The 144,179-nt window shown below is 43.4% G+C and overlaps 6 protein-coding genes across 9 annotated transcripts in view; 1 reads left to right on the forward strand and 5 right to left on the reverse strand.

Annotated features, from left to right (window-relative positions):
* Window positions 1–20,439: 20,439 nt before the first annotated feature.
* LOC105007752 (GTPase IMAP family member 4-like) lies at window positions 20,440–21,519 on the reverse strand. Its single transcript, XM_034293013.1, has one exon. The coding sequence runs from the start codon at window positions 21,517–21,519 to the stop codon at window positions 20,623–20,625; it is 897 nt and encodes a 298-aa protein (XP_034148904.1). The 3' UTR covers window positions 20,440–20,622.
* A 14,099-nt stretch (window positions 21,520–35,618) lies between these two features.
* LOC105008235 (GTPase IMAP family member 4) lies at window positions 35,619–47,671 on the reverse strand. Of its 3 annotated transcripts, none has more exons than XM_034293435.1 (3): window positions 47,663–47,671; window positions 42,325–42,390; window positions 35,619–37,085 (listed from the first exon to the last, which is right to left on the reverse strand). In XM_034293435.1, exons 2-3 carry the CDS (start codon window positions 42,386–42,388, stop codon window positions 36,139–36,141), a joined length of 1,011 nt encoding a protein of 336 aa, XP_034149326.1. In that variant the 5' UTR covers window positions 42,389–42,390; window positions 47,663–47,671; the 3' UTR covers window positions 35,619–36,138. The 3 variants fall into 3 exon arrangements, with proteins under 3 accessions (XP_034149326.1, XP_028977006.2, XP_028977005.2); XM_029121173.2 differs by lacking the exon at window positions 47,663–47,671 and adding an exon at window positions 47,065–47,287; XM_029121172.2 differs by lacking the exon at window positions 47,663–47,671 and adding an exon at window positions 47,065–47,287 and having other exon boundaries at window positions 42,325–42,393.
* A 4,904-nt stretch (window positions 47,672–52,575) lies between these two features.
* Window positions 52,576–58,044, reverse strand: LOC105008236 (GTPase IMAP family member 8). The gene is made up of 3 exons (XM_020048278.2): window positions 57,793–58,044; window positions 56,697–57,285; window positions 52,576–54,513 (listed from the first exon to the last, which is right to left on the reverse strand). The coding sequence occupies exons 2-3, from the start codon at window positions 57,262–57,264 to the stop codon at window positions 53,150–53,152; spliced, it is 1,932 nt and encodes a 643-aa protein (XP_019903837.2). The 5' UTR covers window positions 57,265–57,285; window positions 57,793–58,044; the 3' UTR covers window positions 52,576–53,149.
* Window positions 58,045–69,626: 11,582 nt separating this feature from the next.
* On the reverse strand, window positions 69,627–87,092 carry kl (klotho). 2 transcript variants are annotated; one of them, XM_010867497.3, is made up of 15 exons: window positions 86,169–87,092; window positions 85,466–85,708; window positions 84,737–84,924; window positions 84,260–84,339; window positions 81,839–82,001; window positions 81,533–81,638; window positions 80,524–80,673; window positions 80,216–80,322; window positions 78,793–78,921; window positions 77,997–78,192; window positions 77,588–77,775; window positions 77,075–77,185; window positions 75,886–76,000; window positions 75,341–75,467; window positions 69,627–69,867 (listed from the first exon to the last, which is right to left on the reverse strand). In XM_010867497.3, the coding sequence occupies exons 1-15, from the start codon at window positions 86,895–86,897 to the stop codon at window positions 69,845–69,847; spliced, it is 2,655 nt and encodes an 884-aa protein (XP_010865799.2). In that variant the 5' UTR covers window positions 86,898–87,092; the 3' UTR covers window positions 69,627–69,844. The 2 variants fall into 2 exon arrangements, with proteins under 2 accessions (XP_010865799.2, XP_010865798.2); XM_010867496.4 differs by lacking the exon at window positions 69,627–69,867 and adding an exon at window positions 70,733–72,440.
* A 7,260-nt stretch (window positions 87,093–94,352) lies between these two features.
* Window positions 94,353–132,562, reverse strand: LOC105008238 (sister chromatid cohesion protein PDS5 homolog B). The gene is made up of 35 exons (XM_029121286.2): window positions 132,477–132,562; window positions 123,465–123,590; window positions 121,510–121,713; window positions 120,781–120,867; window positions 120,362–120,459; window positions 118,440–118,566; window positions 116,913–116,993; window positions 115,863–116,003; window positions 115,612–115,727; window positions 115,428–115,522; window positions 114,059–114,204; window positions 113,768–113,919; window positions 112,333–112,446; window positions 111,799–111,880; window positions 110,283–110,331; window positions 109,974–110,113; window positions 108,485–108,600; window positions 108,187–108,292; window positions 107,827–107,987; window positions 106,216–106,339; window positions 105,808–105,966; window positions 105,409–105,477; window positions 105,183–105,319; window positions 104,930–105,053; window positions 104,566–104,770; window positions 104,160–104,274; window positions 101,068–101,200; window positions 99,879–99,998; window positions 99,689–99,751; window positions 98,811–98,956; window positions 98,475–98,544; window positions 97,511–97,923; window positions 97,266–97,349; window positions 96,212–96,335; window positions 94,353–95,382 (listed from the first exon to the last, which is right to left on the reverse strand). The coding sequence occupies exons 2-35, from the start codon at window positions 123,570–123,572 to the stop codon at window positions 95,350–95,352; spliced, it is 4,242 nt and encodes a 1,413-aa protein (XP_028977119.1). The 5' UTR covers window positions 123,573–123,590; window positions 132,477–132,562; the 3' UTR covers window positions 94,353–95,349.
* A 3,836-nt stretch (window positions 132,563–136,398) lies between these two features.
* Window positions 136,399–144,179, forward strand: part of fryb (furry homolog b (Drosophila)) — an 85,173-nt gene continuing 77,392 nt past the window's right edge. The window contains exon 1 of the mRNA XM_034293261.1: window positions 136,399–136,596. The gene's annotated coding sequence lies outside the window, so the exon portion shown is untranslated. The remainder of the gene's footprint in view (window positions 136,597–144,179) is intronic.

Consider the following 144,179-nt stretch of genomic DNA (forward strand, 5'->3'; position numbering starts at 1 on the left):
TGACAGGATAGCATCTTGCAGTTGATGGAGATTTGTGGGAAGCACATCCAGGGCACGAAGCTCTCGTTCCACCACATCCCAAAGATGCTCTATTGGGTTGAGATCTGGTGACTGTGGGGGCCATTCCAGTACAGTGAACTCATTGTCATGTTCAAGAAACCAATTTGATATGATTCAAGCTTTGTGACATGGTGCCTTATCCTGCTGGAAGTAGCCATCAGAGGATGGGTACATGGTGGTCATAAAGGGATGGACATGGTCAGAAACAATGCTCAGGTAGGCTGCAGCATTTTAAAGATGCCCAATTGGCACTAAGGGGCCTAAAGTGTGCCAAGAAAACATCACCCACACCATTACACCAGCAGCCTGCACAGTGGTAACAAGGCATGATGGTTCCATGTTCTCATTCTGTTTGCGCCAAATTCTGACTCTACCATCTGAATGTCTCAACAGAAATCGAGACTCATCAGACCAGGCAACATTCTTCCAGTCTTCAACTGTCCAATTCTGGTGAGCTTGTGCAAATTGTATCCTCTTTTTCCTATTTGTAGTGGAGATGAGTGGTACCCGGTGGGGTCTTCTGCTGTTGTAGCCCATCCGCCTCAAGGTTGTACGTGTTGTGGCTTCACAAATGCTTTGCTGCATACCTCGGTTGTAACGAGTGGTTATTTCAGTCAAAGTTGCTCTTCTATCAGCTTGAATCAGTCGGCCCATTCTCCTCTGACCTCTAGCATCAACAACTCATTTTCGCCCACAGGACTGCCGCATACTGGATGTTTTTCCCTTTTCACACCATTCTTTGTAAACCCTAGAAATGGTTGTGTGTGAAAATCCCAGTAACTGAGCAGATTGTGAAATACTCAGACCAGCCCGTCTGGCACCAACAACCATGCCACGCTCAAAATTGCTTAAATCGCCCATTCTGACATTCAGTTTGGAGTTCAGGAGATTGTCTTGACCAGGACCACACCCCTAAATGCATTGAAGCAACTGCCATGGGTTGATTAGATAATTGCATTAATGAGAAATTGAACAGGTGTTCCTAATAATCCTTTAGGTGAGTGTATATGAACAGTTTATTGTTGTTACGGTATTTATTTAGTGTGCTGAAGTAAAATATTATTTATATAGCACCTTTTTAAACACATGTAACAAAGTGCATAACAAGAACATAAACACAAAAAAGAAATGGAGAATAAAAAAGCCATATAAAAACATTAGACATTATAATTTATGACACATAAACACAACAAATACAGAAAGATAATATCAGCAGGTCACCACCCAGATATCCCCAATTAGATTATTGAATATTATAGCATTGTGTTTGTTGAAGTGCACTTACCGATTGCAAGGTGCAGCCTGTGTCCAAAAAGCAAGTTTTATAACGGACATTCAAAATCGCCTGTCAAAACCAACTAATTTAGGACAACGAAAAGTATGGGTTTTTGATCAGGTGAACTACAATCCACACTTTTCAATGTATTAATCAATAATATTTATATTTTTTTGATTTTCCAAAATGTATTATTTTATAAATTCAGAAGTGTCTACAAAAAGTGTGCCATGAGAACAAAAGTGCTATATTCAGACTCGGGGGAGAATGGGCTACAATCTACAGCTTTTATTTTGTTTAAATATTTTAGCAAAAATAAAAGCTGTAGATTGTAGCCTTCCCCCGAGTCACAATATACCACTTTTGTTGTCATGGCACACATTTGGAAACGCTTTCGAAATTTAAAATCATTATAAAAAATGATATTTTGGAAAAACTAAAAAATATAAAAATTCTTGATTGATACATTGAAAAGTGTGGATTGTAGCTTACCTTCACCTGATCAAGAACCCATACTTCTCATTGTCCTAAGTTAGTTGGTTTTGACGGGCGAATATAAATGTCCATTGAATGACCTGCGTGAAGTTGCCCCCCCACCCCCAACGCAAAACGTTGTCAACGTGCTCAATCGTTTGTGCTGTAAAAAGTTTCATTTGTGCTGCTTCGGTTTTTAGATATTAACATAATATTTTTAGGTCAATCTGAGGTCACTCAGCCCCCCCCACATGCTCCAAATTCACCCAAAATAGTATCCTTCGTTTGTGCTTCGTTTGTGCTGGTTTGTGCCGGTAAAAGTTTCGTTTGTGCTGCGTTGGGTTTTAAAATATTAGACATTGAATTATAGACGATGACGTCACTACCCCCCCCCCCCCCCCCCACATGCTCCAAATTCACCCAAAATAGTCTCGTTCGTTTGTGCTCCGTTTGTGCTGGTTTGTGCCGGTAAAAGTTTCGTTTGTGCTGCGTTGGGTTTTAAAATATCAGAAATTAAATCAAATTAATGTTAATATTTATTAGACCTATAGGCTACAAATAAGGCTGACTGAATAAAATAGATAAATCAATGGTCACAAGATCAAAAATAGTTATGGACAGCTTTGTATTTTTGTGTGAAGTTAGTCAGTAGCCTATAGCCTATGAGCATTTTATTTCGGTTTTGTCTATTCAATCTCTAAAATGTTAGATGCTAATAAAGATGATTTAATAGAACAACATGCAACTTCTTATCAGTGTTTTTTTAGTCCTGTAGTGTTTAATAAAAACGTCATGTTGTTCCGATTAGGCCTATGTCACTTTTTTTTTCTGCCACTCTCTCTCTCTCTGAGCAAAATGGATTTGTGCGCATGTGCCATCAATTTGTAGTTTAAATGTAACATCAGCATTTTGGGCAAGAAAACAGCTAAACTATCCTCGAGGCAAGTACACTTTTAAAGTAGAATTGACGAAGATGTTCTGTCATCACATAATTTGTTGACTAAACAATTATCTTCACTTCAGTGTCTCCTGATTGTATTTTATTTTTATTTTTTTAATTATTTTTGTTGAACATTTTTTATGTCATAAACTCTTGTTTTCCTACTCCTGTTAGGAGAAGTAGTGTGCTATTTTATGGAAGTTTGCACTCAAGTCTATTATTTTGTGTGGTATCTTTTGAAGACAGATTGTAACTTGTCAGTATTAAGTGTTTTTAAGTTTTTAAAGGTATTTTTTTGTGGTTAATGGAATGTTCGATAGTACATAATTAAATTTGAAACGTTAAATCATTTTGACTTAATTGAGTTATGAGTTTCCACATACATAATAATAATAATAATAGTAGTAATTAAATTATATTATCTACACACAGAAACATAAATACACACACAGTAGCCTACCAGTGAAAAGTTTTAAAAAGTGTTTCTCAAAGTTTTATGTTCTCTTATGCTCACTAAGGCTATATTTATTTTATCAAAAATACAGTAATATTGTGAAATATTATTCCAATAATACTGCAGTTTTATATGTGAATATATAGTAAAGTGTAATTTATTCCTGTAATCAAAGCTGATTTTTAACATAATTAGTTCAGTGTCACATGATCCTTCAGAAAACATTCTAAAATAGCTAGCCTACTGATGTTAGTAATTTGATGCTCAAGAAACATTATCAATTTTGAAAAGAGTTGTTATTATCTTCTTCTGAAAACCAATATATACAACAATTCAAAGATTTTGGTTACGTAATGTTGCCTATATATAAAAAATATATATATACATTATTTAGCAAGGACGTAGTAAATTAATAAAAGGTTGATCAACATTGATCAAAATTAAAAACCTTTCTTAACTGAGCACCAATAATAATTGAGCATACAATCAACATTTTACTATGATTTCTAATGAATCATGTGAAATTGAAAACTGGAATAGGTCTAATGATACAGAAAATTCTGCTTTTACATCACAGGAATACATGACATTGTAATTATACGTATAATATATAACCAAAAATAGCTACAAAATAGCAAATAGCTTGTAACAATATCAGTATGTTCAATAAAAAATTAAAAGCCATAGTGAGCTTAAGAGACATATAGGCCTATGGCCTTTACAATACACACGTGTATAAACACAGCAAACCGATTATGGTGCGTGTATTTGTGACAATTTTTATATTATTAACAAAACACAGCATACAGTAAAAACACTTACCTTGAAGTTTATGTTGCATCCACACATCCTGTGATCCGCATCAGTTCGTTAAAAGTTGAAAACACATAGGATAACAGTAACCTAAAAGTGAATATAGTGATTTGGTTTGCCAATTCTTTAGGTCTTACCTTGTAACTTCAGCTAGCCTGCTGTTAAAGAAAAGTGGGCTGGTGCACCGTTTATAATTCTCTCTCATTCAGTGTCTTTCCCATTCAGTTAGTTGTGCACAAACGGAGCACAAACGAACGAGAATTTGGAGCGTGTGGGGGCTGGTGACATCATTGTCTATAATTTAATGTCTAATATTTGAAAACCCAAAGCAGCACAAACGAAAATTTTACCGGCACAAACCAGCACAAACGAAGCACAAACAAACAAGATTATTTTGGGTGAATTTGGAGCATGTGGGGGGGCTGAGTGACCTCAGATTGACCTATACATATTATTTTAATATCTAAAAAACAGAAGCAGCACAAACAAAACTTTTTACAGCACAAACCAGCACAAACAGAGCACAAACGAACAAGACTATTTCGGGTGAATTTGGAGCTTGTGGGGGGGCTGGTGACGTCATCGTCTATAATTCAATGTCTAATATTTGAAAACTCAACGCAGCACAAACGAAACTTTTACCGGCACAAACCAGCACAAACGAACAAGACTATTTTGGGTGAATTTGGAGAATGTGGGGGGGCTGGTTGACCTCAGATTGACCTAAAAATATTATGTTAATATTTAAAAAACCGAAGTAGCACAAACAAAACTTTTTACAGCACAAACCAGCACAAACAGAGCACAAACGAACGAGCATAGTTTGAGGACATTTTGCGTTGGTGGGGGGGCAACTTCACGCAGGTAGCTGAATGTCCATTGTAAAACTAACTTTACCTAGCTTGTCCAAAACACTGCAGCCGTATCCATCCATTAAGCCGTACAGCTTTGACAACATTAGCGCCGTTGTCTCTCGTTATGGCCACAAGGTTCTCCTCCGTGAGTTCCCACGCAGAAAGCATATCTTTTAGGGCCTGTGCAATCATATCTGACTTGTGATCCACTGGAAAACATGCAGTGTCAAGGCATCTGTTGCGCAACTTCCATTCATCGTCAATGTTGAGCAAAGTAAGGCTTAAGTATGGGTCCATCGTCCTACTTGACCAGAGATCAGATGTGGCTGCAAAGTGCTGAACAGACTTCAGATTTGCCTCAGATTTGGAGGTACTGATTCTCATCCCCACTGCTTCACACTAGGCTGCAAACCGTCCCAGTGCATGCTGAAGGACCTGGTTTGAAGGGGCCAACACGACAACATCATCCACAAAGAGCAGAGACGAAATCGTGTGGTCCCCAAACCTGACACCCTCCGGGTGGAGTCACGTGACTACACACGGGGTAGTATGTTTTTAAGAAAAAAGTATTTACAAGAAAAAACTAAATAACATGGGAAAACTACGTTGGTTAGAGAATGTCATTAGCCTTTGGTTTATGTTCTGCTTGTTCAGTAGTTGTTGGATCAATTGCTATTAAACACATTCCGAGAGGATTTTAAATGCAATTTATTTCAATTCTTATCATTTTGGCGCTGGTGATTTTCATTTGGCACACGCTAAAACCTCTTTGGGGGCACCTACAATTCCTCTATGCAGAAAAAACCCTGATTAGTCATGCTTGCAAAATGTTGCTTTATAAGTAACTGCTGGATGTAATTTAATTCAGGTCCTTAAAATTCGAATGCTTGCTGATTATTTGTAATATACCACTTCCTGCTTAGTGAAAGCAAGTCTGAAATGTAGTTTTCAGTAAATTGGTTCAATTCTTCAACAAGCTGCATTTTTGTGTCATTGGCTGAAATAAAACAAACAAAAACACATTTACAATTTTTTTGTAGTTTTCAAACTTACTTGACACCAAAAGGAACATAAAAAAATTTAATGATAGGTCAGTCATAATTTCTCATCTCTCATCTCATCTTCATCCGCTTATCCGGTATCGGGTCACGGGGGCAGCTCCAGCAGGGGACCCCAAACTTCCCTTTCCCAAGCCACATTTGCCAGCTCTGACTGGAGGATCCCGAGGCGTTCCCAGGGCAGTGTCGAAATATAATCTCTCCACCTATTCCTGGGCCTACCCCGAGGTCTCCTCCCAGCATGATGTGCCTGGAACACCTCCCTAGACATCCTGGGGGCATCCTTACCAGATGCCTGAACCACCTCAACTGGCTCCTTTCGACGCAAAGGAGCAGCGGCTCTACTCCGAGTTCCTCACGGATGGCTGAGCTTCTCACCCTATCCCTGACCCTCACCCTTCTGAGAAACCCATTTCAGCCGCTTGTACTCGCGATGTTGTTCTTTCGGTCATGACCCAGCCTTCATGACCATAGGTGAGGGTAGGAACGAAAATTGACCGGTATATCGAGAGCTTTGCCTTCCGGCTCAGCTCTCTTTTCATCACAACGGTGCGGTAAAACTAATGCAATACCGCCCCCGCTGCTTCGATTCTCTGGCCAATCTCCCGCTCCATTGTCCCCTCACTCGCGAACAAGACCTCAAGATACTTGAACTCCTTTACTTGGGGTAACGTCTAATTCCCTACCCGGAGGAGGCACTCCATCGGTTTCCTGCTGAAAACCATGGCCTCAGATTTAGAGGTGCTAATCCTCATCCCAACCGCTTCGCTGCGAACCAGTCCAGTGAGTGCTGAAGGTCACAGACCGATGATGCCATCAGGACCACATCATCCGCAAAAAGCAGCAATGAGATCCCCTGCCCACCGATCTGCAACCCCTCCCCACCCCGACTACGCCTCAACATCCTGTCCATAAAAGTTACAAACAGGATTGGTGACGCAGCCCTGGCGGAGTCCAACCCCCACCTGGAACGAGTCCGAGAACCCGAACACAGCTCTCACTTTGGATTGGATAGCCCTCAAAAGGGACCTCCTCACCCCATACTCCCGCAGAACCTCCCACAGCATCTCCCGGGGGACCCGGTCATACGCCTTCTCCAAATCCACAAAACACATGTAGTCTGGATGGGCATATTCCCAGGCCCCCTCCAGGATCTTTGCAAGAGTAAAGAGCTGGTCGGTTGTTCAGCGAACAGGACGGAATCCGCATTGTTCCTCTTCAATCTGAGGTTCGACTATCTGCCGAACCCTCCTTTCCAGTAACTTTGAGTAGACTTTCCCAGGGAGGCTGAGAAGTGTGATACCCCTGTAATTGGCACACACCCTCTGGTCCCCCTTTTTGAACAGGGGGTCCACCACTCCTTAGGCACTTTACCCGACTTCTACGCAATGTTGAAGAGGCGTGTCATCCAGGACATCCCCTCCACACCCAAAGCTTTCAACATTTCTGGATGGATCTCGTCAATCCCCGGAGCTTTGCCACTGTGGAGTTGTTTGACTACCTCAGTGACTTCTGCCATTGAGATTGATGATGCTTCCCCATCAGCCTCCAGCTCTGCCTCCACTACAGAGGGCGTGCTAGTGGGATTTAGGAGTTCCTCAAAGTGTTCCTTCCATCGCCCAATTACCTCCTCAGTTGAGGTCAACAGTGTCCCATCCTTACTGTATACAGCTTGGATAGTTCCCAGTTTTCCCCTCCTGAGGTGGCGGACGGTTTTCCAGAAACACCTTGGTGCCAACCGAAAGTCCTTCTCCATGGCTTCCCCAAACTCCTCCCACACCCACTGTTTTGCCTATTTCACAGCAGAGGTTGCAGCCCTTCGGGTCTGTCGGTACACTGCAACCGTCTCCGGAGTCCTCCGGGATAACATATCCCGGAAGGCCTCCTTCTTCTGTTGGACGGCTTCCCTGACCACCGATGTTCACCAAGGTGTTCAAGGGTTACCGCCCCTTGATGCACCTAAGACCTTTAGACCACAGCTCCCCGCCGCAGCTTCGGCAACGGAGGCTTTGAACATCGACCACTCAGGTTCAATGCCCCCAACCTCCACAGGGATGCCAGAAAAGCTCCACCAGAGGTAATTTCTATTACATAAAAATGTGTGGTTTTTGCCACATTGCCTTTGTCCCTTGGCCAGATTTTGCACATTCAACCCTGCTTAATTTTGAATTTAATATTGATCTAATATCAACTTAAAATACAAATGGCACATAAATGTAAATTTTAATTGAATGTGTGGTTTGTTGTAAGGTATATTATTATTGTATGTATTTTTTTATAAAAAGAACACCTGTCCCTTGGGGTCATTATTGTCATTTCCATCACGTGGTATAAAATGTAGATTCAGGGTGTTCTTTTAGGATTTGTATACTTGGTGACCACAGCAAAAGTCATGTGACTGGAAAGCACATGGCTGGAGGACAGAGTTAGCTCCCTGGAGGGAACTGAAATAAGAATAAATCAAGGTATGTTTTTGTTAAATCAAGAATATGTTTATTGGCTGTCATTCCCAAACAGCTCATATTTTCTTTAAATGTACAAATAATATGAAAATAATATATAGTTTTTAAAAAAATTCCACAACAGTCATTTCCATCCCTTTGTTTATTGTGATGGAAAAGACATATTGTAATGGAAATGACAATGCTAGTGTTGTGAATGCATTTAATTTGGCTTATATCACTGAAAATATTGTTTATTAAGTTAAACAATTAAACAAAACACTATCAGCTAATTCATATTGAATGGTTGTGAAGTTAAAAATAATGCTAATACTGAGAGAAATTAGATATTGGGACACCTCTTGTTCTTTAAGATGGCACCAAAGACCGCAGCAGAGAGATCAAAAGCATACAGAGAAAGGATTAAATCAGATCCACTTAAATACCATGACTTCCTCAGAAATGACAGAGAAAGATACAAGGTGTTAAATCGTTGTCAGAATTGTCAAAGAGAGAGCAAAGAAAAGTCAGAAGACAATGGTGAACTACACAACAAAGCAGACACAGAAAGTTGAAAAGAGTAGCTGCAGCAGATAATTTTATGGCTGGACAACACAACCACTGTCACCAGATACTCTAGTTGACCCAGAATATGTCTCTTTTGACAACTTCCAGCTCTACTGAGCCATGTGAAACACCTCACATACCTGCAACTACACAGAGAAGAAGGGGGAGGAAAAAGGTTGCAAAGACAAGAGCAAAGGTCTACAAAGATCTTAATGCAGCTAATGCAAAGATTGAAGATGCCCTGAAGAAGGTGGAGAAACACAAGAAAAGATGTGACCAACTTAAAATTTAAATGGAGATGATTGATTCACCAAAGCTAAAAAGCAAACAACAGATGGAAGGAACAAAGGATTTAAGAAGAACCTTGCAGTTTCACAACACAATTTTTTCACAGATAAGAAAGAAATATCAAATAATGCAAACTGCTAAAGATCAGCCAGTGATCGCCAGAGTTGTGGCTGGTAAGCTTTTAAAGAAATACAGCCTGGTCAGCTTGGGTTTGGGTTCTCACCTAAGCTGAGTGCAAGTGTGACTAGGGGCACCAAACTTAACACACCCGAAAAATGCTATCTAACAAAATCAGCAAGGAAGTGGAGGAAAAAATAACATTCCAGGAGCTTGATGACAACATTAGGATAACAACAGGAAAGAAGGAGATAATTACAAAGAACAAGATAAAAATGCAAAGGCGCTTCCTGGTTTAGTCAACGAATACACTTCGAAGTTTAGAATGGAGCACCCTGAAGTTTTATACAGCGAGTTTTGCAAAAAGCAACCTTTCTGGATCCTGAAACCAACCATCAAGGACAGAAACAGATGCCTCTGTAAAATACATGCAAATCTCCAGTTTATGGCAGACAGACTGTTTTATCACAAAATGATAAAAAGTACCAAACTCAATGACCTAACTGAATCTGTGGCATGCACAAATGCAACAAAGGATTGAATGTACAGGGAGTGCTCTGACTGTAAGGAGAAAGAACTACCAACATCTACCTTTGCAGGAGAGCAAACCTGGTGGTTTGAATGGAAAAGCAAGGTGGAGGAGGGGGAGAAGAAGATAAAGGATGGAACACAAGAAAAGTATAAAGTTAATCTCACAGTAAAGGAAAAAGTCCAAGGGACTCTAAAGACACTGCTCAATGATTTTTCAGAGCAACTTAAGAAAGATGGGAAAACACATCTATAATATCAGTATTCTGCTCTTAAAACTCTAAAGGAAAATTTAGGAGTGGTATTGTCTTGCAAATAGATTCTGCAGAAAACTATATGTGTAAGTATGGGAATGAGATCCAAGCAGTCCATTTCGGTGATTCTCACCAACAGGTCTCTCTCCATACAGGTATGGCTCACATCAAAACTGGGGTTGTGTCTGTCTGTTCTATTAGCTCATCAATGTGCCATGACCCATCAGCAATCTTGGCTCATCTCAACAGTCCTCTCATACCTCAATGAACTGAACCCAACAGCGACCACACTGCATGTAATTAGTGATGGGCCAACCACACAATACAGGTCTAAGTAAAACATTTTTCCTGTGCAAAACCCCCTTTCAGCTGGGGTTTCAGAGGATAATGTGGAACTTTCTAGAGGCAGGACATGGAAAAGGCCCAGCTGATGGAATTTGTGCAACCAAGTTTTCTGGCCAATGAGAGATGATGTGGTCTGGTATCGGCAAGATGTTCTTAGACTGGACCCAGAGCCTCTACCAGTTACAAAGAGGGATGTGATGTTGGATACTGCAGTTAGGGTAGAAATATATAATTTCTATCACAACACATATTTTTAGGAAAAAATCATAAAAAATAACACAATGCCACTTATAATATTTTATAGTTTTTAAAAACGGTGCAGTTGTTGTTACAATTAAATTACAGAAATGGAAAACTCATGATTATGCCATGTAGGAAATTGAATGGAAGACTAGTGAAACAAGTGAAAGGGAATTATACATTGGGGCAAATCTATGTCTGAAATTTCATTACATATTTTGAAAACACAAGATATGTTAATCATTTTGTTTAAAAAAACACAATTTTGTAGTGTAAATGATGTTTTTCTCTGAATGTTAGAATAAAATGACAAACAATATATATTATTTAAATAATTCCATCGCAGCCACTATCAGGAAGTGATTCATCACAAGATGGTGAAATGAAATGTATCAATAAATTTTTCTAAACGTGTTAGATTTTTTAAAAGTTTCCAGATCAAAATGGACCATAGTTGAAGAAAGACCCAAATACTGAAGCTATTCTGAAGTTTTCTCAAATGCCATATTGTCTTGATACCACGTCTTGTTAATCTACCAATTTAATGATGCATCTTAAATATACAATGCACAGACTGGATTGTTAACATTACTGCCTTATACATTTCAATGCTGGCATTTATTGTAAAAAGAACATAATATATTGCTGATAGAAGAATGGTAATGAAGCCTCGTTTGGCCATCACTACATTTTGGATATCTTTTGTGATCCAAAACGTGTAAGTTGAATGGAGAGGTGATATCGGGTGGGCAGAAGAGGAGGGCAAATTCCTTCAAGAAAAACAAAAAATCTACCACACCAAACATTAAAGAATGTTATTATTCATACATTATTCTTCATATTATTATATACACACCAGTAGCAGCAAACAACCATGCAGGGTGCTGGTCTGACCATTGGGAGCAATTTGGGGTTCATTGTCTTGCCCAAGGACATTTCGACATTTGGACACGACATGTTGTCCCCAATTCTGTTATCAGTGGACGACATGCTGTACCTCCTGAGACACAGCTGCAAAAAATACAGGACTTGGGCCTCCCGAGTGGCTCAGTGGTCTAAAACACTTGCCGTAATAGTTTGTCCCTATAAAATTATAGACCTGCACAAGGCTGGGATGGGCTACAGGACAATAGGCAAGCAACTTGGTGAGAAGGCAACAACCATTGGCGCAATTATTAGAAAATGGAAGAAGTTTAAGATGACGGCCAATCTCCCTCGGTCTGGGGCTCCATGCAAGATCTCACCTCGTGGTGCATCAATGATCATGAGGAAGGTGAGGGATCATCCCAGAACTACACGGCAGGACCTGGTCAATAAGCTGAAGAGAGCTGGGACCACAGTCTCAAAGAAAACCATTAGTATGGATTAACCTCTGCTCAAGCCAGCGCAAGTCCAGGCCCGACTGAAGTTTGCCAATGACCATCTGGATGAATGGGAGAAGGTCATGTGGTCTGATGAGACAAAAATAGAGCTTTTTGGTCTAAACTCCACTCACCATGTTTGGAGGAAGAAGAAGGATGAGTACAACCCCAAGAACACCATCCCAACCGTGAAGCATGGAGGTGGAAACATCATTCTTTGGGGATGCTTTTCTGTAAAGGGGACAGGACGACTGCACCGTATTGAGGGTAGGGTGGATGGGGCCATGTATCATGAGATCTTGGCCAACAACTTCCTTCCCTCAGTAACAGCATTGAAGATGGGTCGTGGCTGGGTCTTCCAGCATGACAACGACCCGAAGCACACAGCCAGGGCAACTAAGGGGTGGCTCCGTAAGAAGCATCTCAAGGTCCTGGAGTGGTCTAGCCAGTCTCTAGACCTGAACCCAATAGAAAATCTTTTAAATCTGTATTCCCAGCAACAACCCCGAAACCTGAAGGATCTGGAGAAGGTCTGTATGAAGGAGTGGGATCTTTGCTGCAGTGTATGCAAACCTGGTCAAGTACTACAGGAAACGTATGATCTCTGTAATTGCAAACAAAGGTTTCTGTACCAAATATTAAGTTCTGCTTTTCTGATGTATCAAATACTTTTGTCATGCAATAAAATGCAAATTAATTACTTAAAAATCATACAAGGTGATTTTCTGGATTTTCTTTTTTATTCTGTCACTCACAGTTGAAGAGTACCTATGATAAAAATTACAGACTTCTACATGCTTTGTCAGTAGGAAAACCTGCAAAATCGGCAGTGTATCAAATACTTGTTAACCCCACTGTCTTTGTGAGGAATCTATTTGGTTGATAGGATAAAGGATACAGCATGTTAAGGTGATTTATTTAGCAGTCATCGATACCCTTTATTTTTGTTCCTAAATGTCCCAGCCTATAATTGGTTCCCTGTACAGCTGGGCCAGGCAGTTTTGTTTCCAATAGTCCTTGATAGTTGGGTGTTTTGAGTGAAAGGTAGGCTTGTGGTCTGAGAGTTAGTTACAATAAGACGATTGGTCAAAACATAAAGATGTTTCCTCAATCGTTGATTTTAACAATGGCATAAGCCACTGAGTAATTTTAGAATGCATACTTTTCCTTCATGGTGGAAAATGCCAGCATTGATTGGCATTTATGTTGTTTTAATGGCATTGACAACATTTGATCATATATCTGTTTCAGAATCGATCTGGTTTGGGGCATTACAGTCCCAGTGTAGTATGAATAAATTTGAGGCAAATCCTTTTAGTTAAATGGAAATAGGGTTTCCCTAAAGTTAAAAAAATTAAATACAATAAAATGAAAAGAGGGAGAAAGATATGAAGATGCTAGATTGGGAAAAGGCAAAACACAATAATGGGATTTAATTTAGGTTAGTTACAAGCTCTCTGGTTAAGATTTTAACTTCTTGTTGTGCGAGATGCCATTTTTGTTACACACAAAGTAGGAGTTCTGAGTCCTGCACCACTGATACACCTTGTCCAACGATGGGGCACACCTGTAGCCCTGATGATTCCAAGTCCACACCAAGCACAGACCTATGAGTGACTGCCTTGGGCTGAGAGAAAGAGTATTGGACACAGATGGTTCCAGCTACACCACAGCCGAGAAGCGGTGGGTAACAGACAATTCCATATGCAACATGACGAAGTGCTCAAGGCTGGCAAAGACCAGCCATTGCAGAAGGAGGAGCTGAGCTCAATGGAGGAGAGTAAACCATCTGGAATGATTCCTAGGAAGAGGGACAGTTGACTTTTGGGGTCTTAGGAATGCAGATGGTAGTAGGAACACATCCGACGTGGGGCACCAGAATGGCTAACAACATCACAGAGGACAAAACAGCATCAGTAAGGCTTAAAAAGCACTGCCAACAACTGTGAAGGTGAGCAGGACAAATGGAGAAATGAAGATTCCATTGCATGAAATGCAGGACGAATGGAGAAATGAAGATTCCATTGCATGAAATGCAGGACGAATGGAGAAATGAAGATTCCATTGGATGAAATGCAGGACAAATGGAGAAATGAAGATTCTGTTGCATGAAATGCAGGACGAATGGAGAAATGAAGATTCCGTTGCATGAAATGCACGCAACACAACTCATACCATCCACAGCTGCACTAGCAGGACCCCCTATGCTGACATATTCGGATTATGTGAAATAACGCTATGTAAAATGCTACTCCTATTGTTCTAAAAGGCTAGTCTGCTTACCTTGATATTTGGAACCTATTGACCAGCACTCAATTTTGCAGCACACCAAACCAATGAACATGGCTGTTATTAGGTAGACAAAGTGACAAGCTCACAACATTTACTATTCTCATTTGAAATAGAACTGCATCATTCTTTTATATTTTTGTAACTTTGACACAAATGAAACATTTCTTTGCAACATTTGATTAATGGTCCCACCCTCCTTTTAAAAGTATTAGTATCATTATTAGAATTACTGTCAGCCACACGTTAGGGCCCAGGAGAATAGGTAAACTGGTGCAGTGCTTTTTTCTTCTTCTCCTTTCTCTTAAAAAGACTGTACTTGTGTGGAGGACCTCTAACTCAAGGCACAGAGACAAATTGGGGACAATTTTGTGAAGTGAAACCTCCTTAGCACCTTCTGGTTTCCAGAACCAGATTTGGAGACAAAAGTGAAAGGCCTGACTTCCTAGTTATGCCTGGAACATGCCTCAAATGGCAGAGGCCTTCGAGTGAAAACGCCTATGGAAAAAGACAACAAAAAGACAATGTGCTAAAAAGGGAGAGGATTGGGGAGTAACTTCACAATTACTTTTAAAATTTGACATGCATTGGAATAGAGCTTGCGTTATATTACTTCAAAATAGAGCGAGAAATCAAAACTTCTAACTATTAACTTGTAGCTACATTTATTTAAGATTCATGCTAAAATGGGAGGTGGATGGATACACTGAATCACTGAGAACTCATTATGAAAAAGTCTACTGGAGGAAATGGAATGATTCATTTGAATCCCCAAGGAAGTCCTGCTGACTACGAATACAACAATTAAGAGATATGATCTGGTTTCCTGTGAAAGAAGCAACAACATGCCCCGGCAGTTTGCCCCAACGAACAACACGTTGGTGGGTGTCCCTTTGGTTGATGCCTGGCAATGTGGGTGGATTGATTTCCTGCCTGTTGGGCCCTGTCCGGGGCCTCCCCCGGGTAGGGCCACAGTGTCACCGGACCCCCCCCGTCTCAGTTCCAAGGTGTTACGCTGCTATATTATTGTGCTGGGGGATATGAGGAATGCACTACTAACTTTTCTCAGTCTCCTCCAGTTTAAAATTTTAGGAGGAGATGAGGTCCTGGTCCACACCTGCGGATTACCTGGTTTGGGGGGCCCGTTGCTGTCCCTGTCCTTGTCCACCTGGTCATCCTTCTGACCTAGTCTCAAATCAAATAGACTCTGGATTTAGCCCAGATAATTGTATTTATTATTCCAATTGGACTCTTAATATCTCACCCGGCACAGCCAGAAGAGGACTGGTCACCCCTCTGAGCCTGGGTCCTCTCTAGGTTTCTTCCTAAAATTCAACCTTCTTAGGGAGCCACTGAAATTCAACAATACTGTTGTTTGCTCCTTGGGGTTTAAGGCCGGGTGTCTCTGTAAAGCACTTTGTGACAACTGCTGTTGTAAAAAAGGCTTTATAAATAAATTTGATTGATTGATTGAACAATGTAGATCAGTGATTCTCAAATGGGGGTAAGCCTACCCCTAGGGATACGTTGCGGTACTGTAGGTGGTACGTGAGATTTATATATAAAAAAAAGATTAATTCATTTAAATTGTTAATTAATTTAATTTAAAAGATATACAAAATCATCCATGATTACTAAAAAGATCATACGAAAATAGGTTTAATAAAATGTTTATGTAAACCTCATTTTTATATAAAATGTTTGATTGTAAACTACCTAAATCAGAGAAGAAGAATTTGAATCACGCTTAGCGGGAAGCCAGTTACTCTACTGGAAACAAACAGACATTTAAATGAAATCCTGGTTAAAACGTAGTAATACTACAGCGGAGAACAGGGAGGATGAAGAAAAAAAGAAAGCCAAAGTTGAGCCAACAAAACACCATCAATATCAGGAGGGGTATGTTTTGATGGGATTCATGGCAACAAACGGCAACCCTCCCCAGGCATTGTGTTTTTTCTGTGGGGAGAAACTAGCTAACAGCTCGATGAAACCGGCGCACCTCCAGAGACATCTCAGCACCAAACATCAGTGTCATGTTGGAAAACCACCAGACTTTTAGATCATCGCAGGAAACAAAGCGAAAAGTCTCCACAACATCAGCCAAAGCGCTACAGGCATCATACGTGGTGTCACTGCTCGTGGCTAAAGCAAAAAAGCCGTTCAAGATCGCTGAGGACCTGTTACTCCCAGCCGCTGTTGTATTAGCTGAGACAATGCTGGACAAAAATGCAGCGGATAAATTAAAAACGGTGCCTTTGTCTAATGACACCGTTTCCCGCAGAATAGAAAGAATGGGAGCGGATATTGTTGAACAAGTTGTGGGAATACTTGGCGAAGCATTTTCACTCCAGCTTGATGAGTCGACCGATGTCAGTGGCAAGGCACAGCTCATTGCTTTTGTGAGGTATGTGGATATCAACAACATTCATGAAAATGTACTTTTCTGCAAGAGCTTAGAGGGGAAAACAACAGGAGAGGACCTTTTTAATGTTGTGGAAAACGAGCTGGACTGGAGAAACTGCAAGAGGGTCTGCACTGACGGAACATCATTCTTTGGGGATACTTTTCTGTAAAGGGGACAGGACGACTGCACCGTATTGAGGGGAGGATGGATGGGGCCATGTATCGCGAGATCTTGGCCAACAACCTCCTTCCCTCAGTAAGAGCATTGAAGATGGGTCGTGGCTGGGTCTTCTAGCATGACAACGACCCGAAACACACAGCCGGGGCAACTAAGGAGTGGCTCCATAAGAAGCATCTCAAGGTCCTGGAGTGGACTAGCCAGTCTCCAGACCTGAACCCAATAGAAAATCTTTGGAGGGAGCTGAAAGTCAGTATTGCCCAGCAACAGCCCTGAAACCTGAAGGATCTGGAGAAGGTCTGTATGGAGGAGTGGGCCAAAATCCCTGCTGCAGTGTGTGCAAACCTGGTCAAGAACTACAGGAAACATATGATCTCTGTAATTGCAAACAGTGTTTCTGTACCAAATATTAAGTTCTGCTTTTCTGATGTATCAAATACTTATGTCATGCAATATAATGCAAATCAATTACTTAAAAATCATACTATGTGATTTACTAGATTTTTTTTTAGATTCCGTCACTAACAGTTGAATAGTACCTATGATCAAAATTACAGACTTCTACATGCTTTGTAATTGGGAAAACCTGCAAAATCGGCAGTGTACACTGGTGAAAGTTTGGCAATGTTGCCATCATTTTTGTTTCACCAATCAAAACCACTTCAAGTCCATGGTTTGGCTGATTTTTTATATTGATGCCAGATTAAATGTTTAATGGTTGTTTTGATACATTTTGTGTCAAGTAAAGTCTATCCATGGAACAGAGATTTTAGTGTTTGCTGGTCAGACAATTCAAATGTAATAGGGTTATTGTGTTTCGGCTTTCCACATCTCTTCATGCACTGTTCCCCAAAATGAAGGTGTTGACAGTTGGTTGGCTGCTCCACAAGGCAACAAGTAAAACCTTTCTTTTCATGTGATTTAAGTTTAGTGTCCATGACTGATCCTTTCCTATATCAGTTTTCTTAGTTTATTATGGAACATTATGTAACATTTCAATCAAGTCACCATCTATCTGTAGATATTCATCAGAGGCAAGTGGGCAAAGACAGATCATTCCGATCCCTCCAGAGTCAGACACTAGAAAGGGTTGATGATCGCCAATTCAAATTCTATGTAGACTTCCATGTCCTACTTTAATGTTAATTTTATATTTTGACAGTTTAACACGGTCTGTTGTGAAAATGTTTGACCCACAGAAGACCCAGGTTTATGTCCACAACACTTTTAAAACATTTAATGAAACTATTGGTGAACACCGTTGGTTTCACTGTTTCTGAGTGAAAGAATAAACACAGACTGACTGAAAACTCAAGCATCATTTTATTTGAAACGTAAGTGATGTTACACGCATGTCATCACAGTGCTCTCCAATCATGTGCATAATAAAGGTTAAGATAAAGTTTAATGCAATACCAGTCCCCTACTTTACCTCTGGTGCTTTGTTCCAGAGAACAGGAAGTTCACATCTAGCCCCTCATGTCTAATCCATCCTGACCTTCCACTCAGACCAAAGTCCCACACACACAAGAGAAGTAACTATTATGCTCAGTAAACTTCCCATACACAATACATGATTACCATAGCTGACTACACTGATGTCGCTTACAGGATTCTAACTACTTTTACAATACATGACTATTAACAGTAATTCTCACCCATAGCCACTGTAACACAGCTGTTGTTTTTTACACTTCTTATTTGTGTAATTTGTTTACTTTGCACAAAATACATTTTTGGTGAGACCTTGTGAAAGTTTTAACTGAGAAGTTCTCACAAACAAAACACTTTCTGTTATACCTTTTTATGAATGTTAAACATTAAAAGTCAGATAAAGCTATCTAAATCCTTTTGAAACTTATAATAATAACTTTCATACAGGGCCAGTGGGTGTTGGATACCTTTTTTCCCTCAGAAAATAAAATAACTATTTTCAAACATGTTTTTGTGATTTTCACATTTATTTGCTAATCCTACTGCGTTTTTGTAAAAGATTAATTATTTGTTTTAGAATTTTGACATGTTTGTGAATCTGTATGCGCATATTTGTTGATTGTGATTTGTATCTGACAGACTCCAAGTATATATTTGTGACTTGCTACTTCCAAGTTACAACATTTTGATAGAAATCTACCTCCATACTACTAGGCCTTCAGGTCTTACTAGTTCTTCAGATAGAAGATACAGAATAATTTAGTATTTCGATATTACAACAATACTTCAAGTAACTGCTACCGTATAGAAAAATTTAATTCAAAACGTAAGTCTTCAAATAATATAAACCAAATTAAACCATAATTATTTTTGTCATAAGGTCAACTTCTGGTTATTTACTTGGGCAGCGATGTCTGTATTGTGACTTTCCAAAGCATTAGATATACCATGGAACACAGTAAAGACAGTCATCAAGTGGAGAAAATATGGCACAACAGAGACATTACCAACAACTGGATGTCCCTCCAAAATTGATGAAAAGACGAGAAGAAAACTGGTCAGTGAGGCTTCCAAGAGGCCTACAGCAACATTAAAGGAACTGCAGGAATTTCTGGCAAGTACTGGCTGTGTGCTACATGTGACAACAATCTCCCGTATTCTTCATATGAATGGGCTATGGGGTAGGGTGGCAAGACAGAAGCCTTTTCTTACATAGATAAACATCCAAGCCCGGCTGAAGTTTGCAAAAACAAACATCAAGACTCCCAAAAGCACGTGGGAAAATGTGTTATGGTCTAATGAAACCAAGGTTGAACTTTTTGGCCATAATTCCAAAAGGTATGTTTGGCTTAAAAACAACACTGCACATCACCCAAAGAACACCACACCCACAGTGAAGCATGGTGGTGGCAGCATCATGCTTTGGTGCTGTTTTTCTTCAGCTGGAACCGGGGCCTTAGTCTGTGGGGAGGGAATTATGAACAATTCCAATATCAGGCAATATCAGGCAATTTTGGCACAAAACCATCAGGCATCCATTAGAAAGCTGAAGATGAGGAAGTTCAACGACCTAAAGCAGATGAGGAAGTTCAAGCTCGACAACGACCTAAAGCACACATCCAAATCCACAAAAGCATGGCTTCACCAGAAGAAGATTAACGTTATGGAATGGCCCAGCCAGAGCCCAGACCTGAATCCAATTGAACATCTGTGTGATGATCTGAAGAAGGCTGTGCACAGGAGATGTCCTCGCAATCTGACAGATTTGGAGCGCTTTTGCAAAGAAGAGTGGGCAAATATTGCCACGTCAAGATGTGCCATGCTAATAGAAATTTTTCACCCTCAAATATTTCAGTTTGCTTTTCAATTGAATTGTTCACGTTATAGGTCACATTAAAGGTGGAAAAATTCTGACATGATTTATCATTGTCTCATTCTTTCACATCACAAGAACCTGGCATTTTAATACTTTTTATATCCACTGTATTTCTTTCTCCAAATACACTTGAGGTAATTAGCCATCAAGCTAGTTATATTTTCCACTGACGTTACTGAGGCAATATCTTAGTGAAAGTTGTTTTTGCCGTTGGTTTTAGTAGGTATACTATTGTTCTTACCAATTTTACAATACATTTATTTACATAGGGCACATTCCTATGTACAACACCTTTAAAACAGAAGATTTTGAGCCTTAATCTTTAACACAACCTCTCAAATGCCCCCTCTATGCTTTTCATTCTGGACTTCATTCTGTAAGCTGGAGGCCTTGTAGCCTTCTACAAACCGCTGATGACATATCTGTGTAATTTTGTATTTGTTCTGCTTCCTGTCTTGCAGCCCTCAACTTCATCTTATAATAAAGTTTTTGTTCCAGTTTCTCATCTTTTTCTTGCAGTGACTCTCTCAATGCTTCAATTTCTTTCTGTATCTCCTTACTTTTCTCTTGGTATTCAAGAGGCGGTTTCTTCTCTTCGTCAACTAACCTCTGTAGCTCTACTTCATACTTGTTTATCAACTCTTCCTCTTTCTTACAAATCCTTCTCTCCACCTCCTTGTACATTTCATTGGTGTAGAAGCCTCGGTCATTCTTTTCAACCATATCATCCATTTTCTCCATGAATTTCAGAACTTGGTCTCTGTCATCCATCTTGTTGTTGTCAAAAACATGGTACCTTCCACCAAACTGCTCCATGAATTTCTTGAACTCATCCGAACTTTCACTGATGTACTGCTCAATTCCACCCGGATCCAACTCATCCCCATGGGTGAAGAGAATCATGGTATACTTCTCCGCTTCATCTCCAAATAGCGCCCTGATTTTCTTTACAGTGTTCTCTTCTTCTGGTGTGAAAGGTCCCACATCCATGACCAATACAATCGCATGTGGACCAGGTGAAGTCAAGTTGATACATTGACCGATTTCAGTCTCCAACTCTCTGTCGGGACGTTTTCTGTCAAATAATCCAGGTGTGTCCACTATGACCACCTGTATACCTGCCACCACAGCAGTTTCTTTGCAGCACTCTTGTGTCACAGACTTGCTAGACTTTGCCTCTCTAAAGGTTTTCCTTCCCAGGATGGTGTTTCCTGAAGAGCTTTTCCCAGCCCCGGTCTTCCCCACCAACACAATCCTCCTGGTCATGAAGTCTACAGGAGAAAACAGGTGGGAAAAGATTAATAATCATTAATGTTCACTACTGTCTGCCAACTTCTGCCAACAAATATTTGCTGAAATTTGTACTTTTTTCAACTTATTCAATTCAAAATGCATATTATGTACAAGCTTTAACCACAGTTGATTTGGTTGTCTTGTCAAACTAAATAATTCTATCATTAATATACTATGATGTCAAACAATGCAATAATTAATTTACTATATTTAAAACAATTCATGACATAATTTAGTCAATCACATATAGCACATTTTAGATGAGCATACAACATGACTATAAATCCCGTCTGATTCACTGGTAAGAGCATGGCATTGAACTTGCTGAGTTCTGAATTCAATTCCCACGGGGTGAGTAACAAGAAATATGATAATGTAAGGACCTCATACTTAAGTTGCCACGGATAAGAGCATCTGCTAAATACCTGTAATGTAAAACGTATACGTAACACGTATATTGTAAATGATTTAACAGTGTGCCACCAAGATACATGTACGAGCCCATTTTCTAAGAAGTTGGGGGGGCTCCGTAAAATGCAAATAAAAACAGAATGCAATGATGTGCAAATCATTTATCACTATATTTAATTGAAAATCGTACAAAGACAACTTATCAAAGGTTGAAAACGAGAAATAGTATTATTTTTGGAAAAATACATGCCTGTTTTGAATTTGATTGCCAGCAACACGTTTCAAGAAAGTTGGGAAAGGGGCGTGTTTACCACTGATGTTTTGAAAGAGAAATGTATTCCCCATTCTTGCTGGATATAGGATTTCAGCTGCTCAAAAGTTCAAGGTCTCATTTGTCATATTTTTTGTTTCATAATGCGCCATGTTTTCAATGGGTTTCAGGTCTAGACTGCAGGCAGACCAGTTTAGTACCCAGACTCCTACTGCGGAGCCATGCTGTTGTGATACATGCAGAATGTGGTTTGGCATTGTCTTGCCAAGCAAAGCCTTCCCTGAAAAAGATGCTGTGTGGATGGCAGCATATTTTGCTCCAAAAACTGTATATGTAGTTCAGCATTAATGGTGCCTTCACAGATACCATCATGGATGCTGGCTTTTGGAATGTGTGCTCATAAGAAGCCAGATGGTCCCACACCTCTTTAGCTCGGAGGACAGGCATCCATGATTCCCAAAAATAATTACAAATTTTGATTGGTCAGACCATAGCAGTTTCCCACTTCTGTCTTCTCTGGGCCAGAGAATCCCACCGTATGCTCTTTCAGCAAAACAATATTTCACCACATTCTCGTCGATTAAAATATCCTGAAGAAATATATATTTAAAAAAATGTGTATACAGAGCAGAAACTCTGTCCCACAACTTACAGTTTAAAGGTAGATCATTGGAATTTCGTCTGCGAACAGGCTGCTTGTCTGTGTCTTCATCCATCTCTGCTGCAAGAAATACATCATACAAAATACACTGAGCTGCATTCCCAGACACAGATGAACCAAAAGGTCTCTAAATGTAAAACTGGATAATGCTATTAATAAAATAATGATTTAAGTTGCTGCTACAATGCTAGTACTTCACTATGAATTTTAAAGTGTCCAAAAAGAGGAATAGTTTTTTTTCTATAAAAAGATCAATCACAATCAATTACATCTGCATACTTCTCTGGTCTACAGGTTCAGGAATGTTTCACCACAATGAAAAGGTGTTTCATCAATCTTGTACTGTGCTATTAAGTTAGTAATATTCCTAAACCAACTGAATATTTTATGTAAAACTAGTAATTTTCCCATTCTAAGTAAAAAGTATTCTAACACTTTTTAGAGCAACAAAAAATAGCCACCCCAGCTGAGGGGAATCACTACTCTCACTGTCATAGACCTAAGGTCGAAGAATTTACCCTGGAGGCCTTTTTCAGATTCAGCATCACTGTGATTTAAAATTACTTGACTGTATTTTTTTATTTTTATAACCTCTTTTAAAATCCTATGAAAAATATAAGCATATACAGTGAGAACAAGTATTTGATAACCAAAATTGGCAGTGTTTCCTACTTCCAAAGCATGCAGAGGTCTGTAATTTTTATCATAGGTACACTTCAACTGTGAGAGACGGAATCTAAAACAAAAATCCAGAAAATCAAATGATTAATTAGCATTTTATTGCATGACATAAGTATTTGATCACCTACCAACCAGTAAGAATACTGGCTCTCACAGACCTGTTAGTTTTTCTTTAAGAAGCCCTCCTGTTCTTCACTCATTACCTGTATTAACTGCACCTGTTTGAACTTGTTACCTGTATAAAAGACACCTGTCCACACACTCAATCAAACAGACTCCAACCTCTCCACAATGGCCAAGACCAGAGAGCTGTGTAAGGACATCAGGGATAAAATTGTAGACCTGCACAAGGCTGGGATGGGCTACAGGACAATAGGCAAGCAGCTTGGTGAGAAGGCAACAACTGTTGGCACAATTATAAGAAAATGGAAGAAGTTCAAGATGACGGTCAATCTCCCTCTGTCTGGGGCTCCATGCAAGATCTCACCTCGTGGGACATCAATGATCATGATGTCCCACGAAGGTGAGGGATCAGCCCAGAACTACACGGCAGGACCTGGTCAATGACCTAAAGAGAGATGGGACCACAGTCTCAAAGAAAACCATTAGTAACACACTACACCGTCATTAGGCTTGGGTATCGAGTATATAGTATTGATTGGAACCGGGACTAGCTTTGCGATGTTTCAGCTTTCGCTGAACACCAACGAAGAAGCGTCCACCAAAAGTGTTGGCATAACCGAGTGAGTCGAACATGGATAGCGGTCCAAAGTGTGGCTTCACTTTTCTAAACAGAACTTCGTAACCTCTGACTGTTTCATCCTAACGTCGTTGGTGCCAATGTGAATAACTATCTCCTCACTCTCTATACATGCCAGTTTTAGACTTCGCTAGCACCAGCCCCAGATTTGCGGCTACGTCGGTTGCTCAGCCCCCCGGTAAACAGTGTACGATCGCCGGCTGATTCTTTAGTCTAATACTGCGGGTAATGGAATCGCCGATTACTAACGTTTTTCAAGGCCACCAGTAGAACATGCCTGCGGATCATTCCCCTCCGAACGATTGTTCTCCTCCGTGTTGTAGCTACAATAATTACAATAAGGCATTTTAATGATACTTAGCGTCGGGTGTTCAGGGGTGAGCAGTTCTGTTAATTATGTCCATAAAGAGTCCCGGTGTAGTAAAGTTGGGTAAGAGGTCAACAGAGGAAAAATGTGGCGTTGGTAAACTCTTAAAGTAGAATTCAAATCTCGCATTTTCCTATTTATGCGTTCAAGCTTCTTCTACAACCAGCGAACGTGTTTTCTACACAGCAGGAGATACTATCTGTCCAGAACGCTCACGCTTCCTGCCTGAGAAGGCAGATATGATCCATCCATCCATCTTCTTCCGCTTATCCGGGGCCGGGTCGCGGGGGCAGCAGTCTAAGCAGGGATGCCCAGACTTCCCTCTCCCCAGACACTTCCTCTAGCTCTTCCGGGGGGACACTGAGGCGTTCCCAGGCCAGCCGGGAGACATAGTCCCTCCAGCGTGTCCTAGGTCTTCCCCGGGGTCTCCTCCCGGTGGGACGGGACCGGAACACCTTCCCAGGAAGGCATTCCGGAGGCATCCGAAACAGATGCCCAAGCCACCTCAGCTGACCCCTCTCGATGTGGAGGAGCAGCGGCTCTACTCTGAGCTCCTCCCGGGTGACCGAGCTTCTCACCCTATTTCTAAGGGATCGCCCAGCCACCCTGCGGAGAAAGCTCATTTCGGCCGCCTGTATCCGGGATCTTGTCCTTTCGGTCATGACCCAAAGCTCATGACCATAGGTGAGAGGAGGAACGTAGATTGACTGGTAAATCGAGAGCTTCGCCTTGCAGCTCAGCTCTTTCTTCACCACGACAGAACGATACATCGACTGCATTACTGCAGAAGCTGCACCGATCCGTCTGTCAATCTCCCGTTCCATCCTTCCCTCACTCGTGAACAAGACCCCTAGATACTTAAACTCCTCCACTTGAGGCAGGCACTCTCCACCAACCTGAAGTGGGCAAGCCACCCTTTTCCGACTGAGGACCATGGCCTCGGATTTGGAGGTGCTGATTCTCATCCCCACCGCTTCACACTCGGCTGCAAACCGTCCCAGTGCATGCTGAAGGTCCTGGTTAGAAGGGGCCAACACAACAACAACATCTGCAAAGAGCAGAGATGAAATTGTGTTGTCCCCAAACCTGACACCCTCTGGCCCCTGGCTGCGCCTAGAAACTCTGTCCATAAAAATTACGAACAGAACCGGCGACAAAGGGCAGCCCTGCCGGAGTCCAACATGCACTGGGAACAAGTCTGACTTACTGCCGGCAATGCGGACCAAGCTCCTGCTTCGGTTGTACAGGGACCTGACAGCCCTTAGCAAAGGACCCAGGACCCCATATTCCCCAATCACCCTCCACAATATGCCGCGAGGGACACAGTCGAATGCCTTCTCCAAATCCACAAAACACATGTGGATTGGTTGGGCAACTCCATGAACCCTCCAACCCCGTAGAGGGTATAGAGCTGGTCCAGTGTTCCACGGCCCGGATGAAAACCACACTGTTCCTCCTGAATCCGAGGTTCTACTATCGGCCGTATTCTCCTCTCCAGAACCCTGGCATAGACTTTCCCGGGGAGGCTGAGAAGTGTGATCCCCCTATAGTTGGAACACACCCTCCGGTCCCCCTTCTTAAAAAGAGGGACCACCACCCCGGTCTGCCATCCCAGAGGCACTGTCCCCGACCGCCACGCGATGTTGCACAGGCATGTCAACCAAGACAGCCCCACAACATCCAGAGACTTGAGGTACTCAGGGCGGATCTCATCCACCCCCGGTGCCTTGCCACCGAGGAGTTTCTTGACCACCTCTGTGACTTCAGCCCGGGTGATGGACGAGTCCACCTCTGAGCCCTCATCCTCTGCTTCCTCAATGGAAGACGTGACAGCAGGATTGAGGAGATCCTCGAAGTACTCCTTCCACCGCCCGACGACATCCTCAGTTGAGGTCAACAGCTGCCCACCTCTACTGTAAACAGCGTTGGTAGGGCACTGTTTCCCTCACCTGAGGCGCCGGATGGTTTGCCAGAATCTCTTCGAGGCCAGCCAATAGTCCTTCTCCATGGACTCACCGAACTCCTCCCAGGCCCGAGTTTTTGCCGCCACAACCACCCGGGCTGCAGCCCGCTTGGCCTGTCGGTACCCGTCAGCTGCCCCACAAGCCAACCAGGCCTGATAGGACTCCTTCTTCAGCTTGACGGCATCCCTTACTTCCGGTGTCCACCACCGGGTTCGGGGATTGTCGCCTCGACAGGCACCGGAGACCTTACGGCCACAGCTCCGAGCGGCCGCTTCGACAATGGCGGTGGAGAACATGGTCCACTTGGACTCAATATCTCCAGCCTCCCTCGGGATCCAGTCGAAGCTCTGCCGGAGGTGGGAGTTAAAGATCTCTCTGACAGGAGACTCAGCCAGACGTTCCCAGCAGACCCTTACAGTACGCTTGGGCCTGCCGAGTCTGTCCAGCTTCCTCCCCCGCCATCGGATCCAACTCACCACCAGGTGGTGATCAGTTGACAGCTCCGCCCCTCTCTTCACCCGAGTGTCCAAGACATACGGCCGCAGGTCAGATGAGACGACAACAAAGTCGATCATCGACCTGCGGCCTAAGGTGTCCTGGTGCCACGTGCACTGATGGACACCCTTATGCATGAACATGGTGTTCGTTATGGACAAACTGTGACTAGCACAGAAGTCCAATAACTGAACACCACTCGGGTTCAGATCAGGGGGGCCGTTCCTCCCAATCACGCCCCTCCAGGTGTCACTGTCGTTGCCCACGTGGGCGTTGAAGTCCCCCAGTAGAATGATAGAGTCCCCAGTCGGAGCACTTTCCAGCACCCCTCCCAGAGACTCCAAGAAGGTCGGGTACTCTGCACTGCCGTTCGGCCCGTAGGCACAAACAACAGTGAGAGACCTATCCCCGACCCGTAGGCGCAGGGAAACGACCCTCTCGTTCACCGGGGTAAACTCCAACACATGGCGGCAGAGGTGGGGAGCTATAAGCAAACCCACACCAGCCCGCCGCCTCTCACAATGGGCAACTCCAGAGTGGTGAAGAGTCCATCCTCTCTCAAGGAGTGTGGTTCCAGAGCCGAAGCCGTGCGTAGAGATGATCCCGACTACCTCTAATCGGAACCTCTCAACCTCACGCACGATCTCAGGCTCCTTCCCCGCCAGCGAGGTGACATTCCACGTCCCTAGAGCTAGTTTCCGTGTCCAGAGATCGGGTTGTCTAGGCCCTGCCTTCGACTGCCGCCCGATCCTCTTCGCACCGGCCCCTTATGGTCCCTCCCGTGAGTGGTGAGCCCACGGGAAGGCGGCCCCACGTCGCCTGGTTTGGCCACCAGGCGCTCGCTTACGAGCCCCAACCCTGGGCCTGGCTCCAGGGTGGGGCCCCGGCTGCACCATACCGGGCGACGTCACGGAACTCAAAGTCTTTACCATCATTAAGGGGGTTTTGAACCGCTCTTAGTTTGACCCATCGCCTAAGACCTGTTTGCCTTGGGAGACCCTACCAGGGGCATTTAGCCCCAGACAACATAGCTCCTAGGGTCACTCGGGTACTCAAACCCCTCCACTGCGTTAAGGTGGCAGTTCATGGAGGGGGGCAGATATGATATTTTTCCTAAACAAAAACTGTTTCAGATTTTATACTGTACCTGCTGCTAATCTGGACTGGGTTTTACAAGTTGTTTCTCATTGTTTATTTGCTATTCTGCACCAGGTTAGCCCTGGTGTAGAATCAGTGGGGTTAGGGTAATCAGTGGGAGCACGGTAACATGTTTAAGTACCTGCAGCATCATACACTCATGGGTAAATGTGTTTTCATGAGGTTTTCAAAAATAAAGTTATCTTGAGGAAAGTGTACCCCTGTGAAAATATATTCATAATTTATAATATTTATATTCAAGTTCATAGTTTTTATATTGTAGTTGAAAAAGCCCATGTGAGAAATTCATAGTAAAGTTCATAAAAAGTAAAAAGTTCATAGAATTCAAACTGATGGAGAAGGTCAGACTATTCCCTTCAGAAAGACCTGTTGGTTAGCTACCTCATTTAAAATATCCTAAACTTTTTTGACCCTGCCTCTTAAAAGAATCGAGAATCATTAGGAACCGGAATCGAAACAAGGAATCGGAATCGTTCAAATTCAAACGATACCCAACCCTAACCGTCATGGATTAAAATCCTGTAGCGCACACAAGGTACCCCTCCTCAAGCCAGCGCATGTCCAGGCCTGTTGGAAGTTTGCCAATGACCATCTGGATGATCCAGAGGAGGATTGAGAGAAGTTCATGTGGTCTGATAAGACAAAAATAGAGCTTTTTGGTCTAAACTCCACTCACCATGTTTGGAGGAAGAAGAAGGATGAGTACAACCCAAAGAACACCATCCCAACCATGAAGCATGGAGGTGGAAACATCATTCTTTGGGGATGCTTTTCTGCAAAGGGGACAGTAAGAGCATTGAAGATGGGTCATGGCTGGGTCTTCCAGCATGACAACGACCCAAAACACACAGCCAGGGCAACTAAGGAGTGGCTCCGTAAGAAGCACCTCAAGGTCCTGGAGTGGACTAGCCAGTCTCCAGACCTGAACCCAATAGAAAATCTTTGGAGGGAGCTGAAAGTCTGTATTGCCCAGCGACAGCCCCGAAACCTGAAGGATCTGGAGAAGGTCTGTATGGAGGAGTGGGCCAAAATCCCTGCTGCAGTGTGTGCAAACCTGGTCAAGAACTACAGGAAACGTACGATCTCTGTAATTGCAAACAAAGGTTTCTGTACCAAATATTAAGTTCTGCTTTTCTGATGTATCAAATACTTATGTCATGCAATAAAAATGCAAATTAATTACTTTAAAATCATACAATGTGATTTTCTGTTTTTTTGTTTTAGATTCTTTCACTCACAGTTGGAAAGTACCTGTGATAAAAATTACAGACTTCTACATGCTTTGTAAGTGGGAAAACCTGCAAAATCGGCAGGGTATCAAATACTTGCTCTCCCCACTGTATTTTAAGTATTAATCTACCCACTGCAGGTGGGTAGATTAGGTGGGCAGGTGGGCACTCTTCATTAAGCAAAACTCAGACGCAGAGATCCCAACAGATGCTTTGAGTTTATTTTTCTACATCTCAATTTCGATCGAAATCTCAAGCACTGTGAAAACCCGTTTCGTCTCACCAACTCTGACTACATCACCTATAAACCTCAAAACAGTGTTAAACTGTTGAGGAAGAAATATTATTTAGGATATGATCGGGGGAGGACTGAAGCATAAACGGATTATATTCGACAAGAGGAGAGCGGATACTTGACCAAGGGAGGGGTGAAGTTTGACCGGGGGAGGGGTGATGACTGAGAAGGAGGAAGAACGGAGTTTCTGGGGAGGAATGATAATGTTCTTAATATGGATTCTGTACAATGGAGAACGTCACAGAGAGAATATACAGTAAATTAACACTAACAGACTTTTTGGTCAAGTGAAAAAAGAATCCTGGGAAACCCCCCATTTTATTGCGAAGGGGGTGGTGGTTTACTACACAAAAAGCATGCATAATATATAGTATGGAAGTATGCGATTTGAGATTCAGACCGTGCCCAGTTAGTTTAGACACAATTCTATTTTTCCACCAACCTCTCATCTAGTCCTCATGGTCTGCTTAACAAAAAAGCCCGGTTACACGGCTCATGGTTTTTAGTTTGTGAAAGTGAATACATTAATTAAAACTCATCTGCGAACATTTACATATATAGTAAACAGCCCTATTGAAAAGTTAGATAATTTATTATGTTTGCCTCATTGTTAAAGAAATACAAAAACTTACCAGGAATTGTGCTTGACGAAGCCATTTTCAGTGTTTCTGTTAACTTTTCTGCCTGGTCTCAGAGGACTACGCAGACTATATTACGTAAATCTTTAATTTAGGTAAAGTAAAGTTAGAGTAATAATCCAGAAAAAAAGGTACGACGTGTTTTGAAGCGATAACCGTCTAGTGCTCTGCACCCTGCCCCCTGCCCCAGGGCTTCATGTTAGTTTACTGAAATTCCATTCGTGACTACTTACATGTATCCAAGAAATTGAATTCCTTGATAAAGGGTTATTTTCAACAGGCTAAAAATGGAAATTAACAGTTCACAGCCATTCAGGGTAACATCAGCCTATCGAAGGAATAGGAACCTCAAAGACATATTGGTACATTCGGCTTTCAAACAGCTCTCTAAACCATTTACACCTGATTTCAGGTATATATTGAGAACATCAGTTGTGCTCATAGGTTTGCATACCCGGTCAGAAATTGTGAAATGTTGGCATTAATGTTGAAAATATCACTGATCACGCATATTTTTTGATCTTTTATTGAAGGATAGTGATCATATGAAGCCTTTTATTATCACCTAGTTTTTTGGCTCATTTTTAAATCATAATGATAACAAAAATCATCCAAATAGCCCTGATCAAAAAAGTTTACATGCCCTTGAATGTTTTGGCCTGACAGACACACAAGGTGAAACACACAGGTGAAAATGGCAATTAAAGGTGAATGTTCCACACTTGTTGCTTTTTAAATTGCAATTAGTGTCTGTATATAAATAGTCAATGAGATTGTTAGCTCTCATGTGGATGCACTGAGCAGGCTAGATACTGAGCCATGGGGAGCAGAAAAGAACTGTCAAAAAAACCTGTGTAACAAGGTAATGGTTAAACCCTGGTTAGAATTTACCCAACAACACCTTGACATGCCTCACAGCTTCTGGCACACTGTAATTTGGAGTGACGAGACCAAAATAGAGCTTTATGGTCACAACCATTAGTGCTGTGTTTGAAGAAGAGTCAACTAGGTCTATAGTCAACAGCATACCATCCCTAATGTGAAGCATGGTGGTGGCTCAATTATGGTTTCAGGGTGTGTGAGCTCTAAAGGCACAGGGAACCTTGTGAAAATTGATGGCAAAATGAATGCAGCATGTTTTCAGAAAATACTGGCAGTCAATTTGCATTCTTTTGCATGAAAGCTGAGCATGGGATGCTCTAAGACTTTCCGGCATGACAATGACCCACAAACTCTGGTCTTTGTTTGTGACACACGTCTGCATAATATCAGAGCATTATTAGGTACTCTGACCATCTGTTCATCTGCCTAAACAAATAAGAGTATTCGTCCTTTGTTCCTTAGGAATGTGGCCCTTGGGGGAAGTTAGGGCAATTGGCCTCTTTAGGTAAACACAACAGTAAAAAGTATGTCAGGAAGCATAAGGTGGGGGGACAGCCCACCCTTTGGGTAAAACCTGTGTGACACGTTTTTGTATCGTTCGTAAGATATTTTAGCAACCTTGGTAAGGCCACTACTCGTACCTTGCCACCAATATGCCCTGTGTGAAGCAGTGGGTTGGGCGCCTGCCTTCAGACCTGAATGTTGCCGGTTCAATGCTTGGCTTGTTTTGTGCAAATCCAGTAGTGAATGATACGTTTTTGTATCGTTCGTAAGATATGATACGTTTGTCTGGTGTTTATTTATTATACGTTTTAATAGCATTCGTAAGAATCGTAATGTATTATAGGTTTTGGTAGTGCATTGTAATGTAATGAAATCTGGAAATGTACGTAAAATAGTCAACGTAGTCTCCAGAGACCACATTGCAGTCAGCTAGCCCAACGCAGCATTCTCTCTGCCCAGTCTACGTCATGGGTCGTGGGTGAAGGACCGGCTCCTTTTGAACGTCTCTTTTTGGTGAATGGTGGGAAACAGATCGCATTACTGAAACGGTTCATTTCGCTTGATAATTTAAGCATAACAATAAGTTACAGATAACTTACAAAATTATTCAAAAAAGTTTTGCATACACGAACGGCAACACTGAATAGTGGAAAGAGCACATATCTGAAATAAAGCGATTTATTTTTTCCAGGATCCGTCCGATAAAAACACATTTCAGGCGATCAGGACAAGTGAGACGTGCATTTCATGCTCTAAAATCATTCTAGTCTTTCTTGCCATTACGTGTGGGCATAGGCCTATGTTTTTTTCCTTGTAGGCTTGATTTTAGTGTTTTTATGTAATAAACAGAACATTCTAATCAGTATAGACTACATACAGTGGGGAGAACAATTATTTGAAACACTGCCGATTTTGCAGGTTTTCCTACTTACAAAGCATGTAAAGGTCTGTAATTTTTATCATAGGTACACTTCAACTGTGAGAGAGGGAATCTAAAACAAAAATCCAGAAAATCAAATGATTAATTAGCATTTTATTGCATGACATAAGTATTTGATCACCTACCAACCAGTAAGAATACTGGCTCTCACAGACCTGTTAGTTTTTCTTTAAGAAGCCCTCCTGTTCTTCACTCATTACCTGTATTAACTGCACCTGTTTGAACTCGTTACCTGTATAAAAGACACCTGTCCACACACTCAATCAAACAGACTCCAACCTCTCCACCCTCTAATATCTGTACCAAATTTTAAGTTCTGCTTTTCTGATGTATCAAATACTTATGTCATGCAATAAAATGCAAATTAAACACTTCTGTTTTAGATTCTGTCACTCACAGTTGAAAAGTACCAATGATAAAAATGTCAGACTTCTACATGCTTTATAAGTGGGAAACACTGACGATTTTGCAGGTTATCAAATACTTGTTCTCCCCACTGTATAATAGAATGTATATTTTTTCATTTTTTATCTTTTACAGGGGTCATAGAAAAATGTCAAATGTATTTAACCTTTTATATATTAATAATTAAAGATTTATTCAACTATCTCATCTGAAATTTGAAAAAATGTAATTGCTCTTATTTCAGACTTGCAGATTATGTCTCCCGGCTGGCCTGGGAACGCCTCAGTGTCCCCCCGGAAGTGCTGGAGGAAGTGTATGGGGAGAGGGAAGTCTGGGCATCCCTGCTTAGACTGCTGCCCCCGCGACCCGGCCCCGGATAAGCGGAAGATGATGGATGGATGGACCCGTGAAAGTCGGATGGAGAGGTAGAGGATGATGAGGATGACTATTATGTCTTCGACATCCAGCTACCACAGAAAGTGGCTGAAAGTGAAGAAATGCCTCAAGTCAAAAGGCATGCAGTAGAAACAACAGAGCTCAAAAGGGATGATGATTGCCTCTGTCAGGATACACCAGTCAGTGAATTACCTGGGGTACCGGAGGATTTAGTTGAAACTGAAACAATTGAGGAAATACCACTTTCCTCTGGAAGCAGTGATGGAGGTGAAACAGACCAAGTGCCCAAGTGACCACAGAGGGAACGTAGACCACCAAAGACCTTTAGATATGATAATTGGGTCACCCTCTTGTTATGGCCTTACTGCACTACAGTTCCATACCATGCCTCAAGCGTGGACATACCAATTGCAACCTTACCATCATGTGCCAGTATGCTCTTATAGCTCAAATACTCTCTTGATAGTTGAATAGGCCCTCAATGACGTGAGACAAAACGAAGTGTCTTCACAAGTAGATTAACTACATTTCAGGACTTGAAATAATACTGAATTGAGTAAGTGAACAGGACTCTTTCTCAAGGACTCAAAATAAGTGTGAGTACATGAACATTTGACACGCACCTGACATCCAATGTTCTGTCCAGTCTGAGACTAAATGAATTAATCCATTACTGGTTGAGCCAGACAAACTGAAACTTATGTACTGATGTTGGGACGAGGAAACAAATGTAACGAAAGAGTTCCAGTCTGTAACCAATAGGCATAATGTTGAATTACAAAACTGAATGTAACAAAAGAGCTCCAGTCTGTAACCAGTATGCATTTGTTGAATTGCACTGACATGATGTTGGATTGAGGAGACAGAGTTGAATGTATCAAAAGAGTTCCAGTCTGTAACCGGTATGCATTTGTTGAATTGCACTGACATAGTGATGTTGGATTGAGGAGACAGAGTTGAAAGTATCAAAAGAGTTCCATATGCAACAGTTATTTTATTGTAGGAAATGTTCAGGAGACTCTATAGAGTAAATATATGCAAAGAAATCAAGGGACACAGTGTATTTTCAATTGTTTCTGGCATTTTACTCCACCCATACCATTGGCCACATTCCAAATTTCTGAATAGCCTTCAATTTAGATGCATTATTCCTTTTGTTAATGGAGGTGATAATCACCACTTGGTGATTATTTAACCAATGATCTAATGTAGTGTTCAATGACATTAACTGGTCATTAGCCTGTTGTACCACATTTAGAGATTTAGGCAAGTCTAAAAGGTTTACAGTTTTATACCTTTTAGATTGGCAAAATAATTCTCACAACCAAATTACATCATAACCAATTTCCAACTATTACATACTAGAATAAGTTCAACTTCAACTTTATTAGAAGGATATATTTTATTACAACTACATTCCAGCCATAGCTAATTATTTTCTTTGCATATAATTACTCTATCCACTCTCATGAACATTTCCTACAATACATTTTTACAATATACACTAAGCAAAGTGTCAACATCGATACATTTAATATGATTAAAATCACAATTTACCGCATTGTTGTATTTTTGAAGGCAAAATCCGAAAACCGGAAGTCTTATTGTTGCTACGGAATCTCTAATGCTGCCAGCATGACGCTACTGGTATTCCTAGCTTGCAAAAATGGGGATTGTCTTGCCTTACGTGCAATTCACATTCGCTACAGCGCCATCTACGGACACGGCAGTGTTTAAACACTAAAGAACTGTCTTCCATGAATCGATTAAAGTATTTTAACTGGTACCATGTAGAAAATGGCCATTAGTTTAGGGAAAAAGTGATGGTAAGCAATGGCGAGAGACGGCTGTTTCTATGCGTTTACTGTACAAGTCTACACAAAGGTCCTTTACACAAGCAATAGTGCAAAAGTCAAAGTCTATTTTATTTATAAACTACCAATGTTGACCAAAATACAGTACACTAAGATTTAACAATATTAAAATAAAGTGAATACAAATAATCTGTACAAAAATATAAGGTGTACAATAGCATCTCTGAAGGAAGAAAATGGCAACACAAGCAGATACACCAGATCACAGAGCACACCCTCTCTTCGGCGGGTAGCCGCCAGTGCAAAGCAGTTGGGCCACTGGTGGAAAGCCGCCTGAGATGCAAATTGAGATCAGGAGAAAAGCGGCAAAAGCTGGTGGCCCGCTGGCTGTAGGACATTATAGCCTCCTGCGGCCCCCCAGCGCCGGCGGGCCGCCATAGATTCCTCACTGGGGTACTTCCAAACAAGGCATACATATTACAATAGTTATTTGTCTTCCTTGCAATATGTTTTCAAGGGAAATGACAAGGAAAGACAAATTGAACAACTGAAATAATGACACCAGACCCTAGCTTTTGGGGTTCTGGCCATGATTACGGATACAAGTATGATGGAATTGGCACACCCCTATGTACAATGCCTTTAAAACAGGAGTTTGAGCCTTAACGTTGTTTTATTAACAATCTCTCAAATGTCCCCAATATACTTTTCACTCTACACTTTATTCTGTAAGATGGAGGCCCTGTACCTTGCTACACACCTCTGATGACATATCTGTGTTATGTTGTATATTTTCTGCTTCCTGTCTAACAGCCCTCAGCTTCATTTCATAATAAAGTTGGTGTTCCACAATCCACGGGATCTTGTTCTGCTCCAGATATTTCAACTCTTTAAGTCTCTCTTCTTTTTCTTGCAGTGACTCTCTTAGTGCCTCAATTTCTTTCCGTATCTTCTTACTCTTCTCCTGGTATTCAGGAGGCAGGTTCTTCTCTTCGTCAACTAACCTCTGTAGCTCTACTTTATACTTGTTCATTAACTCTTCCTCATTCTTACAAATCCTTTTCTCCACCTCCTTGTACATTTCATTGGTGTAGAAGCCTCGGTCATTCTTTTCAACCATATCATCCATTTTCTCCATGAATTTCAGAACTTGGTCTCTGTCATCCATCTTGTTGTTGTCAAAAACATGGTACCTTCCACCAAACTGCTCCATGAATTTCTTGAACTCATCCGAACTTTCACTGATGTACTGCTCAATGCCACCCGGATCCAACTCATCCCCATGGGTGAAGAGAATCATGGTATACTTCTCCGCTTCATCTCCAAATAGCGCCCTGATTTTCTTTACAGTGTTCTCTTCTTCTGGTGTGAATGGGCCCACATCCATGACCAGTACAATCGCATGTGGACCAGGTGAAGTCAAGTTGATACATTGACCGATTTCAGTCTCCAACTCTCTGTCGGGACGTTTTCTGTCAAATAATCCAGGTGTGTCCACTATGACCACCTGTATACCTGCCACCTCAGCAGTTTCTTTGCAGCACTCTTGTGTCACAGACTTGCTAGACTTTGCCTCTATAAAGATTTTCCTTCCCAGGATGGTGTTTCCTGAAGAGCTTTTCCCAGCCCCGGTCTTCCCCACCAACACAATCCTTCTGGTCATGGTTACTACAGGAGAAAAAACAGGTGGAAAAAGATTAATAATCATTCATGTTCACTACTGTCTGCCAACTTCAACAAATATTTGCTTAAATTAGTACTTTTTTTACTTATTAAATTTAAAATACATATTATATACATACAGTGGATATAAAAAGTCTACACACCCCTGTTAAATGCCAGGTTTTGATAAATCATGTTTATTCAGCATAACTAGTGGGAGGACAACAGGTCTAGCGGGCTCCGCTCCACTCATATAACTGGAGTTACATTCTTGGTAACTAACGTTATAGACTCAGCACCTTGACTAGGTGCGAGAAGTGCGTCAGCACCAATAAGACCGTGTCCAGTTCCAGCAGGTTGATGTGGTGAGGGCAGGCCACACGCCTCCAACAACAACACACCGCACCATACGTGAAGAGAGGCGTCTTTGAAAACCTGAACGCACTCTGACACCCTGCCCAGAGAAGTGCCCTGAGAGAGTGCCAAGGGGTCTCTCCAATAGTCCAGGTCCCTTTGTAGGTGAGCTGGCAGAGACAAAGTCCATTAGGCCTGTAGGGTGTGCATGTGCAGTAGGCCCAATGGGACTACTGTGTGCGCTGCAGCCATCATACACAAAAAGGGACATGATGGCCCGAACCGGGTGCATGCAGGCCCTGAAAGGCAAACCAGAAAAACTTCCTGGGGACATGGAAGTAAGCATCCTTGAGATCTATGCTCAAACAGAAATCTCCCGGCAGGAAGGCTTCTAGCAGGTGACTGGTGGTGAGCATATGGAACAGTCGTTTGCTTCGTGCGCATTCAGATTGCGCAATCCAAGATCGGCCTCACACCTCCCGTTCTCTTGGGAACCAGGAAGTAACAGGAGTAAAAACGTCCTGTCCGAGATCCTCCGGGACCTTGGAAATCGCTCCTTTGCTCAACAATTCCGTCACCTCTGAGAGTAGAACAGACGCTCTGTCAGGTGATGACATCACCGTCTCCACTATCCCGGAGAAGGGGGTGAGAGCTGAGCGAAACTGAACCAGATAACCCAGTCTGATCGTTTGATCGAGCCAGACTGACATGGTACCGTGATGACACCACTCCCAATAACGCTCAGAGAGGAAGAGCATGAAGTTGGGGGGCGTTGGCCAGGAAATGTTTGAATTCCCTCTGTGCCCTTATCGCAGCCGAGCTCGACCAGAGAGGAAGAGACTCGGCCCAAGGAGGGCAGGGAAAGAAAGGGCCAAGCGCACTAACCACTGAGCCATCCCAATGTACAATATCGTGCTCTCACTCATAGGAACCTGAGTGAGAGAGGAGCCCGTATTTGCATACGCGAATGTTTCACTGAAGGCGAGTGAATGTAAACACGGTCATGCCGGGCAGAACTCTGACAGGGAACCCGCTCAGAACTGGCAGGCAGCGGAATGAGAGACGCCTCTGAACCCGCTAGCCGGCGCTTATGTCTGTTAAAGGTGGCAGGTAGAGAGGAGAGAGTAGTTATACCTATAACTCCCTGAGAACGCTCACTACCCTGATCATAGCTAACATAACTCCTACCTTTACACTGCATTGGGAAAAGAATAGAGTGTGCATAAGCATAAACTTTAGGAGACCTGCAGGCTGCAGGGCGAGAATGAGGAAAAAGCCGCTCATTCGAGCCACTGCACAGACATAGAGACAGAGGGAGCTCTCGCTGAGTCTCTAATAGCCACTGATGGAGGCATACTAGGGCATGAAAAAGGTACAAGTGACTTAACACGTTCAGACACCGCCTGAGTCTGCACAAAACCACAACTTAAACCCAAATAACATTTAGCTTGTTTACTGAAAGGAAAAGATAGACTCTGAGACGCCGTCCGACTCGGCCTTTACTTTGGAGATGGAGGAAGAGGCGGGGGCCGTGAGGGCAACGTTGCCACTCGCAGCCCGCTCCACAACTTAGTCAGGACAGTCTGGGTTTCTTAGACGGCCATGGAACATCCAGTCTGGGAGCGGGCTGTCTGCGTCGCACGGGAGGAGGAGCAGGAGGAGGTGGTGCAGAGGAAGCAGAAGAGGTGGCAATAGAGATTTGGCGACGCTGGTGTCGTTTACCAGAGGAGCCCGGGCGATGAGCAGAGGAGGAATGGATGAGGATGAGGCGGAATGAGTAGAGCGGCTAGCCGGGGGATGTGACAAGAACTACTTCCGTCCCTCTTCTGTCTTATTTAAAGAAGCTATGGCAGTGTGAACGGCATCACCTACTCACGTGACGACGGAGTAGGTGAACTGTCTAAAATATGGGAGGCCAACGACGCGAGGAGAGCAACATTGTTCGCCGCGGCCAGGGCCTGTGATCCCAGGTCGTAATCTTTATCCCTTAGCTGCCCCGTGTAGCGGTCCTTGGTGGATGGCAAGGCAGGCTTCTTCCCCGACCAGCCCCAGGAAGGCAGGAAATGTGCGGCCAACTCGGGCTCTAAAGGAGGAATGGCCGAGCTGATGGGAGTCTGCCTACCGTTGACCCTGGTGAAGGTGGCGTAGGATTTCACGGGAGCTCTGGAGGAGGTCCCGCTCCCTTCCCACGTGGGTTGTAGTGGCGGATCTTGCGCTTCTCCCTCTCTCCGACCAGAACTACATGACGACCTCTCTCCTGCTGCTTCCCTCCGCCCGGCCCCTCTCTGCATGGAGTTTGAGGGCATGATTGTGGGAGTGCACTACATATTCCTCTGCAGACGCCGAAGGAACCTTCCGGCATGTCCTTCGGCTCCTGGGCAGAATGTTTCAAACCGGTGCACTCCCCTGCGTCTGAGGTCCGTGGTTTTAAAGCCTTTGCCGAGGGTCAGAGGAGTCGGGTCCTGCGCAGGAGTCTGCACAAAACCACAACTTAAACCCAAATAACGTTTAGCTTGTTTACTGAAAGGAAAAGATAGACTCTGAGACGCCGTCCGACTCGGCCTTTACTTTGGAGATGGAGGAAGAGGCGGGGGCCGTGAGGGCAACGTTGCCACTCGCAGCCCGCTCCACAACTTAGTCAGGACGGTCTGGGTTTCTTAGACGGCCATGGAACATCCAGTCTAGGAGCATCTTCCTCAGACATCTCTTCATCGTCGCTCCTGGAATTCAACACAGCGGAGACGTCCACTTCCTTTTCGAAAAAGTTTGCCCTCTAAGCAGCACAGGAGAAGCAAGCCGGGGGGGTCGGTGAGACACTACGAGCGTGGGCCAGTCCCAGGCAGGAAACACACGAACAGTAAGGGTCCTGATCCGGTGACAGGTCAGCGCAATGGCATTCGGCAGCAAAAAAAGTCTTCAAAAGAACGCAGACGACAAAAATTTTCAGGCTGAAAAAAAATAAATATACAATCAATCAAAAGAACTCAGCAAGCATTTGCTGAATAAAAAGGGAGGGCGTTCTCTGGGCTCACGGGTCCTGATTGGCTGTCCCATCTTGCATAATGAGTTTTCAGTACTTTAACCACAGTTGATTTGGCTGTGTCATTTCAAACAAAAGAATTCTATCATTAATTTACTATGATGTCAAACAATACAATAATTAATTCACTACACTTAAAACAATTCATGACATAATTTAGTCAATCACATATAGCACATTTTAGATGAGCATACAACATGACTATAAATCCCGTCTGATTCACTGGTAAGAGCATGGCATTGAACTTGCTCAGTTCTGAATTCAATTCCCACGGGGTGAGTAACAAGAAATTTGATAATGTAAGGACCTCATACTTAAGTTGCCATGGATAAGAGCATCTGCTAAATACCTTTAATGTAAAATTTATATTGTAAATGATTTAACAGTGTGCCACCAAGATACATGTACGAGCCTGTAAAATGCAAATAAAAACAGAATGCAATGATGTGCAAATCATTTATCACTATATTTAATTGAAAATCGTACAAAGACAACTTATCAAATGTTGAAAACGAGAAATTGTATTATTTTTGGAAAAATACATGCCTGTTTTGAATTTGATTGCCAGCAACACGTTTCAAGAAAGTTGGGAAAGGGGCGTGTTTACCACTGATGTTTTGAAAGAGAAATGTATTCCCCATTCTTGCTGGATATAGGATTTCAGCTGCTCAAAAGTTCAAGGTCTCATTTGTCATATTTTTTGTTTCATAATGTGCCATATGTTTTCAATGGGTTTCAGGTCTAGACTGCAGGCAGACCAGTTTAGTACCCAGACTCCTACTGCGGAGCCATGCTGTTGTGATACGTGCAGAATGTGGTTTGGCATTGTCTTGCCAAGCAAAGCCTTCCCTGAAAAAGATGCTGTCTGGATGGCAGCATATTTTGCTCCAAAAACTGTATATGTAGTTCAGCATTAATGGTGCCTTCACAGATACCATCATGGATGCTGGCTTTTGGAATGTGTGCTCATAAGAAGCCAGATGGTCCCACACCTCTTTAGCTCGGAGGACAGGCATCCATGATTCCCAAAAATAATTACAAATTTTGATTGGTCTGACCATAGCAGTTTCCCACTTCTGTCTTCTCTGGGCCAGAAAAGGCAGCTGTGGTTCTGGATCTTGCTTATGTATGTTTTCTTCTTTGCATGGTAGGGTTTTAACTTGCATTTGTGGATGCAGCAACATACTGTGCTCACAGACAAGTGTTCCTGAGCCCATGCAGTGATGTCCACTTCCGAATGGTCTCTGTTTTTATTGCGGTGCTGTCTGAGGGCCCGAAGATCATGGCCATCCAATATAGATTTTTGGCCTTGTCCCTTGCATACAGAGATTTCTCCGGATCCTCTGAATCTTTTAAAGATATTATGTAACAGAGGATTAGATCACCAAACTCTACAATTTTATGTTGAGAAACGTTATTTCTTAAAATTGTTGTACTATTTGCCCACGCAGTCTTTCACAGAGTGGTGAACCCCTCCTCACTTCTGAAAGACTCATCCTCTCTGGAATGATCTTTAAATACCCAATCTTTAAATACCTGTTGCCAATTGACCTAATTAGTTGTGTGATATTCCACCAGGTTTACTTTTTTAGCATTACACAACATTTCCAGTATTTTGTTGCCTCTGTCCCAACTTTTCTAGAAATGGGGTTGCGGTTTACAGGTGTCCCAGAGTGGTCCAGCAGTCCAGGCCTCCAGGCACATGTGCTGCTGCAACATGGGTTTGAATCCCACCGAATGCTCTTTCAGCAAAACAATATTTCACCACATTCACGTCGATTAAAATATCCTGAAGAAATATATATTTTAAAAATGTGTTTACAGAGCAGAAACTCTGTAAACACAACTTACAGTTTGAAGGTAGATCCCTGGAATTTCGTCTGCGAACAGGCTGCTTGTCTGTGTCTTCATCCATCTCTGCTGCAAGAAATACATCATACAAAATACACTGAGCTGCATTCCCAGACACAGATGAACCAAAAGGTCTCTAAATGTAAAATTGGATCATGCTATTAATAAAATAATGATTTAAGTTGCATGTGCTACCATGCTAGTACTTCACTATGAATTTTAAAGTGTCCAAAAAGAGGAATCGTTTTTTTCTGTAAAAAAATCAATCACATCTGCATACTTCTCTGGTCTACAGGTTCAGGAATGTTTCACCACAATGAAAAGGTGTTTCATCAATCTTGTACTGAGCTATTAAGTTAGTAATATTCCTAAACCAACTGAATATTTTATGTAAAACTAGTAATTTTCCCATTCTAAGTAAAAGGTATTCTAACACTTTTTGGAGCAACAAAAAATAGCCACCCCAGCTGAGGGATGTCTAGGGGAATCACTACTTTCACTGTCACAGACCTAAGGTCGAAGAATTTACCCTGGAGGCCTTTTTCAGATTCAGCATCAATGTGATTTAGAATTACTTGACTGGATTTTTTTTATTTTTATAACCTCTTTTAAAATCCTATGAAAAATATAAGCATATACAGTGAGAACAAGTATTTCATAACCAAAACGGGCAGTGTTTCCTACTTACAAAGCATGCAGAGGTCTGTAATTTTTAACTGTGAGAGACGGAATCTAAAACAAAAATCCAGAAAATCACATTTTTAAATAATTAATTAGCATTTTATTGCATGACATAAGTATTTGATCACCTACCAACCAGTAAGAATTCCGTCTCTCACAGACCTGTTAGTTTTTCTTTAAAAAGCCCCCCTGTTCTCCACTCATTACCTGTATTAACTGCACCTGTTTGAACTTGTTACCTGTATAAAGGACACCTGTCCACACACTCAATCAAACAGACTCCAACATCTCCACAATGGCCAAGAGCTGTGTAAGGACATCAGAGATAAAATTGTAGACCTGCACAAGGCTGGGATGGGCTACAGGACAATAGGCAAGCAACTTGGTGAGAAGGCAACAACTGTTGGCGCAATTATAAGAAAATGGAAGAAGTTCAAGATGACGGTCAATCTCCCTCTGTCTGGGGCTCCATGCAAGATCTCACCTCGTGGGACATCAATGATCATGAGGAAGGTGAGGGATCAACCCAGAACTACACAGCAGGACCTGGTCAATGACCTAAAGAGAGATGGGACCACAGCCTTAAAGAAAACCATTAGTAACACACTACACCGTCATTAGGCTTGGGTATCGAGTATAGATTGGAACCGGGACTAGCTTTGCGATTTTCCCGGAATCATTCAAAAGTTTACATTTCGATTCCTAGTTTCGATTCACAGTCCACCGACCGGAAGAAGAAACCGCTGAACACCAACGGAGTCGAACATGGATAGCGGTCCAAAGTGTGGCTTCACTTTTCTGAACAGAACTTCGTAACCTCTGACTGTTTCATCCTAACGTCGTTGGTGCCAACGTGATTAACTATCTCCTCACTCTCTATACGTGCCAGTTTTAGACTTCGCTAGCACCAGCCCCAGATTTGCGGCTACGTCGGTTGCTCAGCCCCCCCTCGTAAACAGTGTACGATCGCCGGCTGATTCTTTAATCTAATACTGCGGGTAATGGAATCCCCGATGACTAAAGTTTTTAGTTTTTCAAGGCCACCAGTAGAACATGCCTGCCGATCATTCCCCTCTGAGCGATTTTTCTCCGTGTTGTAGCTACAATAATTACAATGATAAGACATTTGATACTTAGCGTTGGGTGTTCAGGGGTGAGCAGCTCTGTTAATTATGTCCATAGATAGTCCCGGTGTAGTAAAGTTGGGTAAGAGGTCAACAGAGGAAAAATATGGCGTTGGTAAACTCTTGAAGTAGAATTCAAATCTCGCTTTCTCCTATTTATGCGTTCAAGCTTCTTCTACAACCAGCGAACGTGTTTTCTCCACAGCAGGAGATACTATCTGTCCAGAACACTCACGCATCCTGCCTGAGAAGGCAGATATTATCTTTATCCTAAACAAGAACTGTTTCTGATTTTATACTGTACCTGCTGCTAATCTGGACTGGGTTTTACAAGTTGTTTCTTATTGTTTATTTGTTATTCTGCACCAGGTTAGCCCATCAGTGGGAGCACGGTAACATGTTTAAGTACCTGCAGCATCCTACACTCGTGTAAATGTGTTTTCATGAGGTTTAAAAAAAATAAAGTTCTCTTGAGGAAAGTGTACCCCTGTGAAAATATATTCATAATTTATAATATTTATATTCAAGTTCATAGATTTTATATTGTAGTTGAATAAGCCCTCTGAGAAATTCATAGTAAAGTTAATAAAAAGTTCATAGAATTAAAACTGATGGAGAAGGTCAGACTATTTCCTTCAGAAAGAACGTTGGTTAGCTAGCTCATTTAAAATATCCTAAACTTTTTTTGACCCTGCCTCTCAAAAGAATCGGAATCAAGAATCATTAGGCACCGGAATCGAAACAAGGAATCGGAATTGTTAAAATTCAAACAATACCCAACCCTAACCGTCATGGATTAAAATCCTGCAGCGCACGCAAGGTCCCCCTCCTCAAGCCAGCACATGTCCAGGCCCGTTGGAAGTTTGCCAATGACCATCTGGATGATCCAGAGGAGGAATGGGAGAAGATCATGTGGTCTGATGAGACAAAAAACGAGCTTTTTGGTCTAAACTCCACTCGCCATGTTTGGAGGAAGAAGGATGAGTACAACCCCAAGAACACCATCCCAACCGTGAAGCATGGAGGTGGAAACCTCATTCTTTGGGGATGCTTTTCAGCAAAGGGGACAGGACGACTGCACCGTATTGAGGGGAGGATGGATGGGGCCATGTATCGCGAGATCTTGGCCAACAACCTCCTTCCCTCAGTAAGAGCATTGAAGATGGGTCGTGGCTGGGTCTTCCAGCATGACAACGACCCAAAACACACAGCTAGGGCATCTAAGGAGTGGCTCCGTAAGAAGCATCTCAAGGTCCTGGAGTGGCCTAGCCAGTCTCCAGACCTGAACCCAATAGAAAATCTTTGGAGGGAGCTGAAAGTCCGTATTGCCCAGCGACAGCCCCAAAACCTGAAGGATCTGGAGAAGGTCTGTATGGAGGAGTGGGCCAAAATCCCTGCTGCAGTGTGTGCAAACCTGGTCAAGAACTACAGGAAACGTATGATCTCTGTAATTGCAAACAAAGGATTCTGTACCAAATATTAAGTTCTGCTTTTCTGATGTATCAAATACTTGTCATGCAATAAAATGCTAATGAATTACTTAGAAATCATACAATGTGATTTTCTGTTTTAGATTCTTTCACTCACAGTTTAAAAGTACCTATGATAAAATACATGCTTTGTAGGTGGGAAAACCTGCAAAATCGGCAGTGTATCAAATACTTGTTCTCCCCACTGTATTTTAAGTATTAATCTACCCACTGCAGGTGGGTAGATTAGGTGGGCAAGTGGGCACTCTTCATTAAGCAAAACTCAGAGGCAGAGATCCCAACAGATGCTTTGAGTTTATTTTTCTACATCTCAATCGAAATCTCAAGCACTGTGAAAACCCGTTTCGTTTACCAACGGCGTTACATTTTAAACATTCCAATATCTATTGTATACGATCCTTTCGGTTCTCTACCATGGTAAAGATAGTTTGACACTCGATATTTGACAGATATTCAGACATTCAAAGCCCAATAGTTCACAAACAATTTAAGCTACAAACCCTGGGTTAGTCCCGTTCTGAAAGGAAAAAGTTGGACAACAGTGCACAGGTCTCGTTTTCTCCATTCAGACTGTTAATTTCAAATCGCAGGAGACAACATTGCAGTCAGTCTGCACATAACCAAAGCATGTCACAAGGGAGCGTCAACAAAGTGCATATTCAACATTTTCAAATCTCAACAACTCTGATTACATCACCTATAAACCTCAAAACAGTGTTAAACTGTTGAGGAAGAAATATTATTTAGGATATGATCGGGGGAGGACTGACGATTGACTAGGGGAGGACTAAAGCATAAACGGGTGATGTTCGACAAGGGGAGAGCGGATACTTGACCAAGGGAGGGGTGAAGTTTGACCGGGGGAGGGGTGATGACTGAGAAGGAGGAATGATAATGTTCCTAAAATAGATGCTGTACAATGGAGAACGTCACCGAGAGAATATACAGTCAATTAACGCTAACAGACTTTTTGGTCAAGTGAAAAAAGAATCGTGGGAAACCCCCCATTTTACTGCGAAGGGGGTGGTGGTCTTTATTACCCAAAAAGCATGCATAATATATAGTATGGAAGTATGCGATTTGAGATTCAGACCGTGCCCAGTTAGTTTCGACACACAATTCTATTTTTCCACCAACCTCTCATCTAGTCCGTACACTTACAAACAATATCAAACATTATTGATCAATCACAAACTTTGCGTTTAGGCATGGTTAACTACACGCAGAGATTTATGCTCAAGAAGGATTGATAAATTAGCAGAATATTTTGCTCAACAAAAAAACTCGGTTACACGGCTCATGGTTTTTAGTTTGTGAAAGTGAATACATTAATTAAAACACAGCCGCGAACATTTAAATGTGTAGTAAACAACAGCCCTATTGAAAATTATAAGTTAGATAATTTATTATGTTTGCCTCATTGTTAAAGAAATACAAAAACTTACCAGGAATTGTGCTTGACGAAGCCATTTTCAGTGTTTCTGTTAACCTTTCAGCCTGGTCTCAGAGGACTACGCAGACTATATTACATAAATCTTTGACAGTCGAATTCGTAAAATATTTTACTTTAATATATCTAGGTAAAGTAATGTTAGAGTAATAATCCAGAAAAAAAAGGTACGACGTGTTTTGAACCGATAACCATCTAGTGCTCTGCACTCTGCCCCAAGAGCTTCCTGTTAGTTTGCTGAAATTCCATTCGTGACTACTTACATGTATCCAAGAAATTGATTTCCTTGATAAAGGGTTATTATCGAAGGAATAGGAACCTCAAAGACATATTGGTACATTCGGCTTTCAAACAGCTCTCTAAACCATTTATACCTGATTTCAGGTATATATTGAGAACATCAGTTGTGCTCATAGGTTTGCATACCCGGTCAGAAATTTTGAAATGTTGGCATTGATTTTGAAAATATCACTGATCACGCATATTTTTGATATTTTATTGAAGGATAGTGATCATATGAAGCCTTTTATTATCACCTAGTTGTTTGGCTCATTTTAAAATCATAATAGCCCTGATCAAATAAGTTTACATACCCTTGAATGTTTTGGCCTGACAGACACACAAGGTGAAACACACAGGTGAAAATGGCAATTAAATGTGAATGTCCCACACCTGTGGCTTTTTAAATTGCAATTAGTGTCTGTGTATAAATAGTCAATGAGTTTCTTAGCTCTCATGTGGATGCACTGAGCAGGCTAGATACTGAGACATGGGGAGCAGAAAAGAACTGTCAAAAAAACCTGTGTAACAAGGTAATGGTAAAACCCTGGTTAGAATTTACCCAACAACACCTTGACATGCCTCACAGCTTCTGGCACACTGTAATTTGGAGTGACGAGACCAAAATAGAGCTTTATGGTCACAACCATAAGTGCTATGTTTGAAGAGGGGTCAACTAGCCCTATAGTGAACAGCATACTATCCCTAATGTTAAGCATTGTGGTGGCTCAATTATGTTTTCAGGGTGTGTGAGCTCTAAAGGCACAGGGAACCTTGTGAAAATTTATGGCAAGATGAATGCAGCATGTTATCAGAAAATACTGGCAGACAATTTGCATTATTTTGCATGAAAGCTGAGCATGGGATGCTCTTAGACTTTCCAGCATGACAGTGACCCACAAACTCTGGTCTTTATTTGTGACATACGTCTGCATAATATCAGAGCATTATTAGGTACTCTGACCATCTGCCTAAACCAGTAAGGGTATTAGTCCTTTGTTCCTTAGGAATGTGGCCCTTGGGGGAAGTTAGGGCAATTGGCCTTTTAGGTAAACACAACAGTAAAAATTATGGCAGGAAGCATAAGGTGGGGGGACAGCCCACCCTTTGGGTAAAACCTGTGTGACATAAGACAGCTAGACAGCATCTTACCACACCCCTTTTATCTGTAATAAATATGGACTGTTCATGTATCTACCATAGAGATTCCTCAGAGGATTATTCTGTAAGCTTTTGATGTCTCTCTATTTGCAAAAAAACGTAGTTGTCCTTAGAGGATTTTGTCTCTGTACTTAGGCTACTCCTAAAAGAGTTCGTATCGATGGAATTACCATCACAAGTGGCCATCAGTCTCCTGACATCATCGAGCCACTCAATTTGTTCCTTCATATATCCATAGCTAAAAAAGGTAAATAATTAATGTTTAAACTTACCATACTTACCTGAATATACTTACCTGAATATACTTAACCAGAGGAAGAATACTGCATGGGCCCGAGCATCCTCACAGTGTACACACTTGAAAGGTTTATCTCATTTTTTAAACCAAATAAATTGTGAGGGAACTATTCCCAACCCTAACCTGAACCATAGTGCTGTGATACCTAACGTTAACCTAAATGTAATGTTCAAATGCATTTATTACATATTTTAGCAACCTTGGTAAGGCCACTACTTGTACCTTGCCACCAATATGCCCTGTGTGAAGCAGTGGGTTGGGCGCCTGCCTTCAGACCTGAATGTTGCCGGTTCAATGCTTGGCTTGTTTTGTGCAAATCCAGTAGTGAATGATACGTTTTTGTATCATTCGTAAGATATGATACGTTTGTCTGGTGTTTATATATTATACGTTTTAATAGGGTTCGTAACTTATTATACGTTGTAATAGCATTCGTGAGAATCGTAATGTATTATAGGCTTTGGTAGCGCATTGTAATGTAATGAAATCTGGAAATGTACGTAAAATAGTCAACGTAGTCTCCAGAGACCACATTGCAGTCAGCTAGCCCAACGCAGCATTCTCTCTGCCCAGTCTATGTCATGGGTCGTGGGTGAAGGACCCGCTCCTTTTGAACGTCTCTTTTTGGTGAATGGGGGGAAACAGATCGCATTACTGAAACGGTTCATTTCGCTTGATAATTTAAGCATAACAATTAGTTACAGATAACTTACAAAATTATTCAAAAAGTTTTGCATATACGAAAGAGCACATATCTGAAATAAAGCGATACTTTTTTCCAGGATCCATCCAATAAAAACACATTTCAGGCGATCGGGACAAATGAGACGTGCATTTCATGCTCTAAAATCATTCTAGTCTTTCTTGCCATTACGTGTGGGCGTAGGCCTAGGGTTTTTTCCTTCTAGGCTTGATTTGAGTGTTTTTATGTAATAAACAGAACATTCTAATCAGTATAGACATTACATACAGTGGGGAGAACAATTATTTGATAACCTGCAAAATCGGCAGTGTTTCCTACTAACAAAGCATGTAAAGGTCTGTAATTTCCATCATAGGTACACTTCAACTGTGAGAGACGGAATCTAAAACAAAAATCCAGAAAATCACATTTTTAAATAATTAATAATCATTTTATTGCATGACATAAGTATTTGATCACCTACCAACCAGTAAGAAGTCTCTCACAGACCTGTTAGTTTTTCTTTAAGAAGCCCTCCTGTTCTCCACTCATTACCTGTATTAACTGCACCTGTTTGAACTCATTACCTGTACAAAAGACACCTGTCCACACACTCAATCAAACAGACTCCAACCTCTCCACCCTCTAATATCTGTACCAAATATTAAGTTCTGCTTTTCTGATGTATCAAATACTTATGTCATGCAATAAAATGCAAATTAAACACTTCTGTTTTAGATTCTGTCACTCACAGGGGGATACCTAGTATGCCTATGGTGTCACAAGTGTTTTCAAGTACCCCCTGTGGAGAGGCCAAGTACCCCCAAGGGTCCTAGTACCCCTGGTTGGGAACCACTGCTCTAGAGCTCTGGTTTAAAGACCACAACCCCAAAGTTTCTGGTTTAATGACCACAACCTCTTGGTCTCTGGTCATTATTAATAGTAGCCACCTAAATGTCAGTAATACAGTCCACTCAGTAAAAATGGCCACAGTGTCCATCGTTCCCATCGTTAACATGAGGGGGTACTTCAGGGGTAGTCCAAGCAGTGCAAAATCTTGTGGGGGGTACAGTAACTGAAAAAGGTTGGGGGCCACTGCCCTAGAGGTTGTGGTCATTAAACTAGGGACCTTGGGGTTGTGGTCATTAAACCAGAGACATGGGCGTTGTGGTCATTAACTCCCTGAATGTACATACACCATACCCTGGGGTACCTCTGTTACTCAATTAAATTCAGTCTTAAACGGGAACGGTAGGCCCTATCTGGGTATCCAGTGTGTCTGCTGAAAGCTGAGTCTTTTCTTTCCAGCGTTGCCTTCCAATCTTTGGTGTGACTCACCAGCATTAGTTATTACACCTAACCTATTACATACTGAATTGGCATTACTGTGTGTACAGTATACCTCTGATTCATTAAAATAGCAGAGCAGGGTTTTGTTTCACCAAATATGTACCCCATATTTTACAATGGGTACACATTGCATGCAATGATTGAACAGACAGTCAGTACAGTTCAGTTGTCTTGGGAGGAATGGCTGAAATCGTTTTAGTCCATTTACATTGAAGGGGTATAAACATGTTGGTTGCAGTTGTCAAAGCAGCGACCTAGGGGTTGTGGTTTTACACCAGGGTTATGGAGAGAAGTAGTGCGCTATATATGGTAGGAATGTGAAATTGGCAACCTAAGGTTCTGTGTAGAGAAATTAAACTTTATGTTAAAAAGATCATGGTAAACTTACTTAGTAAAATACAGACTACAATTTATAAATGTGATTGTGCATAAACAGTTAAGTAACTAATTTAGCCGATTAACCATTTATCTAAAAATCACGGTACCCCCATTGATTTCGTTTGTCATAGTCGCTCTGATATCATACAATTAAAAACTACAAAGATTTCTACCCCATAGCAAAACAGGTAGAATTCCAAAAATTGTCTAACTGCAACATCTTCTCTGTGCCGCATGGCATCATGTCCTCAAGAAGGGGGGGTGAAGAGTTGTGGCTACATAGTCCAAAAGCCAGAATCCTCTCATAATAATTGGGATGTTTTTGTGTCCCCCGTCTGCATCAAACCTGTCCATCCCAGATGCAGGAAACACAGTCCTCGGCCTCCATCTACTTGTGTCTCTTAACAGTGTAGTATACAATGATCCCCAGGGTGGCCGTTGTGCCGGATGATGTTCCGGTACTGGGACAGAGAAGACTTGGCGATGGCGTCGTCCTGGACGAGACCGTACAGTCCGAACCCTGGGTCTCTCTGGTCGTTCAGGGAGTAGGCGAAGTAGCCCTTCAGATTCACCCCGTCTAGGGTGTAGGCTGGAAGGGGGGCGGGGATGGAGGGGGGAGGAGGAGGTTAATTATATTCATATTATGGCATATTAAGTTAATGTGTGTGATTAATTAAAAAAAGCCTTAAAAAAATATATCCTTTTTGAGCCTCAGAATCACCCATGTGCTAGTTGGTGCTCAACTTGACCTGGAGCTGTCTGGATCGCGGAACCCATACTTTCTGTTTTTGGAACAGTGTACAGGTAAAGTTTTTGGGGCTTACTTGTGTTGGAACTGTCTGGAGTGCTTAAAAGGGTACTTTTTTCAACACAGCATTGGAGAGTAGGCATTCATGTCAGGAATCATGTTTACTCTGGATTTACTCTTCTGTGAATCAGGCCTAACAGCGCATTACTCCTCAGCTACGGGACAAGACCTCGAAATACATAGGATTGATTCAGGGATGGATGAAATGCCTGCACACCCAGCAGCTCTCCATACAAGAGGGCTGATATGTGTTTTGTACTGTAGCCTACCATAGCTACAGTAACACTTGGCCTACATTTTAGTTTTAATATCTTTATTTAAATATGTAAACATGACACATTCTTCTACAGTATTGTTATGATGAAGTCACTGACAGAGACCCCTATAAAACATGTGTCCCCAAACCAGCCACCCTACAGCCATGACCCGCCTTGCATATCCCTCCTACGTGAAGTGCGCCCCCTAGTGTCAAAACAATAAAACAAAAGTACAATACATAAATACTGATAATAATAATTAAATAGTGAAATGGCTTTTACACCATTGATAGTTTGATTATCAGCATACCTTTATGTCAACCACCTTTCCAGGCACACAGACACATCAATAACATTGTTGTTATATAGATAATCTGTCGAGGTACAACATTTTTCTTAATGTTATTGGACTCCTGGTGCTATTGTCTGCAGAAGAAACACAGCACTACTGACAGTCCTCGCAGACAGATCCAGACAATTAATCAAGCACATTCTATGCAGACTAGTGATGTGAGAAACAAATCACTTCAGTCTTCAGAAGTGAAGAGAGAATGCGAAGAGCAGAGTATAAAATGTGCAAAAACAGTCCAGTGTTTCCTCTGGGATTTCTTGTTGCTGGGGGGGGGGGGGGTGGCTTAATGTGACGGGGTTGGAAATATCTAATACTTTTTCAATGTATTCCAGGCACTACGTCTTTGGTCTTTGAATGAGTAATTTGCTCAAGTCATTTCTTTAAATTTGCTGTGTTTCTGAGGATCACTTACTCAACAGCACAGCTTTAAGTCTCCTGCTCAAAGGAACACTGACGGTGGTTGGCGGCACCTGGAGAACTGATGTTCAGTGGTCAGCCCTTATCTACACTCAAGGCTAATGATACCACTGCAACAAATGTTTCTCAATCTTCATGTCCATCTCCAACCTCTCCATCTCCCTCTGGTACCGCTGCTTCCTTTCCTTCAGCATCATCTCCGTCTCCTTCTTGAGCCACTTCTCCATCTCTTTCGGAATCCTCTTCATCTTCTTTTGCACACTCTGCATCCTTTCATGCAACATGCGCCTCCTCTCCTTGTACACACTCTCCATGCGCCTCCTCTCCATGTGTCTCCTCTCCTTGTACAACTTCTCCTTGTGCCTCTTCTCCATGTCAATCATCCTCTCCGTGTCCTTCCAAACACTCTCCATCTCCTCCTGCAAATTCACCATCTCAACCATTTCCAAGTGGATGCTCTCTCTCTCCCCCTGGATGTCCTGTTGAGCGTGCAGTGTCGTCAGGTCAACCACCCGGGACCTTTCCCCTGTTACCCTCTCCAACTTACTCACCAACCGCTCTAACTCGCTTTGGAGTATTGTCTTCATCTCCTGGTATCTTTTCAACATCTCTCTCTGGAGACTGATCTTCTCCTCGATCCACCGTCTCATCGAGTCTCTCTGCAAACTGTCAGTCTCACACACGCTGTCCATCTTGCCTATCAACATTCCTATCTGGTCTCTCCCCTTCCAGAAACTTTGCATGTCCCTCTGAAGCCTCTCTCTTATCATCTGAGGGTCCTCGCTCTCCATCCCCCAGATCCTCACTCTCCTCATCTGGAACTGGATCTCCTCCATCTCCCTCTCCTCCTCCTCCTCTTTCTGGGCTAGATGCCAGTTTACCTCATTGTTGTAGCACGTTCCTCCATTCTCCTCCACCATTTTGTCAATCTTCTCCATCAGCTCTCTCACCTGTGTTATGTTCCCTACAGCTTTATTGTCAAAGACGTGATATCTTCCTCTGCACAGCGCTACCAGTCTGCTGAGGTCAATGTGACCATGAATCAGTCTGTCTATGCTGTGACCCTCTAGCTGGTCTCCATGAGTAAACAGAATGATGGCATGATTTGTCAATTCTGAACCAAACATGGTCTCTAAAAGTTCCATCATTATTTTGTCCTGGTGTGTGAACCTGCCTTGCACAGACACCACTATGAGGAAGGCGTGGGGCCCTGGACTTGACATAGTGACACTCTTTCTAATCTCCCAAGCTATTTCCTCTGCACTACGCTGTGTGTCAAACAGGCCTGGAGTGTCCACCACGCTGATTTGCCTTCCATCTACCGGAGCCTGCTGAACTTCACTTGTTTGGGTTACAGAGGAACAGCTCAGTTCAGAATGGAAATGATTTCCTCCCAGGATTGTGTTTCCTGTTGCACTCCTTCCGCCACCGGTTTTGCCCAGCAGCACAATCCTCCTTGGATCTGATTACAGGAAAAAACACACCATATTTCAGAATTGATCAGCTACAGTGCCATGAATAACAAACTTGCTTAAACAGTAGGCAATGTAATCAGAGTTCATACAATCACTTTTTCCTGGGTAATGTAGAATAGTGATTATTGGTGTTCAGTGCTAATGATAGATGTGGTGCTCTCTTGATCTACCTTCACATTGGGCTGCAATAACTTATTGCCAATGTCAATAATACATTTATATCAGTTCATTCAGCTATGTGAGACAGCAAAAAAAATACATAAGATTGAAAAGAATCACAGAGGCTCTGGCTACACTAGCGTAAAGACGTGTGCAACTGAATTCTTCTGCACTTCACACAGAAGACAAGTTTACAGGATGTTTTATGACCAATTGTGCTAATCAGAAACGCTTACACCTAAATGAACACATCGGAGCCACGACGGCAGATGCTGGAGAGCGCAGCGCAATATCTTAATCAAAAATAAGCATGTTATTGTCTGCTTTTCAGAGTTTGTTTTAGTTTGGCATAAGTTGTGCATTGAAGTGGGACATTGTTTAATCTTGAATGCATGGTTAAGCTGCATAATAAAGTAAGGTTACCGCCCCCAAACCAGTGGTTTACTTGTGCACATGGCATTTTATAATCCAGCTGCATCCACACCTAAAAGCAGTGCACTAACAAAGACCATGCAATGAGTTTCATAATTCTACATTTCTTTTTACAATAAAATAGGAAAATGCATCCCCAGTCAATCCATTAATTTTATTAGTCATGTTGTCTGGGTACTTCAGTTAAAGCTGTCTGCTATAAGACTCCCAGTGAAGTTTCAACGTTCCCTGTTTCTCCTGGTTAGCCTCTATATTTTCAAGGTTCACTAGACACGCCATAGAATTATGGATAGATTCTAAAACAACAACATACACTCACTGGCCCCTTCATTAGGTACACCTTTTCAACTGCTCATTAACACAAATATCTAATCAGCCAATCATGTGGCAGCAACTCAATGCACTCAGGCATGTAGACATATTCTACATATTCAAGAACAATGTGCAGAAGTTCACACCAAGCATCAGAATGGGGAAAAAAGACGATTTAAGTGACTTTAAACGTGGCATGTTTGTTGGTGCCTGATAGGCTGGTTTGAGTATTTCACAAAGTGCTGATCTACTGGGATTCCCCCGCACAAACATCTCTAGGGTTTAAAGAAAGAAAATATCCAGTGAGCGGCAGTTCTCTGGGCAAAAATGCTTTGTTGATGGTAGAGGTCAGGGGAGAATGGCTCGAGCAGAATGTCAACAGTACCTTAAATAACCACTTACAACCAAGTTATGCAGAAGAGCATTTCTGAATGCACAACACGTCAAACCTTGAAGCAGATGGGCTACAGCAGCAGAAGACCACACAGGGTGACACACAGATAAGACCCGGAAACTGAGGCTACACCCAGCAGAATTGGACAATAGAAGACAGGGAAAATGTTGCCTGGGGTAATGAGTCTCAATCTCTGCTGCAACATTCAGATGGTAGGGTCAAAATTTGACATAAACAACATGAAACATGGATCAACCCTGCCTTGTATCAACGGTTCAGGCTGGTGGGGGTGTAATAGTGTGGGGGATATTTCTTGGCACACTTTGGGCCCCTTAGTACCAATTGAGCATTGTTTAAAGGCTACAGCTTGAGTATTGTTGCTGGCCATGTCCATCCATTTATGACCACAGCGCATCTTCCAATGGCAACTTCCAGTAGGATAATACACCACATCACAAAGCTGACATGTCAAACTGGTTTCTTGAACATGACAATGAGTTCACTGTACACAAATGGCCTCCACAATCGCAGGTACCTAATGAAGCGGCCAGTGAGTGTATAACTGCTATTTCAAGTTGTTTTGAATACAGCATTACGCATGACGAGGAAAAACCCTTAAAACGTTTATGGTTTACATAAAACACTTGCATTAAATGCTGGAATGTGTTGTTTATATCCGATTAATCAGAGTAATAAACAACAGATTTATAATTGATCAAAATAGTCGCTAGCTCCAGGCCTACTTTAAACCACTTGATTCATTCCTGGTCATTCAAGATTTATCTGAGAATTATCTGAGATAGAAAAAAAATAAAGTGTATTTGTCTCGGAAATTGTGCTTTAAAATATATATATACAATTTGCTATACATACTTAGGGAAATCAATGTCTTTTTCAGTAGTGATTTGACCTGGTCTGGATCACCACTCTTGTTGTCGAACACATGGTATCTTCCTTTGCATTTCTTCACCAGTTCTGTCAGGTCTTCTGACTCAGCAATAAATTCTTCTATAGTTTGGTGTACTAGCTCATCTCCTCTGGTGAACAGGATCCAGGTTTGGTTTGAGAAACTCTCTCCTAGAAGCTCTTCTACTTTACTGATGACACTATTTTCTTCTTCTGTCAACCTGCCAATCTTCATGACCAACAGAAACACACGGGTGCCAGATGAGGTTAAATTGAGGACTTCCTGACTTTTCTGCTGAACAAGTACTTCTGGTAGACCCTGGTTGCAGAATCCAGGTGTGTCATAAACCAAAAAGTCTATTCCATCAATTGTGACACTTTGTATTTCAATATCAGTGGTCACTGATCTGGAACTCTTCTTTGACTTAAAAGCTGTTCGTCCCAGGAAGGTGTTACCCGTCGCACTAATCCCGGCTCCTGTTTTACCAAGTAACACAACTTGTAATGGTTTAGGAGGGCCCATAGCTTGACCCATCTTCTCAAAATCATTGTGTCCCTGTAAAAGGGGGGTGAAGCAGGAATACAAGATTTTTAAATAGTCAAACAGAACACAGAAAAGTAATCCCATGACAATTTTGTGACTGCAACATTGTCACAGCACAGGAGACATTTCTTATTTACTGGGATGTAGAATAAAGTGTGCAAAGAATGAGACAAAGATGTACGTATATCATACAAATGTCTGGGATCTTTCATTTCAGATCATGAAACCAACATTTTACAGTTCCATATTAGTTCAGTGTGTTTATACAGAATCACCAAACAAGGACCTGCAAACTGTTCAGACTTGAAAAGGTCCCACTTCCTTTCATTATGTATTATCAAAATGTAGGTTAGAGGGTAAACAAACAAATAACGTAATGATTATCAAAAAACAAAAAGGTGGCATTTGATTAAACGGCTAGTTAGAGATGTTTCGAGTAAAATACCCACTGCAGCGAATTTGAAGAGTAACTACGTGGACACGTAAACAAGCTAGCCTATCCACACAACATTCACCTACCTGCGATTGTGAATTGTATTGTTAGGATTTCCTAGCTAACGTCCCCGTACAGCTAGCACCAAATCTCCCAGGCTGTGGTTCTGATCATGTAGGTTGTTACTTTTTTTTTTGGTTTTGAGAGTTGAATCAAGCGTATGGCTTCGTGGTATCCATCGCGTAAACTCGGCTTCCTTTCTAGTATCATTCCCTTCGGTGGATGTTTTCGAAAACGATAAAACTGTAAAAACGAAACAAACATGTAAGCAACATTAAAGAAACACTTCCGGGTCACGAAAATCTGGAATTTTCCAAAATAAGAGAGACCAACGAATTACTTAAAAACTAAGATAAATCGGGTTTATTAATTGTTTGAGATCATGTACCTCTCAAAACATTGACAATTCAAATATGATTAGATTTAAGAGTAATTTCGATAAAAAGTGGGTGTTAAAACACGTTCCAAGGGTAAAATTCTGACAATGCCAATGTCAGAATATGGAAAACATATTCCCTCATAGCTCATAAACTATTGAATATTCCACAGAGAAAGCAATGTAGGAAATGTTCAGGAGAATGTGTAGAGTAAGACAAACCTGTCTAATCATGGGGAACGGTGTGCTACATCTAGCAACACAATATTTCCACACCCTCTTTTTCCACAATGTAACTCAATGGATATGAAATATATATTGCCCTATACAGAAAAAAACTGTTCTATACGCCACAGTGAATGTATTGTAGGAAATGTTTAGGAGACTATATAGAGTGTTTATGTGCAAAATAATCAAGGGGCACTGTGTATTTGCAATTGTTGCTGGTGTTTTACTCCGCCCACCCCATTGCCCACAATGTAACTCAATGCATATGAAATATATATTGCCCTATACAAAAAAAACTGTTCTATACGCCACAGTGAATGTATTGTAGGAAATGTTCAGGAGACACTATAGAGTGATTATATGCAAATAAATCAAGGGGCACTGTGTATTTGCAAATGTTGCTGGTTTTTTACTCCACCCATACCATTGGCCACATTCCAAATTGCTGAATAGCCTTCAATTTAGATCCATTATTCATTTTGTTAATGGAGGTGATAATCCCCACTTGGTGATAACTTAACAATTCAGCCAATGATCTAATGTAGTTGTCAATTACTTATATTAACTGGCTATTAGCCTTCTGTATTAGAGATGTAGATGTAGTATTTTATCTGTAAAAATATAAAATGTATTTTTAATGTGTGAATGTGATACTGAAAAGAAAGGTACAAAATCAGCAGGGGATCAAATATTCTTTCCCTCACTGTACAATACAAGCCTTCATATGTCTCAATTAAAACATGTATCTTTCAATATAAGGACAAATACACATTTTCTTCTCAAATTAAGCAATGGCTGGAATGTAGTTGTAATAAAATAAATCCTTCTTATAGAGTTGATGAATTTGAACTTATTCTAGTATGTAATAGTTGGAAATTGGTTATGATGTGATTTAGTTGTAAAAATTTGTTTGCTAATCTAAAAGGTATAAAACTGTAAATGGTCTTTTGGACTCACCTACATCTCTAAAGGTGGTACAACTGGCTAATTACCAGTTAATATAAAATGACAGCAACATTTGCAAATTCTCAGTGCCCCTTGAATTTTTTGCATATAATCACTGTATAGAGTCTCCTTGCTTTTATGCATATAATTATTCTATATACTTTCCTGAACATTTCCTACAATGCTTAGTGTATATTATAAAAATTTAAAGTGTCAAAATTGCTACATTTAATATTATAAAAATTGCGTTTTACCGTGGACTTCTGAAAACCGGAAGTCTTATTGTTGCTACGGAATCTCTAATGTTGCTACTCGCAAAATCACGTCTTTCGATTTGGGTGGCAGATCGCATCCAACTGAAGGTGCATATACTGCCACCCAGTGGTGTCGTTAGCCCTGGGCGTCGGGGGCTATAGCCCCGGTTCTTTTATGAATTGCCCCGGATCTCAAATGGAACAAAAATAATAATAATAAAAAAATAGCCCCTGATCTATTCATCAATAATTCCGATTGCGCATTATGACAATGTGGACGTGTAGCCCGCTAGTGTGTACATAAAAAATTCTGCATGTTCATTCAAAACCCTGTACTTTCTGTCCTGGGTGGGGCGAGAGGGTGGGCTAAGCCCTGAATGTATTGTGATCCTAGCAATGCCTCTGCTGCCACCTACTGCACAGGAGTGTGAGAAAGGTCAAGGCCTCCCTCACTAAAAGACCTGTAGCCAAATGAAAAGAGAACACCCCTATAACAACCTCCTTACCTGCCCCACCCCTGAGAACACCACCCAGGTCCCATCCCCACTTAGCCTCCAATACCTTGACATACAAACTTTCCCTATCATAATTCATCATTCCTTTCACAGTAAAACAGTACATGCTCCACAGTTTCCATCCCCAAACACTCATCACACAATCCCATGTCATGTTAAAATCAAAAGGTGCTTCAACAAAGTATTAATTTAAGGGTGTGCACACTTACGCAACCAGGTTATTGTGAATTTTTCTTTTTTTCCCCTCAAAGATTTCAGTTTGCTTTTCAATTGAATTGTTCACGTTAGAGGGCTGCATTGGGATTGGGTCACGCGGGACCCAACGCAAATCTCACGGGAGCGGGCAGTAATGGGCGGCAAAAAAAAACCACTGCGCGATCGGAAGTTGTGATCAGTTGCATAATGACATGATGGAGATCAAACAAAGTATTTACAGCACAGAAAAGAACCTCAAACAAGGTATTTACAGCACAGAAAAGAACCACAAACAAGGTATTTACAGCACAAAACCTAAGCAAGGCAAGTCTGACATTTGGAGAAGTTTCTCAATTGTTTGTGATAAAGATGGAAAGGAGCTGAACTTCGTTCATTGTGACAAATGTGCAAAAATACTAATTTACAGTGAGCACAAATCCGGCACGTCTGGGTTGAAGCGACACACCTGCTCTGTTCTACCCGGTCAAAGTAAGCTGGTTTTCAAGGATAAACAACATCTCCCTACACACATTAAACAAGAAACTACAGAGAAATGTGTGGAATTGTGCTGTCTAGACATAAGGCCATATGACTTCCAAAATTCGTTTCCTTCGTTTTTTCCTGCGGGACGGGAGAAGACAAACTCAATGCATCTCTATTTTTGTGCGGGAATAAATTCTCAAGTTTTACGGGTGCGGGCGGGATTGGACATACATATTGCGCGAGCGGGCGGGAGTGTAACACATACGTTGCGGGTGGTAATGGTCAGAAATTCGGCGGGAGCGGGCGGGAGTGGGATGAAGAAAACAGTCCTGCGCAGGGCTCTAATTCACGTTATAGGTCACATTAAAGTTGGAAAAAGTTCTGACATGATTCATCTTTGTCTCATTCTTTTACATCAAAAGAACCTGAGGGTATAGAGATTCTATATCCACTGTATGTCATGTGATCAGGGAGCTATTTAAAAAAATATATATACTTTTTTAATGTTTTTGTTATTTATTTATTTTAAAATCTGGATTAATTTTTTTGGGAAATCTGAAGGGTGTACAAAATGCTGCTCTATGTAGGGAATAACCTACCATCAAAATGATGTCACATGCTGAAAAAGGAATTTAAATCTTAAAGTTTTAAATACATCATCATTTTCTTCCGCTTCATCCGGGGCCGGGTCGCGGGGGCAGCAGTCTAAGCAGAGATACCCAGACTTCCCTCTCCCCAGACACTTCCTCCAGCTCTTCTGGGGGGACACAGAGGCGTTCCCAGGCCAGCCGGGAGACATAGTCCCTCCAGCGTGTCCTAGGTCTTCCCCGGGGTCTCCTCCCGTTGGGACGGGCCCGGAACACCTTCCCAGGAAGGCGTTCCGGAAGCATCTGAAACAGTTGCCCAAGGCACCTCAGCTGACCCCTCGCGATGTGGAGGAGCAGGGGCTCTACTCTGAGCTTAATTGAAGGGCTTGAACCAAAATAACATGAAACATTTAGGAATTGCAGCCATTTTCATGCACAGTCACAAATGATCACAATCATAAATAAAATGTAAATCTTTAATACTTTGTCGAGAATCCTTTACAGGCAATGACTGCATGAAGTGTGGAATACATGGACATCACCAAACATTGGGTTTTCCTCCTTTGTGATGCTTTGCCAGGCCTTTACTGCAGCTGTCTTCAGTTGTTGTTTGTTCGTGGGTCTTTCTGCCTTAAGCTTTGTCTTCACCAAGTGAAATGCATGCTTGATCAGGTTGAGATCAGGTGATTGCCCTGGCCATTGGTTTACAGATCAATCAATCAATCAAATGTATTTATAAAGCCCTTTTTACAACAGCAGTTGTCACAAAGTGCTTTTACAGAAACACCCGGCCTTAAACCCCAAGGAGCAAACAACAGTAGTGTTGAATTTCAGTGGCTAGGAAAAACTATTTTTAGGAAGGCCGATTTTTTGGAAGAAACCTAGAGAGGACCCAGGCTCAGAGGGGTGACCAGTCCTCTTCTGGCTGTGCCGGGTGAGATATTAAGAGTCCAATTGGAATAATTAATAAATGCTTGTGGGCTAAGTCCAGAGTCTATTTAAATTTAGACTAGGTCAGAAGTATGACCAGATGGACAAGGACAGGGACAGCAACGGGCCCCCCAAACCAGGTACTCCACTGGTGTGGACAGGGGCAGGGGTCGGCAACCCAAAATGTTGAAAGAGCCATATTGGACCAAAAAAAATAAAACATTTGTCTGGAGCCGCAAAAAATATAACGCCTTATATAAGCCTTATAATGAAGGTAATGTAAGTGTCTATATTACCCCCTTAGTATCAAAATGATAAGTAGGCTACAAATACATAGTGAGCACTCATGATTAAATGTTTATTTTCCCTGCAGGGCATCCTGGACAGAATGAGGCACCACGTGACTACTCTGCTGTACCATGGGGCTTTAAGTTTAACTTGCGTCATAAGTTTAATGTATTATGTTTCGTTGCATTGATGAAATTAAAGAAATACAATAAAGACATCAGATTTCTGATGTAATTTTTACTTTAGGATTTGAAAATACAACAAAACGTGCAACGTGCATAGACCTCCTGTAATTTCAGACCTCCCCATGGGTATAAAATGCAGTCCTCTTCAATCCTCAATAATACACTTTATTATCTCCCGGGTTGCAACAAAACTAGCAGCAGTAGTGGAGTTTGGAGATGCAATCTACTTCTTAAATTTATCTTTGCGCTCCTCTAATTTTTCCAGAAGTAATGCAATCGCACTTTTTCTCTCACTCCCAACTGGGTACTTGGCTGCAAATGTAGCATGCTTTCCCTGGAAATGTCTTTCCACATTACTCTTTTTGTTATTTGACAACTTCTCATTACAAAGCAAACATGCAGGCAATCCTTCCGCATTGGCAATGAACGAAAACGATTCGGTCCAAGAACTGTTGAATCCACTGTTCTCGTCAGCTATCTGTGTTGAATCCTCTGTTCTCCTCAGCTATCTGTGTTGAATCCTCTGTTCTCCTCAGCTATCTTTCTCTTTTTCCCCTTGGGATCCATGGCCCATGACACACCCGCCGGTTTGTTTGTTTTTCAGCATCACGACAATCTGACAGAAACGTGTGTTGCAGTCTATAACGTAAATCTTCGTTGACAGAAATGTTGAAATTAAATATTTATTATACAAATGTTTACAACGTTGAAAAACTTTAAGAATGTTTATTAATTTATATCATACAGAAATTATATTAAAACAAATTATTATAATTTTTTCATAATTTTGAAAAAGCTCCAGGGAGCCACTAGGGCGGCGCTTAAGAGCCGCATACGGCTCTAGAGCCGCGGGTTGCCGACCCCCGGCCTAGGGTGTCCTGGTGCCACGTGCACTGATGGACACCCTTATGCTTGAACATGGTGTTCGTTATGGACAAACTGTGACTAGCACAGAAGTCCAATAACTGAACACCGCTCGGGTTCAGATCAGGGGGGCCGTTCCTCCCAATCACACCCCTCCAGGTGTCGCTGTCGTTGCCCACGTAGGCGTTGAAGTCCCCCAGTAGAACGATGGAGTCCCCAGTTGGAGCACTTTCCAGCACCCCTCCCAGAGACTCCAAGAAGGTCGGGTACTCTGCACTGCCGTTCGGCCCGTAGGCACAAACAACAGTGAGAGACCTATCCCCGACCCGTAGGCGCAGGGAAACGACCCTCTCGTTCACCGGGGTAAACTCCAACACATGGCAGCAGAGCTGTGGAGCTATAAGCAAACCCACACCAGCCCGCCGCCTCTCACCATGGGCAACTCCAGAGTGGTGAAGAGTCCATCCTCTCTCAAGGAGTGTGGTTCCAGAGCCCAAGCCGTGCGTAGAGGTGATCCCGACTACCTCTAGTCGAAACCTCTCAACCTCATGCATGATCTCAGGCTCGCCAGCGAGGTGACGTTCCACGTCCCTAGAGCTAGTTTCCGTGTCCAGGGATCGGGTTGTCTAGGCCCCCGCCTTCCGATCCTCTCTGCACCGGTCCCTTATGGTCCCTCCTGCAGGTGGTGAGCCCACGGGAAGGCAGCCCCACGTTGCTCCTTTGGGCTGAGCCCGGCCGGGCCCCATGGGGAAAGGCCCGGCCAACAGGCGCTCGCGTACGAGCCCCAACCCCGGGCCTGGCTCCAGGGTGGGGCCCCGGCTGCGCCACACCGGGCGACGTCACGGACCTCAAAAATCATTAAAGGGTTTTGAACCGCTCTTAGTATGACCCGTCGCCTAGGACCTGTTTGCCTTGGGAGACCCTACCAGGGGCATATAGCCCCAGACAACATAGCTCCTAGGGTCACTCGGGTACTCAAACCCCTCCACCACGTTAAGGTGGCAGTTCATGTACAGTTCAAATACTTCTCTTAAATTGTGTTGGTGCTTAACCTTTTCACGCGTGAGTTGGAAATATTCCTTACCGACCCCCCAGCGTGAGTTTTTTGCACGTGACTTCAGTACTCTGCAGCATTTGAACTAACGCCAGCATTTGAACAGTCACCTTGCCAGGTAAGGAACACTACATGCATTGCATTGCAAGCTTCTCTAGTTGACTCGAATTCTAAGAGCCGCAAAAGTTGGTTGATTTATAACTGTAGCTAGCTACAAAACGTCAACTAACCGCTAGCAAACGTCAGCTGCCCACTAGCTAACAAATCGTGACCAGTAATTCAGTGCAGTGAAAATGAATAAACTATATAAAATGCATACAAAGGGTAACGTAACTTCTAGAAAGTTTTTGATCGGTAGTAGTCACTAATATAATTTGTTTTTGTGTATTAGTGTTGGCTGTCTGTTGGTACGTAAGTAACACTTCTTGTCCCGATTTGAATGCTTTCTACCTGGTTAATATCATAGTATGGTCTTGAAACAGTTACAATCAGGAAATAAAGTTATAAACACTGTTTGAGCTAAATGTGAGTAAATAACAGCGCGGTCTGACCAGCCATTGTTACGTTACTTGTAGCTAGGCATGCTAATGGTGCGTTCTAAACATGACGTTCTAATCACACCAGTGTGATCGTAAGCTTCAGGGACCACTCTAGATTGATCACACCGGTGTGACCGTACGCACCAAAGGGTTAACTGGGAAACCAAAAGCTGTGCAATGTGTGACCCTTCCTCTTGAGGTATACTTCATTGATTTGAAGCATCATATAGGTCATATAATCAGACAGCTATTGAAATTCTAAACTGTACATAGTTTTAATGTGTTCATAAAAATATATTCATATCTTTATTATCCATAAAAAAGTTTATCAATCAATGAAAGGCAGCCGATTTACCTTTCTTCCTCAACATTTTAACTTTGGTTTGAGGTTTATAGGTGATGTCAGATTTGCTGAGATTTGAAAATGTTGATGATGCACTTCGTTGACGCTCCCTTGCGACGTGCTTTGTTATTTGCGGATTGACTGCGGTGTCGCCATAAATGTCTCCTGCAATTTGAAAATAACGGTCGGAATCGAGATAAGGAGACCTGTACAATGTTGTCCACATTTTTTCTTTCATAACGAGACTAACCCGGTGTTTGTAGATTAAAATGTTTGCGAGCTATTGGGCTTTGAATGTCTGAATATCGTTCAAACTATCTTTACCTAGCCGCATATACTTAGATGTTTGCAATAGTGATGGCCAAACGAGGCTTCATTAGCGTTATTTTAGCAGCGGAATATTATGCTGGCAGCACACAGAATTTCTTTATCACAATAAAAGCCATCACTGAAATTTATTAGGCAATACAGTTATACAGTTTGTTCAAATTAAAATATTTTTCTTCAAGTGAAAAGACAATCCTGGGAAGCCACATATTTATTGCGCAATGGGTGGTGGTCTATTTTACCCAAATAGCATGCATAATATGCAAGTATGCGACATTCAGACCCGGAGGCTTATCTCCAGGTTTTCGCCTGGCTGGCCAGTTACTTTAGACACACAATTCAAATTTTCCACCAAACCATCATCTAGTCCGCACACTTAAAAACACTATCAAACATATATATTTGGTAAATCACCAACTTTGTGTTTAGGCATGGTCCAGGCACAGATTTGTGCTAAAGAAGGATTGATAAATTATCAGAATTTTGCTCAAAATATCTTTATTTCTAGATTTTTGTTCCAACAAAAAAAAAGCCCATTTACAAGGCTCATGGCTTTTATAGTTAGTGAAAGTGAATACAATAATTAAAACTCACGCGCGAACATATAATTGTGTATAAAAGTATAGTAAACAGCCCTATTGAACATTATAAATAGATAATGTATTATGTTCGATTCATTGTTAAAGAAATACAAACTTACCAGGAAATTGTCCTTGACAAAGCCATTTTTAGTATTTCCGTTAACTGTTCAGCCTGGTCTCAGGAGACTACGCAGACTATTTTACGTCAATATTTGAAAGCCGAATTAGTAAGAAATTTTACTTCGGTAAAGTAACGTTAGAGTAATAGTCCAGAAAAATAAGGTAGGGCGTGATTTGAACCGAGAACCTTCTACTGCTCTACACCCTGCCCCAAACGAGCTTCCTGTTAGTTTACTGAAATTCCAGACTAATGCACGTATCCAATAAATTGAATTCCTTGATAAAGGATCATTTTCAACAGGCTAAAACTGATAACAGTTTACAGCCATTCAAGGTAACATCAGCCTATTGAAGGAATAGGAACCTCAAAGGCATCTTGGTACATTCGAATTTCAAACAGGTCTCGGAACCATTAACACCTTATTTCGGGAATTTGGAATATATTGAGAACATACAGTTGTGTTTATAAGTTAGCATACCCTGACAGAAATTTTGGCATTGATTTTGATCATGCATATTTTTTTAATCTTCTATTGAAGGATAGTGATAAAAAGAAGCCATTCTAAAACCATAATGATTACAGATATCACCCAAATGGCCCTGATCCAAAAAGTTTACATACCCTTGAATGTTTGGCCTAGTTACAGACACACACGGTGAAACACACAGGTGAAAATGGCAATTAAAGGTGAATGTCCCACACCTGTGGCTTTTTAAATTGCAATTAGTGCTGTGTATAAATAGTCAATGAGTTTGTTAGCTCTCATGTGGATGCACTGAGCAGGCTAGATACTGTGCCATACGGGGCAGAAAAGAACTATCAAAAGACCTTTGTAACAAGGTAATGGGAAAAAGCCCAGTTACATGGTGCCCGACAACACCTTGACACACCTAACAGCTTTTGGGAACATTCATTTGGAATGATGAGACTGAAATAGACCTTTATGGTCACAACCATAAGCATTGTGTTTGAAGGGGGGTCAACAAGGCCTATAATGAACAGAATACCATCCCCACTGGCAAGCATGGTGGTGGCTCACTGATGTTTTGGGAGTGTGTGAGCTCTAAAGGCACAGGGAATATTGTGAAAATTCATGGCAAGATGAATGCAGCATGTTATCAGAGAATACTGGCAGACAATTTGCACGAAAAGCTGAAAGCTGCTAATGGGAAGCTCTTGGACTTTCCAGCACGACAATGACCCTAAGCAGAAGGCCAGGTAGACCCTCCAGTGGTTACAGCAGAAAAAGGTGAAGGTTCTGGAGTAGCCATCACAGTCTCCTGACATCATCGAGCCACTCTGGGGAGATCTCAAACGTGTGTTTCATGCTAGACGACCAAAGACTTTGCATGACCTGGAGACACCTGCAGGAATTCTAGGCTTCATAGACAACTATTACAAAAGACTGCACGCTGTCATTGGTGTTAAAGGGGGCAATACACAGTATTAAGATCTAAGGGTATACAGACTTTTGAACAGTTGTCAGTTAATTTTCTTTCTTTGTTGCCATGTTTTGTTTTATGCTTGTGCCATTCTGTTATGACCAACAGTTTAATATGAATCCCATATGACGTGTTTTCTTTACAAATGGTACATATTACCAGTTCTCCAAGGGTATGCAAACTTTCGAGCACAGGTGTACATCCCAGTTTGGGGGCTTGTATCGTATAGCAGCTGCATCTTGACACATCCAACATGGTCTATGTGGTAGAGGGTCTAGAGGGTAGGGGCCTCTATGTGGGAGAGACAGAGGACACAATTAAGGCAAGACTTAAACAGCATCTATATATAAAAAAAGAAGCAAGCTTCTACGATGTTGTATAATCATTTTGGTGGACATGCTACTGACAACTTATAGATTGCAGGGTTGGAGTCCAATGGGAGATGGACCACAGGTCAGAGACAGAGCGGAGAGGAATTGTATATTGACCCTAAATACTACAGTACCAAAAGGTTTTAATGAGAGAACCTAAAGGTCTAGTGGACTTAGCTGACCTCTTTGACCACATGGTTGAGTACTTTGTAACAGGCTAACTGTAAACCCAGATTAGAACTTAGGGTTCCATGTAAAATAAGATAACCAAAGTAGAATTTGTTCCTTCATATATCCATAGCTAAAAAAGGTAAATAATTCATGTTTAAACCTACCATACTTACCTGAATATACTTAACCAGAGGAAGAATACTGCATGGACCCGAGCATCCTCACAGTGTACACACTTGAAAGGTTTATCTCATTGTTTAAACCAAATAAATTGTAAGGGAACTATTCCCAACCCTAACCTGAACCATAGTGCTGTGATACCTAACCAAACTTTAACCTAACCTTTTGAGTTTTCTAACCTTACCCCAAACCTTAACCCCAGTGCTGTGATATCTAACCTTAACCCTAACCTTAACCCCAGTGCTGTGACATCTAACCTTAACCCCAGTGCTGTGACATCTAACCTTAACCCAAACCTTAACCCCAGTGCTGTGATATCTAACCTTAATCCTAACCTTAACCCCAGTGCTGTGATATCTAACCTTAACCCCAGTGCTGTGATATCTAACCTTAACCCTAACCTTAACCCCAGTGCTGTGATATCTAACCTTAACCCTAACCCCCACCCCAGTGCTGTGATATTTAACCTTAACCCTAACCCCCACCCCAGTGCTGTGATATCTAACCTTAACCCTAACCTTAACCTCAATGCTGTGACACCTAACATTAACCTAAATGTTATGTTCAAATGCATTTATTACATATTGAAGCGACCATGGTAACGCATTACTCGTTCCTTGAAATCCATATACCCTGTGTAATGGATAGGGTGCCTGCCTTCAGATCTGAATGTTGCCATTTCAAAACACGGCTTGTTTGTTATGTGCAAACTCAGTAACGAATGCTACATTTTCGTATAGTTCAAAAGATATGTTTGTCTGGCATTCGTATCATATTATACATTTTAACAGCATTCTTAACATATTATACATTGTAATGGCATTCGTAAGATTTGTAATTTATTATAGGTTTTGGTAGCACATTGTAATGTAACATTACATATGTGTTACGTCCCCAGTGCTTTCTTTTGCTCTGTGTTCATATGTGTTTTTGAGCCTTGTTGTTCTATGTGGTGGTTGCAGGCTAATTGGCTTCCTGATCGCTGGTTGCAGCTGATTGTTCGGGTTTCAGGCTGATTGGAGAGCCCCTAGGCCCACTCGTCAGTGGTTGCAGCTGGGTTAGCCTGCATATAAGCCACAGTTCTGGTATCTCATGAGATTCACACCTGCTGTTGCTTTCGGTCTGTGAGGTAGAAAGAACATTTGTGATTAATGATTAAGTACATTGTGTGATGTGGCAAATATTTTTCATTTGTTTCCAGGGGGAAGGGGAAAGCCATTGTGCAAGAGGCCCTGGGGCATACACCTCCCGTAGCTTTACTCTGTCTAAAACCACTAGGTAAAACCTGGGCAGACCACCCCCTGTAGTTTGGTTAGAGCACCGGCGCAAGAGGTGCTAGTTAGGTAAGATCTCTGTTTGGCAGGTAAGGCAGGGTTAGAGGGTTTGGGTTTACTTTTATGTTCTTTGCTTTGGTTCCGTCCAGCCCCTTTTTCCTGAATTACCGTTACGTTAATTAAATAGTCCTGTGAACGGTAGTCCTGTCTCTGTCGTCCATACTGCCACCCACGACCCCATACCCATTCTGTCAAGTCCTAGGGTGCTTTAAGTGGTGCGGGGTGTTGCGCTCCCTCCTCCGGGAGGGCCAGCCAGCGCAGCCACAGCATTCTGTCTCCCCAGCCCACATCATGGATTGTGGGTGAAGGACCGGCTCCTTTTGATTGTCTCTTTCTGGTGAATGGTGGGGACCAGATCACATTACTGAAACGGTTCATTTTGCTTCACAATTTGTTTTTGCCCAACAATTATTTTCAGATAAATTACAAAATTATTCAAAAGGTTTTGCATATCCATTACATTGCATATCCATTGTGATCAAGCAAATGTATTAGATTTTTTTCAGTATACGTCCAATAGAAACACATTTCAGGTAATCAGGACAGGTAAGACATGCATTTCACCCTCTAACATCATTCTAGTCTTTCTTGCCATTACGTGTGGGTCTATGTTTTATTTTCCTTGTATGTTTGATTTCATTGTGTTTTTATGTAATAAACAGAACATTCTAATCAGTATAGACATTATTACATATAATAGCATGTATATTTTTTTATTATCTTTTACAGGGGCCATAGAAAAAACAAAATGTATTTAATCTTCATGAATAAAGATTTATTCAATTCTCATCTGAAATTTGAGAAATTGGAATTGCTTTTTTCAGACTTGACAGATTCTAATAAGGTTTCAACAGCTCAATGAAGAATAAAAATAATGTGTCTATTTCTACTGAGTGGACTGTATTACTGACATCCAGGTGGCTACTATTAATAATAACCAGAGTCCTTGGGGTTGTGGTCATTAAACCAGAGACCTTGGGGTTGAGGTCTTTTAACCAGAGACCAATGGGTTGTGGTTGTCACTTTAAACCAGAGTCCTAGAGGTTGTGGTCATTAAACCAGAGACCAAGGGGTTGTGGTCATTAAACCAGAGACCAAGGGGTTGTGGTCTTTTAACCAGAGACCAAGGGGTTGTGGTAATTAAACCAGAGACCTTAGGGTTGTGGTCTTTAAACCAGAGACCTTGGGGTTGTGGTCTTTAAACCAGAGACCTTGGTTTTGTGGTCTTTAAACCAGAGACCTTGGGGTTGTGGTCTTTAAACCAGAGACCTTGGGGTTGTGGTCTTTAAACCAGAGACCTTGGGGTTGTGGTCTTTAAAACAGAGACCTTGGTGTTGTGGTCTTTAGACCAGAGACCTTGGTGTTGTGGTCTTTAAACCAGAGACCTTGGGGTTGTGGTCTTTAAACCAGAGACCTTGGTGTTGTGGTCTTAAGACCAGAGACCTTGGTGTTGTGGTCTTTAAACCAGAGACCTTGGGGTTGTGGTCATTAAACCAGGGTTATGGTAAGACGTAATCCAATATATATGGTAGGAATGTGAAATAGGCACCCTTAGGTTCTGTGTAGAGAAATTAAACTTTATATTAAAAAGGTCATGCCAAACCTACTTAGTAAAATACAGTCTACAATTTATAAATGTGATTGTGCAAAAGCAGTTAACTCATTCAGTCTATGTTAGCAAATACAAATGTGCGGGAATTAGTTTAGCTTTAGCAACCTTTTAACAAAAAATCTAGTAATCACGGTACCTCCTTTGATTTAGTTTGTCACAGTTGCTTTGATATCATACAATTAAAAACTACAAAGATTTCTTCGCCATAGCAAAATAGGTAGAATTCCAAAAATTGTTTAACTGCAACATCTTCTCTGTGCCCAATGGCATCATGTCCTCAAGAAGGGAGGGTGAAGAGTTGTGGCTACATAGTCCAGAAGCCAGAATCCTCTCACGATTATTGGGATGTTTTTGTGTCCCCCGTCTGCATCAAACCTGTCCATCCCAGATGCAGGAAACACAGTCCTCTGCCTCCATCTACTTGTGTCTCTTAGCAGTGTAGTATACAATGATCCCCAGGGCGACCAGGACCGCAGAGCCCACCAGAAACAGGAACCCCATCACAGGCCTCTTAGACAGGACCAGACATCCCGGACAGGGCTTGGGTTGGCTGGGGCACTGCTGGGCTGGGGCTGCGCTCCCCTGGAGGGGGAAGCCGTTGTGCCGGATGATGTTCCGGTACTGGGACAGAGAGGCCTTGGCGATGGCGTCGTCCTGGATGAGACTGTACAGTCCGAACCCCGGGTCTCTCTGGTCGTTCAGGGAGTAGGCGAAGTAGCCCTTCAGATTCACCCCGTCTAGGGTGTAGGCTGGCAGGGGGGCGGGATGGAGGGGGGAGGAGGAGGTTAATTATGTTCATATTATGGCTGCCTCAGAATCATCCATGTGCTAGTTGATGCTTGACTTGACCTGGAGCTGTCTGGATCACGGTACCCATACTTACTGTTTTTGGAACAATGTACAGGTAACGTTTTTGGGGCTTACTTGTGTTGGAACTGTCTGGAGCGCATAACAGGTACTTTTTTCAACATTCATGTCGTGAATCATGTTTACTCTGGGTTAACAGCGCATTACGCCTCAGCTACGGGACAAGACCTCGAAAAATATAGGATGGATTCAGGGATGGATGAAACGCCTGCACACCCAGCAGCTCTCCATACAAGAGGGCTGATATGGGTTTTATATTGTAGCCTAACATAGCAGTTATTGTATTTGGTGCCTTGATCAAAATCACAATGGTAGAAGATGGTAGAATTATTGGATCATAGACTAGCAACCTTTTATTTAGATTTACATGGGTTACAAATAGACGGTGCCAGTTGTGGTGGTCTAGTGGACCAAGTTCTGCACTTAATTATAGTCAAGCACTATTCATAGTTTACAATAAAACTCACTACATCTTTAACATAATGCACTGCTTTTGAAACAACATTGTATATTTAGGGACAAATCTGTACAGATTATAAAATTCTGCCTAATTCGTGATTCATTATTTCAAATGTTGAGCACTAGTTTATACAGGTGCTGGTCATAACATTTGAATATCATCAAAAAGTTGATTTATTTCAGTAATTCCATTCAAAAAGTGAAACTTGTATAATTTATACATTAATTCCACACAGACTGATATATTTTACGTGTTTATTTCTTTTCATTTTGATGATTATAACTGACAACTAATGAAAACCCCAAATTCAATATCTCAGAAAATTTGAATATTACTTAAGACCAATACAAAAAAATGATTTTTAGAAATGTTGGCCAACTGAAAAGTATGAACATGAAAAGTATGAGCATGTACAGCACTCAATACTTAGTTGGGGCTCCTTTTGCCTGAATTACTGCAGCAATGCGGTGTGGCATGGAATCGATCAGTCTGTGGCACTGCTCAGGTGTTATGAGAGCCCAGGTTGCTCTGATAGTGGCCTTCAGCTCTTCTGCATTGTTGGGCCTGGCGTATCACATCTTCCTCGTCACAATACCCCATAGATTTTCTATAGGGTTAAGGTCAGGCGAGTTTGCTGGCCAAATAAGAACAGGGATACCATGGTCCTTAAACCAGGTACTGGTAGCTTTGGCACTGTGTGCAGGTGCCAAGTCCTGTTGGAAAATGAAATTAAATCTCCATAAAGTTGGTCAGCGGTGCTGAGTGCTCTAAAACTTCCTGGTAGACGGCTGCGTTGACCTTGGACCTCAGAAAACACAGTGGACCAACACCAGCAGATGACATGGCACCCCAAACCATCACTGACTGTGGAAACTTTACACTGGGCTTAAAGCAACGTGGATTCTGTGCCTCTCCTCTCTTCCTCCAGACTCTGGGACCTTCATTTCCAAAGGAAATGCAAAATGTACTTTCATCAGAGAACATAACTCAGCAGCAGTCCAGTCCTTTTTGTCTTTAGCCCAGGCGAGACGCTTCTGACGCTGTGTCTTGTTCAGGAGTGGCTTGACACAAGGAATGCGACAGCTGAAACCCATGTCTGGCATACGTCTGTGCGGGGTGGTTCTTGAAGCACTGACTCCAGCTGCAGTCCACTCTTTGTGAATCTTCCCCTACATTTTTGTATGGGTTTTGTTTCACAATCCTCTCCAGGGTGCGGTTATCCCTATTGCTTGTACACTTTTTTCTACCACATCTTTTCCTTCCCTTCGCCTCTCTATTAATGTGCTTGGACACAGAGCTCTGTGAACAGCCAGTCTCTTTAACTATGACCTTTTGTGTCTTGCCCTCCTTGTGCAAGGTGTCAATGGTCGTCTTTTGGACAGCTGTCAAGTCAGCAGTCTTCCCCATGATTGTGTTGCCTACAGAACTAGACTGAGAGACCATGTTTTCGGTTAATTAGCTGATTAGAGTATGGCACCAGGTGTCTTCAATATTGAACCTTTTCATAATATTCAAATTTTCTGAGATACTGAATTTGGGGTTATCATTAGTTGTCAGTTATAATCATCAAAATTAAAATAAATAAACACTTGAAATATATCAATCTGTGTGGAGTGAATGTATAAATCATACAAGTTTCACTTTTTGAATGGAATTACTGAAATAAATCAACTTTTTGATGATATTCTAATTTCATGACCAAGCCCCTGTATGCTAAAAGTCTTTCTGTATGGATACCACTGGCAAGAATATTCTGAATGTTCAATGCAATTTCTTTCCTCTATTTTCTCTGAGACTCCACTGGCATCTACTGGAATAGAAGCTGATGGACAGTTATTAACAGAAAAGCTCTGGGTGTGTGTGTGTGAGAGAGAGAGTGTATATCTGTTTACTCATCTGTTAGGCCCCTCTGGGGTCAGTGAGCTGTCTAATAATTAAACTCAACTCGATGTCCAGAAATAGAAGTAAAAGGCCAACAAACATTAAGCAACAATTTAGGGTACCTAGCCTAGCGTGGTCCATTGTAAAATCAATATGAAAACTCTACCTGGAGATGAGTGACACCTGGTTTTGAAGTTGCAGACCGGTAGTGCTCCCCCATCACCAGATTTAAATCAGCTCCCCCAGAGATAAATACATGCTCTGAGCTCCTCATCAACCTGTTTAACCATTCCATGTGTAATATTCCATTCTCTGCTCCAATACAGAACCCTAATTCAGAAGCCGGAGACTTGTGTATGAGCATGTGTGTATCAGTGTTTGTTTTATGCAAGTGTGTGTGTGTGTGTTTGTAACTTTGCTCTGCTGTCAGCCCAGACTAACCTTTGAGGGCTTCGTTGATGTAGTTGTACAGGTAGTAAACTCTCAGACTATCACTGAATCGGGCTGGGTCTTCTTGAACCCCATTGGCCACCACATAGATGGCCACGCCCTTGTAGTGCTCCTCCACCTGGGCCAGCAGAATGGGAAACATATCAATAAGTCAGTCAATCAGTGAGTCAATGAGTCCATTCTGTCTCTATTTGTTCTGTCAATGTCTATCAATCTGTCTTTTCTTATCTCTCTATCCACCATTCAGACAGACAGACTGTAAGTCATTTAATCAGTCACTCAAACAGTCTGTAGTCTGTCTATATGGATATTTATGTAAAGCACTTTGAATGACCATTGTGTATGAAATGTGCTATATAAATAAAATTGCCTTGCCTTGCCTTGCCTATATTTCTTTTGTCTACGTCCACCAGTGTCTGTCACTCACCCCCTTGTGCCCCCCCCCCCAACCCCCTCTCTGTTTTTTCCTCTCTGTGTCACCCTCTGAAGTCCCCTCTCCCACTCAGGTCTCTTGGGGTGCTTGACGTCCATCTCACCCAGTTGAGGGCCTTCCTGAGCCCCCAGGGCACCACCGGGGCGTTGGGTCGAGGCGACATGATCCAGGTGATGTCTCCCATGTACTGAACCCCCAACGTGGATGCCAATTTGTTTCTGTCAGGATAGTCACAAGACAGCTTAACCCATGCATACCAGAAGATTTAATCCATCCATACCAGAAAACTTATCCCATCCATACCGGTAGACTTATCCCATCCATACCGGTAGACTTATCCCATCCATACCGGTAGACTTATCCCATCCATACCGGTAGACTTAACTCATCCATACCGGTAGACTTAACCCATCCATACCGGTAGACTTAACCCATCCATACCGGTAGACTTAACCCATCCATACCCGGTAGACTTATCACATCCATACCGGTAGACTTAACCCATCCATACCGGTAGACTTAACCCATTCATACCGGTAGACTTATCCCATCCATACCGGTAGACTTAACCCATCCATACCGGTAGACTTATCACATCCATACCAGTAGACTTATCCCATCCATACCAGTAGACTTATCCCATCCATACCAGTAGACTTAACCCATCAATACCAGTAAACCTATCCCATCCATAATAGAAGACGTAATCCATCCATTCCACTAGACCTAACCCATCCATTCCACTAGACTCTGCATTTATAGGGAGCTTAAGTTAGACCATATCCGGAGTGACTACAGTAGTGAGGCCAACCATTGTCTGGCTGGACCCTGTGGGAATCAAACCGACCACCCGGCCATATGGCTATACTCTTACCAAGTATGCTATACAGGACCCCCGTCAGCAGTAGTGATATCAGAATTGGTTGTAGCGGTAGTAGCAGTAATAGCAGTGGTAGTAGCAGTAAATGTAGTGATAGTAGCAGTAATAGCAGTGGTAGTAGCAGTAATAGCAGTGGTAGTGGCAGTAATAGCAGTGGTAGTAGTAGTAATAGCAGTGGTAGTAGTAGTAATAGCAGTGGTAGTACCAGTAATTGCAGTGGTAGTAGCAGTAATAGCAGTGGTAGTAGTAGTAATAGCAGTGGTAGTACCAGTAATAGCAGTGGTAGTACCAGTAATAGCAGTGGTAGTAGTAGTAATAGCAGTGGTAGTACCAGTAATTGCAGTGGTAGCAGCAGTGGTAGTAGTAGTAATAGCGGTGGTAATAGTAAAAGTTGTAATAGTGTGGTTCTTACTCTTCAATGGTGGGGGTCACTAGCTGAGTGCTGAAGTGACTGAGGGCAAAGAAGTCATAGGTCCCCCTGACTAGCTGTCTGTCCTCATCACTGAACAGGGGCAGATGGAAGCTGTGGGAACAACATACAACACTATCTTTTTTTAAACTGAATATTGTCACAGATCAGTATCAGTATGTGTTTTTGCAACAGAATTTGATTAAAACAATTTATTTGCCTATAATTAGTATTTGATTTTGGGTATTATGTCATTACATTTAAAACCCTGTTTCTCGTCTCCTAATTCTCAAGATTTTCAATTAAGAATTTTGGGGCTTTGGCTTATTGCAAATACTGCAGGTTTGGGACAGTTGATAATTGAGGCATGTCCTCTGGTGCACATCTAGCTTTGCATAACCATTATGCGCAGACCTCTGCTGGGACATAATTCCCTGCCCTGTAATGCCCTGCTCCATGACGCTCTGTTTATTCAGATTTTTCATCATCACAAGTCTGAACTGGCCTCACGCTCACCTGAACAGGTCCACGGAAGTTAATTGGTGGAACCAGTTCCTCATGCGAGGGGGGTAGTCTCCGCTGCCAAAGATGGGTTCTGAGAACCAGCCAACACGGCAGTCTAGAACCCTGTTGGCCGGTTCCACGTCCTTGCGGCTGAAGGAGAACGCTGGTTCCACCCAGTCCATATGCAGAACCAAGGAAACCTGGTAGTCAGAAAGCAAGGAGGTTGATACGCTGGAGACTAACGTCTGTGTGTGTTTCTCCCTGTTTGTCTCTTTGTGTATGTGTGTGTACATCTCCCTGTGTTTATCTGTGTGTGTGTATGTGTGCATCTCTCTGTCTGTGTGTGGGTTAGTGTCCACCCTCTGACCAGGCCCCCCAGAGTGTCTCTATGTGTACGTGTGTGTTAGTGTCCTCCTCTGACCTGGCCCCCCTGTGTGTGTCTGAACTCCTGGTCGTAGGCTCTCCATGCCAGGGCGTGTGCCCGAAGCAGCTGGTGGCCCTCTGCGAAGGACACGTGGTCATCGTTGGGCTCGTTCAAGGTGACCCACATCTTCACATGGGCTCCTAGCTCTCTGTAGCACAGCCTGGCATAATCCACAAACGCCAGCACCGTGTCGCTGTCAAACAATAATACAACAGGGTTCTAGGTGGAACCATGTGCAAAAGAGTCAATGAAGAACCCAACACAGAGGGTGACATGGATAACCTTCTGCGTAGCTTCTACCTAGCACCAATAAGGATTTCTCCTAGTTTGGACTAGTGGCAACCACAGATGTTATAATTTAACCAAGATATCTTACAAGATGTTTCAGTGTTAGAATAGTGAAGCAGAGGTGGGCGGAGCCAAGCACAAGCTAGTGGATAAGCTAGGATAAGCTAGCCTAGTTTGAAAAAGCCTGACCTGTTCGCTGAGAAAAACTATTGGGGACCAACCACATGACCACATGGGGATCTCTGGCTGGTTCCCACAAGACAAAAAGCTATTTCCAAATCAAGGGTTAGGTTTACAAAATGGGGATTATGTTTAGAGGCTAAGATTATAATGAACTATTAGGGAATGTGGGTTTAGGAATTGTTTGATGTCCAGAAAGGCAAAGATTCCTAAAATGTGTGTGTGTATGTATGTGTTGGTGTGTGTGAGTATGTATGTGTTGGTGTGTGTGAGTATGTATGTGTTGGTGTGTGTGTGTGAGTGTGTATGTGTGTGCGTTGCCAACCTGTGGAGCCACCCTCCGGCTGCTTCCATGGGGGCTGGCAGGCTGGAGCGTTGGCGGGTGTGATGCCACAAGGTGACCATGGATGTGATGTTAGCCTGCTGCAGCTGACTGGTGAAGCAGCGGTAATATCTGGAACACAGTCAACAGTCCACGTTCTCATTGTACTTATACTCAGAACTCCAGTCCATGTTTTACTGTCATGTGGTCAACATTAGTATAGTCTAGTTCATGTTTTACTGTCCTGTGGTCAACAGTATGAAAGTCCAGTCCATGTTTTACTGTCCTGTGGTCAACAGTATGAAAGTCCAGTCCATGTTTTACTGTCCTGTGGTCAACAGTATGAAAGTCCAGTCCATGTTTTACTGTCCTGTGGTCAACAGTATGAAAGTCCAGTCCATGTTTTACTGTCCTGTGGTCAACAGTATGAAAGTCCAGTCCATGTTTTACTGTCCTGTGGTCAACAGTATGAAAGTCCAGTCCATGTTTTACTGTCCTGTGGTCAACAGTATGATAGTCCAGTCCATGTTTTACTGTCCTGTGGTCAACAGTATGACAGTCCAGTCCATGTTTTACTGTCCTGTGGTCAACAGTATGACAGTCCAGTCCATGTTTTACTGTCCTGTGGTCAACAGTATGACAGTCCAGTCCATGTTTTACTGTCCTGTGGTCAACAGTATGATAGTCCAGTCCATGTTTTACTGTCCTGTGGTCAACAGTATGATAGTCCAGTCCATGTTTTACTGTCCTGTGGTCAACAGTATGATAGTCCAGTCCATGTTTTACTGTCCTGTGGTCAACAGTATGATAGTCCAGTCCATGTTTTACTGTCACATGCTCAACATTATGACAGTCCAAGTCTTACTGTTATGTGGTCAACATTATGAAGGTCCAGTCCATGTTTTACTGTCATGTGGTCAACATTATGATAGTCCAGTCCATGTTTTACTGTCATGTGGTCAACATTATGAAGGTCCAGTCCATGTTTTACTGTCATGTGGTCAACAGTATGAAAGTCCAGTCCATGTTTTACTGTCAACATTATGATAGTCCAGTCCATGGACTTTGGCCGACAAACCCATTTCGATATAAAAAAATGATTGCGACCCCAACCATGTATAGAAAAATTATATAATCGTTATTTTTTTATTTGAGGCCATGAGAGTCCATTTTAAAACATTCTCCCCCTACCCCATTTACATATCAGGTGACCCCACATGGTGTCGCGACCCTTAGTTTGGGAACCTCTGCTCTAACGGCTTATTCCATGCTAACCTCAGTAGTTTAGCTACAGAACAGGACACATATAAGTCCATTATCCGAGTCAGTGAATTACAGTGTTAAATGATTTCAGACTCATGGATTCCCCTAATGTACAGAAATATCAAGACAATGGACAAACAGAGATACTACAGTGTGACGGTACCCCAGTAGGGTGGTGTTGGTCTGGCTCACGTTCCCACTGGGCACCAGGGACGACCAGTTCAGAGAGAAGTGGAAGTGACTGACTCCCACCAGACGGATCTCCTCCACCTGGAGACGGCCAGAGAGAGGGAGAGACAGGGTTCAGGGAAACTACATCCACTTGACTTCCACATTGATCCTTATTGTTACAAACGAAACGTTGCAGATCAAGAGCACTATATGTAGGGAACAGGGAGCCATTTGGAATACAGCAACAGGGGGAAATTTGGGACACAACAACAGGGGTCCATTTGGGGGAATTTGCTCCACCTGCTGGCGGATGGAGGCGTAGTCAGCACAGCGAGACGTCCGGCGGAGGGGCGGGGCCGGATGGCCCTCCAGCCTCCTGAGTTCTCCGTTACCTGAGATGTTCCACACGTACACGCTGGGGTCCACCTGCTGGGTGGGCGTGGTCTCCACCTAAACACACACAAGACAGTCAACACACTTCCTGGGGTGGACGAGTGGTCTCAGCCACTGCCTTTGGGGTACGGCTGCAGCTTGGTTTCGAGTCTTTCAGCAAAAACATATCTCTCTCCACTTTCCTGTCAAATCAGGGAGCGAAAGTCTGAAAAACAGATCTCATAAATATTTAACACACATACATAAGAATGTATAAACATATTTGCACAGATACAAACACAGAGACACACAAACACACACATTTAAAGATGTATAAACACACTGGAGGCCAATGGGGCTGATAAAGACTGGTGTTGTTTGTCTCGGAGAGGCAGCACATCCTTGAGTCTTCCTCTGCAGGGTTTATTATTAAGGCCACTGCTCTGCTGACTCACTGCAGTAATGCGGTCCGGCCTGGACTTTAACCACAAGTTCGCCGGTTCAAATCCCCCTCCTAGAGCCACTCATGGAACGCGTGTACAGAGTTCAAATAAAAGCAGGATACTACCACGGACAGTGTTGAGAAGACGGGGGTTGAGTCAGTCCTGGTGTTGACGTGTGCATTGTGCTGTCAGTCAGAATATCTTTTTAAGAGCAGTCTTCTCATGTTCACCAGTGCGGGTTAAATCAGTGTTAATACTGCTTACAGCTGAATGGAAATGTTTCCTGGAAGCCCTGAGCTACACATTATCAAACCAGCAGGTGGAACTGTAATACCTCAGTTAATATTTGTTAAAATATTTTTGTTATTTAGTGGACGTTTTAGTTGAAGTGTTTTATGAGAAATAATATAATGGTTGCACGCACGCACGCGGACAAAGACACACACAGGTACACCCACATACACACACACACACACACACACACAGGTACACACCTGTATGGAGTTGGCAGACACACCCCAGACGAAGTCACAGGGGAAAACCCCTTGAGCTGGTCGGTTCTCTGGCAGCTGTGGGAAACCGTTCTTCTGGATCAGAGTCCTGTAACCAACATCATGATCTTCATCATTCTCCTTACCACCACCACCATCCTCATCATCCATAACGTCATCCGCTTCCTTAGAATGTAACATTTTAAAACAGAAATTCCAACCAACATTGAAGAGCATTTGCAGAAGAAAATATTCAATCAACCAAACCAACCAATCAAACAATGAGTCAATCAGACTGTTGAAACTGACTTGTAGAAGTTGGCGGAGGTCTTGGGCCTCCTCTTCAGGTTGTGTGTGTTGAAGTCCACGTAGTACAATCCTCTGCGGATGTCGTACTCTCTGTGCCACTCAAAGCCGTCCAGCAGAGACCAGTGGGTGTAGCCAATCACATTCACTCCATCATACTTGATCGCTATGGAGACAAAGCTAGATATATGCTATACTCACAGACACCTGAAAAATAGTGGCGGAACATAACGAATGCAGATGCTTCCATACAGGGGTACTGCATAATAAAATTAAGCAATTAGCATCCTATCATGCTCTCTGGAATGTAAAAAAAAAGCTGAGCAAGCCCAGTTGACCTCGATTTAGGATCAAGAGAGCAACAGGAAAAAATCTAAAAGACATAGAAAGAGGCTTCATTATTGTGTCTCTTCCAGGGGGGCAATGTCCCCATCGACTGGGCAGGAGGTGTCTCTGAATGGTTGGATGAGTATGAACGTTCTGTGAATCATGCAATGACCTTCTCAGTCACCGGATGTCAACCCAATTCATCGTGCTAGACAGAGCTCTCAGTCACCAGCATCAGAACCAAATGAGGGAATATGTATTGGAAGAATGGTGTTCCATCCCTCTAATAGAGTTCCAGAGCCTCATAGAATCCATGCCAAGGTGCATTGGAGCTGTACTAGCGGCTCCTGGTGGCCAACCCCTTACTGAAAAACTAGGTTGGTTTTTCCTTAAATATTTTCACTTGTCTGTATATATACAATAGATCGACAACAGGATTCCCAAGGGCCCTGGACAGAATTGAACATTTAGGACCCACACCACAGGAAAAAAAGTATAATTATGATGATATTACTGTCCAAAAAACAGGTCATGAAGGTTTTATTGTTTAATGTTTTAATTGTTTAAAGTAATTTATCATGTCACATCTTTTCAATTCATTACCTGCTCAGTAACAATCAGCCAAGATTAAACAAGCCATGTCTGTATGCGAACAGCTTCCATCTGTCGGCATGTAAAGCCATGTTCAAGGCACACGATACTCTTTATCCTTATTGATATTTGTATGCTCCTACCTCATATTGCTCTTGTAGTCTGATGTCACTGCACTGCATGTCCGTAAATTTCAAAATTAAGGAAAAATCATCTCATATTTCCTCTATTGACAAAGTGCATTTTCAGTTGGCAAATGATGCTGTCGATGACTACATCAAATATTATCTTATGAAAAGGTATCTTCTCTCGGCTGGTCACCATCCACACGGTCTCATCGATAAAACCTTCTCTCTTTCTCTGCTGGCATTATATCTACTCACATTTTTTTAAAGAAATGTTGCCAATGGCCACTGTTTTACTGCTATGCATATTTTCAAGTTCTCTTTTAGATGTGTCCTAACTTTCCTGTGCTCCTGATTTTGGTTTAATGCTGGCAATGTTTTAGTTACATATAGCTTCTGTAGGTAGACAAGACTATGTTGGTTAACATTGAAGAGTTTATAAACAAAGTTGCATTGGTGATGGTGTTAACCAATCACTCTGATTGTTCTACCAACAGCCAAACCATTTATACAGAAATAAATTGAATCACAATGCTGTATAGAATAAACCACAAATCACTTCAATTCAATTATTCTATTTAATATCTGGTTACATTCTCAATAGAGATCTTGATTACTATCCAGTCAAAATTGACAAATACGTAATTTTATTTGTGCCTGCCAAATACCCCCCCCAGGCCTGGGCCCTGGAAAATTGCTTATTTTGTACATTTGCCAAGAAATATTTAGTCTATAAATTTAATGGTAGGTTTAGTGGTAGGTTTAATGGTAGGATTAATGATAGGGTTAATGGTAGGGTTAATGGTAGGTTTAATGGTAGGGTTAATGGTAGGTTTAATGGTAGGGTTAATGGTAGGTTTAATGGTAGGATTAATGATAGGTTTAATGGTAGGGTTAATGGTAGGTTTAATGGTAGGGTTAATGGTAGGTTTAATGGTAGGTTTAGTGGTAGGTTTAATGGTAGGGTTAATGGTAGGGTTAATGGTAGGTTTAGTGGTAGGTTTAGTGGTAGGTTTAATGGTAGGTTTAATGGTAGGCCACCAAGTACTAAGTCATGTTTTGCATAGGGGTCCAATACTTATTTCACTCATTACAATGCAAATCAATTAATAAAATTTTTGACACACGTTTTTTTGTTGTTAACAAGCTGAGATTAGGAGCACTCCCCTTATTGTCTCTCACTGTTCAAATAAACCTACCATTAAAATTATAGACTGATCATTTCTTTGTCAGTGGGCAAACGTACAAAATCAGCAGGGGATAAAAAAAAAAATAATCCCTTACTGTACATATAAATGTTTAGGTTCTGAAGTAGATCCTTTTTGGGTTCCAGGTGTGTGTGTGTGTGATCCAGGAATGCCTGAGTGTAAGTGCTACTCACATTTCAGCGTCTCCATAATGAACCTCTTGAGATAGTACATGTTCTTAGAGTCCTCTGTTTTTATCTCTCCCTGGACAAACCTGGGATTGATGAAACATTGATTACACTATAATTACACAACGGACAACATGACATCCCTCACCACACAAAGAAAACACACACACACACACACAACACAAAATACTACAAAATCAACACAAAACACAATCCAAAACACCACAACCCAATGTATAAAACAAAATCCAATACCCAAAATACCACAACCCAACACACAAAACCTGAAGAAACCTCCACAGCACTTCCCTTTGTGAAAAAACAGTATAATTTATCCGACACCCTTACCCAGGGTAACATACAGTACTGAGTGCATACACTTCCCACCTGGTCCCACATGGGAATCAAACCCACAACCTCTGGCATTGCAAGCGCCATGTTCAACCAACAGAGCTCCACCAAACCCCAGCAATGCAGACCCACCAGCCACTCTCCACTATGTAGATGGGCGGGTTGTCGTACTCCTCCCTGATCCAATACAGAAGCATCCTGAGGTCCAGAACCTCAACCTGGCCAAACTTCAGACTGTCATCCATCAGCTGGTAGCTCAGGGAAGGACCGTGGGACAGAGCAAAGAAGTCCGCCGTCCCCCGAATCTCTTCCCTCTCTGCCTGGAGGGGGGAGACGGAGGGGAGGGGACAGCGGGAAGAAACGAGAAGAGATTAAATACGTTAATGGGGTTATTGGGTTGCAGCATAAAGCTTCATGTATTCTGCCAGTGCCGGGTCACCATTAGTGCTTGGATTCAGTACATTTGGTTTGGTTTTTTTTTTGGGGGGGGGGGCGGGTATTTGGCGAATATTTATTTTCTAGCTTCCTTTTCGCTTGAAGTTCGCATAATGTCATTGGTCAGATTGGTCCCCGCGTCTTTCTTCACAGCAGAATCGTAGGAGGTGCGAGAGCACGCCTCCTGACTCTAGAACACAATGGGTTTGATGAGCCGTGCGACCGTGGTGTTCCTGGAGGGCAGCAGGAGGTCGACCGGGGCCTTGACCCTACGGGCCGGGTGCTCCTGGAGGGCAGCAGGAGGTCGACCGGGGCCTTGTCCCTACGCGCCGGGTGTTCCTGGAGGGCAGCAGGAGGTGTGTTGAACTGACTCCGTGTTGAAGCCCCCCCCCCCCGGAAACAACCACAGTTCTGTGTCCTACATACCCGTGTGAAGGAGGGCAGGCGGTGGGACAGGCGGTGCTTCATGGAGGGGGGGTAGTCTCCGTCGGTGAAGAGAGGCCGTGCGAACCATCCCAGCACAAAGTCCAGAGACCACTGGCATGCCCGCAGGCTCTCTCGCCGCGTCCGGCTGGGCTTTATCCAATGGGAGGCCAGCGCCATGGATACCTTCCCCTTCTGCCGGGGCCGGTAGCGGCGGTCGTACAGGTGCCAGGCGACCGCATGAGCCTGCCGGACAGACGGGGAGGGAGGAGAGGATGGACAGACGGGGAGGGAGGAGAGGATGGACAGACGGGGAGGGAGGAGAGGATGGACAGACGGGGAGGGAGGAGAGGATGGACAGACGGGGAGGGAGGAGAGGATGGACAGATGGGTAGGGAAGGTTATTACATTATTCTGCTTACCTGTGATTAGATTAATTTGACAGTGACATCACATTTATGTGGAATAAAAATGCCTTTAGAAACGTCCAAAGCAACACCAACAACCGAAATGACAAATGTCAACTGTGCTCCTCTAGCCTAATGATGAGTTGCTATACCGCTGTCTTGACCAAGGTCTTAAGACTTGCTCAAAGTGCAGCCCGTGTTTGGGCACAAAATGGGACCCGTTCCCTACAAGTGTACTTCCTTAGAGACACAGTTGGCCATTTGGAACTCATGGAGGGATTTTTGTACCACGCTCTCACCTTGAGGAGGTTGTGTCCCACTTTGAAGGGAAGGTCCGTGTCATTCTTTATCCCGGGAGCTACCTTCCCAGTACCGTACCCGTTCCACGCGACCACAAACGGGTTGTCAATGGTAATCCAATACTTAACGTCATTACCGAAAGTTTGGAAACAGAAATCGGCGTAATCACGGAAAAGCTCTATGAGTGCCGGGTTGCCCCACCCACCGAATTTTTTCTGTAGATGATCCGGTAGGTCCCAGTGATAGATCGTGACCACCGGTTGCACGTTGATTTCCTTCAGTTTTCGAATCAGCGTCCGGTAATAGTTGGTACCAATCTCGTTGTAGCTCCCGCGGCTGCCGTTAGGAAATATCCTTGACCACGAGAGCGAAAAACGGTAATGGCTGACCCCGAGCTGTTTGAGCGCGCGTATGTCGGCTTGGATGTTGTGATAGCTGTCGCTGCCAACGTCTCCCGTGGCTATCCTGTTTCCGCCGCGCGTAAACGTGTCCCAAACCGACAATCCCTTCCCATCCTTTTGAAAGGCGCCCTCCACCTGGTAAGCGGCCGTTCCAACAGCCCACATGAAGTTACGGGGAAATATGTCGTAGAGGAACGCTTTGTCGCCGGGATAGTCCAGTTTACTGAACCTCTCCCATGTCTTCAAACCTGCGTCCGGACCCGCAACCACGCTTTTCCACACACAATACATTACCAGAAAACGCTGCGGAAATCCAAAGAGTTGCATTGCGCCGACTGCGTAAGTTTGAGTACGGGCATTTAAATTATAGAGCCCGTTATGTACTTAATAACACAACGTAACCTAGGCCTACAAATCAGTGTCCAGTAATCTATAGAACCAACACAATAGACGTGGTTGGGTTAGACACCTTGTCTTGTTGTGTTCTCTGAAACACAAACAGCCGTTACATACACCACAGCTGAACCCGGTACAGCTTAAGCACCTCACCCCCATGGCCCCGTTTGCAGCAGATCTATCAATGATTAGCCAAAGCGATCGACGCGTAACGGACGGTCTACCGGGCTGTTCGGTATTATGGGCTCATTATGAACAATCACTTTCCAGGCAGGGCATTAAACAACTAGAGACAGATGACACTGTTTATGCAGCATGAGAGGGGGGCAATATGAATACGTCCATGTCCCAAATGGCAGGCACCCTGTCCTCTACAATGCATTACGTTGACAAGCACAGGCAGCCAGCAATTCAATAGAGAAACACAAAATTATATCTAATAAATACAATATTATTTGTCACATTCTTCATAGACACCAGATATAGACAAACAGATGTAGCAAATGACAACAACAGGTCGGGTACAATAATAGTACAGGTTATGGTACATTAATAGTAAACAAATGTATACAGGGAGTACCAGTTGATGTTCCGGGGCAGGCTACGTGGAAGTTTATGTCTATGTACATGTAGATGGGGTTGAAATGACTGGAAATCAGAATGTCTATGTACATGTAGGTGGGGATGAAATGACTGGAAAACAGAATGTCTATGTACATGTAGGTGGGAATGAAATGACTGGAAAACAGAATAGATAACTCACAGCCACAGCAGCATGTGATGAGGTCAACGTCCATGCAGGACCTGTTAACTTCCCTTCAGTGTGGACATTTGGGTCCCTAGGAAACATGAAATAATTGGCCTCATAGGAATAATCGGTGAACAAAGTAATATGGGACCACCTGTGTTGGACAAGCCAATTTAATTCTGGTCCTGGGGGACCCAAAACACTTCTGGTTTCCCTGCTAATCAAGGATTAACTCAGATCTCAGACAACAGGTGAGTGTAATTAACTAGCAGGAGGAAAAAATATATGTTTGGGGTCCCCAGGACCAGAACTGAATACCACTGGGTTAGTGATTTTCAAAAGGGCGGCGACAAGCCCCAACCAAACTGCTGTATCAATATACGCCACTTCCTTGTGAGCAAATAAATTGTTAGGGCCAAACACTGAAGGCCTGCCTCAAAGATGTCCAGAGTTCATGGCTTCTTTCCCCCCCCACTCCTGTCATGTCCACACAGGTCTAAGAGGAAATCCCACACTTATGTCCAAAGTCTCTTGGCTGAAATGTTGAGACTGGTTGGTCTAAAGCACCCAACAGGTTCCAACCCACTAGAAGTGAAATGCTAACCACCCAAAACAGAGTAGCCCACAGATGCAAAAACACACAAGCAAGGCCATAGCGGAAAGGCTGAAAAACAACTCCATTAAACGTTTCACAATGGCCTAGTCAATAGCCAGACCCTGATGCAGTAGCAGTGGCTAAAACGAACAGTTCGTGCTCAGCAGCCCACAAATGTCACTGACTAAAGCGGTTCTGCATGGGAGAGTTTGGCACCGTTCACAGCAACCTGACATGCTGAACCGCTGCAGTAGATTGGTTGCAGTCAGTGCACAGAACCAGTTATTGATTGCAAGGGGTCTATCAGTGCGGACAGGGGGTGTTACATAACCTTGTTCGTTAAATAAGTATACCAACCCTGTGTTATTGTTTTCACTCGTTGAACATTTGAGTTTAGTTTAAGATCTGAAAATAGCTTGAGACAAATTTGCACAATCGCTCAAGAGACGATTACTCTTTCAACGTCACTCTACACAAAGAGTGGTGAAAACTTCGACGACTAATTTGCAGGCAATCTGAAAGGGCTTCTGTGTTCCAGTAGGAGTGATGGCTGCTCTCAGTCAATCTGTATATTAGTAATACATCCCAAACCCCCGATATGCCTTATTGCCATTATAAACTGATTACCAATGAAATTAAGGTGGTCTCCCTGGTAGACAGTATCTCCTAAGCCGGCTGGATTGAATCCTGACTGGCTGATAGCTGTAACATATGAGTCAGTATACCACGGAAATGACATCACATCACTTTGCACTGCTCTGTTTTTAACCAGTTTATAAGACATCTCAGGAGATGGTGATATATTTCCAATATATCACGGCTTTGACCTGTGCCCAGGCGCGACGGCGTGCAAAAGAACAGCTATTGGCCGTGGTATATTAGCCATATAACACACCCCTTCCTAGTTTATTTGATTAGGTTTAATGAAGTCTTATTCACCCAAGCTCTAAAAGATCATATTTAAGGTTAGTTTTATTAGGTCATATTTTCCATGGTTTTAAAAGGTGACATTTGCCGTGGTTTTGTAAGAGCATATTTAGGTTTTTTAAAAAGGTAATATTTACATGGTTTTATAAGATCATATTAGTTTCATGGTGTGGGGGGGATGTTTTCTTTGCACACTTTAGGCCCCTTAGTGCCAATTGGGCATCGTTTAAATGCCACGGCCTACCATTTGTGACCCTTCCTGACAACAACATAACATATTTTATACTATCTTAGCTTGGGGATAAACAATGACATTATCCACGTCACATTACCCATGATCCTTCACATTATTATCCAGGACAGATCTCCCCCAAGACAGACAGTAACTATGATACAATGGACAGATTATCACATATAGATCAATGACACCTCTTCCGCCTCGACAGCCTGGACCAAATTAAATATAAATGCTTATTTTGTGATTCAGCGTAAATGTGTACCAATCAAGATTCAGGTTCCTTACTGAATAGTACAAAAACCATGTATAGATCATAAACCACCCAACACGTTTAGGATAGAAAGATGGAGGAAACAAGAGATGGAGAGAATTCTGCAGAGGGAGAGAGATCGTATAATTTTCCAAGGTGATGAGGTCACACTCCAGTTTTCAGTTTGCCTAGATACACATTTGTCAGTCATGTTGTAGTTAGAGGCCCAGGCATCTGAAACCAAATACACTATACACTCACCTAAAGGATTATTAGGAACACCTGTTAAATTTCTCATTAATGCAATTATCTAAACAACCAATCACATGGCAGTTGCTTCAATGCATTTAGGGGTGTGGTCCTGGTCAAGACAATCTCCTGAACTCCAAACTGAATGTCAGAATGGGAAAGAAAGGTGATTTAAGCAATTTTGAGCGTGGCATGGTTGTTGGTGCCAGACGGGCCGGTCTGAGTATTTCACAATCTGCTCAGTTACTGGGATTTTCATGCGCAACCATTTCTAGGGTTTACAAAGAATGGTGTGAAAAGGGAAAAACATCCAGTATGCGGCAGTCCTGTGGGTGAAAATGCCTTGTTGATGCTAGAGGTCAGAGGAAAATGGGCCGACTGATTCAAGCTGATAGAAGAGCAACTTTGACTGAAATAACCACTCGTTACAACCGAGGTATGTAGCAAAGCATTTGTGAAGCCACAACACGCACAACCTTGAGGCGGATGGGCTACAACAGCAGAACACCCCACCAGGAACCACTCATCTCCACTACAAATAGGAAAAAAAAGAGGCTACAATTTGCACAAGCTCACCAAAATTGGACAGTTGAAGACTGGAAGAATGTTGCCAGGTCTGATGAGTCTCGATTTCTGTTGAGAAATTCAGATGGTAGTCAGAATTTGGCGTAAACAGAATGAGAACATGGCTCCATCATGCCTTGTTACTACTGTGCAGGCTGGTGGTGGTGGTGTAATGGTGTGGGGGATGTTTTCTTGGCACACTTTAGGCCCCATATGTCCCAATTGGGCATCGTTTAAATGCCACGGCCTACCTGAGCATTGTTTCTGACCATGTCCATCCCTCTATGACCACCATGTACCCATCCTCTGATGGCTACTTCCAGCAGGATAATGCACCATGTCACAAAGCTCGAATCATTTCAAATTGGTTTCTTGAACATGACAATGAGTTCACTGTACTGAAATGGCCCCCACAGTCACCAGATCTCAACCCAATAGAGCATCTTTGGGATGTGGTGGAACGGGAGCTTCGTGCCCTGGATGTGCATCCTACAAATCTCCATCAACTGCAAGATGCTATCCTATCAATATGGGCCAACATTTCTAAAGAATGCTTTCAGCACCTTGTTGAATCAATGCCATGTAGAATTAAGGCAGTTCTGAAGGCGAAAGGGGGTCAAACACAGTATTAGTATAGTGTTCCTAATAATCCTTTAGGTGAGTGTATGTTCATTTACTGGTGTACGTACACACCCGCACGCACGCGCACGCACGCACACACAATCTGAAACTAAATATATATCAACTGGTATACAGGTGCTGGTCATGAAATTTGAATATCATCAAAAAGTTGATTTATTTCAGTAATTCCATTCAAAAAGTTAAACTTGTATAATGTACATTCATTCCACACAGACTGATATATTTCAAGTGTTTATTTCTTTTTATTTTGATGATAACTGACAACTAATGAAAACCCCAAATTCAGTATCTCACAAAATTAGAATATTGTGAAAAGGTTCAATATTGAAGACACCTGGTGCAACACTCTAATCAGCTAATTAATCCAAAACACCTGCAAAGGCCTTTAAATGGTCTCTCAGTCTAGTTCCGTAGACAACACAATCATGGGGAAGACTGCTGACTTGACAGCTGTCCAAAAGATGACCATTGACACCTTGCACAAGGAGGGCAAGACACAAAAGGTCATAGCTAAAGAGGCTGGCTGTTCACAGAGCTGTGTCCAAGCACATTAATAGAGAGGCGAAGGGAAGGAAAAGATGTGGTAGAAAAAAGTGTACAAGCAATAGGGATAACCGCACCCTGGAGAGGATTTGTGAAACAAAACCCATTCAAAAATGTGGGGGAGATTCACAAAGAGTGGACTGCAGCTGGAGTCAGTGCTTCAAGAACCACCACGCACAGACATATGCAAGACATGGGTTTCAGCTGTCACATTCCTTGTGTCAAGCCACTCTTGAACAAGACACAGCGTCAGAAGTGTCTCGCCTGGGCTAAAGACAAAAATGACTGGACTGCTGCTGAGTTATGTTCTCTGATGAAAGTACATTTTGCATTTCCTTTGGAAATCAAGGTCCCAGAGTCTGGAGGAAGACAGGAGAGGCACAGAATCCACGTTGCTTGAAGTCCAGTATAAAGTTTCCACAGTCAGTGATGGTTTGGGGTGCCATGTCATCTGCTGGTGTTGGTCCACTGTGTTTTCTGAGGTCCAAGGTCAACACTGCCGTTTACCAGGAAGTTTTAGAGCACTTCATGCTTCCTGCTGCTGACCAACTTTATTTCATTTTCCAACAGGACATGGCGCCAGCACACAGTGCCAAAGCTACTAGTACCTGGTTTAAGAACCATGGTATCCCTGTTCTTAATTGGCCAGTAAACTCGCCTGACCTTAACCCTATAGAATATCTATGGGGTATTGTGAAGAGGAAGATGCAATACGCCAGACCCAACAATGCAGAAGAGCTGAAGGCCACTATCAGAGCAACCTGGTCTCTCATAACACCTGATCAGTGAAACAGACTGATCGACCCCATGCCACACCCCATTGCTGCAGTAATTCAGACAAAAGGATCCCCAACTACGTATTGAGTGCTGTACATGCTCATACTTATCATGTTCATACTTTTCAGTTAGTCTTAAGTAGTATTCTAATTTTCAGAGATACTGAATTTGGGATTTCCATTAGTTGTCAGTTATAATCATCACAATTAAAAGAAATAAACATTTGATATATATCAGTCTGTGTGTCATGAATGAATATAATACAGAAGTTTCACTTTTTAAATGGAATTACTGAAATTAATCAACAGTACCAGTCACAACTGTTTAAACACACCTACTCATTCAAGGGGATTTCTATAGTGAATACATCAAATGAAATTAAACATACATGTATATTTTAGATTCTTCAAAGCAGCCACACTTAGCCTTGATGACATCTTTGCGCACTCTTGGCATTCGCTCAACCAGCTTGATGAGGTCATCACCTGGAATGCTTTTCTGACCATCTTGGAGTTCCAACATGCGTTGAGCACTTGTTGGCTGCTTTTACTGAACTCTTCTTCATGTATATCTAAATCAAAATACCGTAACAAACACATAGACAGACAGTTGTGAACTGCTAACCCAGGTGTCATGAATACCTGGGGGGAGATGGGGGTGAGGAAGGGGTCAAACAGATGTGATCATGGCGAGTCACTGAAGGGAGTGGGTTAAAGGCACAAGCATTGCGGTCAGCAGATGACCATAAAAGATAAATATCAGGAAAGCCCAAGAACAGAAACACTGGTGAGTATGGTGAATAAAGCCAGTGGGCTCACCCAGACTCCAAATGTTAGCATCAGAAAGGGTGTTAAACAGCAAACTGGTCGCAAGAGCACTGTATTTGTAGTAAAAGGTGAGACCGTGCAAGCTGAGGCTAATCTCCTAGGACTAAAATTGGAGGGGCAGTTGTAACGGCTGAAAACAGGATGCGGGCTGCATCACTTCCTGGATTTATGAGAAACACTGTTGTGATTCAAAATCTAATCAGTCTCTACACCCATCAGCTCAGACAGCCAAGCCGAAAACAGAAGCAGGGAAAAGCACAGTACAGTAGTCATGACAACACAATTCTGTTTTGCTTTCAAGCTATTTAAAAAAGTATTTATTGCTTTTATGTCTATTAGTGATTTTCATTAAATCAATGTATGTAAAGTGTCTTACCCTGTTTGCCATTAGGGACCGAAGAATGACTTGCGGTCGCTATGTAGTCAGCTAAATAAACAGCATCTGCACTAAAAGCATTAAAAAATAATTGTCTGCACTAACAGTATAAAGAACAGTCCGCAGTAACAGCAGAAAGAACAGTCCGCAGTAACAGCAGAAAGAACAGTCCGCAGTAACAGCAGAAAGAACAGTCCGCAGTAACAGCAGAAAGAACAGTCCGCAGTAACAGCAGAAAGAACAGTCCGCAGTAACAGTAGAAAGAACAGTCCGCAGTAACAGTAGAAAGAACAGTCCGCAGTAACAGTAGAAAGAACAGTCCGCAGTAACAGTAGAAAGAACAGTCCGCAGTAACAGTAGAAAGAACAGTCCGCAGTAACAGTAGAAAGAACAGTCCGCAGTAACAGTAGAAAGAACAGTCCGCAGTAACAGTAGAAAGAACAGTCCGCAGTAACAGTAGAAAGAACAGTCCGCAGTAACAGTAGAAAGAACAGTCCGCAGTAACAGTAGAAAGAACAGTCCGCAGTAACAGTAGAAAGAACAGTGTGCACCAGTTAAGGGACACTCATTGGATAAGAGGTACATGGCCCTACGTGTAGAGACACCGCTTGGAAGACAGTAGAAAGTGAAGAAAAAACAACCAGAAGCCGCCCTGTTGTATGGAGAATTTTATTGATACAACAGACAGGCCAACAGACAGGCCAACAGACAGTGGCTGACTGGGTGATGTGACAGCGGGAGCATCCCAAACAGCACCCTATTCCCAGTAGGCTCTAATCAAAGAAGTGCACTCTGTAGACAGAAGGGTGACATTTGGGAGGCAGGCTATGTCACAGACTTGGTGTCATCCAAAGAGATCGCAGCCAGGTGCAAAACAAACTAACGCTAAAAGGTTTATTTGAGAAATCCCACATTCTCAGTTGTCTGGTATATCACATTCTTAAACAGAAATGCGACAAGGCGTGAATATACAATGCTGTAAACCAATTCATTTACTTCTTTTTTTTTTTGTTTTAACTAAGGAGAAAACGTACACATGATTGACGTCACAAAAGAATAACATGGCAGTGCGCCGGTAATCTTCAGTCGACGTGTTCACAGACGGGGGAACTAGACAGTGAAACATTATTGCTAAAAGTTGTTAGAGCACTTAGAGCAGGTTCCCGAAACGGTACCCCAACTCCGCACAGCCTCAGCACCCTGTTCCCCATAGTGCACTAAACCAACCAGGATCAGAAGCCAGCCAGAAGGGGAATATGATGCCAACTGGGATGCGTGGGCAAGAGGTCAAAGGTGAACACAACCCAGTCAGTCGGAATCAACAAGACAATCCAATCAGAACACAGACATAAAAGATACTATTTACACATCAGGTTGTGATCAGGTGAGATCTTTGTGGACAGACAGCATGGCCAGACGATATCACAACGACTCACGGAACATCTTACGGTTTAACGACGTTGACGTCACCAGAGTGTTTGTTTGTGTGTGTGTGTGTGTGTGTGTGTGTTTGTTTGTTTGTAATGGTAGGAGTGTTGGCGTATGAAAAGTTCTGAAAAGTCCACTCTCTGTCTCCATCCCTTGCTCTTTTAGAAAAGGCAAGACAAGCGTCCAGGGATCAACTCCCCCTTATTTTTAGTCGTTAGTTCATCTTCTCCTTCCTGCAGTCTTCCGTCGACCCTGTGGAAACACGGTCAGTCAGTCTGAGGTTTGAACCATTAACCACCCGTAAGACCGTAAGGGAAGGCATTAGAAGTGTTCATGGATACATCCAAAATCCAACTATCTGAGATCAAATATGTGAAATACCGGCTGTATCCAAAATTATACCATAGAATTTACGGCCTGTCCATTTCAAACAATCAGCCGGACATACGTGAAATTAGAACAGGCATTTTCTGGCATTTGGATACATTTGTGTATGTATCCGATTCAATTTAGATCCAGTTATCCCTCATCTCTGGCATAGTTCTGTATCAGATACGGCCAGACAGCAACATTTCTATTTTAGTCATTAAGTAAATGGTCTTATCCAGAAATACTTACACGAGCAATTAGAGACAGATTTTTCACTTTGTCAGCTAAGGGATTCAAACCAACAACGTTTTCTGTTACATGCTTAACATTACCACAGCAAGGCTAGCTGCAACCTGTAGACCTGGAGAAGTCCTGAATCAGCTGGGAGTGAACGTGTTGTAGGAGAACGTTGTTTTGAAGGGAAAGTGAAACCGACACACTGCTCATATCAGTTTGTTAAATGGGATGTGGAAAAATGTCTATACTTTGTCCAATAACATTTATTATTCATTGTTTTCATCAGCACTTCATGTCAGTCCCATTTAACCTTTCCAGTAAGCGACCTCACATGACATGAAATGTCTGGTAAACAAACGTTATATCCAATACTAAGTATATTAATTAACAATGAAATAACAGCATTGAAAATATTAAGCACTGTTAGAAACCAACAGGTGAAATCTCTTCAGTTTACGGTAACAAGTTTCCATACTTTAGGAGTGGTCTGTTCCTCATCTTCCTCCTCCTCTTCCTCATGCTCATCCTCCTCCTCAGCCTGTGCCTCCATCTCCTCCTCGGACTCATCTTTGGCTGCCACTGTCTTCCCCCGGCCACGCCTACAGGAGAGGAGGGATTCACACACTGATACACACAGCACTATGGACGGACAGACACACACACACACACAGCACTATGGACGGACAGACACGCTGATACACACAGCACTATGGACAGACAGACACGCTGATACACACAGCACTATGGACAGACAGACACGCTGATACACACAGCACTATGGACAGACAGACACACACACACAGCACTATGGACAGACAGACACACACACACAGCACTATGGACAGACAGACACACACACACACACAGCACTATGGACAGACACACGCTGATACACACAGCACTATGGACAGACAGACAGACAGACACACAGCACTATGGACGGACAGACACACACTGATACACACAGCACTATGGACGGACAGACACACACACACTGATACACACAGCACTATGGACGGACAGACACACACTGATACACACAGCACTATGGACGGACAGACACACACACACACACACACACACACACACACACACAGCACTATGGACAGACAGACACACACACACTGATACACACAGCACTATGGACGGACAGACACACACAGACACACACACAGACACACACACAGACACACACAGCACTATGGACGGACAGACACACACACACACACACACACACACACACACACACACACAGCACTATGGACGGACAGACACACACAGACACACACACAGACACACACACAGACACACACAGCACTATGGACGGACAGACACACACACACACACACACACACACACACACACACACACACACACACACACACACACACACACACACACACACAGACACACAGACACACCCTCTTCCGGACATACACGTGAGAACACACAAGTGCTGCACACAAATCCTAAAATCGGTTGAATTGGCGCACGCACACGCACACACAGTCAGGGAGTCAGGGTCTTACGCTGGTTGTTTCTTGGTGGGCTGAGCTGCAGTCTTGGCTGGTCGTCCCCTCCTCTTCACTGGGCTGGACTCGGCCGACTCTGAGCTGTGGAGGCAGGAGTGACGTGGATTACTTAACAACAGAAAGACTGTCTCTGTTGAAGGGTAGTGTGCAGGAAAGAGGTATCCATTTAGGACACATCCTGACAGAACAAACAACTAAACACAAACCAATTAGAAACCAACCACCACCAAATTCCCTCTGACCTCTGTGTCGACCTCCGAGACGCCCGCGCCTGCCGTCCTCCCTTCGCTTTCACCTCAATGTTCTCCTCCTCGCCCTCTTCTTCCTCCTCTCCAACCTCCTCCTCCTCCTCTTCATGGGGAGGAGTGGCCTTCTTCCGGCCCCGCCCCCTCCCTTTAGCCGGACACTCCTGGTTGGCCACTGCGGCTTTGGCAGGCCGGCCTCTACGTCCTTTTTTGGGCGGGCTGTTCTGCTCATCCTCTGCCTGGGAGTCGGCGAGTCGGGAGTCTTCTCCCCATTGGTCCTCGGGGTCGGCTGTTGCCATGGGAGCGGCTGCTGCGGCCTTCTTGCGGACGCGCTTGGGCTTGGGAGAAGCATCGTCGTCAAGGTTACTGGTGGCGGCAACTCGTTTGCGTCCCCGGGGTTTGTCGCTGTCCTGTAAGGAGACGCGAGTGTCAATAAAGATGTTTGCTTTCATGGTTTGTAACATGGTCAAAATGTACTAATAGCTAAACAATCACATCCGATTTAAGGTAAACGACCTATTATCTAGTGTCAGAGGTCCTCGAAAGCCTTGACATCCTGTCGACTCGAGTGAATCCTCATTTCTATGGACTCCGGGGACACAGGTGTGCACGGTTTTGGGCATCCTGATTTACATTAATAACACTGATGTCAAATATAAACAAACGCACGTGGCGACTAGGAAAAACCAGCAACAGCAGTGAATCCTCATGCAGTGCAAAACGTGGTACAATGTTAAGTAGCCTTTTCCCCAGATCAGAGCTGTACCAGAGAACAAGGCACATCCCTAGTTAGACAGCTAATCAAAAAGACTAAGAAATACGCTAGTTTTTGGTTTTACGCGGCATGCTACAGTTCTAACGACTTGTATAAGTATGGCTAAACCTGATGAAACTTTGGAAAACCGTCAGGAAACAAATAGCTGCGGAATCCCTGAAGAGTTACAGCAATGTTTTAGAGTACCTTGGTTTCTGGAGTATCTCCTTTCTTCATGATGTCTTCATTCTCACTGTGGTCCTCTGCACTGTCATGTCTGGAGAGAGAGAGAGACCGGCTCAGACCGACACCCTGGGAGACCGGCTCAGACCGACACCCTGGGAGACCGGCTCAGACCGACACCCTGGGAGACCGGCTCAGACCGACACCCTGGGAGACCGGCTCAGACAGACACCCTGGGAGCGTTGTGGAGAGCTGTGGTTGGAGGTGTGTGTGTGTGTGTGTGTGTGTGTGTACCTGGTCTTGGAGCGTTGTGGAGAGCTGGGGTTGGAGGTGTGTGTGTGTGTATGTGTGTGTGTGTACCTGGTCTTGGAGCGTTGTGGAGAGCTGGGGTTGGAGGTGCTGTCATCGTTACTGGCCGTCTCCATACGAGAGGCTTTACTCTGGATGGGCTTTCCGGCTGTGGACAAGGGTTTGTTCACCGCTCCTAGAACATTAGCTGCCTTGGGCTGGGGGAGGAGGGGCGGAGGATGGGTGGGAGAGGCAAGGGGGAGGAGGGGCGGAGGATGGGGGGGAGAGGCAAGGGGGAGGAGGGGCGGAGGATGGGTGGGAGGGGCAAGGGGGAGGAGGGGCGGAGGATGGGTGGGAGGGGCAAGGGGGAGGAGGGGCGGAGGATGGGTGGGAGAGGCAAGGGGGAGGAGGAACAGAAGGGGAGGAGAGGGATGAAGGAGCAAAGAAGCAGGTCAAAGAATAAAAGGCAGATGTTAGAGGGAGGCCAGGAAGAGAGATCCTAACAGCCGCCCTAGGCACACCGAACCCCGCCTAGGCACACCGAACCCCGCCCTAGGCACACCGAACCCCGCCCTAGGCACACCGAACCCCGCCCTAGGCACACCGAACCCCGCCCTAGGCACACCGAACCCCGCCCTAGGCACACCGAACCCCGCCCTAGGCACACCGAACCCCGCCCTAGGCACACCGAACCCCGCCCTAGGCACACCGAACCCCGCCTAGGCACACCGAACCCCGCCTAGGAAGCACTTAAATCCAGGACATTCATTAGTTACAGCTGATTTCAAGGATTGTGAACAATGAAGGCCGTGAAACTATTGCTTCTAGACTGAATTACAGATGCCTACTGAATCATATGATTGGTCACGACAAGGCAGTATTTTTTTGTACAGTAAATAATACACTTGTGAAATATGAAGTGCTGAAAGAAAAGCAGTCAGTCCTCCTACCTTTCCTGGTGTAAAGAAGGACTTCATTTCTGGAGGAAGGTAGTTTTTTGTGTTGCTGAAGTTCTGCAGTAACAAAAGGATTTGTGTAGTTAATACCTTAAGTGTGATTTTTTTTGGGTTTACCAATTATTACTTAAAGCACACAGAGACAGGGAGAGACAGGCGCAGAGACAGGGAGAGACAGGCGGACCTTGTCAGGTTTCGTGAAGAAGCGTGTGGGCAGAACCGGGTCTTTGGGGGACTCCAGACTGTAGGTGGTACTCTTGGAGATGATGATGTTCATGGCCACATCGCACACCGTGTACAACTTCTGGAGAGGGGGAGACCGAGAGGGGGAGACAGAGAGGAGGTGGGAGGAGCAGACATGAGTGCTACGGAGCACGTCTGTCTACTAAGGGCTTGTTTCCATTACACTAAATGTTCCGAGACGCATCGAAGAACAATCGAGACGCTAGATTATTTTATTGTGTAAACTTGCAGATATTGATGGCTTGAAAGGCCACCAACTGAGGGAGCGCATTCCATATTTTTGATCTGGCACTTCCGAGAGTTTTGCCAGTGTGTCCTAACTGTATCAGGTATCTGTGCATTGCACACCGCTACACTGTCCCTGGACTGATGGACACAATCCTGTGCAGCAACACTCAACCATGCCGGAGGAAATTCAAACGCTACGCAAATGATAATGCAAACTGAGATAAGTCTATCTATTTTTATTCTCTCTCTCGTACTGTAAAGAAGCCCTAAGAGTCCACCTAGTTGTATTCTCTCTCTCGTAATGTAAAGAAGCCCTAAGAGTCCACCTAGTTGTATTCTCTCTCTTGTAATGTAAAGAAGCCCTAAGAGTCCACCTAGATGTATTCTCTCTCTCGTAATGTAAAGAAGCCCTAAGAGTCCATCTAGTTGTATTCTCTCTCTCGTACTGTAAAGAAGCCCTAAGAGTCCACCCAGTTGTATTCTCTCTCTCGTAATGTAAAGAAGCCCTAAGAGTCCACCCAGTTGTATTCTCTCTCTCGTAATGTAAAGAAGCCCTAAGAGTCCACCTAGTTGTATTCTCTCTCTCGTACTGTAAAGAAGCCCTAAGAGTCCACCTAGTTGTATTCTCTCTCTCGTAATGTAAAGAAGCCCTAAGAGTCCACCTAGTTGTATTCTCTCTCTCGTAATGTAAAGAAGCCCTAAGAGTCCACCTAGTTGTATTCTCTCTCTCGTAATGTAAAGAAGCCCTAAGAGTCCACCTAGTTGTATTGTCTCTCTCGTAATGTAAAGAAGCCCTAAGAGTCCAGCAGCACAGAACCCAACGGAACTCCGATCTGTCACAACAGCGCAGCGGACCGTGTCTTCGCCGGTCCATGGCTGCCCACGTGACCTGTGCACGTTACCTCGTTAGTCTTGGCGTCGGTGGGAGCCTGAGCGTCCTTGGTCTGCTTGATGTTCTCCACCATCTTCCTGATGAAGGCATGGCTGTTGTTCTCGTTCTTGGACATTATGATCTCCAGAATGAACCACAGGGACCTATAGAGGGACAGGAGACAGTTATAGACGGTGTGTGTCTGTATATGTGTGTGTGTGTTGGGGTGGGTGCACATATTTGCATCTAACAGTAGTCTCAATTTATGTCTACTGTCAACAAAACAATAAATCCTAAGTGAAAAGTACCTGCAGACACCATAGGACGAGGTTACGAAGCAGAACTTAGCATCAGCGTGTAAATTAGCTAGAAAGATGTGTCGGCATCGAGTAATTGTCTCTGGCCCCCTCCCAGCTAGGGGTGGTGACGAGCTCTACAGCAACTCAATCACTGGCTGAAAACTGAGTTCTGCCCGTTGCAGGAGGTAGAGTTTGTAGATAACTGGCTCTCTTTTTGGGACTCTCCCAGAAATAGGGCCAGGCCTGATCTGCTGTACATCCTAGCTGGAGTGGTGCTCTTCTTTTATCCCTGGTACACAGACAATACTGGAGCACTTAAGCTTCATCAGCTTATTTCTCCAGCCTGAACAAAACTATTAAAAATGTATCTTCGATACAGTTGCAAAGTTAACTAAAAAGCAAAGCTCAACAAGTGGGTCTTCACTTTAGTTGTAATGAATACATGAACTACTTAAAAACAAATAACTGAATCCTCCTTAAATAGTTATGATCCTCAAAATCTCAGTTGTCCTGAGAATGTCCTGAACCTCCCTGACCAGGTGTCAATGGGGACACTTGAATTTTTTGATACCGTATCGCTCGACACATTCACTACATTTGTAATGAGTTCTAAACCCACAAACTCTCAGCTAGACCCGATTCCAACCAAATTACTTAAGGAGCTATTCCCTGTGCTAGGTCAGCCAATGTTGAACATAAATTGCTCGCCTCCGGATGTGTACCAAACTCACTAAAAATAGCCGACATTAAGCCTCTTCTAAAAAAAAATCTAATCTGGATCCCGACATATTAAACAATTATAGGCCAATATCGAACCTCCCGTTCCTCTCAAAAATCTTAGAAAAATGTGTTTCACAACAACTGAATGATGTCCTGAAAACAAATAACATTTATGAAATGCTCCAGTCCGTTTTCAGATCCCATCATAGGACTGAGACTGCACTCGTGAAGGTAACAAATTACCTTCTAATGGCCTCAGACAAAGGTTCAGCATCCGTCCTGTTGCTTCTTGATCTTAGTGCTGCTTTTGACACTATTGATCACTCCCTTCTCTTAGAGAGACTGGAAACCCATATTAGGCTACGTGTACCCATAATGTTGGAGCCTGGTTTAAATCTTATTTATCTGAAAGATATCAGTTTGTTAGTGTGGATGGCATATCCTCTGACAAGTCAAAGGTATGCTTTGGTGTTCCTCAAGGCTCGGTTCTGGGCCCATTATTGTTCTCACTATATCTGCTACCTCTGGGCGATGTAATCCGAAATCACAATGTAAATTTTCACTTATGCTGATGACACACAGTTATATATTTCAATGAAGCATGGAGAAGCCCTGTTATTTGCTACTTTGGAAGCATGCATTTCAGATATTAGGAAGTGGATGACAGAGAACTTCTTGCTCTTAAACTCAAGAAAAACAGAAATGCTGGTTTTAGGACCCAAGAAACACAGAGTTTTGTTAGCTGATCTCACTGTGAACCTCGACGGCTGCATGGTCGTATCGCAAAAAACTGTAATGTAAATGAGGCTATTGATATCAAGCAAGGACACTGTACACATTCACAGTTGGAGCAAACTGTCTTATTTGCACCAGAAGGGGAAACTTATGAGCAGATTCACTCCATCATTGGGTCATTGTCACATAGATAGTGACTGTTGTGGACAGTCCTTCCCCCTGTGTTAGACTGTTGTGGACAGTCCCCCCCCCCCCCCGTTAGCTGGATGTCATATTGTGAAATCAATGTCCCCCCCAGTCGGAAGGTCCTGATCGGACGTTGCAGTCAGACAAGGTCGTTTTTATTGATCTGTTTGTCAGTGTAATAGCCACCATTAGAGGCAACCCTGCCATGTCAGCCCGAAAAAACAATTACTCCTGTACAGCGCTGTTCAATTTGATCTGATTCAGGCCTACTATAGTCTACTCCAGTACATACTAGAGGTCTACTATAGTCTACTCCAGTACATACTAGAGGTCTACTATAGTCCACTCCAGTACATACTAGAGGTCTACTATAGTCCACTCCAGTACATACTAGAGGTCTACTATAGTCTACTCCAGTACATACTAAAGGTCTACTATAGTCCACTCCAGTACATACTAGAGGTCTACTATAGTCTACTCCAGTACATACTAAAGGTCTACTATAGTCTACTCCAGTACATACTAAAGGTCTACTATAGTCTACTCCAGTACATACTAAAGGTCTACTATAGTCTACTCCAGTACATACTAGAGGTCTACTATAGTCTACTCCAGTACATACTAGAGGTCTACTATAGTCTACTCCAGTACATACTAGAGGTCTACTATAGTCTACTCCAGTACATACTAAAGGTCTACTATAGTCTACTCCAGTACATACTAGAGGTCTACTATAGTCTACTCCAGTACATACTAAAAGGTCTACAAGGCATGTACATGTATATAACAGTGACAAAGCCACATTATGTTCATCCAATCTAACGGACCCTTCATATTAGTAACAGTGGGCTTTATTTCATAGGTCTGAAAATATGATAATAGATGCATGGAATACATTTTTATAATGGTGGACCTTTATTGTGAAAAGTAAATTCCCCAACCGGAAAAAGGCAAGCCCCGCCCACTCCCACGGGCCTCGGCGTCTGAAACGGCCACATCATTTTAACGCTCATCAAACAAGCCCTCAGACCCTGAAGCACCGCAGAACAGAGTTCACACGTGTTCGGTCCAGTGCTCTTATTTCCCAACGGCTTGTAATCCCGACCAACACGAGTGTTTCCTTCATTCAGGCGCCGCCCTGTCTTTTGAAACACTGGACTTTAACAGCGGACACAGAACTCACTCTTTGATGTCTTTGAGCTGCTCAATGTCCTGGACCTTGACGTAGTCCGGGTCGTGGACCAGCAGGTGAATGGCGTAGGGAACCACGTACTCCGGCAGCAGGGAAAACAGCTTATCTGAGGGACATGGACAGACGCGTATAACACAGCGAGCCCCTTCAATCTGGATCTCTGGAGAATCAGGACTTTTTCGATTTGAGTACAGTGCTTTCCCAAAATCCTGACGACCCAAAATGCATTTGTGAGCTTCAAGGGTGTTAGGTTTATGGATACGGGATTAGGTTTAGGGATAGAAAGTAGTGATAGTAAATTTAGCGTTAGGTTAACAACAAAACATTGTTGAGATAAACATACCGAAAAGTGCACGTACTTAAGGTGTGTGTGTGTGTGCGCGCGCACGTCTCTCACCGCTGACAGCCGCGTGCTGTTTGAGGTACTCTCTCCTGATGTTTATGTTCTTGACCAGGCACTGCCTGGCGTGGGCCCGTCTCTCCTTCACCGGGTCCTTGGCACACAGAGCGAACACAGCCAGGTACTCCAGGGGCAGTCGCAGGCGACACAGGCCCTTGTGGAGCTTCTGGGCAAAACCCTGGCGTACCTGGTAACACTCATCCTGTAGGGGAGGGGAGAGATGGTTATAACAGGTTATAACACCTGTAGGAGTTACAGTGGGAGGGAGAGAGGGGAGAGACAACCAGGGGGAGGGTGTGTCAGTGATGAGGGAGCAGGAGAGAAAACGGAGACAGCGTGTTTGAGCGCCTGGGGTCCTCACATTGATGACCAGGGCACAGAGCTGGTACTGCTCCAAGGTGATGATCTCATGGTAACAGGGCTCCTGGGCCAACTTCAGCAGGGCAGACGCCGCGGCCAACCTCAGCCTGGACATGTCTGGTTTACTGGGGATGGAGAGCATCAACGGTGAAGGGAAAGTAACAGCAGATGTGTGTGTGTTTCATTTTGAATACGAGTGTGTTGTGGTGTGTGTGTTTTATTTTGGATACGTGTGTGTGTGTGTGTGTGTGTACCCCATCTTGCCCTGCTCCGTCAGGTCTCCATCACTGTGCAGTATGGCTGTCAGCATCCTCAGGGTGGAGTTACCAGACTTTGACAGGTTGTTCTTCACTCCCAGCAACCACCTCACCATCAGCTTAATACCCTGGATCTACAGGGGTGGGGGGTGAGTGTCAGAACTACAGGCTTGGACCAGAACTGTTTAACGGGTGAGGAATCATAGTGATTATTAGTCCCAACCTTGGCCAGAGTTTCTGGAGACACCTCGTCATCCGACACCCAGAGCTTGGTGGTCTTCTTACCTGGGATCTGGAACAGACAAGCACACAACCGCCAGGGACAACGTTACACCCCGAGCGCCAGGGACAACGTTACACCCCGAGCGCCAGGGACAACGTTACACCCCGAGCGCCAGGGACAACGTTACACCCCGAGCGCCAGGGACAACGTTACACCCCGACAATCAGGGATAATGTTTCATGCCGATCGCCAGAATAATGTTACACACTAACCATCTGGAATAATGTTACACACCAGGAACGTGGTGGCTTGTGTGTAACGTATAACGTATCACACTGACATTCATGTGTTAAGGCCCTGACCTGCAGTGTGAGAGTCCTGCTCTGCCCCAGTACCTACCCTGTCGTTCATCAGCAGGTCCTTCACTATGAAGTTAGCCACCAGGGATTTGAGCGGAGCAGCAAACTGTTCTGGGGCGAGCTGGGCCAGGTGGCCCAGGGTGGTGAGGGGAGTGATCAACTGCTCCAAGTCTTCTGGGTCTAAGCCCTTATGCAGAGGCTGGGGGAGGGACAAACATTTACATCATTTATTATCTGGATATACAAGGAAACCATCATTATTCTAGTCACACAATGACAACATTTCAACCAGAGTCAAAAAAGTGTCAACATATCCCGGAGACACGCAAACATGCTTTATCAAGGGTTAGCAATGAGGTTGGAAATCTAAAAAAAATCTCAATCTTTCCAGAAGCAGCCAGAAGACCTAGATGAGAAGAGGCTGTAGGTTCGGTACTGGACTGGTTACCTCAAAGATTTGGGCGAAGTGTGTGTCCCTGTGTGTGAACATGGCGTGGATACAGTGGATGGCGTACTTGGCCTGGCGAGGGGGACCTCTCTTAGCTTTGGTCTGCAGTACTGGGAGCAGAACACTAGGGGGAGGAGAGAAAGACTTTACCAAGCAGTCAGAGACAACACTTAACATTGACACGCCCACCGGACCATATGAACATGCTCTCACTACTAACAGGTGATACATTTGATAACAAGAAGAGCGTTTGAAATGGCCTTAGCATCTGCTGTCAACACTTTGACAAGTTGCCTAATATGCTATCGTTCTGACAGAATGCTTTACTAATATGCTCTAGTTCTGACAGAATGCGTTACTAATATGCTATAGTTCTGACAGAATGCTTTACTAATATGCTATATTTCTGACAGAATGCTTTTCTGATATGCTATAGTTCTGACAGTATGCGTTTCTAATATGCTATAGTTCTGACAGTATGCTTTACTAATATGCTATAGTCCTGAAAGAATGCTTTACTAATATGTAATAGTTCTGAAAGAATGCTTTACTAATATGCTATAGTTCTGACAGAATGCTTTTCTAATATGCTATAGTTCTGACTGTATGCGTTACTAATATGCTATAGTTCTGACAGTATGCTTTACTAATATGCTATAGCTACAGGCTTGTCCAGGCTAGTCAGTATCAGCTAGGCAAATGGCATGATGGCAGTAAGTGTTTGTAACTCATAATATTAGCCATGTGTCAAATGATGACATCCCGTGTCAATCTCAACTGTAATGTCTTGAAAAATAGTAAGAGTCATCGGTTCAGAGATTATGCCTGGTTGGGCTTGGCAGCCAACATTCAGCTACTCAACTAGTAGCCTTTTGGACTGTAGGGATAGTCTTCTGTGGACAGGGGTGGACAGATAAACAGGTAGGTGTCTAAAGGATATCACCTTAAGAATCTATTCCCTTTTTATTCATATTTTACACTTTACAATTTCTTATGACCTTGGAGCTGTTTTGATGAGTATATTTTAATAATTAACTGGCCATGGGGAGAAAAACATATCAATCAAATGTATTTGATAAAGCTCTTTTCTCATCAGTAGTTCTTTTTGGTTTTGCCAAAAACCCAGTCTGAAACCCCAAGGAGCAAGCAACAACATGGTTGATGCACAGTGGCCAGGTATAACTCTTTAAAAGGGCCAAAAACATAGAAAGAAACCTAGAGAGGAACCAAGCTCTGAGGAGTGGCCAGTCCTCTTCTGGCTGCGCCGGGGGAACATTTAATTCATCCATCTATTTATTAACAATTAGCTCTGGAAAAGAGCATCTGCGAAATTACTAATGTAGATGAAATAACATGGATACAGCCAAGTGTAATTTTGCTGTTGGGCTACTGAAAGAACATTTTGTCCCAACAATAATTACAGAGGGTAGTTCCATCTAAAATGCTGAATATGCAAGCAATGCCCGCAGTGCCATTGTTCTCAGCTTCATGGGAAATTTGCTTTCAAATGTTTATCGTCCAACACAACAACACCAACGTTCCAGCAGGAAGAGCTCAAACGCGAGACGACAGGAAACAAGATGGTTGGAAGGGCGAGAGGTTGGAACTCACGACTTGATATGAGGGAAGCTCTCCTCCATCTTCCTGCCGGTGTTCTTGAAGATCTGCAGCGCCGCCTCCGCCACCTTCTCGTCATCCATCTTGAGGCAGCCCAGCAGAGACTCAAACGTCTCGGCAGAGTGGAAGGAAACCGGGTGGGTGAACGACAGAATCTGGATAAAGTGGGAGAGAGAGTAAATCACAACAAAGAAAGAAAAAACACAGGCAATTCTTACTGCTATTTAATTCCACGTTTGCGTTTTGCAGGTTTATTCGTTAACAGCTCGTTTGTCATTGCCCATTCCACTTACTGTCTCCTGCTCCACAGAAACCCTTTTTGCCCTGAAAGAGAGAGAGGATGGGGAGAGATACCTTGAGTAGCTCCAGTCCAGCTCTGATGGCCTGCTCAGTGGGAACGCCCTCATCGTCATCGTCGGCTGTTCCATCTATCGACTTGTTCACCTGCTTCACCAGAGCACTGCAACGGAGGGCCAGAAGGGAGGGAGGGAGCGAGAGGCCGGCGAGGACACGGGGGGGAAAGAAGCAAATCATAGAGGGTTTAACTGGGTGGGTTTTCAGTCACCTTTCACGATTGTGTGTGGATTTGCGTGCGTAGCCGGACGGGGACACCGTGCCCGCGCGTAGCCTGACGGGACCGACGCTGCATTACCTGATGGACTCTGTGTCAATGTGGACAGGGGCGATTCTTTCCAGCAGGAACTTCACCATCTCCAGGAATGGATTACTGGGCTGTTTTGGACTGCCTAGCTTCTTAGTGATATCCCTCTGTAGGACGAACACACACACACACACACACACACACACACACACACACACACACACACACACACACACACACACACACACACACACACACACACACACACACACACACACACACACACACACACACACACACACACACACACACACACACACACACACTAAATGACAGAGCATTTGCAGTGTTTCCTGAGATGTTACGCAAAGAGGAATAGCAGAGTGCCTTGTGTCAGTTTGCCTTCTGTGTAGAGGAACCACTGACAGTGAGGGCCTTGTGCAGCCCAAGACAGAAGCTAAATATTAGCTCAAGCTTACAACAATCATTAGCTAAACATTAGAGCCGAAAATATTAAGGTCTGCCTTTCAAAGTGCACAAAGTTGACAGATTACGAAACATCGGCTCTATTCCTCAAAATGCACACGCGCACTCCTATGAATTACACTATTCAGGCCATTGCATTTAGAACACATCACTCCGCCCAGCTACAACGAGACAGTGTGACAATGAATGTACCACTGTCAGCACAAGACTCCAGCCGTGGTCCTGGTCTGCAGACTAATTTAAACCACCGCTCAAACGTCCCGCTCAGAACCGTACACATTACAGGCCTGATTATTCACCCCGGTTTTTTTTTTTTTTTTAGATCAGTAGTCTCTGCTCTGCACATTATGGGCCGACAGACACCAGCATCTGAAGAAGGGATGCAGTTGCAGCTGTGCCAATACCCGGGACAGCCACCCGGCACTGTAAGGCACAAACATGCGTAGCCCATCGACCAATCACTACGGCTACTGGATACATATCTGTGAAAACACCATTAGGAAACGTCACCCTGTCATAGGACGCTGACATGCACTGTCTAGGGTGAATCACCAGTCCCCAAAGACATCCTATAATTACTGTGGCCACCAATATACTCACACAAGGCCAATTTCAGACAGGTTTACAGCCTGTCAACAAAGTAGGGCACTTGGCTGGTTGGAAATTATATATTGTTATATGGATGGGGAAATATAAATAAACAAAGCAATTGCTTTGAGCTGTGCTTATGATTCTCCAAGTTACAGTCATCAGCGCGAACTGCTTTTAATCGATGGCAACATTTATTGATCTGTATCAAATCAGCTTTAAAACTATACTTCCCTCAGCCCCATGATGAATTGTGTTGAATTCAAGATAAAAAAACATTAAATAAAAAACCATCATCACCGGCCGATGGCAGAATGTCTCTGTAACCAAAAAGAAAGCCTAAAAAATGACTGGAGCAACACAACTGGCCACAATCCCAATTCTGACTTGGACGCCGAATCCTAAAGGAAACACCTTGGGAATGAAAACTCTCATTCTCTCCATTTTTCTTTTTTCACTGTCTCACCACACAGACTTCGGCCTGTTTGCAGCTGCAGGCCGGTGATACCAGGGCCTCAAGTTGGTCTCTGATCCGCTCATCATCCTCCAGGACCTGGGCCAGCTTCTTCACAAAGTCCTGGGCCTTGCCTGGGTCTGGAAGGTTTCCTGGAAATGCCACAAGTGTTTTGAGTATGTTATTATGTGATAGTGTGTGTGCACGCTCATTTTGTAGACGTAAGTTCTCATTGGTTGATATGAATAATGAATTGACTTCTTGTCAAACCCAAAGTTAAGTTGTAACTTATGTGTCAGAGTTGTCAGTAGTGGGACTTACTAGTGATCACCATAACTTTGGCAAACACCGCCTTGCTACCAGCATCAGACTGAAAAACAGACATTATTATTATTAATGAGGAATAAACAATATTAATACTGCTTCTGATTGAGATGTGAGGATAATCAGTGTATATGGCCTGTGACATTTCAATGTTACCCTGGCCTGTGATGTTCAGGTCCTACCCTAACCTAATCTGTAATGTTCAGGTCCTACCCTAACCTAATCTATAATGTTCAGGTCCCAACCTGGCCTGTGATGTTCAGGTCCCAACCTGGCCTGTGATGTTCAGGTCCTAACCTGGCCTTTGATGTTCAGGTCCTAACCTGGCCTGTGATGTTCAGGTCCTAACCTGGCCTGTGATGTTCAGGTCCTAACCTGGCCTGTGATGTTCAGGTCCTAACCTGGCCTGTGATGTTCAGGTCCTAACCTGGCCTGTGATGTTCAGGTCCTAACCTGGCCTGTGATGTTCAGGTCCTAACCTGGCCTGTGATGTTCAGGTCCTAACCTGGCCTGTGATGTTCAGGTCCTAACCTGGCCTGTGATGTTCAGGTCCTATCCTAGCCTGTGATGTTCAGGTCCTATCCTAGCCTGTGATGTTCAGGTCCTATCCTAGCCCTAAACCATTTTCTGTTGCCAACCTTTAACCACTGACTCCGCTGGTCAGTATACATGGCAGCGATTCTGCTTGACAGCTCAGTGCACACTGGATGAGTGAGCGAGGCAGCTAGCTAAATTACATCAAGACAAACCCTGACTGAACCCAAGGAACAGCCCCAGTCGGTAAATACTCTCCTCTACTCACTGTTCTGTTGCTGCATATCAGGAGGAGGGGCTAATATCTGAGACATCGGAATGGAAGAGAGCTAAACGGGTCAGCTTGTGAGGAATACGTCTTCAGTAATACTTGCCATGTAGACCTTCACCTGGTCGCCCCAGAGTTACAGGTAACATAATATCAGCTGACCCTTGTCTGGTCGCCCCAGAGTTACAGGTAACATAATATCAGCTGACCCTTGTCTGGTCGCCCCAGAGTTACAGGTAACATAATATCAGCTGACCCTTGTCTGGTCGCCCCAGAGTTACAGGTAACATAATATATGCTGACCCTTGTCTGGTTGCCCCAGAGTTACAGGTAACATAATATCAGCTGACCCTTGTCTGGTCGCCCCAGAGTTACAGGTAACATAATATCAGCTGCTCCTTGTGTGCCCCAGAGTTACAGGTAACATAATATCAGCTGCTCCTTGTGTGCCCCAGAGTTACAGGTAACATAATATCAGCTGACCCTTGTCTGGTCGCCCCAGAGTTACAGGTAACATAATATCAGCTGACCCTTGTCTGGTCGCCCCAGAGTTACAGGTAACATAATATCAGCTGACCCTTGTCTGGTCACCCCAGAGTTACAGGTAACATAATATCAGCTGACCCTTGTCTGGTCGCCCCAGAGTTACAGGTAACATAATATCAGCTGACCCTTGTCGGGTCTTGACCCGTGTATGTGTGTGTGAGATACCTTAGGCAGTTTGACTAAGTCCAGGAGGTCTTTAACATGGTGTCTCAACATATTCTGACACTTCCACATCTCATTCAGGGCCCTGGAGAGACAAACAAACTATTGATTAAATAAAGAAATAATAAAAGCAAATTAAAAGACACAGTCATCCAAAGCAACGGTGGTAAGTGGAGCCTGTGGACTGTTGCAATCCAGTAGATTCGGTTGGTTTAATGGCTGCTAGGGACTGGTGCTCCAGCAGAATGGGTTGGTGTAATGGCCCTTTGGGACTGGATCTCCAGTAGAATAGGTTGGATTAATGGCCCTTTGGGACTGGAGCTCCAGTAGAATGGGGTGGATTAATGGCCCTTTGGGACTGGAGCTCCAGTAGAATGGGGTGGATTAATGGCCCTTTGGGACTGGAGCTCCAGTAGAATGGGGTGGATTAATGGCCCTTTGGGACAGGATCTCAAGTAGAATGGGTTGGATTAATCATCTGGTTTAATGGCCCTTTGGGACAGGAGCAGAACCAGAACGGTGAGCAGACAGACATACTTGACAGCATTGGTGTCCAGGGTGGCGTACAGATAGTACAGACACTTCATCCTCTCGGTAGTCTCCAGGTTGTGAGGGACCATGTACTGGGCAAAGATACGCTCCACCAACAGCCTGGAGGGGGAAGATGAAGAGGAAAGACAGGGGACAGACAGTTACAATAAAGAGGAGTTGGGGGAGGGACAGTCACAATAAAGAGGGGAGACAGTCACAATAAAGAGGGGAGACAGTCACAATAAAGAGGGGAGACAGTCACAATAAAGAGGGGAGACAGTCACAATAAAGAGGGGAGACAGTCACAATAAAGAGGGGAGACAGTCACAATAAAGAGGGGAGACAGTCACAATAAAGAGGGGAGACAGTCACAATAAAGAGGGGAGACAGTCACAATAAAGAGGGGAGACAGTCACAATAAAGAGGGGAGACAGTCACAATAAAGAGGGGAGACAGTCACAATAAAGTGGGGAGACAGTCACAATAAAGAGGGGAGACGGGGAGACAGACATCAATAAAGAGGGGAGACGGGGAGACAGACATCAATAAAGAGGGGAGATGGGGAGACAGACATCAATAAAGAGGGGAGATGGGGAGACAGACATCAATAAAGAGGGGAGATGGGGAGACAGACATCAATAAAGAGGGGAGATGGGGAGACAGACATCAATAAAGAGGGGAGATGGGGAGACAGACATCAATAAAGAGGGGAGATGGGGAGACAGACATCAATAAAGAGGGGAGATGGGGGAGACAGTCACAATAAAGAGGGGAGATGGGGGAGACAGTCACAATAAAGAGGGGAGATGGGGGAGACAGTCACAATAAAGAGGGGAGATGGGGGAGACCGTCACAATAAAGAGGGGAGATGGGGGAGACCGTCACAATAAAGAGGGGAGATGGGGAGACCGTCACAATAAAGAGGGGAGAAGGGGGAGACAGTCACAATAAAGAGGGGAGATGGGGGAGACAGTTACAATAAAGAGGAAAGGAAAGAGGGAAGATAGGGAAGGAGTTTTACTATTACATGATTTAAGTTGGCTTTCCTTATTTCCACTATTCCACACCCTCTGACAACATCTCTCACCCTTTTATTCTGTCTCATCTCACAGATTTTCCAGGGGTGTATTCATCTTTACTGGGTGTATTCAATGGGCCAACCATAAAGGGTTTAGTAGCAAAACGTTTCTACTACAGAACAGGACAGGGAATGACCAGATTTTGTCCAAGTGGACAAAAAACAACGATTTAGACAAAATGCTTCCTCCCCATTTAGTGCTGTCGGATTCGGGTGAGGTGTTTCACCACAACCCCCCCACACGTTTGGCTTAATGAATACGCTACTGCCCCCACTACCCTCTCTGGAAACACGTAACAGAACTACCCCCGTTGGTCTAAGCACGCCCCCCCCTACCCCCCAAGGGTGATTTCCCAGTCTTACCGGTCATCAATGCTGTTCTGGTAGTAGATGTGCAGTAGTTTATTCTTGATCCAGGCGATCTGATTGGACGTCTCCTTGCCCCCCTCCCCCTGCAGGCAGTACTTCTTATATGTCTGGGCCAGACCCATCATGGCCTCCTTACGCACCCGCCACTACGGATGGGGGAGGTCGGGGGATGGAGGGACGGGGGGGGAGGAAAGAGAGGGGAAGCGTCAGGTGTGTTTGTAAATGAAGCAGCTCCAGCCTCCCACACCTGTCCGTCGTTCAATGTACACGAGCCGGGAGACCCACCCTCTTGTCCAGAGTCCTCTCCCGGACGAAGTTCAGCAGGGCGTCGTTGACCAGGGCCAGGTCCTTCTTGGCCGCCGTTACTATGGAGACGATAACGTCGTGACGGATGGCCTCCTCGGGGTCATGGGACCTGACCTTTAGATACTCTGGGGAACGCAGGACAAACGGAGAAAGTGTTTGTTTGGGGACCCACTCCTGTGGACACGTCCGCGCGATGACCCGCGAGTCGGGGACTATCGTTTCACCAGGATATTTGGAGGATATTTGATACAGTTATATTAAAAAGATGTGCATGGTCTCCTCCGATCCAATGGAAGCTGGTTTACACAATGTTGTGGAAGCTGGCCTTCAGTTGTAGAATACACATCAAGATCCCCAATGAAGGTCAGCTATCAGGAGCAAAAACCTACAAACTACTATAATCTCAACCACTCATCGGGATGGGAGATGATTTAAGGAGAACTTTTACCCCAAGGACACAATGCGTAACTCATTTCACTAACTGCTGTTGGAGAGCTTCAAAACTGATGCATCATGGGTACATTATGACTGACGGAATGACTATGAATAATATCGAGCAGTAACTTCGTTAATGGAAGGTAATTCTATCATCAGTTGGTTGTCCTTAAAGTCTGCTGCAACATCAAAAAGTATCAATGTGATTTATTGATTAACCTGTTGACTGTCTGAATTACTTTCCGTTGCCTGACAGTCTACTTGATTCATTAATCAATGTGGGTCTCACCCCTGAGGTCTGCGTGGTTCATGATAATTCTGATTGGTCTGTAGTTACCCCTGAGGTCCGGGTGGTTCATGATAATTCTGATTGGTCTGTAGTTACCCCTGAGGTCCGGGTGGTTCATGATAATTCTGATTGGTCTGTAGTTACCCCTGAGGTCCGGGTGGTTCATGATAATTCTGATTGGTCTGTAGTTACCTCTGAGGTCCGGGTGGTTCATGATAATTCTGATTGGTCTGTAGTTACCCCTGAGGTCTGGGTGGTTCATGATAATTCTGATTGGTCTGTAGTTACCCCTGAGGTCCGGGTGGTTCATGATAATTCTGATTGGTCTGTAGTTACCTCTGAGGTCCGGGTGGTTCATGATAATTCTGATTGGTCTGTAGTTACCCCTGAGGTCTGGGTGGTTCATGATAATTCTGATTGGTCTGTAGTTACTCCTGAGGTCCGGGTGGTTCATGATAATTCTGATTGGTCTGTAGTTACCTCTGAGGTCCGGGTGGTTCATGATAATTCTGATTGGTCTGTAGTTACCCCTGAGGTCTGGGTGGTTCATGATAATACTGATTGGTCTGTAGTTACCTGTAAGGTCTGGGTGGTTCATGATAATACTGATTGGTCTGTAGTTACCTGTGAGGTCTTTGGCTAGGTCCGGGTGGTTCATTAGACAGTGAGAGGCAAACTTGACACACTCCAGTCTGATGGGCACGTGGATGTCATTAAACCTGGAGGACAAAAACAACGTCACACACCTCAAAACAACGACACACACCTCAATACAACGACACCGCTATGTCAGGGTTCTGTCTCTCACCTGCCCAGGTAACACTGCCACAGGGGCTTGTTCTGTGCTGCCAGCTCAGAGTCTTTAGCTCCGAACATCTTGGCCAACAACTTGACCACCTGGAGACGCTCATCATTATCATTACTCTACAGGAGAGAAGTAGGGAGATCATTCTGTAAGAGAGATGTTACTGGGCATGTCTGTGGGCATGTCTGTGGGCGTGTCAGTGCACAAGTGTAACTGACAGCAGTGTGTTTGGGAGACTGAGCGAGTGTCAGAACCTTCAGTTTGAACTCCAGTTGGGGAAGAACTGACAGCAAGAGGTGGCTGTCTATATTGTAGAGCTCCAGGATCAGGTCGAACACATGTTCTGATAGATCACTGACCGACGTCTTCCCCAGCATCAAAACCAGGTTGAAGAACTGAAAGGAGAACATGTAGAAGAGAGGGAGTAGAGAGAGAAGAGGGCATTAGTGTACACACGCACACAGAGAGAGACAGGCAGAGAGACACCACTAGAGTCGTATCACTAAAGACCAAGAATTGATTACCATAAACAAATGAACACAAACAGATTTTAAACAGAGCCTTACGCTCATGTATAAAACGATATATTCCAAAGACAACAGGCAAAATGTTGCTACAATGTTTCCTAATTTACAATCCATAACTATGATGTAGGGCTGCACGATTTACCGCATTATAATCAATGTGCAATGTCCAAATCGCCAACGTGATTTTCAGCTCCAAAATAAGTAAATAAATTGTGCTTCACGCGAGGCAACAGGCACGAATTATACACCCATATTAGGTTTTCTTATGGCTGCTGTAGGTATTTTTGCAGGTTACTTAAATACCTGAACTAATTTTGTTTAAATACATGGTTTTCAATGTTAGTTGAATAGTTGATAGCGAAGTCACCTGCTTCAAGCTAGCGAGTGGCACAAACATATTGTCCCACATAGCCTACACAACAGCATGGTTATTAAAAGTTTTGGCTTCAATGTTGGTGCTTACAAACATGCTTAATATGGGAGAAAAACATAGGTCAAGGGTTGAGTTTTGCCTAACCAGCTATGAAAACGTCACAAACGCTGCCAACGCCACTGCATTAAATTACACCTTCAAATTTGTGTAAGTGTAAAATAGAAACCACTGATCTTTAACCTGATTTGTATTCAGTTTAATAGCACATTATGTAGGTTACGATCTAAAACATTTTGTGAGATTATCCGCACTGTTTACATCCATGTTTGAAAATCCCAAGTCATAACCATAATTAAGATATTTTTCAGATGAATCATTTCATGCCCCCCCCAGTGTGTACTTACATTAGTGATGTACGGCTCTATGGCCTGGGCTGTTCTCTTCAGCAGGGCTTTGGCCAGGTCATATGCCTGCTTGTTGAGGTTCTAAAGAACAACATAAGTGTATGAAGGATAGCGGCAAGGGGCAGACCGGGCTCTACAATGACAGGCTACGGACACACAGCCATGAAACTAAAAACAACAACTGACACATGACAGATACATACACACACAGCGAAGTGCAGGTATCTGGTATTATGTAGCATTCAGCCAGACCAGGAGGTGTTTATAAGTCAGTGTTGGCAGGCTTCACGGGGCCTGACTTGGTTAAGTTACTTCTGTGTTTAGTTTTTTCCGGGTGTTGTTTTATTAACCCTTTATAGAACTCTCCTATTTAAAAAGGCTGTTGTTTAGCTATGTTTCTGCTGCGCACACATGATTTGACTGGATGGACCAAAATACAACTCCAGAAAAAAGTAAGAGACCACTGCACCTTTTTCTTTCCTTTCCAAAAAAGTCAAAAGGGAAGGTTTTGAGTGAGGAACAGAAGGGTTAAAATTAAGAGACCACTGGAAATTAAACACTTCTGATCTTCACTCAAAACTTATCTTTTCAACTTTTTGGGGGTCTCTTAATTTTTTCTGGAGCTGGAGAACATCTTTCTGCCAGGTAAGCATGAACTGCATGGTAGTAAACATTTAACCAAGGATGTTTTTGAGGAAGCCCTTGCAAACCACCCATGCATTGTATTCACATCAATATGGCACAATAAGAAATACTATATATTCGGTTTACGTATTCAACACAAAAGTTCAAAACATTTTCAAATATTTCAGGATTCCATTCCAGGGTCTGTTTTCCCAATTGGCCATTCTGACAGGTCGCTACCTTTAGGGAGGACGCCTATTGGCCGGTCTGAATGGTCCCTACCTCACAGAGGGCAGCCATTGGGCGGTTTAACGGGTCCCTACATCCCGGAGAGTGCCCATTGGGCGGTTTAACGGGTCCCTGCCTCCTGGAGGGTGCCCATTGGGCGGTTTAACGGGTCCCTACCTCCCGGAGGGCCACGGCTGTAGTGACCTATAGAACAATGTGCCCACCTGACCAACCCACCCTGGACTGGGTGAACCATTTCAGGGCCTGGAGAACAGACCACAGTGTCAACGAGCCCAATAGGAAACCATTGTCCTGCACTGCTTTCAGTCACCAGTAGGGGTCTCATCATCTTGCTGAGCATAGGGACAGGCTGAATTGTAGGGGCAGGGATAGACTAGCAACTGCTAGTTGGTATTAAGCCCAGTGAACCAGTCCTGGAGGGGTCTCAAGCCAGCCGGCTACTTCCACAACCTTCGAATGGCTACAGTTAAGACGTCTCTGCTCCTTCACATGAAAACATGCACCAGTGAGGTATCGGAAATGTAAAAAAAGCATTGAAAAATCACTGCCGTTCCCACTGAGAAAACATGAGCACACTTCAGCCCATAGATTCAACCCAATCTATTCGAGCTTGTGATTTGTTGTGAGAGATGTTTGTCTTAAATGTGTACGTACCTTGTGCGCGGGCACCAGGTTGACCAGCACGGTGTCCAGTAGTTCCTGTGATACGCTGTCTCCTTCACACACGATGGAGCTCATCAGATCCACCATGTGCATGTGCACCTTCTGGTTGTGCCCGTTGCTACGGAGACCAAGGGTCAAATTATTAAACAATTTTATTAGTGCTTTTCTTCCAAATAATTTATGAGAAATAAAAATTACATTCCGGATGGGTCAAATTTTGTGAGCTATATAGGACCTGTAAAGCCCAGGGACCGCGGGCCTGTAAAGCCCAGGGACCGCGGGCCTGTAAAGCCCAGGGACCGCGGGCCTGTAAAGCCCAGGGACCGCGGGCCTGTAAAGCCCAGGGACCGCGGGCCTGTAAAGCCCAGGGACCGCGGGCCTGTAAAGCCCAGTGAACCAGTCCTGGAGTGGTCTCAAGCCAGTCGGCTACTTCCGCAACCTTCAAATGGCTACAGTTAAGACGTCTCTGCTCCTTCACATGAAAACATGCACCAGTGAGGTATCAGAAATGTAAAAAAGCATTGAAAAATCACTGCCGTTCCCACTGAGAAAACATGAGCACATTTCAGCCCATAGATTCAACCCAATCTATCCAAGCTTGTGATTTGTTGTGAGAGATGTTGGTCTTAGAGTTTTTTCTCCATTTTTGAATGTGCCTGAAAAGCTAGCGTTGGTACCAGGCTAGTCCTGGAGGGAAGCTAGCATTGATGCCAAGCTAGTCCAGGAATGGAAGCTAGCATTGATGCCAGGCTAGTCCATGAATGGAATCTTGCATTGATGCCAGGCTAGTCCAGGAATGGAAGCTTGCATTGATGCCAGACTAGTTCAGGGGCAGAAGCTAGCATTGATACCAGGCTAGTCCTGGAGGGAAGCTAGCATTGACGCCAGGCTAGTCCAGGAGGGAAGCTAGCAGGAAGAGCCCAAGTGTGTTCCCCAAACTGATCCATTGCCTCTGGATGGTCAGCTGGGTCTGACTGGTTCTGGGTTTTCCCACCCTCAAGAATACTTTCAAGACTGTGGAGGGAAAACTGATCCCAGACCAGGGACTACGGGCAATTTTTGTCTATCAACCTGGTGTAAAACATAACCTATCATGGCCACTCAGTGCATACTCATACTTCTCAAATTCCTAACATCCTTACCCTCCAATCACTGGTACGGACACAAACACACACTCACACCCCTCTAGTACTGGTTTGTTCAGTGGGCTCGGCTTTAGAAAACAACCCTGAAGCTTGTTGTTGAGCAGAGAGAAAAACTGAGGGAGCGAGTATGAGAGCGCAAGTGAACGTTAAGAAGAAAAGTCCTTACAATGAAAGATTAGTATTTCAGTATGGAAGAGATTGAGAGATACATTGCATTAAAGAGTGGATACAGTGAGCGTGAAGGATAGAGGATAGGGGCTCTCAAATGACAGGCTACTGGCAGACAGCCAATAAAATATGGAGGAAACTGAGCTGCACTTCCTAACCTCCTTCCAAATTCATGACATTAGTCATGTATTTTCCACAAATCATATAGACCCACAAAAATGTTTGACAAAAAAAAGTGTGTGTGTCTGTTAGGCAAAACACTGCAACAAGCAATCCCACCAGCAAGGTTCATTACCCACTGCTATGAGAAAAGGTCAGCCAGTGGAGCACAAACAGCAATGGAAACACAAACAAGATTTATTTTATTTGTTTATTAACTTTCCCTTGCCATTCATACTTTTACTATTTGCACATTAGAAAACTGCAGTTAATAATGCTAACGTTTCAAATGTACTGATCCTTCTGACGCTTGCGTGAAGGTTTCTGTAAAGTACAGAACTTAGCTTTAAAAAAATAAATAAAATCTACATTCCCAATTGCACCCATACCCCCTCGGAAAAAGAGCATGATGGAAAAAAGAAGAGAAAGCAAGGTACATACTTAATGACCTGAAACAGGGTCCTGTAGAGCTGTGTAAATATCTCGTTGCTGTCCTCCAGCTCAAAGCAGATGTTATAGGACTTCACCCAGGCTATGTTCTATAGAGAGACAGTGAGACAGGTAAAGAGGGAAAATGAATACGCCAAGGCTTCAAGACAGGTTCTTCGTTTTAATTTATACAGCATTATGACATTAACAATAAAATCTAGCTTCTTTCTGCATTTATCAAAATAAAAAACAAGTCATAAAATAATGACTCCCCCAAATCTGTTCATGGAGCTGGAAAGACTTACAGAAACAGACATCCTACATCACCACTCATTCCACTCCAATACACATTTTTTGAACTGACCCCTAAACACTAATGTTGAGCAGAATCTGTTGAACTGAACCCTAACATCTGACCTCTAACTCCTTACCTCTAGCAAGTAAAAGTATCTGTTGAATTGAGCACTCTTGGTGTCCTCCAGTCCTTTCAGCTGGCGAGTGATGAACATGAAGATGTCCTGGAAAAAAAAAACCCACCACAACCATGAACAGCTGTCTACAGACAAAGCACAGATGTTTTCTTTCAGGATCACTCTGTAGTTCAATATAAGTCTGTTGTTTTAGGGATCTTGCATTGAAAGTGTTGCATCATTTTTGTATCACACTCTGGCTCTGACATTGCCCTAGTCAGGTAAGGTAATCTCTAGATTAGACTGACCTAGCCATTAAAGATCTAGCTATGCCTCTAACGCAGCCATGGAACATTACAGCATGGCTAGATCTAGGTGAAAGACTGACCTAATCAATTAATATTACAGTCACTTGAGTATGGCTAGATCTAGGTGAAAGACTGACCTAATCAATTAACATTACAGTCACTAGTGTATGGCTATATCTAGGTGAAAGACTGACCTAATCAATTAACATTACAGTCACTAGTGTATGGCTAGATCTAGGTTAGACACTGACCTAACCATTAATCAATCAATCACATTTATTTATAAAGCCCCTTTTCACACCAGCAGATGTCACAAAGTGCTTTTACTAAACACATGGCCTTAAACCCCAAGGAGCAAACAACATTACAGTCACTACAGTACTGCTAGATCTAGGTTAGAATCTGACCTAACCAATTACCATTACCACAGTACGGCTCTGACCTTCAGTTTGTCGGGTGAAGTGTACGGCGCCTCGGGGGCGTAGATCCTGAAGATGTCAGCGAGGCAGCAGGCCACTAGGAGGCGAACGTCCTTGTCAGGGTGCTTCAGGAAGAAGTCTGATGCCAGGTGGAGTGCCAGGTTGAGATAGAGCTCCTTCTCCTCCTCGCTGTCCTGATCCATGTCCATGAACGTCTTCACCACCATCTGGAAATAAAGACGGTAACTGATTAATTCATGTGACAGGTCGAGCTACACTAACTTCTCGTCAACATCCAGATCCAGTGATTTCTCCACACAAGTCAAGCAATAAAGAAAATAATAAATAATTAGTCAAGCAACAAGTCATGTCAAACTTAATAAATAACAAGAAACGTGATAAACAAATGTGTCCTACAGCACACATATTCAGGTACCAAAAGTCCTATACGTGTGTAGGTAATAAGGACTAAAGACGACGCGTGTAGGTAATAAGGACTAAAGACGACGCGTGTAGGTAATAAGGACTAAAGACGACGCGTGTAGGTAATAAGGACTAAAGACGACGCGTGTAGGTAATAAGGACTAAAGAAGACGCGTGCAGGTAATAAGGACTAAAGAAGACGCGTGCAGGTAATAAGGACTAAAGAAGACGCGTGCAGGTATGAAGGACTAAAGAAGACGCGTGCAGGTATGAAGGACTAAAGAAGACGCGTGCAGGTATGAAGGACTAAAGAAGACGCGTGCAGGTATGAAGGACTAAAGAAGACGCGTGTAGGTAATAAGTACTAAAGAAGACGCGTGTAGGTAATAAGTACTAAAGAAGACGCGTGTAGGTAATAAGTACTAAAGAAGACGCGTGTAGGTAATAAGGACTAAAGAAGACGCGTGTAGGTAATAAGGACTAAAGAAGACGCGTGTAGGTAATAAGGACTAAAGAAGACGCGTGTAGGTAATAAGGACTAAAGAAGACGCGTGTAGGTATGAAGGACTAAAGAAGACGCGTGTAGGTATGAAGGACTAAAGAAGACGCGTGTAGGTATGAAGGACTAAAGAAGACGCGTGTAGGTATGAAGGACTAAAGAAGACGCGTGTAGGTATGAAGGACTAGAGAAGACGCGTGTAGGTATGAAGGACTAAAGAAGACGCGTGTAGGTATGAAGGACTAAAGACGACGCGTGTAGGTATGAAGGACTAAAGAAGACGCGTGTAGGTATGAAGGACTAAAGAAGACGCGTGTAGGTATGAAGGACTAAAGAAGACGCGTGTAGGTAATAAGGACTAAAGAAGACGCGTGTAGGTAATAAGGACTAAAGAAGACGCGTGTAGGTAATAAGGACTAAAGAAGACGCGTGTAGGTAATAAGGACTAAAGAAGACGCGTGTAGGTAATAAGGACTAAAGAAGACGCGTGTAGGTATGAAGGACTAAAGAAGACGCGTGTAGGTATGAAGGACTAGAGAAGACGCGTGTAGGTAATAAGGACTAAAGAAGACGCGTGTAGGTATGAAGGACTAAAGACGACGCGTGTAGGTATGAAGGACTAAAGACGACGCGTGTAGGTATGAAGGACTAAAGAAGACGCGTGTAGGTAATAAGGACTAAAGAAGCCGCGTGTAGGTATGAAGGACTAAAGAAGACGCGTGTAGGTATGAAGGACTAAAGAAGACGCGTGTAGGTAATAAGGACTAAAGAAGCCGCGTGTAGGTAATAAGGACTAAAGAAGACGCGTGTAGGTGTGAAATGGAAATTTGATTTTGACGTATCCCACTCATCCTAAGACAGGTTCAGGTAGTGGAATCAGAGTAAACTACTTCACTGCAATTCTCACGCAATTAGGGTTAAGTGCCTTGCTCAAATGCAAGTCAATAGATCACCTTGACGGTTCAAGGATTAGAACTGGCAAAGCTTCAGGTCACTTGCCCAACACTAGCCGCTAAGCTACGTTCACTCTCAGCGTGTGGTTGCGACGGTACTGACCTTGAGCCGACGGACCATCTCCTCCTTGGAGATGTTGCTGGATATCTCCTTGACCCCAGGGGGGTAGGTGACCTTCCCGTCGGCCGCTCGAGCCTTAGAGTGAGCCATGCTCCCAGCTCAGTGCTCCTGCAGGGAGACACACGGCAGTCAGCAGAGTTCCCCGATTCGGGTCGTCATCTGTTGTCAACAGTTCTCTTTCAAATGTCAGATTGTGTTTTGGAATGGTGTAACAATACTGGGGGGTGTAACAGCATTTCTGTGCTCATGACGACCAGGCCATATCAATTACAAGAGCAATAGCTAGATTGGTTTCACTAACTTGACATAGATTTTTACCTAATTGTGACAAATCACACTAAAACAGTTTCAATAGCATCAATAATCATAAGAAATGTATATTTCAGAGTACATACTTAGTTTTAACAGCCATTGTTGCCCAATTATTTAACTTAAATAACCCCATGTAGCCATTTCCAGTAACTGTCTATCAGTCTTTTACACTGACTTTCCCCCCCCCCACTCTTCTTTAGAGCACTGCTGTGAAACTCATGGTTGACTCAAGACCAGTTGGCCAGGCCCTGAAGAAGCAAAGCAGCCCCAAACCTTAATGACACCGCTTCCATGCTACCAGTTTGTATGAGGTTCTTCTATTTAAAGGATATGTTTCGTTTTGGCCAAACATGGTGTCTGGTATTGCAGCCAAACAACGCCGTCAAACTTCAGTAATGCTGACATTCTTTTTTGAGAGCAGAGACTGCTCCTTCCGGACCTCATATGTAGGTCAGGTTTGTGCCGTCTCTTTGACAGTTGACACATTAACTTCTACATCGCGTCAACAGAGGCCTCTAGATCCTTTGATGCTACCCTGGAGCTCTTAGAGACATCTATAAGCATTTTTGTGTGCGCAAATCTGACTTTCCAGTGAGTGCACACACCTTTTTACAAAATTGTATGCTTACAGGTGCAGAAATGCGCCCATACTTGATGGTTCAGTAGAGTGCAGTTTCAACACCTGTCTGTTTCAGCATTTATTGTAATCGCTACAAGTATGATGTAGCCATCAAGGAATTGGCCAATGCACCTTGTGTTTCGCTACAAGGTCAGAACAATCATCAGAGCCTTCTCAATAACCTCTCTGGTTCGGGCGTTTCCCACCCTGAGCATCACCTCTGTCATGCCACTCGCACCAGGTGACTCGGAGAGGCTCTGTTTCGCCATCAAATGCTCTCGCTATGGTGTCCCACAGGGCTCAGTTCCAGCCTGCCCCTCAATGCACCAAGCCACATGGCCCAGTCATATCCCCTCATGGCCTTTCCTACCACGGCTATGAGAATGGCACTCGGGAACTACTCCCCATTTCCCACTTCTGACACCGCCTGACCACACACAGTCCCGGCCCATCTTCTGAAGACTTCTGAAACCCGACTAACATAAAATAAGGAACGGCCCTGCCACATGATGTTACCTCAACTAGACATCTTAAGATGAACGCGCTACATGTAAGTCACTGGAAATGTAAGCAAAAACTGTAAAATGCAGTGCAGGGCGTCAGGAGGAATTTATACTGCTATACTGCTCACGGTGCATCGCATTCCGCCGCAGCTTCTAAGCTTCACAAATCACATGGTTCAATCCTCAGTGGCTTCATTCTGTCTGGTGAATGAAAACACTAATGGGAAAATCTTTTCGGTGGGTATCTGGTGTAACATTCCGTTGACATGACGCCAACGGCAACGCAACGCTGGTAGCGTCTGTGTCGTAAGAGTGTCGGCCAATACCATTACCCCGACATGGGAGATAAGAATCATGACTCACTGCCTTCACGAATAACACAAAAACACATCTGGAAGAAAAACTGAACGTGACTGTGGAAACTCTACATAATCCCCGTACCATCAGACGATGCCAGGAACATTGTCAATGCTGTCACAGAGGATGGACTTGAGCCGCGAACATGCAGCTTTGCATATGTAATCAATTTAGAAACACAGAGGGGCTACATTAAATGCTGCCATTTAATTTTTCTCTTCCAAGTAAGAGAATCATACTTGGAATAGCCTAAAACATCTAATGAGGCAGGCTATTCTGAGTACTCTGGACCATGGCGACAGCCCAAACGGCACTCTATTCTGTATACTTGGTGCACTACTAGAAGGCCCTGGGGTCTTCTGTCTGTTCAGTAGGGAATAGGACGTAATTTTGGACACCCAGATTACAGTACTGGGAAACATTCTCCTATAGAAAGTTCAGTTCACTACTTTAAACACGGTAAATGGTAACATGTTCAGTTCACTACTTTAAACACGGTAAATGGTAACATGTTCAGTTCACTACTTTAAACACGGCAAATAAGGTGCCACATGGGACACTTACCACGTCAGGGAAAACTACAGTCCCAGCACCAGGATGACATGGTTTCTGCAGGCAAGTAATCCTGGTTAACCCAGAACTAAAGAACGGGTCAGACGCTCTATCATGTTCAGGGTCAATACCCAAAACAATAAGGTGTATGGCACCACCAATAATCCTGCCCAGATCAGACTGTCCCTCCAAACAGGAGGATGTAAGTAGGAGAACGTTTAGAGGCCATCTGAGGCAAGCCTGTGTGTGCGCCCATGTGACAACATCCCAACTACACCACAAATCCATTTGCATGGCAGGGTGTCAAGGAAAGCCCACCTACTTACTCAGGAAAGCCCACCTTTACTCAAGGACTCGCAAACAAACGCCGGAGGAGATTCTGTGCAAAATTATTTCAAAATAAAAGTTGTAGATTTTGGCCTAAATGCAAAGTGTTATGCTTTGGCTATTGCCAATTAAACACATTATCAAAACAGACCAACCTCCTTTAATATTAAACGTGTTGTGGAAACACCATTGTTGTGAAGTTGTTTCTTAACCAGGAACTGGGTAGGAGGAAATTAATGGAACAATGTTTACTTAAGAGATGAGACGGGAACAAAATAACTCCTTCCATCTCTTGGAAAATGAGTGGTCCATGAGCCAGCTGCCTCCTCCCTTCTGAAATGCAAACATTTTCTTTTGCAAAAACACAGACAAAGCAGATACTTGCCATACACGTCGGAAAAACAAATCCATCTCGATATCTTACACATATCGTTGGTTGTTGACGTCTCCACGTAACACTCAGTGGGCACATCTGATACTACAACAGCCATGCAGGCCTCATAAATAAAGAGAACCTGGATTTGTTGGACCATGCCGTGCTGTTGTTTATTTTTACTCCTTGAATGTCTGGTGATGGTTATCCTGCACCCGCTGGAGACGATGCTTCTGATTTTTCACGGACACATTTGGAACCCAACGTGGTCGTCAGCTGCATTAGCCCGTCCTTGACAGGGAATGTCGTGTTGTTCGTCGCAAAATGGCCTGGTGTACATCAACGCTGCAACACACTGGCGTTTGCCCATTTCTGGTGGACTAGCTCGCACGCCCCATGCCACTCTCCTTCGTCCTCCTACACGGACATACTGTTCCAAGAACTGAGGGGGACTGGAGCCTTTTGGTTTTACGGGCCGTTCTCTGTAAACCCAAGATAATTGTTGTGGGTGAAATGCCAAGGAGGGCTGCCACGCCTGCCACAGACCGTGTTGTTGGTACAGTCATATGGACCATTCAAGTCTGTCCCGGAGAGATTAAAAGGCCATTCATATTTTTCCCATTTTACTGCATCGGTTCTACTTTACCTTCAGCCTAATCCATCCACGCATGCATGCGTTCCTCATCAGTTTGCCTAATCCATCCATCCGAACACATTTCACAGTAGCCAGCGTGGAACCAAGCCAGCCAGAACTATGCTGCAGCATTGAGCTTCCAACCACAACCATCCCGGCTTCAACAGCCTGGCTGTCTGCCATACCGTTTTGTCTCTGACCTCTTTCCCACCTCCCAACTGCTGCCAAAGAGGAAGCCCATCCCTCCGCGGCCGGGAGAAGGGCTAGGCGCAGGGGATGGGAGCAAGGCTAGGCGCGGGGGATGGGAGCAGGGCTAGTCGCGGGGGATAGGAGCAGGGCTAGTCGCGGGGGATAGGAGCAGGGCAAGGTGCGGATGACAGGAGCAGGGCTAGGCGCGGGGGATGGGAGCAGGGCTGGCGCAGGGGTGGAAGCAAAGGGGTTTGTATTGCCTGTCTAGTGGCTAACCAAATCCCTTGCTCTAGCCTAATGTTTCGCCAGGCCTGTGGAAAATAATTTTTTTTGTTCTCTGCAGTAAATGCCATGACAGTCAGGTGCATCCCGTTCCAACTGATCATCCTTGAGATGTTTCTACAACTTGACTGGAGTACACCTGTTGTAAATTCAAATGATTGGACAAGATTTGGAAAAGCAAACACCTGTCTATATAAGGTTCAACAGTTAACAGTGTATGTCAGAGCAAAAACCAAGCCATGAGGATAAAGGTAAAAGGTCAGGACAGGATAATGTCTAGGGACACAAGGAAGGGAACAAAAAAAATTGTTGGCAGCATTGAAGGTCCCCAAGAAAACAGTGGACTGAATCTTAAAATGGAGGAAGTTTGGTGTGACTGACACTTCCTAGAGCCGGGCAAGGAGGCAACCAGGAAACTAATAGTCCCTCCGGTTAGTTTGATTGTGATTACCAGGTATGAAATTAAACAGCCGAAACACTACAGCCATGTTTGGTTTGCAGAAGAGAAAATTTCAGATGCTAAAACTTATGAATTATGATTTTGGCATAAGCTACTGAAATTGTCACACTGTAGAACTTTGCCTTTATAAAAATGGGAGAAACTTCCAGAAGAACCACCATCTCTGCAGCACTCTCCCAATCAGGCCTTTATTCTAGAGGGGCCAGACAGAACATACTCCTGGCACATGACAGGCAACTTGGAGTTTGCCAAAAGGCACCCAAAAGGACTCCAAAAATTAGAAATAAGATTCTCCGGCCTGATGAAACCAAGACTGAACTCTCTGGCCTGAATTACAAGCGTCAAGTTTGGAGCAAATGAGGCACCCCTCATTACCTGCTATGGTGACCAATGGTGGTGGAAGCATCTTGGGGTGGGGATTTTTTTCAGCATTAAGGACATGCAGACTAGTCAGGATCAAGTAAAAATTTATGGGGAAAGTACAGAAAGATCCTTTATGACAAGATCTGCCCCAGAGTCCTCAAGACCTCAGATAGGGACCAAGGTTCATCTTCCAACAGGACAACAACCCTAAGCACACAGCAAAGGCAATCCAGGAATGGCTTTAGGACAAGTCTCTGAATATCTCTGTGTGGCCCAGCCAGAGCTGAACCCGACCAATCATCCCTGGAGACACCTGAAAATGTCTGTGCGGCGACAGAGTTTGAGAAGATTTGTGAAAAATTTGAAGAAATCCCCAAATACATCTGTGCCAAGCTTGTAGTGTCATACCCTACAAGACTAATTGTTGTAAATGTGTTTCAAGAAAGTACTGAGTAAAGGGGTCAGAATACATACAAGTGATATTTCAGATATTTTTATAAATGTATAAAAAATCTGAACAACCTGCATTTACTTGGTCATTATGGGGTACTGTGTGTAGACCAATGAGGAATAAAATGTATTTATTTATTTATAAAATCAACTTAATCCATTTTAGAATAAGGCTGTAACATAAAAAGTGGAAACGGTGAACGACATTTACAAAAAAGGTACACCTCACTTCTATAACAGAACTCCAATAATTTTCGTAGTCGTACTAAGAAAATGTTGAAGAAGAGCAAGAAGTCAAAGGGATCCCAAGCAGAAGATCAACCGAAATGTGTATTCAAATGAATTCCAACCAGGGCCGTCAAAATGCCCCTCACATATTTTCACAGGATCAATAGGCTGTAAAAAAGAATAGTAGAAATAAAAAGATATGCTATTCACAGCAGAAAAGCGCAGTTGAAACATTAACGACGAGCAATCGCATACAAGGAAAATATCTGTTTGAGTCATCAAGCATGTATTGTACAAACCAGTGGTGGGCAGTTAATCAGCCTACCGCAACTCAGAGGGTGGAGTCCTGCTTTGTTGAAGGGCAGATCAACTAATGTTAGTCTGCTCAGGGATTCAAACTAGAAGCCTTCTGGTTACTGGCCTGACGCTCCAACCACTCTGGAGAGGGTTTCTGTTAGACTAAAGCTGATCCAGGGTAAGGGGTGAAGACACTTCATCAGACGGTGTCATTCAGTGGCTGAGAGCCTGATACACACACGGCCTGCAGCTGTCAGATCTGTTGGATGGGCCTGTATTGCGCAGTTTCCTAATTTATCTCCCGAAAGTCAATCCCCCATCAGGCAGAGTGGACGGGGGTATATTAGTTTACAACAGGGGTGAGGACGAGGTGTGGGGGCTTTCTGTCAGCAGAGTGATTGCAACTCTGAGAATGCTGCGGACAGAAAGGTACAGAGCAAAATGATTCCCATCGCTACACAGGGTGTTGGATGATTGATATTCTGCACTCCATGGTGCGGATGCCAAATCTATTGGACATGTTGTATTGCCATTATTACTCATTTGTCATGTCAGGAGTCTCCACCTGAGGCCCTCCTTCCCTCACCCCACCTGACCCTCATTTTTTTCTCTCCCCTCAGAGGTGAAGGGTCTCCCACCCCCTCTGGTGAGTAAAGGGTTCGCTCTCTCTCGCCCCTCTGAAGAAAGTATTAAGTAAACAAAAAAACATGCACTTGAACTCTAACCCAGACTGAACTTTGGCCCTAGAGCCACGGTAACCATGGCGACAGGGTGTCTGTCTACAAACAATGAGAGGAACGACTAGACACCAGTCCGGGGCAAACTTACAGAGGTGAAATGAGGCACATGACAGGAAATAGGACAAACAGTGCGGCAAACACACAGACAGAGAGAAAAACAGGAGGACGAGAGAAAGAGTGTTAAGAAAGCCACCGATGCCAGGGAGCGAAGTTAAATGTGGTTATCTGCATAGAGCCTCTGTAAGGAAAAGTTGCCTGGCACCATGTATTAAAAAGATATGAAGAGTCAGCCCGTTACACACCGTTACACTGCTGCTGTGACTGAACGGGCGGCACAAGAGCCTCACCGAAACTGAAAGACGCGTGAGTAGAAAGGAGGAGGAAGAGAACGAGGGGAAGCGAAGAAAATTACAAACTGGGTTGCATCTTTAATTGTTTGGTGTGCAAGGCAAGAAAACATGCTGTCGGTGGGTCTGAGGAAGTGATTGCCAGCCCAACTCAAGATAATTTCACTCAACTCAATGAAAGGGATACATAGGGTTGGCAGCTTGAGTACTGTGGTAAATACCAGGCCAGACCAATAAAAATCAGCTAACCCTTATTTTCTGAGTGATATTGTCAGCCGAGGTCCTAGAGGCACATTGTTTCACAATAAAAGTGAGAAAAAAAATTGCCGCTCATTTTGGAAAGGGTTACAACGCTATTTCTTAGGCTGAATGCTCATTGTACATTTGCCCCCAAATAAACCTGCATCATCCAAGAGTTCTGGAACAATGTATTGGGGTCAGATAAGAAAAGGGGAACTTTTTGTCTAGCTCGCCCTGTTATGTCCTGGAGTGAAATAACAAAAACACATTCCAAAGCATATCAACAGTGCAGCATGGTGGTAGTAGTGTCATGGTTTGGGCATGTTTGGAAGCATCAGGACCTCAGTGCCTTGGCATCATAGAAGCACTGGATCATGCAGGAAGACAATGATCCAAAACACAATAGCAAGTTTACATAAGGACAGTTGACAAATGGGAAATGCAAAGTTTTGGAATTACTTAGTCAAAGCCCAGGGATAACATCATGCATAAAAAATACAAAAATGCTAAACGGGGAAAATACTATGGGACAGCACCAACCATTCATGCATTAATGCACAGACATGTGCCCGCATGCACGTAGATATCTGTGCACACACGTTAATCATAAACTGTTTTTTCCAGGTCCTAAACTACTTGGTTTACTTTGAATAAACCCAATTCAAATAACTTTTGCACACATTTAAACGCTTTACGATTAGCTAAAGGAATTTAACTAATTGGTTGCACGATCATGTAATTAGTCAGAACCTTGCACACTGAGTATGTTGTTAGTAAGGTCAATATAGCACCAAGTTGCAAGAAAGCTGTGTGGTACAGTAATTCAAGCCTAAACAGATGGAGGGGGTGCGAGAAATAAAATACATGCGGTCATTTACATGATGGAAAGATACTAGCAATTCTGCAAATAACATTTTATTATACATTCATATAGTACCCATGCGGAGAAAAACTCGCGAATTACATAATTAATAAAAATCTAATTATGACCACCGAGTAATCCGCTAGCTACATGTAGCGATTTCTAGATCCAGTTCCCACTGACTAAGTTCGGGTATAAAAATTAAATGTGATATAAACGCTGGCTAACATTATTTTCACACATCTTTACAATAATTCATATTCTGAACAGGGACACGAAGTATGCAGATCTCGATTTGTAAAAGCTAACAAGTTAGCTACATTGGCTAACTAGTTAACCGTGCTGTAAATGGTAGACGCATTTATGTTGGTATGGCAGGCTGTGCGCATTGTTATGGCACGGTTGTATGTCAAGGCCACCACAGTAGCTAGCTGAATAGCATGTTATTGTAGCTGGCTAACAAACGTTAGTTAACGATGCAAATTCCATTAGGCAACAACACGCAAGTCCCGCATTTCCTACGTTATTCCGATTGAGTAAAGAACATAGCTAATCAATCACAGACAACATGCACAAATATTCGACGCACGGCTAACTAGTGATTTAAAAATACTGCTAGCTGGCTAGGTTAACTTAGCCAAACGCGCCCACATTCTCTGAGGAACCCGGGTGTAACAACAGCGGCAAGGCGAACACAGCTAGCCAATACACGGGCAGTGAAAGCGGACAGCTCCTTCCAATCTAGAAACACATTAATTTGACAGATCCGAACATATCCCTGAAAAGCCTCTAAAAAATGCATCATCACAAAATTATCTCTGAATTCTAAACGTCCATCGTTGTTTTCGATCATTCCTACCTTTTTTATGAATTGCAATCAATTGTATCCTCTCCTCTGTTCCGTAGCTCTCTTCCACCTCCGAGCTTCAAAATGGCGCCAATTTGCTTCTACACAGCACCCGCCGGCCAGAAACCATACAAAGAAACAGAGCGCCATCTACAGTGTTTCACCAAGGAACCGAGCAACGGCCGTGTGTATTTTTTGATTTATTAGATTGAATCACAGCCATAGTGTAGTAGCGCTCTGGCATCAGTGGTTGTTCCTCATCTTGTGTTGTGCAATGGGTTATTTTTCATGTTCAAGACATACAGCAGTCATAAAAAAAATCGAATAGAGTCAAACATAATGCTCTGCGTTGCACCAATTTCATTGCAACTGTGTCCAATGTGGTATGAGACAGTCTATCTACAATTAAATACAGATAAATATAAACACACTTAGATTAATTTAATGTACATATATTCATATTATTAACCTAATATCACTTATGGAATAAAGGGTAACTTAATTCAGGTGCAACTTATAATAAGGGGTTTGCAGTGAGTGATGCAGTGGTAAGAATAGGGGGGTAAGCTATTAACTTGTGTTAAGATAAACTATCATCGATTAAAAAAAATAAATGTAACATTATTCAAATGTATAATGTTACATTTATTGCTTTTCTTGCAAGGCTATAAATAAGAAAGGGTTGGTGTAATTTTCTGGTCAGTCCTGCTGAGAATAGATCATTTGGACTGGATGCTAATTTAATAAAATGCAAAATGTTAGAATTGAACTGTGTTTACATTTTAAATTACATTCATTTCATTATCTCATATGAGCTGGACTGCATATACGTATTGTAAACCACTAACGTGCACCAGTGTAGCTAGTATGAGACAACAACAATTTATGAATGTACATAACTGTCACTAAACACAACCAGTAACCATTATTCTCTTTAAAGTAATGTGTGGAAATATAATTATTTCACTACACTTCTTTTATTTACACACTACCCACATTATATTAGGTAAACATTTGTAAGCATTTATTACCAACAAAATACATTACTTTCACTACCAAAGCACTAACCTCCCTACTTATTCTGTCCCTTCAAGCTCTCCAGCCTCCATTACATTACTGTGTTCCTCGTCCCTCTGTCTCATTACTCTCTGTAAAGCAAAGTTGCAAATTAAAATTTGATTGGCATGAGAATAGTATACACAGAACTAATTTAATTTATCAATCAAGTCAAGGTCAGCAGCTAACACAGCACTAATTGGCTGACTGTCTAGCTAGCTGCACTGTTCCAAAAAATAAAGAGAACACTTAATAAATCACACTTCTGGTCTCAATTAACTAAATAGAGTTGTGCTCATAAGTTAGCATACCCTAGCAGAAATTGTGACATTTTGGCATTGATTTTGAAAATATTACTGATCATGCAAAAAAAAAACTTTTTATTTAAGGATAGTGATCATATGAAGCTATTTATTATCACATAACTGTTTTGCTGCTTTTTAAATCATGTGAATCCCATAAGAAATTAAACATATGTTTTCTTTACAAATGGTACATATATTACCAATTATCCAAGGGTATGCAAACTTCGAGCACAACTGTATATTAAAGATCAAAATCTTTACTGTACATTGTGTAAATTGTTAAGAACAAAATGACGTAACAATGGTCAATGAAGACCAAAATCACCAATCAATTGAGGGCTGGATTCAAACTCACACCGAACATCAAAAGTAAACAATTGAAATCATAGGCTGTTCCAACTTGCGTGAATTTCAACACGGAAACTCAAAATGTGACTCTGTAGTATCAATGGCCCCCACCTGCCTGTATGCGTTTCCGACAACATCTGGGCATGCTCCTGATGAGATGGCGGATGTTGTCCTGGGGCATCTCCTCCCAGACCTGGATCAGTGCATCAGTGAGCTCCTGGACAGTCTGAGGTCTGACGTCCCAGAGGTTCTCAATTGGATTCAGGTCTGGGGAAGACGAGGGCCAGTCAATGGCATCAATGCCTTTGTCATCCAGGAAATCCCTACACACTTAGGCCACATGAGGCTGAGCATTGTCCTCCACCAGGAGGAACCAATGGCCCACTGCACCAGCATAAGGTCTGACGATGGGTCTGAAGGTTTCATCCTGGTACCTAACACCAGTCAGGATACAGTTGGCTAGCACATGGAGGTCTGTGTGACCCTCCAAGGATATTTCTCCCCAGGGCATCACTGACCAACCGCCAAATCGGTCATGCTGCATGATGTTACAGGCAGCATAACGTTCACCACGGCGTCTCCAGACTCTTTCACATGCTCAGTGTGAACCTGCTCTCATTTGTGAAGAGAACGGGGCACCAATGGCGGACCTGCCAATACTGGTGTACTGGTGAGTGCCATTCAAGCTGCACGGTGCTGGGCTGTGAGCACAGGTCCCACTAGAAGACGTCGAACCCTTATGCCACCCTCATGGAGTCTGTTTCTGACAGTTTGGTCAGAAACATGCACACCAGTAGCCCGCTGGAGATCATTTTGTAGAGCTCTGGCAGTGCTCCTCCTGTTCCTCCTCACATAATGGAGCAGATACAGGTCCTGTTGCTGGTTTGATGCCCTTCTACAGCCCTGTCCAGCTCTTCTCATGTAACGCCCTGTCTCCTGGTATCTCTTCCATACTCTTGAGGCTGTACTGGGAGACACAGCAAACCTTTTTGTGGCAGCACTTATGTATGTGCCATCCTTGGAGGAGCTGGAATACCTGTGCAACCTAACAAAATGCAAAACTAGAGAAGAATCAGAAAGGATAAGGAGAGAGCAATTGTCTGTGGCCTCCACCTACAAAATCATTCCCTTTTTGGAGGTTGTCTTGCTGTTGTGTCTCCAGTGCACCTGTTGTCACTTTCATTTGCACCAAAACAGGTGACACTGATTCACAATCACTTATGCTTCTTAACTGGACAGATTAATATCCCTGAAGTTTAATTGCCTTGGTGTTAAACTGTGATGATGAACTTTTCCCTTAATTTTTTGAGCAGTGTATATTGTAGCTAGCTAGCTGGCCACCTGACTGTAATATCAGCAACTATTTTGTTTAGTTTGCCCTCTCATTTTTAAACAGTCTGTGTTTTTTGTTTTGGGATGTTTGAAAAAGTTCCTTACATCTGACATCTCAGTCTGCTGCGTTTTGAATTAGCTCACCCACTCCAAGTTTGCAACATCTGTGTCACATTCTCAAAGCCAGAATAGATATTGCAAAGCCGGACTTTCTTTGCAGTTCTTAAAATTCCTTTGCAATTCCTAGTGACCCAAAAGTAGCCTAATAACCACTACACGAAACATTACTACAACCACTACAAAACATTACAACCACTACATTAAGACATTACTACAGTGCAACTACAAAGATACCATATGCTTCGGTCAGGCGAATTAACAGCGGTTTGCTGGGTTGGGATGTGTCCTTAATAATGATGCTGGCTTGCTTTCATCAAGCATGGATTTATAATGTCGGATGGTATCAGTTCCCACCTGCACTCACAGCATCTTTCTTAGACCGGTCGTTCACAAACCAACGGCTCTTTCTGCTCTTTTGGAAACAAATCGCATTGTGGAAATTGTTCACAAAATAATAAATGAGTAGCGATGTTTCACGTGTATTTTCCTGTAACATCAGGTAACGTAATGTAAAGAAATAGTGACGATCTAACAATAAACACTGATACATTATAATGGATCTGAATGTGCATATTCTGCTTTAAGATAGTTCTAGCCTATGTTTCCTTCTTTACATTGGAGAAAAGAACCACAAAAACCGGCTCACCAAAAGACTCGGAATGCCCATCCTTAATCTTTTCACCACCGCAGGTGATCTACAGACAGCCCAAGGTGCCCCCACAATTGACAGACAGGACCACCAGCCAATCCCAAACTTCCTTTTCCTCAGTCTCCGGAGGACCTGTACCTGATTGGTTGCTAAGGGCGGGGTGCTGTCATCTGGACCAAGAGAGCTGTCAACCCACCAGGCACGACTCGATGAGGGAAGAGAGACGAGACGGATCGATGAAAACACGAGAATCAAACCTCAAACACACAAAACCGCTACTCCGGGAAATGTCAATATAAACACCTGTTCAGGCGCGCATAAGGTACGTTTAATTTTGTGTCTGTTCTAACGATGTCGGAAATATGTTTTGTGCTGGATTGTCTACAACAATAATAGCCGCTAGCTAAAGATAGCAAGCCATGTATGTTATCGGGTCTGGATAACACTGCAACTGTTCATGGTGACCAGCTAACCAGCTAGCTAGCGCCACTCAATACACCTATCTTTTTCTACACAATCGTAATTATATAGAAAAAGATACGCCGCTTTCACGTTGCAAATCAACATGTTGAGAACAATTTGATGCACCGCGTGGAGACCCGTTTGCTGTGAGATAAGAGGTTATTTGAATTATTGAAGGTGGTTATGATGGGAGGCGGGGATGCTAGGCTTTTACTACCAGTCCCCCTATATCAAGATGTATTTCTCAAGAAGTAGTGAATAATACGTATTTTGCTATTTCTGTTTGGAGACAAGTGTTATAGACAGTCATTCTGCCGTATTTTAGTATTTGTTTTAATGTTGTGTTTGCATCAGTCTGCCATTTCTGAGCGCTTTGTCCGTCTCGCGTATAATTTTTTGTTTCTAAATTTTGACATGAAATAATCCACCTGGACTGTTTGAGATGTTCCAATTCTGATCACTAAATTATTGCTGTAATGAACGGACTAGGGTTAATTTCCACAGGGACGTTTCTGACTTACATCACAATTATTGGCGTGTTTATTTATGTAACGTTATGTACCCGGTGCCTTTTCGAAATGGCCTGGTTTGCTGCCTTACAATGGCCTTCAATAATGCGCTGCTGCTGCATAGATTCATGATTAACAGTCCTATATGAGACTTGATATGCCACTGTAGAAATTGTCCTTCCCACTCATTTTTTTATGTAGCTGTATCTATGTCATCCCAGTGTCAAGTTGTTCATTGGTTCTGTCAGTTAGTTTGAACAGCCTCAAACTCTCTCTCTCTCACACACACTCACACACGCACACAGACACACACACGCACACAGACACACATACAGTCTCTGCCCACCACTGATTCGGCGTGTCCTCCTGGTGTCTCCAGCTGTTTGAGGCAGAGCTCAGCCAGCCAGTCACGAACACGACCCAGTTAACTCCATTGTTATATATGCCTGGGCTTCACGCTACACTAAACACACACTCTACACAGTGCGTGCACACTCTGTATGTGGTACGCACAACATATACACACACACACACACACACACACACACACAAGGCTTTCCTCCCCTTTCTCTAATTTTCTATTGTATTCCATTCACTCAATCTCTGCCTATGAATAATTTTTATTTATTTCTACAAAACAGCATGTAAAGCTTTCTGTGTGTCTGATTTCTAATAGGGAGTGTTCTCTATCGCTGTTCCATGATGTTAGCCACCCCCAGCTGGGCAGATGGGCTATTGAAGGCCAGCCCACCCACCCACTCACCATATGGTTTATATCTAATATTCATAGAGCTTACACACACTCCTGTTTACATGTCTGCCTCTCACACTGTCTGTCTGTCTGTCTGCCTGTCCTTATGTCTCTTACACGTCTGTCTGAATCCTACACTGTCTGTCTGTCTGTCTGCCTGTCCTTATGTCTCTTACACGTCTGTCTGAATCCTACACTGTCTGTCTGTCTGTCTGCCTGTCCTTATGTCTCTTACACGTCTGTCTGAATCCTACACTGTCTGTCTGTCTGTCTGCCTGTCCTTATGTCTCTTACACATCTGTCTGAATCCTACACTGTCTGTCTGTCTGTCTGCCTGTCCTTATGTCTCTTACACGTCTGTCTGAATCCTACACTGTCTGTCTGTCTGTCTGTCTGCCTGTCCTTATGTCTCTTACACGTCTGTCTGAATCCTACACTGTCTGTCTGTCTGCCTGTCCTTATGTCTCTTACACGTCTGTCTGAATCCTACACTGTCTGTCTGTCTGTCTGTTCGTCCTGCCACAATCAGACGCAGTCAGTCCGGTTCTAGATCTAACCAGGCAGCAGACAGACTCATCAGCAACATGTATGACCTGTAACAACAAGTGGTGAACACCTAGAGTCCGCCCTCCGGCCTCCGTCCACAGCAGGCCTAGTTCTGGCATGGGTCCTACTGGGCCACTCTGATGCCAGCTCTGATGCCCACAGCCAGTTCAGCTGTGGGGTGTCGTGTGTCTCAGTTGGCAGGAGTACGGAGCTGGCATCACCTGGACCTTGGATTGATTGTGTGCGATGTTCATGTCTCAGAGATCGTTTGGCGCACCGGTTTGTACGCGGAACTATGTACCCCCCTAACTAGCTCCGTCCAATAGCAAACAAGCGTGTGTCAAATCCCCGTCTTACTTCCTGTGTTGAACTGTCATGTGACTTGGCGCCACACGGTGATGTCCAGGTGGTCGGTGATGTCTGTTTTTTTTCCCATCTGATGCTCTGTGTCCACTGATGCGTATATCATCAGCTCTGATAATAGAGGGCTTCAGAAGGCATTATTCAACTGTCAGGTCCCATCCAAACTGCCTGGGTGATGTGGAACTTAAGGCGGATGTGGGGAAGAATGGGTTCCATTCTAGTCTGGAGTCTTCCAATTGAACAGGTGTCCAGGCCATTCATTCTATTGGAAACACGCCGTTGTGTATTCTCCCGTTACTTGAGCTGTGCGAACACAGCGCATATTCCACAAGTAGACGTCAATCTGTAGGCTGTGTGAAGGTCATGATGATGTGAACCAATCACCGTGAGCTCTTCAATCTGTATCGGTCGACCCCTTTCAAACAACCGCAACCAACAAACATCACTGCTCTCTGTTTCCATAGATACAAACAGTGGTCCAGCATTGATACAGACTTACATAATCTGGACCCTCGGAACTTATAGACATTACACGCTAGCAGTACATTGGGCGGGGGGTGTACATAAACATCATGGCCAATAGGAAACGAAACATCATGGCCAATAGGAAACGAAACATCATGGCCAATAGGAAACGAAACATCATGGCCAATAGGAAACGAAACATCATGGCCAATAGGAAACGAAACATCATGGCCAATAGGAAACAAAACATCATGGCCAATAGGAAACGAAACATCATGGCCAATAGGAAACGAAACATCATGGCCAATAGGAAACGAAACATCATGGCCAATAGGAAACAAAGCATCATGGCCAATAGGAAACCAAGCAGCATGGCCAATAGGAAACCAAGCAGCATGGCCAATAGGAAACAAAGCATCATTACATTAGATTCAAATTTATTGTATTTGATCAGTACAACGAAATGCAGTAAGAATCTAACCAGAAGTGCAAATAGAGGGCAGAAAAGTATTTACAAGTATTAACTATATAGTGTGTAGATGTGTAGATGTGCAATGAAGGCAAATGCAGTACAAATGACAATACTAAATGTGCAATTAAGGCAAATAGAGGAGGGCATAAAGTTTGCACGTATGTGGGACAGAAAATAGAGCTGGTTCTTGTGTGATTAACGAAGTCAGCAGCTTTTAGAGTAACACATTTGATCATAAAATTATAATTTGAGGTACCCAAAGTCAACCTTAAATTATACATGACAAAGCTCTCTGTGAAGTGTAGGTAATTTTCTGTATTGGACATAAGCCGGAAAAATATTTAATAAGCTGCTGCCAGCTTCTATTTCCAGGAGAAATTGTCGACCACTCTTTAGCACACCCCAACTGCTCTCTTGTTTTGCCTCCCCAATTTTCCCTAAAGAATAATGGTAAATAATAAATACTAGTTAGAAGTCTGACCAAATAGTAAAGTAGTCAATTAACCATCCCCCTTTCCCAGTCTGTGTCCTCCTGAAAATATATTTTCATTGAAACATCGCTGAGGATTAATGTGATTAGTCAACTAAGACAAAACTACCCAAAATCATGACTATGGAAAATGTAATCTCAAAAGTTTATTACTGATTTTGTCATATCTATCATGATCATTACTGATATCATTTTATAACCTAGCCCTGTTTTATCCAACTCAGGCTCTACAAGATCGGGATTTATGCATTTGTTTGCATTCTTAAATGTGTGTGCATGTGCATGTGTGTGAGTGAGTTTTGTAAAAAAAAATTATGCAAAGGTTCCATTTGATTGAGCTCTCAGGATATGACTAAATAATGCAATTATCTCTGTGTGTTCAAGCCAAATCTACCACGCATACAGACTGCGCTGTCTGTATTCATGTTTTTGTGTCTGTATTTGATTTGTGTTTAAAAATGTCAACAGCAGAAGGCGCTGTTGTGAAGGCTAACTAGGCTGTTGGGAAACAAAGACAAGTCCACTGTAGACTCTCATTCTAGTAGTGGCTTTGTGTCTGACTTGGAAACAAAGACAAGTCCACTGTAGACTGTCAAACTAGCCGTGGCTTTGTGTCTGACTTTCACTACACACATTTTGTCTCTCAATTTGTCCAGTTATACCTTCTCCCTCGCCAGTTTAAAGGGCTTTATTGGAATGGGAACGATTTATATTTTTCCTTTAGAATTCTAAGCTGTTTACAGTGTAGTAAAAATGCGCAAATGGTTATGAGAAAAACTGCCAAGGGACAAATGAATAACTGGTTAGGTTCACAATGTTTGCAGTCTACTTGTAACACTGTCAGTGGAGACCCATTGAACGGACCCATTGTGGGTGTTTAGGGTCCTGGAGGGTGGTTTTATTAGCAAATTGAAGTGGGGGAGAAACCAAAGGACCAGTCATATTTCTGGGTGGGCAGCGGGTGCTTCACAGTGGCGGTGTGGGGGGGATAGGTGCTGGGTAGGGGTGCGGGGCTGGCGTTTCGAGCCACACAAAAGGGTTCATTTTCTCATGGCACCGGGGTGACAAATCGGGCTGCCATGATTGGTCGGACATTGACGTGTTTCATCAAACAGATTTGGTTTATATTTGATTTATAATTATTTCTGGGTCTGTATGTTCTGAGGGAAATCTGTGTCTCTAATGTGGTCCTACATTTGGCTGGAGGTTAGGAATTGCAGCTCGGTTTCCACCTCATTTTGTGGGCAACGTGAACATAGTTCTCCCGAGAGCATATCTATTCTTAACCTTCTTCCTCCTGTATCTCTCTTTCGTATCTCTGTTCTCTGTCTCTCCTTTATCGTCCTCCTACTTTATCCCTCTCAATCTCTTTTTAGAAGTCATGTTCTGATGCTCAGGGTCTTCTGTCCCGGGCTCTGATTAAACCGGCAGAACGTTACAGTCAGTTGAGAAGACTAGATGGTGATAAAACACCAGGCTGCCAGCTCCAGTGTTATGATCAGGATTCTTCAGTGTCAGCTGCAGCCGTGACGTTAGCCATCAGTCATGACAACATCGTGACGCAACACGTTGTTCTGTTCGTACAGCGGCGACAACGGCGCGGCATTCTCTTTCCGTTAGGTCATCACTTAGATCGTGCCTCTGAGGTGATGGAACTCCACCAGTCAAGTGCTGTGACGCCCACGTGCTTTCCAAACACCTTTTCATTGCTTTATCTGTCCTGGTCATCAGCAGTTCATTCCACACCGGTATAGTTATGAAGGTTGCCTCAGTTTCCGTGGTGGTGTTGGCTGGACCGTAATGTCGGTTGTCCCGGCACTATTGCAATCTATAGGAAAAATGTCAAAATAGTTTATGATTTGGTTGGGTTTTCTGTCCTCGTCGCTTGGCACAGGGAGAAAGGATGGTGATCGATTGGTATTCATTGTGTTCTGTCCTTCATTGCTCTCTGGTGCTCAAGATTGGAGGGGGGGAGGGAGGGAGGGAGTGGGATGGGGGTGAAATAAAGCGAGGGAGAGAGTAGAGGAGGAGGAATGATGTAAGGATTATACCTCAGTTCTGATGACACAATGCTTGTTGTTTCTGGCCCAGTTCTGCTCAGTACGATGATAGGCTTAGTAAGGCCTTCAGTCAGGGTTTCATCGTAGCCAACCTCAATGACGCATTTTTGTTTCATCTGGATACATTCCTCCATCACGCCCATGAGCAGTCTCCAGATAATAGTGGTGACACTGTCAATGTAGGTTGCATACCAAAATAGTGGTGTGAGCTGGAATTTTTGGCCTTCACCACCACCCTCCCCCATTTCCTCACCAATCCCGCCCCCATGTTAATGTAACAGCCTAATGTAAGATAGGGGTGTGGTCAAGTTAGGCTAATGTCTAGTTAGGCTAATGTCTAGTTAGGCTAATGTAAAGGTTGGCTAATGTAAAGGTTGGCTCATGAAAAGTTTGGCTAATGTAAAGGTAGGGCTAATGTAAAGGTTAGTTAATGTTGGGCTTCCTGCTGTAGGATGAATGTTTACAGGGGTTAGGATGAATGTTGACAGGGGTTAGGATGAATGTTGACAGGGGTTAGGGTGAATGTTGACAGGGGTTAGGGTGAATGTTGACAGGGGTTAGGATGAATGTTGACAGGGGTTAGGATGAATGTTGACAGGGGTTAGGGTGAATGTTGACAGGGGTTAAAGTGAATGTTGACAGGGGTTAGGGTGAATGTTGACAGGGGTTAGGGTGAATGTTGACAGGGGTTAGGGTGAATGTTGACAGGGGTTAGGATGAATGTTGACAGGGGTTAGGGTGAATGTTGACGGGTTAGGATGAATGTTGACAGGGGTTACGGTGAATGTTGACAGGGGTTACGGTGAATGTTGACAGGGGTTACGGTGAATGTTGACAGGGGTTAGGACGAATGTTGACAGGGGTTAGGGTGAATGTTGACAGGGGTTAGGATGAATGTTGACAGGGGTTAGGGTGAATGTTGACGGGTTAGGATGAATGTTGACAGGGGTTAGGGTGAATGTTGACAGGGGTTAGGATGAATGTTGACAGGGGTTAGGATGAATGTTGACAGGGGTTAGGGTGAATGTTCTTCAGAGAGAGAGGGGGATGGGTCGATGCAGGGGTTTGTGGGTTAGGATGTCTTGGGGCTGGGGACATCTTTTTTTGCGAACACAACGCCCTTGCCAGGACCCACCCACTCAGGGGGTGTTACAGGGGACCGCCCATTCAGGGATGGAAAGCCTCCCGTTCTGAGTGGTTTCTGTCTGTAGACCCCTGTAGATGTTTAACTAAACAGCAGCTAATGTGTGGGTGTGACTCAACCACACTTTTGTGTCTAAATGATGTGTGTGTTTGTGTGTGTGTGTGTGTGTGTGTGTGGTCCCAGCGGTCTGGAACAGCCAGGTTTCAGGACTGTAGCGTTAGTGTTTAGCACATGTGTCCTGTTCCAGCTGTTTAATCCTGGGAAATCCAATAAACCCCAGGAAAAGCATTGGGATGGGCTTTGTCTTGACCGTCACCTGGACGTCATGACTTAGAGTGGTGTCACACATAGAGAGACAAGGAGAGAGTGAAATAAGAGTACAAAGACACTGCATAATACAGTCAGTAATGTACGCTAGATTTTGTTAGTTGTGTTTGTTGTTATTTTGTTTCCCTGTTCTGGTTTGTGTTTGTTGTTGTTTTTTTCCCTGATCTGTTTTGTGTCTGTTGTCACTGAACTGAAGCCTGCTAAACTCTGCCTTTCATACACCCAGAATAACAACACTAATCAAATTAAATCAAATTGCATTTGTCACATGCTTCGTAAACAACAGGTGCCAATAAACATGGGCCCTTCTCAAACT

Source organism: Esox lucius, chromosome 7, assembly GCF_011004845.1.
Source record: "Esox lucius isolate fEsoLuc1 chromosome 7, fEsoLuc1.pri, whole genome shotgun sequence".
Taxonomy (NCBI): Eukaryota; Metazoa; Chordata; class Actinopteri; order Esociformes; family Esocidae; genus Esox; species Esox lucius.

Bases quoted from the DNA above. Each gene is read 5' to 3' on its own strand.
- LOC105007752 (XM_034293013.1), bottom strand. From the start codon at position 21,519: ATGACCAGGAGGATTGTGTTGGTGGGGAAGACCGGGGCTGGGAAAAGC.
- LOC105008235 (XM_029121172.2), bottom strand. From the start codon at position 47,089: ATGGCTTCGTCAAGCACAATTCCTG. The intron at 42,394-47,064 runs GTAAGTTTTTGT...TATTTCTTGCAG, and splicing joins TTCGTCAAGCACAATTCCTG to CAGAGATGGATGAAGACACA. The intron at 37,086-42,324 runs GTAAGTTGTGTT...TTTCTCCTGTAG, and splicing joins CAGGGATCTACCTTCAAACT to TAACCATGACCAGAAGGATT.
- LOC105008236 (XM_020048278.2), bottom strand. From the start codon at position 57,264: ATGGGTCAAGCTATGGGCCCTCCTAAACCATTACAAGTTGTGTTACTT. The intron at 54,514-56,696 runs GTATGTATAGCA...TCCTGTAATCAG, and splicing joins AAAGACATTGATTTCCCTAA to ATCCAAGGAGGATTGTGCTG.
- kl (XM_010867496.4), bottom strand. From the start codon at position 86,897: ATGCAACTCTTTGGATTTCCGCAGCGTTTTCTGGTAATGTATTGTGTG. The intron at 82,002-84,259 runs GTGAGTAGCACT...TTGTCTCCATAG, and splicing joins CATTATGGAGACGCTGAAAT to CGATCAAGTATGATGGAGTG. The intron at 76,001-77,074 runs GTAAGAACCACA...CTATCCTGACAG, and splicing joins GTGACCCCCACCATTGAAGA to AAACAAATTGGCATCCACGT.
- LOC105008238 (XM_029121286.2), bottom strand. From the start codon at position 123,572: ATGGCTCACTCTAAGGCTCGAGCGGCCGACGGGAAGGTCACCTACCCC. The intron at 120,460-120,780 runs GTAAGGAGTTAG...GTCTCTCTATAG, and splicing joins GATACTTTTACTTGCTAGAG to AACATAGCCTGGGTGAAGTC. The intron at 95,383-96,211 runs GTATGGAAACTT...GTGTTTCCACAG, and splicing joins AGGAACAGACCACTCCTAAA to GGTCGACGGAAGACTGCAGG.